At 39.3% G+C, this 144,179-nt stretch overlaps 1 long non-coding RNA gene across 1 annotated transcript; it reads left to right on the forward strand.

Annotated features, from left to right (window-relative positions):
- The first annotated feature begins 12,421 nt into the window (after positions 1-12,421).
- Positions 12,422-110,030, forward strand: LOC138988612 (uncharacterized). The gene is made up of 4 exons (XR_011464885.1): positions 12,422-12,498; positions 66,699-66,866; positions 99,389-99,466; positions 109,904-110,030. It is a non-coding gene; the product is annotated as an uncharacterized lncRNA (long non-coding RNA).
- Positions 110,031-144,179: the final 34,149 nt, after the last annotated feature.

Raw genomic sequence — 144,179 nt, forward strand, 5'->3', positions numbered from 1 at the left:
AGAATAATACAGATGTGAGAGACTGAGTAATCTGAATAAAACTTACTGTGTGTACCTGTTTTAAGAATCACCAGCTTGACATTTTCCTGTTGAAAGTATCTTGGTTCTTCTCTCCTCAGTACTATTGACATTTTCTTTTTTCTTTTTTTAAAAAAAGTTTATTTAAATCCATTTCTATTCTAATTTGGATCATATTTTTGCCTCCCTCCCCAAAGAAATTTTTTGCTCTCTATTTTGATAATAGAATATTCTAAAGCACTCTATCTGTATTCTACAACTTCATTTTAAAAGCCAAATCCTTAAAATTGGCATTAGCAAATTAACAACGACATACCATAATAGATACTTTGTTATGTTTTCTGTTGTTTAATGTAACAGTTTGGCCATTGCACAAAAGGATATGTGCCAATGATTATAATTGAAGTACCATCCTAAATCACTTTTTAAGTGGAGAAAACCTATTAAAATTAATTTATTACAAAACCCCCACTATACTCAGCAAGGCAATCTCAAGCAGAATGACACCATGATCTCCCTTGCTCAAATGTTGCTATTTACATATTTAACGTCCTGAACCATTATGGAGATTTCAAAACTGTTTAAGCATTAGCAAAAAGCAGCGTATGAACCTGATACATCTGCCTATTGCTTCTATGTATTTGACTCCTCTCTTTTGGGTGAGTGAGTGCAAGTCGCTCAGTCGTGTCTGACTCTTTGCGACCCCATGAACTATACAGTCCATGGAATTCTCCGGGCCAGTTTAACCTTGTCATTAAACTCAGAAATATTCACGTGTTCGGCGAGATTATGTTATTAAGAAACGGCAGTTTCTGGCGCCCTCTTGTGGAGAAATGCTCCTGGTGTTACTCCTATTGGCAGCTCAGTTGCAGTTCGGGGAAATCTGAAAGGATGAATCATTTTCCTGTTTATTTGTACAACATGATTTGAATTTCTGAAACAAATGTGACTCACTACTTGCTCAGCTACAAGACTGAGGAGTTAGGTAAATTTCTATGAAAGAAACATGAGACATTATAAAAAATTCTGATAAAATGTATTCCTATTAAACTTTGTTAGATGGAATCATTTGTTCTCACTTGTACTGATAATGATTAATTTGCAAAATATCATTGCCTAAATTGGCTACCAGAGAAGGCAATGGCACCCCACTCCAGTACTCTTGCCTGGCAAATTCCATGGATGGAGGAGCCTGGTGGGCTGCAGTCCATGGGGTCGTGAAGAGTCGGACACGACTGAGTGCCTTCCCTTTCACTTTTCACTTTCATGCATTGGAGAAGGAAATGGCAACCCACTCCAGTGTTCTTGCCTGGAGAATCCCAGGGATGGGGGAGCCTGGTGGGCTGCCATCTATGGGGTTGCACAGAGTCAGACACGACTGAAGCGACTTAGCAGCAGCAGCAGCAAATTGGCTACAGGGAGGCTTCCATTCAGCATTTATCTGCTCAGGTTCAGGGTCAGGACTCACCATTGTCAGAAAGTGTGTCCCTGCGGACATAACTTCACAATCCACCCCGGTGCTTCCCACAGAGGTCTCCCTTAGCCTCTTCTCCACTGACATGTTCCTTTTCTTCCTGAGGTCGGAAAAAATAATTTAGTGACCTTGAGCACACAAGTTGGAGTCTGAGTAACGGGTAAAGAGATGTGCTTGTATGCCTGATAACACAAAGCTGGGAATAAAATTAGGCTCACAACCTATAGATGATTTCTCCAATTCTATTTGTACCTGCCTCTGTGGACCCTCCAGATGTCTCCCAACGACTTATGGGTGTTCCCCTAAATTCCCAGAAGAGCTCACAGTCCGTTGTCTCGGCCACCGTGCCGCCGCCTGGTTTCCTCTCATTCCCCCAGCTGCCGAGGATCACAGGCCCTCTGGTGCTGCCTGTGGGTGTGGGTGTAGGATGCTGATGAATGTATGGTTCAGAGGATGCAGCCTCTGCCACGCCGAGGCCAGCTGGGGTCACTCAGCTGCACCCTGTGGCCGGAAACGTCCCCGGACGCTGCTGGTGCGCCGGAGCGCCAGCCCTGCCAAGGTTTCACTCCCTACCGGGATTTCTCAAATCTGTTCTGGCTTCATCTCCCATCGGGGAAAAAAGGTCTACCCTTGTTTTATCGTCTTTCAGGTCTCCCAGAGTCGCGCTGACCTCTGAGCCAGGCAGGACTCTTGCGTTCCTGTTAAAGGCTCTGCCCCTGTACCCGCTCCAGGTACCCCCTCGGAGGCAGGAGAGGCAGGACCGGGAGGAAGAGGGGACCTCACCGGGCAAGGGGGACCGCACTTGCCGGCTGTTCCCCTTCTCACTCGCTACCCAGGGTATTTTTATCAGAAGAAACGGTGAGCTTCACTTCTCTTACTTTGCCTAAAGACTCCCCCATCTCAAACAGATTCCTCCTAGTTCTGATTCCTCCGTTTGCAGAAATGCTCAGACACGTCTGAGTCTATCGCTTCCAGGGGGCTCTCTCCCTAGTCACCAGTGATGATGAGGTGATGGGGGGTGGTGGGGGTGGTGCCTGCCAGGTTAAGGCAGAAGAGATTATCTTTAGATGGCAGATTCTGGTGGAGCTCACGCTTCACAAATGTTCTAGGAGTTGTTCTTGAAGGGAGAATGAATATCATGGAATTCAGAGGAGTTTCAAAAGTTCTTGAGTATATTATGAAAGGAGAACATGAAACATGATGTTCTAGCTTTTTTCTGTTTCATAACGTACTTCCAGCTTGTAATGTGGATGCATTCATTACACAGCAAAAATAACACAGAATTATTGTAAAGTTCCTGTTTACAGATATTAAGTTTACAAGAGACTCTTTGCGACCCCATGGACTGTAGCCCGCCAGGCTCCTCTGTCTGTGGGGATTCTCCAGGCAAGAATACTGGAGTGGGTTGTCATGCCCTCCTCCAGGGGATCTTCCCAACCCAGGAATCAAACCCAGGTTTCCCGCATTGCAGGCGGATTCTTTATCGTCTTGAGCCACCAGGGAAGCCCACAGGAGACCATAGAGGCAAATGAGTCAAATAAGCCTCTGTGAGTGAGGAGGTGTTTTCTAAAGGGAGATTAGCTTGACTAACCAGAAGTCTGCATTTTTCTGTTTCTTCTGTTTTTCTAGGTAATAATATCACAGTGCTCCTAGCACTTCCTCAGCTCTGCTTCTAGCGTTTTATGGTGCAGCAACATAAACCTAGGCCTTATTGGCATTTACAGGTAGGTAGCCTGAAGACAAGACTGCTTAGTGGAGGCAGCCTGCCGAGTTTTGAATCCAGGTGCTCCACTTACCAGCGAATAACTTTGACAAGTCACACTGGCCCTCTAAACCTCAATTTCCTGATGCATGAAATGGGATAAATAATACTGACAGCACTTCCTCATAGGTTGAAAGACTTCACCAGGGTTATTAATAAAAGCTAGCATAATACAAGACATGCAGAAAAGACTTGAGAAACTCTTGTCCTTACTAAAACAGAATAATTTCTCACTAAAGTGAGTTTTTATATGCCAATTATTCCTCAATAAAGCTGTTAATAAAAGTGAGGGAAGAAAATTTCAAGTAAAAATTGTCTTACTAAAACAAAAGGCTCCGCTTGACTCCCCAGAATTCTGAGAATTTTTTTCAAAGGAAGATATGGTTCTGGGAAAGATGGACGCAAGGGCTGGGCACAGCACTTTATGGAAGAAGGAGTGTCTGGGGAAAACGTGACTCGGGGTCAAAAAGTGTCCTTTGTGATGAATTTGAATTACCACTTTATTGTATTGTATCTAGGTTAGCACAGTCCAAAGGTAGCCATTAGCTTCACGTGCTGTTGAGTGTTTGAAATGTGGCTAATTTGAATTGAGATGTGTGTTAGTGTAAAATAGTCACTAGAATTGAAGACTTAGTGGAAAAACAAATGTAGAATAATTCATTTGAAAATTTAAAGTATTGCTTGCATGTTGGAAATGATAATATTTTGGTTATTTTTAAAGGAAATATATTGGAGAAGGAAATGGCTGCTGCTGCTGCTGCTAAGTCGCTTCAGTCGTGTCTGACTCTGTGCAACCCCATAGACGGCAGCCCACCAGGCTCTCCCATCCCTGGGATTCTCCAGGCAAGAACACTGGAGTGGGTTGCCATTTCCTTCTCCAATGCATGAAAGTGAAAAGTGAAAGTGAAGTCAGTCGTGTCTGACCCTTAGTGACCCCATGGACTGCAGCCTACCAGGCTCCTCCGTCCATAGGATTTTCCAGGCAAGAGTCCTGGAGTGGGGTGCCATCGCTTTCTCCAAGGAAATGGCAACCCACTCCAATTTTCTTGCCTGGAGAATCCCATGAACAGAGGAGCCAGGCAGGCCACAGTCTATGGGGTTGTAAGAGTCGGACACGACTGAGCGACTAAGCACACACACACACACTAACTCATTTATAAAAACCCAGTTCTAGAAGTCCATTTGGAGAAGGAAATGGCAACCCACTCCAGTATTCTTGCCTGAAGAATCCTGTGGACAGAGGAGCCTGGTGGGCTGCTGTCCATAGGGTCGTAAAGAGTTGGCCAAGACTGAAGTGACTTAGCAGCAGCAAAGGAAATTTATTATGAAAATTAATTTTGACTTCTGTTTTTGAAGTTTTTTTTCTACTTGTGGCTGTTAAAATTTTTAAAATTATATTTAGATTGGATTATATTTCTATAGGACAGAGCTATTATCCAGATCCACTTATGCCTTTATTTTTTGGTGACCCACAAAAGTTATGCAGGAAGGACATAACTTCTGGGAGAAATGATACTGAGGCAGGTTACATTTTTAATTTCAAAATATTCCCATTGAATTTGTAAAGTTTATATGTATCCAATGCTCAAAAGAGTAAAGTGTGGTTCCAAATATTATGGTTTCAAATTCAGATACCATCATGATTATCTGTATGGTCTTGCACAAATGTCTGAATCTCAGCTTTTTACCTGCCCCTTGAACCATAGGAGTGATATTACCTAGGTCTAGAATCTCAGATGGAGAAGGAAATGGCAACCCACTCCAGTACTCTTGCCTGGAAAATCCCATGGATGGAGGAGCCTGGTAGGCTACAGCCCATGGGGTCGGGAGGAGTCAGACACGACTGAGAGACTTCACTTTCACGTTTCACTTTCATGCATTGGAGAAAGAAATGGCAACCCACTCCAGTATTCTTGCCTGGAGAATCCCATGGACAGAGGAGCCTGGTGGGCTGCTGGCTATGGGGCCGCACAGAGTCGGACACGACTGACACGACTTAGTGGTAGCAGAATCTCAGATGTGCAATAAATGTTTAGTTGCTCAGTCGTGTCCAACTCTTTTGTGACCTCATAGACTGTAGCCCCCCAGGCTTCTCTGTCCATGGAATTCTCCAGGCAGGGATACTGGAGTGGGTTTCCATGCTCTCCTCCAGGGTATTTTCCTGACACAGAGATCAAACACGTCTCCTGAATTTCCTGCTTTGGCAGATGAGTTCTTTATCACTGAGCCACCAGGGAAACCCATGCAAGAAATACACATTTACTTTTCCATAACTGATATTAATTCCTATTATGAATCCTCAGTCCATCTGTTGTGGAAATAGTCTTAGTCCTTTCAGGGTTCATGTTCCTCCATATACACAAAATGCTCCCCCTTCTTCTAAGTTGTAACAAAGGTAAGGGAGTAGGAACATATGATAGCTGGATTGTTCTCCTGCCTGTCTGGGGTTTAGTTATCAAGGCTGCTGTTTCCTTCTTATCCCAATTGCAGGGCCTCTTCAGGTACCCTAGTTTTCTCTTCCATGTAGACTTACTTTAGGGTTAATGGAAAGCAGTCATCCAATTACAAAAGCTACCTTCTAAGTGCATTAATGGGAATAAACAAGATGATCCTTGTGAAGTGCTTAGTACAATGCCTAGGTAAATTATGCACCTAGTAAAACAAATTACATGACCGTACCATATCATATTAAACTGCCTAGTGGATGAGAGTATGACATTTGTTGGAAAAATCTAAACAAAAAGACTTATAAATCTCTTAACAAGGATATCAGTCTATGTATCCTTTTTTTTGTGCCAGTAAAATAATGTTTTGATTATTGTAGCCTCATAGTATAGTCTGAAGTCAGGAAGCATGATTCCTCCACTTTTTTTTTTGTTCTTTCTCAAGATTGCTTTGGCTATTTGAGGTCTTTTGTGAAATTATTAACTAAGTGAATTAAGGCAGATAGAGAAAGACAAGTATCATATGATACCATTTATATGTGGAATTAAAAAATGATACAAATGAGCTAATTTACAAAATGGAAGTAGATTCATAGGCATAGAAAACAAACTTGTTGTTACCTAAGGGGAAGGAGGGTGAGGGATAAATTAGGAATTTGGGATTAACATATACACACTAGTATATATAAAATAGGTAAACATCAGGGCCTACTCTATAGCCTAGGGAACTATATTCAATACTTGTAATAAACTATAATGCAAAAGAATCTAAAAAAAGAGTATATATATATATACAGATAGATGCATATATATATGTGTATGTACTCTTATGTTGCTAAGATGCTAAGTATGACATGTCATATAATAAAATTTGTTTGGATTATTTTTCCACCCCATGAAATTCATTTTTATAATGTTAAAGATTTGGGTGATCGAGGGGGGTTACTTTGTATTTACTGTCTGTCAGCACTTGTTAAAAGTCACTTTACAAGCAGTTCTTTGAAACGTTATTTAGAGAATCAGCTATTCTGAACTATGATATGGACTCTGGATGTGTCCCACAGAGTCGGACATGACTGAAGCAACTTAGCAGCAGCAGCAGCATGAGTGAGTCTGGTTTTAAGTCTCCTTTGCCTCTCAAAGCTATCTTTTTAGATGATAATTTAACAGATAACAATTTAATTTAACAATTTATCTTTTTAGATGATAATTTGGCTCTTTGAGTCAAAAGGTAGCATAACGAATCTAATGTAGAGCTATTATCAAATCTTGTTTCAATATTCCTCCTGCATCTTTGCTAAATCTTATTTAATAACATCCAGTTGAATTATAGAATATTAGAACTGTAAGGGATGTTGGTTCACAAGGTTGCAATCTCTTTGTTTCTCTGCAGTCCTCTAAAGGATTAGAGGAAATACGATGTGAAGTACTCTAGTTATTCTAGGTGATTCCTAGGACTCTCCTAACATTATAACCTGGCCTGGATCTCAATATTCTGCTCTCTATCTACAGTCAGGCCCTCATGTCTTCTGATACCTTGTTTGTTTCACAAGCAAAACATGCTTTCTTTATCTGATCCCATTTTGTTGATTTTGATACTCAGTTTCATAGCATTTATCCTTCCACAAATTAATCGGATATGGCAAATTTATTTTTGTGTCATGAGTTTGGTGAATGTAGCAATGCTGGTTCCCACCCTCACCGTGTATTCATCCACGTGATGGTTAATTGGATGTGTCGACTTGGCTAGGTCATAGGACTCAGATGTTCCATGTTGGATCAAGCACTAGTCTAGACGTTGCTGTGAAGGTATTTTATGATAAGATCAACATCTAAATCGGTAGACTTTGGGTAAAGCAAATTGCTGTTGCTGCTGCTGCTAAGTAGATTCAGTCGTGTCCGACTCTGTGCGACCCCATAGATGGCAGCTCACCAAGCTCTGCCATCCCTGGGATTCTCCAGGCAAGAACACTGGAGTGGGTTGCCATTTCCTTCTCCAATGCATGAAAGTGAAAAGTGAAAGTGAAGTCACTCAGTCGTGTCTGACCCTTAGTGACCCCATGGACTGCAGCCTACCAGGCTCCTCCACCCATGGGATTTTCCAGGCAGGAGTACTTTTTAGTCTCCCGTAATGGGGGTCATAGTCACCTCATTGCAAATGAAGGCCTTAAGAGAAAAAGACCAGCTTCCATGAAGAAGAGGGAATTCTGCTTGTAGGCTGCCTTCAGGCTTGAGCTGAAACATCAACTCTTTCTTGGGTCTGTAGCGTGCAGACCTTGACTGGTACAAATCAAATTGTGCAGATTTCATGCTTGTCAGCTTCCATAATTATGTGATCCAATTTCTTAAATTCCCCTCTTTCTGTATATGTATGTATCTATCTGTCATCTATTTATTCTCTCTCTCTCGATCTAGATCTGTAGTTTCTCAGGAAAATCCTGACTAGTGTAATCAGTCAGTCAGGATTAATGATCTACCTCTGGCCAAAATTCATTTAAAATCCTAGAGTTAGCATTTAAAGAGAAAGTGAGAGACTAGAGTCACATTTTGTAGATGAATGAATCAGTGTTCATGAGTGAAGAGAAGAAAAATAGAAGTCCAAAAATAAGAAAATAATTTATTCAACATGAGTTTATTTTTGTCGAATCCTTCACATAGAAGGGGATTTCACAGTGCCAGAGATTAGTTATCACTGGGAGCAGATCCAGGTTTTGCTTATACAGTTTAGGGAACTGTCTTTAAGAGACTGTAAAGCTACTCCTATAAGATTAGGTATGGAAGTGAATATTTAGGTTGAGAAGAGGAATCACAATAATTACAAAAGTTTAAAAACTGAAAAATACTGCAAGCATAACAAAATTCACTTTTTATTGAAAAGTGAAAGAAAAACATGCACTTTTTATTAGAAAATATGCACTTTTTATTAGCTAACGGCCTGATATACATCATTCCCCCTCAATAGTTTTTTAGTATATGTTTTTGACTATCACTTGAGAATATATAGATAATTTAGTCTATAAATTTTAAATCAGGTTTATCCTCCACTACCAACAAACTTCCATGCCAGACACTGTAAGATATGGTCACATGGAGATGGGACCTTGACTTTTACCTCCCTGCATGATGGGGGAGCAGGCCTGGTCTTTACTGGAATGACTTTGTTGAAAGTCTTTCCTTTTCTGAGATGACTAGTAATCACTCAACTACATATCCATGAGACTGTAAGCCATATAAATATATCCTGCAAAACTCAAACTAAATATATCCCTACTTAACTTTCCTTACAGAGTCTAAAACCCTACAGTCACTCCAATACCACCCAAATTGAGGGAACATGTGATGGAAAGGAATTCAGAGAAAGAGGCAAAGGAACTTAAGATAAAATATCCTCATTCTGTGATTTTTACAAAAGCATACAATTGTTTGAACATGGTCTTGGAAAGGCCCTGGATGAATAAGAGCCCCAAAGTTTAAGCCTCTGGCTACCATAGTTACTTAAAAGTCTTTTCTTTTCCCACTTCTAATAATTTTTCAAAGAATCACTTATTAATGTAAATTTATTAATATATTTTCACGCTCCTGGGACTAATGTGTGAAATTTTCCATAATTAACTGTAAATATTTATACTGTGAGTATGGGAACTACACATGAATAAGAAATGAAATACCTTTAAATCATAAATTTGCAATGAATATTTTAGAGCAGTGTAATTGAATCTTGTTTATAATTATAGTAGATGTACAATAATAGCTGTTTTTTTTTTTTTTTCCTAATGGCCTTTTCGTTTTTATCCCCAGAAGGGCAGAAGAAGGAATAAGAAAAAAAGTAAAACAGGCCAGCTTTTATCATGGGAGGCTGATTTCAGAATCAAAATATGTAATGGAGCCATTCATAGTTAGAACTGATTTCAAAATAAAATTACCATTGGCTTTCAAATGGAAATTTCAGGGAGAAAACGTTAATAAAAATGTAATGGTTATAATGGCAACTCTAATGCCGATGATGTTATGTGTGTGTGTGGTTAGATGGATGATTAGATAATCTGTGACACTTATTTTTTGTCCATAAAGAGGTAGACTAAAATTGGTACCTGTGGAATCATAATATATTCCTATCTCCCTAGCTCATTAAAATGGCGTGGCCATTATTTCTAAATTTTCATCGTGTGATAGGGCCACGACACACAGCACAGGGAATCAGACTGATGGGAACTTTTCGTCAGTTCTAATTCTGCTTTCATTATTCACAAGACTAAAGACTCTCTATAAAATCAGTTGTTTGTCATCTTCTCATTGATTCTAAAAGAGACTTATACATAAATATGCATGGGAATCTGTGGCAAGCTGTTGCATAGGTGGCTTCTCAATACTAAAGCCTTTGTGTATCCACTCCCACAAGGGTTCTGGACTTGACCTCATAAGTGACTGTAGTCAAAGGACATTAAAAGATCAGACACACTCAAGGCTTGTTGAGGACATGCAGGTTCAAGTTGTTCTCTTAGAAAACTCCACGTTGGGACCCAGATATCACAGTGTGAGGAAGCCTAGGCTATGATGCTATAGAGAGAAGCCACACAGAATGACCTTGGAGGAGGAGACAACACTTCTTCTAGGTGGAAGAAAATCAGGGTGTCTGAGTCAAGTTTGCAGTTGAATGTCACCAAATGAGAGAACTTAGGTGACTCTACATAGACTAGAACCATCCAATCAACCCACAAAAAATGTGAAAATAGTGCATCATTGTGGTTTTAAACCAATAAGTTTAGGTTTGTAAAGCAACAATAGATAATGGGTTATAGGAAGATTTTTTATTTATTTTTATTTTTTTGACTGTGCTACCCAACTTGTGGGATTTTAGTTCAATGAGGGAGTAAACTTGGCCCCTGACAGTGAGAGCTTGGAGTCCTAACCTCTGAACCACCAGGGAATTCCCAAGAAAGATTTTTTAAAACTTCTCACCTGTATATGAGAATCTAAAAATGTTTCAAAGAAAATTATAGAGCCTTGTTAGGTTGAATGTCCATAAGTATGATGTTCAGCCCTTTACATATTCAGCATTATAATTTTAATAACAAATATTTAAAAATACTTAGATGGTAAAGAATCTGCCTGCAATGAGGGAGACCCGGGCTTGATCACTGGGTCAGGAAGATCCCCTGGAGAAGGGCATTGCTACCCACTCCAGTATTCTTGCTGGAGAATTCCATAGACAGAGGAGCCTGCCAGGCTACATGTAGTCCATGGGGTCACAAAGAGTCAGACATGACTGGGCGACTTACACTTTCACTTTTCACTTCAGTCGTTATACTAAACAATATACATTTATTAATTTTAAAATTCATTCAGCAGTCCTATGTAGTAAGCACTGTATTTGTCCCCATTTTATAGATAAGGAAGCTGAGACTTAAAGATGATAATATTTTGCCTAAAGTTACACAGCTACCATACTGTGTGTGAAAGATATACAAGAGAATTATAAAATGCCGTCTGTATCAGCAATGGAATGTGCAATCTGTGGAAAGAACTATACCCATGACATTCATATAAGAAGAGACAATATTTGAACGTATTAAAGTGTGGTGTTAGTTAAAAGATCTTAGTATTTTAATCAAATTGACACAGATTTAAATAGTGATTCTGCCACCAGCTTTGTGACCTTAAACAATTTATATTGTTTAATATAAACTCTGTGCCTGTTTCCTTTTCTATAGGATGGAGATTAAAAATGTCTGTCTTCCATGGTTGTTGAGAGTGCAACCTCGGCAGTGGAGCCAGGTTTACCTCTTCTGTTGATTGTGCTCATTTCTTTCCAAATTGTGTTCAGGGACATGGCAGCTGGTAGCTTACAATCAGCTCTGGTGGAAATTTTAGCAGTGTGAAATATTAAAACCTCATTAGCCAAAGTCTTCTAGCCTGTTGTTCTGTTGTTCAGTTGCGAAGTTGTATCCGACTCTTTGCAACCCCATGGACTACAGCACTCCAGACTTCCCTGTCCTTCACTATCTCCGAGAGTTTGCTGAAATTCATGTCCAGTGAGTTGGATGGTTGATGCCCATCCAACCCCATGGCATCCATGGTCGATGCCATGATGGTTGAGTCCACTGGATGGTTGATGCCATCCAACCATCTCATCCTCTGTTTCCCCCTTCTTCTCCTGCAAACTCTGATTTACTGACTGATGCACAGTAAGGCAGCTCACTCCGAGAAGCTCTGTCGGAGCCCACCCTGGACAAAGCGGTACAGAGGATGGTGGAAGCGCTGGGTCCTGCCAGAGGATTCTGAGGATGGCATAAGGGCAGGGGAGAGCACTTCTGGGTTGGCTGCTGTTTCTGAGGCAGGATTAAGAGGAGTGGGGATTTACTAGGGGTTACGTTTTCAATTGGGAACAACCAAAGACATCTGGGAGTGTCATTGGTGAGAAAGTAGTGATCAGTCATAGAGGAGATTGTTATGGCATTTCACAGCCACATACTCTTGGGAGAAGCAATTTGTTCCTCAACTTTGCTGACTTTATACATTTGTCTTTTCAACCTGCTTAACAGCAAGGGCTGCTTTTTGTTATTCAAGACAAGTTTATTTTTACTCTTGCTGTCTCAGAAAGTCTTTCAGAAATCAGCAAACACGACCAATCAGGGCTTTTCAGTTTTCTTGGAAACTCAGTTGTGAAACATTTACCAGCGTATCACAGCTTCTTTGTTCTCGTGTTTCTGTCCTTAGGAGAGATTCGGCTCCACTGAAAATTCAGTGAACACCGTCAAGTCCCAAATGTACAACTAATGGAAGCCCAATATCTTCCCCAGGTATTTCTTAGAATCCTAAGGGGATGCTTGTGTTTCACAAATCTAGCCTTAAGTATCTTGCTCTGGATTGTTTACTCATTTCAGGGTTTCGCTGAGAGTATGTGAAAATTCTTGTCATAACTGTCTGGCTAAAAAAATGCTTAACAAAACATTTCCTCTCAGAACATAGGAAGCGTGTCTTCCAAGGAGGGGGGGATAGGTTTTTCACTTTGGTTTATAAAAGTTTCTTAAAAATTACTAAAAAAAAATTTCAGATTTTCTAACTTTGTGTACATTGACCATGTATGTGAAAATGGGAACAATTGGGTTCTACTCGTCTGCTTTTGTCCAGAACTTCTCTAACTATATAAAGTGAATATACACTGGTATACCTAGGTGATATTTTAGGTAATTGTGATAGGGAAAATGACCATATATTTATCCATCCAGTGCCTTTGTTCAAAGATGTAGATGCAATTTTTAGACACAGTATAAACATCTACCAGAGAGCTTTTCAAGCATCATATTTCAAAAATGTGAAGTTATTCCTATTCTTTTCCTATAAAATATTATATTTTGGGAGGAATACAAGTTATCTATATAATGGATGGAAATGAAGGTAAAGAAGAACTGTGACTTAAAATGAAAGGTGCACAGACTCCTGGAGTTCAGGGAGATCTTAGAGATTATCAAACTATTTGGATTTAAGCCTGCTTGAGAATCTAAAGTCCTGGATCTTCTTCCCAGAAAAATACATATGCTCTTGTGTGTGCACACATTCATACCACCACCACCAGAATTTCAGAGTTCTTTGATCCCATCCAGACCAATAATATTTTCCAATGTAAGGGAGAAATCTGGATCTAGTCTGTCCATTTTCTTTTCTTTTCTTCAAAAAGTTACTGAGGCAAGGTGATATACTCAAGTATTAATAGGTCTAGGATTACAAGTAATAACTTTTTCCCTTAACAGTCTGCCACCCATGTCTTCCCTCAAGTCCTTTCCCCACTATCAGCATCAGAAAGTGGCTACTTTACTCAGGTTCTAAGTCTGGTGACTTAGAGATGAGTTTGGAAATGAGTGTGGCCATACAGTATGGTGGTTCAAAGAACGGACTTTGGAGTTGGCTCAGCCTAGACTCAAGGCCTGGCTTTGCTTCAGACTTTGGGTACAGTTCAAACTTCCTACGCTTGTTTCTTCATTGTAATAGGGGGGAAATAACTGAAGGCCTGTAAAGATGATATGAGGATGATATGTATGCACTACTTAGTGTCTGTGGCCTCAAAACCTGGAGAGACACACAGGCAGGCACAGAGAGCCACCGCTTACTGGAGCAGAAGCCCATGCGTAGAAACCTCCACGGGAATCAGTATGGGCTGAGAAAACCTGAACTGTAACCGACCGATTGTTGCGGGCTCCGAGCTGAGAGCTATGGCCTCCAGGGGGCACAGCCACACTTTTGTGAGATTTACCTCCAAAAGCTCTGCCAGGTTCTCACAGTGAAAATTGAAGAAAAATCCCATTTTGAGCCAGTTTGAAACACATCAGATCATTCCATTCTTCTTAACAAGGCTCGCCCTGTGACCTCAACTCTCTGATGAATCTAAGAAGAGTTGATTTTCAGTGTGTACAGCCTCATGCTTGCTGTTATGATGGCTTGATGACTTCAAGCTCCGAACATGCTGGACTGGAAGCCAGAAGCCCTACACAAATCTTTTTGTGGACATGTTTTTATTCCTCTTGGGTAAATACCTAGAATTAGAACAGCTTCCTTTTAAGTGTTCTTTTTATAATACATTCAAGTGTGGTATTGCAAGTTTTTCTTCAAATCCATCAAGTAAACGTGAATGTATATTTGAGCTATATGGTTCTTTAAAAAAACTACATTATCATAACTTAGTATTGTGTGGCGGTCAGCTTTGAGATGTGCTACTAGAAATGTAATATTGTAGAGAGAAGTTCTCACCAAAGAAACTTTGATAGTATTTATTTTTTTATGCTTTATTAAGAAGACCGTTCTGTCCTTGGTGATAGCTAGTCACTACTGAGGGTTGGGAGGTGTTTCTTTCCTACCTGCTCCTCCAGGTCTGGAGAAGGAAATGGCAACCCACTCCAGTATTCTTGTGTGGAGAATCCTGTGGACAGAGGAGCCTGGTGGGCTGCTGTCCCTAGGGTCACACAGAGTCAGCCATGACTGAAGCGACTTGGCATGCATGCATGCCTTGGAGAAGGAAATGGCAACCCACTCTAGTATTCTTGCCTGGAGAATCCCATGGACAGAGGAGCCTCGTGGACTGCCATCTATGGGGTTGCACAGAGTTGGGCATGACTGAAGCAGCTTAGCAGCAGCAGCAGCAGCAGCCTCCAGGTCTATACTTCCAAGAAGGGTGGAGGAGTCTTCGGGTCATAAGATCTGAGCATTGACTGAGGCATATAAAGGGAGTTCCTAGGAGCAGAGGTTGAACCCCATCTATCACATCAGCACTACACTGATTAATAGGTCAGGGTACCCTATCACAGGGGTGTGAGTGCAGCATCTTGCCTAACCACCACATGGGGATACTTCCAGGATCCTGGTTAAACTCTCTGGAGTACCTGAAAACTAATGGGACTTGGGGAGGCCTCAATAACCCATGATTTAGGGATAGGATTGGGGCCTGTCTTTGCATCCCAGGCTGGTGACAAAGGGGAGATATGCCTGTTACATAACTAGTAATGATAAATGAACTAAATGTAGCATATTATTTATACTAGCAGATTTAACCTTATATTAGCATTATTTAAGAACCTTATATTAGCATTATTATCTCAAGAGAAGACTCTTGAGAGTCCCTTGGACTGCAAGGAGATCCAACCAGTCCATCCTAAAGGAACTCAGTCCTGAATATTCATTGGAAGGACTGACACTGAAGCTGAAACTCTAATACTTTGGCCACATGATGTGAAGAAACAACTCATTTGAAAAGACCCTGATGCTGGGAAAGATTGAAGGAGGGAGAAGAAGGGATTGGGGTTGAAGGACAAAGGCTGAGATGGTTGGATGGCATCACCGACTCAACAGACATGAGTTTGAGTAAACTCTGGGAGTTGGGGTGCTGAGATTCATGGGGTTGCAAAGAGTCGGACACAACTGAGCAACTGAATTGAACTGTATTGGGAGTTGGTGATGGACAGGGAGGTCTGGTGTGCTGCAGTCCATGGGGGTCGCAAAGAGTTGGACGTGACTGAGCAACTGAACTGAACTGAACTAGTGTCATTCAATTTATCCTTTACTATCACTTTTACTTGTTTCTATTCTTCTATATTTATGAGAAGAAGAGGTGCAGATGGAAGAGTCTAAAGTTGAATATACATCAATGAGAATTTTTATATTTTGTAGTTTTGTTTATATAATATCTGAAATTGTAATGTAAGCAAGATAAACATAATCTGGATCATCTGGTTGAACACTTGTAACTTGGAATGGCTCCATGATTTCTGTGGAGTGTGCCCTTATGTTTATGTAACTTACATCTTACTCAGTGAAGGCCAAGTGACATTGTGATGTGGTGTATGGTTTGAATTTTCATAGTAATTTAAATTGAGAGAACTCACTGGAGAATTGAATCTTCTATGGCATAAGATAGTATCATATTAACATTGCTAAAAGTCGTACAAATATCTCTAAGTTATTTCCTTCCCAACTTGGAGAAATCTCTTAATACTAACAGTAATGTACAAAAGGCTTTTTAATTAAATGGAGTTCTTTTACTTTTTAGTGTTGAATGTTAGCATTAGGTAACTGATTCATCAAAAAACAATAGATAGTTTAAAAGCAATATATTATTAAAAATAACGGAAGAGTACAGAGGATTTTTAGGGCAGTAAAAGTAATCCGTATGATACTCAAATGATGGATGTACATCATTATGCATCTGTCTACACCCACAGAATACACAACACCAAGAGCGAAACTTATGATAAACTATGGACTTGGGGTGATTATGATGTGTCAGTGTAGATTCATCCTTGATAAAAAAAAATGTATAATACCATTCTGATGAGTAATGTTGATAATGACAGAGGCTATGTCTGTGTGGGGACAGGAGGTATGTGAGAAATCTCTGTGTCTCCTTCCTCTTTTGTTGTAAACCTGGAACTGGTCTAAAAAAAAAAAGTATTAAAAAAATTTGTGACAACATGACGATTACAACTCAAATGAGGGATTATCATTCTTAAAATAGGAAGAATCAAGTTGGATATTACTTATCTATTGCTGCAAAACAAATTACCACAAACAGCAGCTTTAAACAACTCATTAGCTCAGAGTTTCTATGGGTCAGGAGTCTGAGCACGTGTTTGTTGTGGCCCCCACTTGGCATTTCAGAAGGCTGTACAGTCAGGGCTTCTGCTTGCCTAGGTTCTCATCTTAAGGCCTGAATGGAGGAATCCACTTCCTGGCTCTCTCAGGTTGTTCATGGAGTTCATTTACTTGCGACTGTGGGAGTCACGGCAGCTGGTTTCATCAAAGTCTGCAGTAGAAACAGTCTCCAGCAGAACTCCAATATGACATCCTGTAATCGTGAGAGTGATACCCACACTACTTTTGCTATATTCTGTTTGTTTGAAGGGAGTCACGGGTCTGAGAATACTCAGGGATTGAACCTGGGTCTCCTGCATTGCAGGCAGATTTTTTTACCATCTGGGCCACCAGGGAAGCCCAGGATCCTTCCTTACCTCCTCCTAGATTCTGGTGGTTGCTGGAAATCCTTGGCATTCCTTGGCTTGTAGATGCATTACTCCATCTCTGTCTCTGTTGTCACCTGGCATTCTTCCTGTGTCTCTTTTCCTATGAGGACATTGGTCATTGGATTGAGGGGTCACTCTACTATGGTATGACCTAAATTTAGCATAAGCAATTTCAAGGGTAAGAACCTTGGTTCTAAATAAGGTCACATTCTAAAGTGCTGGGAAGGATATAAATATTGGGGACATTATCAAACTCAGACAACGCCTCTAGTTTAGTAGCAGCCTATGGTAGAGTGTTTTGAAATCCCCACCTCCTCTTTAAACTATTTTTTAAAAACATTTATCTTGGTTTATTTTTGGTCGTGCTGGGTCTTCATTGCTGTGTCTGGGTTTTCTCTAGTTGGGTGAGCGGAGGCTACTCTTCGCTGCGGTGCATGGGCTTCTTATTGAGGTGGCTTCTCTTGTTGCAGAGCACAGTCTCTAGGTGCATGGGCTTTGGTAGCTGTGGCACCCGGCCTCAGTGGTTGTGGTGCATTGGCTTACTTGCTCCACGGCATGTGGGATCTTCCCGGACCTGGAATCGAATCTGTATCCCTTGCATTGGCAGGCAGATTTCTATCCACTATACCACCAGGGAAGTTCCCCACCTCCTCTTGTTCACCACTTGTATAATCCTCTCCTCTTTGATGTGAGTTGGATCCAGTGGCTTTCTTTTAATACCTAGAATAGTCAAAAGAGATGGGATGTCACTTGGGAGTTAAGGGGCAAAATCTGTCTTTTCTGTCTTGCTTTGGTTCTACTTATGTGCTTGCTCTGATGAGGCAAGCTGTCGTGTTGTGAGCTACCCTGTGGAGGCACCTGTGGCGTAAAGAATTGAGGGTGGCATTTAGCCAACAATAAATGAGAAACTAAGGCACTTAAGCCAACAGCTGGAGAGGAATTGAATCCTGCCAATAGTCATTGAAATGAGCTGAGAAATAGTTTCATCACTAGTCAGATTTTAAGCTGACTGTGGACTTGGATGACAGCTTGACTGTAGCCTTCAGAGATGATCCTCGTGAGATCCAGAGCCAAGGATCCAGAGCAGTTGAGCTGCGCCCAGATTCCTGACCTGGAAGAGCAGTGAGATAATACTGTTGTTTACTGGCAGTAAATTTGGGGGTAATTTGTTACATTTCAGTAGACAACTAATATTTACCACTTAAGTTTTTCTTCTGTATTATTCTCAACACATATGAAACTTGAGGATAAGTTTTACATTTTCTTTTATTTATATTTTAAAAATATCAAGCGAGTATAGTTGAGTGTAGCTTGATATACCATAGAAGTAACAGTGTCATTGTAAGATTTCTATGGATGATTTAATACTGTCAGTGAAGTTCTTACCTGCTGTGAACTCTAAAGAAAATCTAGAGATTTGATCATTCAGGTTCAACTAGAGTTGATGGGATTCATTATTATATAGTCATATCAACAACATATTTATGCTACGTGTTTGTTTTTAACTGAAGCACTGGTGTTTTTGTTCTGAATATTTGAAATAAATGGAAATTTGTTTCACTTTGGCAGTTTAGATTAGTTGGATATGGTTTTATTATTTTCTTTTTAAGTTTGGGTTTATGATGAGATAATTTACCACTGTGCTGTTTCTGTTTATTCTGAAAGAACTAGAAAAGCTAATTTTTTTATCCGAGAAAAAAAATATTTCTGGCTTTAATCTAAAGACTACATAAACCAGCAGCATAAAGCTTTGAGAAAAGGAGAATTGGATATAAATGAGCTCCATTTTCATTCTTTAATTATTCCATTGATATTAATTCCTTTGAAAGCACATACAATAGTCATGAATATGGAGAAATATCAGGATGTTGAAAAAATTTTAAAGAAATTTTATTATAATTTTCCAACACTTAGGTCATTAAAACTTATTGTGTTATCAATTTTCCATTTAAGTAATAGAGCATTGATTATTTAATTTTGAAAAATTTTAAATATTTCTTTGGCCAACTAACTCAGGTTTTTATAAATAGTTTATTCTGAACAACTCTTTAAGCTTTTGTGACATTATTAGCTCAATTACCTGGTTTACTATTGAACTTGAATATATTCTGAATCTAAGAGTTGGGGTCCAAATGTAAATAGACTTAGAAGTCCTGTGCAATTGGGAGGAGAAAACTGAGAATGATTCCTTGAATTTATATAGTGGATTAAAAAAAAGCATTTTTTCCTATCTAAATTGTTTTCTGGGACAGATATTCATAAAAAACTGGTTTATTACTACAACTGACAAGTGTAGGAACTAGAACTAAACTGCTGACATTACCCAGACCTAAATTGATTATACCCATAGTGGCAGTTATCACAATTTTTTATTCTATTAGAGCTCCCAAGACCAAGAGCTCATGATCTTCAGTTTTGCACACATTCAGTTCAGTTCAGTTCAGTTCAGTTGCTCAGTCATGTCTGACTTTTTGCGACCCCATGAATTGCAGCATGCCAGGCCTCCCTGTCCATCACCAACTCCTGGAGTTCACTCAAACTCACGTCCATCGAGTCAGTGATGCTATCCAGCCATCTCATCCTCTGTCATCCCCTTCTCCTCCTGTCCCCAATCCCTCCCAGCATCAGGGTCTTTTCTAGTGAGTCAACTCTTCGCATGAGGTGGCCAAAGTACTGGAGTTTCAGCTTTAACATCATTCCTTCCAAAGAACACCCAGGGCTGATCTCCTTCAGAATGGACTGGTTGGATCTCCTTGCAATCCAAGGGACTCTCAAGAGTCTTCTCCAACACCACAGTTCAAAAGCATCAATTCTTCGGCGCTCAGCCCTCTTCACAGTCCAACTCTCACATCCATACATGACCACTGGAAAAACCATAGCCTCGACTAGATGGACCTTTGCTGGCAAAGTAATATCTCTGCTTTTCAATATGCTATCTAGGTTGGACATAACTTTCCTTCCAAGGAGTAAGTGTCTTTTAATTTCATGGCTGCAATCACCATCTGCAGTGATTTTGGAGCCCAAAAAAATAAAGTCTGACACTGTTTCCACTGTTTCCCCATCTATTTCCCGTGAAGTGGTGAGACCAGATGCCATGATCTTGTTTTCTGAATGTTGAGCCTTAAGTCAGCTTTTTTACTCTCCTCTTTCACTTTCACCAAGAGGCTTTTTAGTTCCTCTTCACTTTCTGCTATAAGGGTGGTGTCATCTGCATATCTGAGGTTATTGGTATTTCTCCTGTCAATCTTGCACCCATTACAACAAAGTAAATAAAATGTGGTTCTGTTAACATTATATCTTCTTTGAGACTGCAGATAGTGACTGGAGCCATGAAATTAAAAGATACTTGCTCCTTGGAAGAAAAGTTATGACCAGCCTAGACAGCATATTAAAAAGCAGAGATATTACTATATCAACAAAGTTCCATCTAGTCAAAGCTATGATTTTTCCAATAGTCATGTATGGATGTGAGTGTTGGACCAGAAAGATGGCTGAGCACTGAAGAATTGATGCTTTTGAACTGTGGTGTTGGAGAAGACTCTTGGGAGTCCTTTGGACTGCAAGAAGATCAAACCAGTCCATCTTAAAGGAAATCATCCCTGAATATTCCTGGATGCCAAGATCTTAGTTTCCTGAATGTTGAGTTTTAAGCCAGTTTTTTAACTCTCTTTCATGTTCATCAAGAGGCTCTTTAGTTCCTCTTCATTTTCTGCCATTAGGGTGGTGTCATCTGCATATCTGAGGTTATTGGTATTGTTCCTGGCAATCTTGATTCCAGCTTATGCTTCATCCAGCCTGGCATTTTGCATGATGTACTCTGCATATAAGTTAAATAATTAGGGTGACTATATAGTCTTGACATACTCCTTTCCCAATTTGGAACCAGTCTGCTGTTCCATGTCCAATTCTAACTATTGCTTCTTGACCTGCATACAAGTTTCTCAAGAGGCAGATGAAGTGGTCTGATATTCCCATCTCTTTAAGAATTTTCTACTGTTCTTGTGATCTATACAGTTTTAGATCTATGCTAAATTAAACTAAAACCTCAGCTCATGATCTAGTTAGACCTGAATATGTGAATTATGGAGCCGTATATTCAATAGCATGAGCCAATTGGATCCTTTAACCAAAGGTATTTCAAGCAAAGGACTGGCATGCATCGCTGTGATAGCTGACCTCCAAGCTGACCCCCAGGATCCTTACCTCCTGGAATCTATGTTCCTTTGTGGTCTTCCCCCACATAGTTCAGGGCTGATCTGTGTGACCAGTAGATTCATTGGAAATAAAAGTGTGTGCCTTCCATGCCGGGGTGATAAAAGGCACTGAAGCTTCTGCCTTGGTCTTCTGGATCTCTCCTTCTCGGGAAGCTTACTGTATGGAGTAATGGAAACTCTGTGAAGAGGCCCGTGAAGAGAACAAGGAAAGAATCCTGCTGCAGCCGGCACCAACCTGCCAGATAGGTGAGTGAGCCACCTTGGGAGCAGGGCCTGCAGTCCTGATCAACTGTCTAATGACCACAGCCCAGTCGACATCTGACCGCACTCCCAGGAGACTCCCCGATAAAGCTGCTTGGAAATTCCTAACCCATAGAAACCATGAAACATAGTGTTTCTCGCTTTAAGCCTTCAAGTGTGGGGATGATTTTGTGACAGAGCATAATTTCTTGCAACAGTTATTGATTTCTTCTCAATGTGAAGCTGCAGATATCGGACAGGAAAAGATGACCTCTGGGTGCTAGGTTACAGTGCTGCTGCTAAGTCGCTTCAGTCGTGTCCGACTCTGTGCGACCCCATAGACGGCAGCCCACCAGGCTCCCCTGTCCCTGGGATTCTCCAGGCAAGAACACTGGAGCGGGTTGCCATTTCCTTCTCCAATGCATGAAAGTGAAAAGGGAAAGTGAAGTCGCTCAGTCGTGTCCGACTCTTAGTGACCCCATGGACTGCAGCCTACCAGGCTCCTCCGTCCATGGGATTTTCTAGGCAAGAGTACTGGAGTGGGGTGCCATTGCCTTCTCTGAGGTTACAGTAGATAAGTCAAAAATATTAACAGAGTGAATTATTAAATATGTAAATGAAATCAGTTAAAAATATAGACCTAGAATTTAGCTAAGATTTCAGAATTGAATTAGCATTCTGAAGACCAGAAGAATATTTTTATTATTGTTAAAATATTTAGCCTCATGGAATAGAAGGAGATACACAGAATATGTTGAATAATGGGACATGCCTATAATGCCCACCAGAAATACTTATTCCCACTGCAATGTAATGAGAAGAAAATAAAAAATAAGGGCATTGGATCTTTGGCAAAGATAGTGTGGTGGTTAGTTTTATATGTCGACTTGGCTAGGCTATAGTATATGGTGATTCAACCAGACATAATCTAGCTGCTGCTGTTGTTCAGCTGCTAAGTAGTGTCCGACTCTTTGTGATGCCATGGACTGCAGCACACCCATCTTCCCTGACCTTCACTACCTCCCAGAGTTTGTTCAAATTCATGTCCATTGTGTCAATGATGCCTCAATTTAGTTAACATGTATTAGGGGCTTCCCAGGTGGCCCTAGTGGTAAAGAACCTGCTTGTGAATGCAGGAGACATAAGAGACACAAGTTCAGTTCCTGGGTCAGGAAGATCCCCTGGAGGAGGGCATGGCAACCCACTCCAGGATTCCTGCCTGGAGAATCCCCATGGACAGAGGAGCCTGGAGGGCTACAGTCCTTAGGGTCACAAAGAGTCGGACACAACTGAAGCGACTTAGCACACATGAGTGAAACATCTATAATCAATTGACTTTAGGCCCGATCCAATTAAAGGACATAAAAGCAAAACCTGAGGTTTTCTTAAAAAAAGAGTTATTGTTCAAGACTGTACATATCAACTTGATACTTATAGAGTATGTATCATGAACCATCCAGAGTACATATCATGAATCACGCCAGTCCTTTGCTTGAAACACCTTTGGTTTAAAGATCCAGTTGGCTTACGCTATTGAATATATTCCAGAGTATGACCCCACCCTCAAGACCCTGTACCTGGGGTCTCACACCCACAGTCTCCAGGGTGACCCCACTTCCCATACCGTGCACCTGGGGACCTACAACCACAGTCTCCAGAGTGACCTCCTCCCGACCTTGCCTAGGGTTCACATGTCCACATCTCCAGGGTGACCACCCCCAGACCCTGCACCTGGGGTCCCATGTCCACAGTCTGTGGGGTGACACCCATCCCAGACCCTGAACCTGGGCCCACATGTCCTCGAGCTCCAGGGTGAGGCCCCCTTCCTAGCCCCTGCTCCTGGGGGTCACCCCTCCACAAGCTCCAAGGTAACATTAATCCCAGACCCTGTACCTGGGGTCACATGTCCACAGTCTCTAAGATGACCCCACCTCACCAGAGCTTGTCTGAATTTCTGCTGGCCTTTGGATTTCACATTTACCAGCCCCTGTGATCACGTGAACCAATTCCTTAAGCTCTCTCTCTCCATACACACACACACACACACGTCTCTGTGGTTATTCTTCTCTGCAGGACCCTGACTTATACAGAGAGCACCGCTCAGTGAGTGCACATGTGCTCACCTTCATTTTCCCAGCCTTCCTTGGTCTGATATCGGGTGATCAGCCTGGACAGTGGGCTGTGAGCTGCAGTGATGGTGTCATATGTAATCCAAGCCACTGAGGAGCCAGGATGCATTCTTCTCCCCCATCCTCAACTGGGAGGACCTTGGAAAGTATGTGCCCACATATTAATAACATACTTAGGCCATTGAAGAAGGCAGTACAACCAGTATTGGACTACAAGATAAACAAAATTAAATATTGTGTTAAATAACTGAGATTTCAGATTTCATTTGTTATATAATCAGTGTTATATAATCAGAGTTTATCCTATCTTGAATAATACACTCTCCAAACAGGAGAAAAAGAAAAATCAGGCCATGGGCATACTAATCACAAGTCTATTGGTTATAAGTGACTGAAAATCTCTATCCAATTAAAAAAAAAGGGGGGGAATTGAATGGTTTATGTAATTGAATGGTCCAAGAGTAGGTCTTCAGAGGGGGGTGTGTGTGTGTGTTAGTCGCTCAGTTGTATCCGACTCTTTGCGACCCCATGGACTGTAGCCTACCAGGCACCTCTGTCCATGGGATTTTCCAGGCAAGAATACTGCAGTGGGTTGCCATTCCCTTCTCCAGGGAGGTCTTCAGAGACAGCCATAGCTAAATCCAAAGAATCAAAATCTGTCATCAAGATGCAGGTCTCCTTCTTAGTCTAACTGGCCATTTTACTCTTTTTTGTACCAACACAGTCCAGAGGATGATTCTGATTCACTGACAGGGTTGAGTCCCTTACTCTGAGCCATTCATTGTGAACGGGTCATGTAGTAAGCTCATTGGTCATGTTTACTCATATTCCTACTCTTTGATATGAGGTGACAGGGACAGTTAACATCAGCCCCACTTGTATCACAAAGACTGAAGACAGGGCAGAGGAGACTCGCCAAAGGAAAATTGGGCTGTTGTGATGAGAGTGGAAGGAAGGCAGGCCAAACCAACAGCATTCTACTATAGAGGAGCAGAAGTTTATATTTCTTGTTACACACATAGAGGCACAAATGTTCTCCCTGATCACGCATTTTAAAGTTGAAGTATTGTGGTGAATAAGTGGTAAGCTGCCTGTGCAACTGACAACTGGGAGAGTAGCTGTTGCAATGTGATAATTCACTTTAATCAAAGATAAAAGAGATAATCTGTCACATCATATCAAGACCATGTATATCAATAATACATCTATCAGTGTACAGAAGATGTCACATCTGACTGAAAGCAATTGAAGTGATATTACATCTCTCAAGAAATAAAAGGCAAGGGCAGCTTATTCCATATTGAAATCACACCACAGTTTTTCATTATTTAGGTAGTAATGACACATTTAATACTTGTTCAGAGAGCAATTAACATGCTGACTGTTCAGCCACATTCTAATTTATTTTATATGTGAATGAAACTAGTCAAGTAGAAAATGGTAATTCAAATGGAAGGCTCCTGTTTCTCAGTTACATTGTTTATGTGTGATAAGTTGAGAGACCACTTAAGGTAATTATTGATTTTATAGATATTTTAAAGCACACATATATGGGGGTATATGTATCCATCCATTATTGACCTAGTTTTGTGATATATATCCATAATTAATAAATGTAAGTACAACTGAATATGAGCACAATTTTAAATCTTTTTAAATGTAGAATAATTGCTAAAGATATACAAATTTTATATAAGAAATGATTCTCTCATTTAAGAAGTTCAGAGGACAGTCTGATCAGCAATTGGAATTGGGTATCATGAAGTGGAAAAAGCATTCAATCTTTCCTCCTTCCTTTTCCTTTGCTTTTTTTTCATTTTTAAGGTAGAAAAATTGAATCCAAACACAGAAAGCAATTTGGCCTTGGAGTACAGAATGAACCAGGGCAAAGGCTAATACAGTTTTGCAAGAGAAACCCCCTCTTTCAAAAACAGAAGAGAAGACTCTTGGACATCACCAGATGGTCAATACTGAATAGATTGATTATATTCTTTGCAGCCAAAGATGGAGAAGCTCTATTCAGTTAGCAAAAACAAGACCTGGAGCTGACTGTGGCTCAGATCATCAACTTCTTATTGCCAAATTCAGGCTTAAGTTGAAGAAAATAGGGAAAATGACTAGACCATTCAGGTATGACCTAAATCAAATCCCATACGATTATACAGTGGAAGTGAGAAATAGATTGAAGGGATTAGATCTGATAGACAGGGTGCCTGATGAACTATGGATGGAGGTTTGTGATATTGTACAGGAGACAGGGATCAAGGCCATCCCCAAGAAAAAGAAATGCAAAAAAGCAAAATGGCTGTCTGAAAGGGTCTTACAACTAGCTGTGAAAAGAAAAGAAGCAAAAAGCAAAGGAGAAAAGAAAAGATATACACATTTGAATGCAGAGCTCCAAAGAATAGCAAGGAGAGATAAGAAAGCCTTGCTCAGTGATCAGTGTGAAGAAACAGAGGAAAACAATAGAATGGGAAAGACTAGAGCTCTCTTCAAGAAAATTAGAGATACCAAGGGAACATTTCATGCAAAGATGGGCACCATAACGGACAGAAATGATATGGGCCTAACAGAAGTGGAAGATATTAAGAAGTGGTAAGAATACACAGAAGAACTGCACAAAAAGATCTTCATGACCCAGATGATCACGATGGTATTATCACTCACCTAGAGCCAGACATCCTGGAATGTAAAGTCAAGTGGGCCTTAAGAAGCATCACTGTGAACAAAGCTAGTGAAGGTGATGGAATTCCAGTTGGGCTATTTCAAATCGTAAAAGATGATGCTGTGAAAGTGCTGCACTCAATATGCCAGAAAATTTGGAAAACTCAGCAGTGGCCACAGGACTGGAAAAAGTCAGTTTTCATTTCAGTCCCAGAGAAAGGCAATACCAAAGAATGCTCAAACTACTGCACAATTGCACTCATCTCACACGCTAGTAAAGTAATGCTCAAAATTCTCCAAGCCAGGCTTCAACAGTGGGTGAACCGTGACCTTCCAGATGTTCAAGCTGCTTTTAAAAAAGGCAGAGGAACCAGAGATCAATTTGCCAACATCTGTTGGAATATCAAAAAAGCAAGAGAGTTCCAGAAAAAACATCTATTTCTGCTTTATTGACTATGCCAAAGCCTTTGACTGTGTGTATCACAATAAACTGTGGAAAATTCTGAAAGAGATGGAAATACCAGACCATCTGACTTGCCTCTTGAGAAATCTGTATACAGGTCAAGAAGCAACGGTTAGAACTGGACATGGAACAACAGAATGGTTCCAAATGGGGAAAAGAGTACATCAAGGCTGTATATTGTCACCCTGCTTATTTAACTTATATGCAGAGTACATCATGAGAAACTGGGCTGGATGAAGCACAAGTGGGAATCAAGATTGCAGGGAGAAATATCAATAACCTCAGATATGCAGATGACATCACCCTTAAGGCAGAAAGTGAAGAGGAACTCAAAAGCCTCTTGATGAAAGTGAAAGTGGGGAGTGAAAATGTTGGCTTAAAACTCAACATTCAGAAAACTAAGATCATGGCATCTGGTCCCATCACTTCATGGGAAATAGATGGGGAAACAGTGGAAACAGTGACAGATTTTATTTTTGGGGGGCTCCAAAATCACTGCAGATGGTGATTGCAGCCATGAAATTAAAAGACACTTACTCCTTGGAAGAAAAGCTATGAGCAACCTAGACAAGCATATTAAAAAGCAGAGACATGACTTTGCCAAGAAAATTCCACCTAGTCAAGGCTATGTTTTTTCCAGTAGTCATGTATGGATGTGAGAGTTGGACTATAAAGAAAGCTGAGCGCAGAAGAATTGATGCTTTTGAACTGTGGTGTTGGAGAAGACTCTTGAGAGTCCCTTGGACTGCAAGGAGATCCAACTAGTCCATCCTAAAGGAGATCAGTCCTAGGTGTTCATTGGAGGGACTGATGTTGAAGCTGAAACTCCAATACTTTGGCCACCTGATGTGAAGAAATGACTCATTGGAAAAAACCCTGATGCTGGGAAAGATTGAAGGCAGGAGTAGGAGGGGATGACAGAGGATGAGATTGTTGCATAGCATCACTGACTCAATGGACATGAGTTTGAGTAAACCCCGGGTGTTGGTGATGGACAGGGAGGCCTAGCGTGCTGCAGTTCATGAGGTTGCAGAGTTGAACACGACTGAGCAACTGAAGTGAACTGATAGAAAGCAAAGCGTTTCCCAGTGCTAGTGGTAAAGAGCCTGCTTGGCAATGTAGGTCACATTAGAGATGCAGGTTCTATCCCTGGGTCAGGAATATCCCCTGGAGGAGGGCATGGCAACCCACTCTAGTATTCTTACCAGGAGAATGCATGTGGACAGAGGAGTCTAATGGCTACAGTCCATAGGATTGCAAAGAGTTGAACATGACTGAAGTGCCTTAGTGCAGCACAGCACATAGCAAGGAAGAGTCTAGTAAAAGACTGAGAGAACAGTGAAATTTGGTACATGTTAGTTTCTGCCAAGTTTCAGGATTATGTTCCTGGATTTTAATGGACATGACAGAACTGGGGTTGGTGGGATCAGAGTCTCATAGAAATTTGGAAATCCACAGAAATTGGGAAAATATTGCAATATATAGCAAAATGTAGACATAGAAATATCAAAAGTTATAAGTAAAAGTTAAAAAAGTGACTCCTTTCAAATCAAACCACAAGTCAAAGCTATGAAACACTTATACTAATAGATACTTATTTTCCTCAATTTCCTTCTCCAAGAAATTTGCTTTGATGTTTTGATATGCTGTGGCAGATTCCTTCTCAAATTTTGGACTCAATCTCACTGTACCTCTATTCAAAGTATGTTGATCCAAGGACCTGTCATGTCCTGGTCACATTATAGGCATTTTTTAAAACTCAGAGTTTAAGAAACATTTCTTAAAGAAGTGAGAAGACACACGTGTGGGATCTAAAAAACAATAAAGCTTGTAGTTACAGAGAACAGTTAGGTGGTTGCCAGAGGCAGAGGGTAGAGGGTAGGTGAATTGATAAAAGTAAGTCAAAAGATACAAACTTCAAATTATAGAATTAACAAGTCATTGACATATAATGTACAACACGGCAACTATAGTTGTCAGCAGACAGTGTTGCTTATTTGAAAGTTGCTAAGAGAGTAAATCTTAAAATTTCTCAACACAGGGAAAAAGAATTCTGTAACTATGTATGGTGATAAATAACTAGAGTTATTGTGGTGATCATTTCATAGTGTATGTATCCCAAGTCGCTGTGGTCATGTCCATTTCTTTGTGACCCTATGGACGGGTAGCCTGCTGGGATCCTCTTTCTATGGGATTCTCCAGGCAAAAATACTGGAATGGGTTGCCACGGCCTCCTCCAGGGGATCTTCTGACCCAGGGATTCAAGCAGTGTCTCTTACGTCTCCTGTTTTGATTGGTTGTTTATCCCGAGCGCCACCTGGAAAGCCCCTTCATGGTGTCTGCAGATATCAAATCATTATGTTGTACACTTGAAACTAATATAATGTATGCTAGTTATATCTCAATATGTAACAAAAGTTTTTAAAAGGCAAAAAAAGGAAGGGATAAGAATCCAGATCTGCCTAATTACATCTGACCATCCCATATACAGTTTCTCAGTCTGCTGCAATGCACGCCTCAGGACGTTAATGGCTGTACCACCGTTCTCCTGATGACTCTCTAATTCTTTCCTCCCTAACACGCTTAGGGGCCCTTGGAGTGCTTTCAGCCACCTTATCTCTGGTCCCCTACTGAGTTCGAAACACTATAGTATGAATTATGCTTAATATCGAATCATCAGCTCTTCTAGTCTCACAGGAATCAGAAGACCTTGGTTAGTATTAGGCCCTCTCATACCAGTTACATGATCTTGGACAAATGGCTTAAACTATTATCGCCTCAGTTTTGCTCCTTTATCCTGCTCATGGATCTCTAAAATCTTCTCGTTCCTTCTCCCAGCTTTGCAGAAGTTTAGTGATGCCCATGAATTTGAACCTATTTTAAATTCTTATATTTTTCTGTTGGTTTATAAATCTTGTATATTATGTATGATTTTGCTCTGCAATTCTTGGGTAACAATATATAACATTTTGTCATAGCTTAAATATGAATTTGTCATAGCTTAAATTGTGAACTTTAGTCTAACTCACCTTTTTTTTTGAAGGGTGAGGGCGGTAGACCACTTGTGCAAACATGCACTCGTTTGAAAAATGGGAAAAGATTCTCATTCTTAGTCATTGTGTTGGTTGTCATTAATTTTCCTTCTATGAAGGGATGCTCTAGGAAAGCTGTGTCTCTACCATTATTCAGGCCCTGTTGCTCTTGAGGTATTCAGATGCCTTCACGTCAGTTTTCGGTACTGACTCAGGCTTAACCACAGAGACCCTCTTCTCTGTGAAGGAGAGTCTTAGGATTCTGAGTCAGGGTCCTGCAGATGTCCAAAAGGCCTCTATCCTCCCTAGTCTCTGGAACTGGGAGCAGGGGTTTGTGCATGCTCCCTGGATATGAAAGTCAGATAGTCCCCCTGTGCCTTCACTAGTCCTCCCAGAATCTATCCTTTCTTTTCCAGAATGAGCCGTTTTCAAAACCACGCCAAGCACTGTCACGATTTCCTCTCTCCACCGAGATTACCCAGCCTTAGTGAGCCAAACAAAAGCCTGGAAAGGACGTGCCTTCTTTGTGCCGGCCAACTCCTCTTTCTGCTTCTGGAACCCAAAGCTGTTAACAGTCCCTAGAAGTAAAGGAAATCAAAGTGCAATGCTTGGAGTTCCTATTTCTAAGGGTCTGGGTAACCACAATGAAATAAAAATTGTATTTCTCCTGAGAGTATTATGTAGGGGTAAGAACAGGAGAAATGATTATCTCAAAAAAGTACCCTGCAACACTTTTCTCCATGTATATTTTGAAAGGGTGTCAGTTTAGGTATCTGGAGCACGGGTGGTGAAGGCATGACTTTTGCAGCCACTACTTTCTCCCTCACCCATGGCAGACATAGCTCATGAATCATTTCTCTCTATGGTCTATGCTTGCTGGTTAATCCTCAACAAAGTGGGTGAGGCAGCCAGAATTTGAATCAGAAATTTAAATTGGAATACGCTTACCATCATCTGTTCCCTAGAGATTGTATAATGTGGAGAATTCTGAAATTTAGTGATGCCAGTGGGGTTAGGGTGGAGTGAAAAGATAAAGGGTGGGGGACAAGGAGAGAAGAGGTAGTTGATTGAAGCTGCATTTCAGAGAGGCCTTAGGGAGCATATATTCCATGTGAGCCCACCTTGAACCTAGGATTTGGTCTGCAGCCTTGGTTCTGGGCACCTTTATTTTGTGAGTTGAGGAACAACTAGGTTTTCGGAGATAGGTATAGTCTGAAGAAGCTGATTTATTAAATTTTTAAAATATGTTCTCTTATGCTACCTATATGTGTGTGTGTGTGTGTGTGTGTGTGTGTGTGTGTGCGTGTGTGTACTGGATCACAACCAGTGATTTTTAAAAATTATTATTTTATTTTATTTATTTATTTTTAGCTGCTCTGGGTTCTGATGGCTGTGCTTTCTCTAGTTGCAGTGAGCGGAGTCTTTCTCTAGTTGTGGTGTGCTGGCTTCTGCTTCTGTGGCTTCTCTTGCTGCAGAGCACGGTGTCACGTGGACTCAGTAGTTGCCGCTCCTCGGCTTAGTGGCCCTGCAGCATGTGGAATCTTCCCGGAGCAGGGATCAAACTTGTGTCACTGCACTGCAGGCTGATTCTTAACCATTCGACCACAGGGGAAGTCCTGATGTATTAATCCTAAAAAGTACTTGGTTAAAAATGAAATTTCTAGATAAGGAGTCTATAAAACACACATTTGGTCTACCTAAGTGGTCTACTTTCTTTTACCTTCAACAAAAACTTCCTACTAAACCAAATTAGTATCAGAAAGCTAATAAAGCAATTTAAAGAAAATGAACAGCTGAATGTTCATAAAGCATAATGGCTTTAGAATAAGAGAGTGTCATGGATCTGTCTGTAAAATAGGAAAGAACATGATGAACATGAAGTCATGTTGTGGATGACCTGGTATATTTAGAGTTCACTAGAGAAACAGCTTGGAGAAGGCAATGGCAACCCACTCCAGTACTTTTGCCTGGAGAATCCCATGGACAGAGAAGCCTGGTAGGCTATAGTCCATGAGGTTGCTAAGAGTCGGATATGACTGAGCGACTTCACTTTCAGTTTTCACTTTCATGCGTTGGAGAAGGAAATGGCAACCCACTCCAGTGTTCTTGCCTGGAGAATCCCAGGGATGGGGGAGCCTGGTGGGCTGCCATCTATGGGGTTGCACAGAGTCAGACACGACTGAAGCGACTTAGCAGCAGCAGCAGCAGAGAAACAGCTAAAGGCTGAAGAATTGATGCTTTTGAACTGTGGTGTTGGAGAAGACTCTGAGGGTCCCTTGGACTGCAAGGAGATCCAACCAGTTCATCCTAAAGGAAATCAGTCCTGAATATTCACTGGAAGGACTGATGCTGAAGCTGAAACTCCAATACTTTGGCCACCTGATGCAAAGAACAGACTCATTGGAAAAGAGCCTGGTGCTGGGAAAGATTGAAGGCAAGAGAAGGGGACAACAGAGAATGAGATGGTTGGATGGCATCACCGACTCAATGGACGTGAGTTTGAGTAAACTCCTGGAGGTGATGATGGACAGGGAGGCCTGACGTGCTGCAGTCCATGGGGTTGTAAAGAGTTGGACACGACTGAGTGACTGAACTGAACTGAGAGAAACAGACCAAAAGTATATAGATTTTATAAGGTAAAATGTAGTAAAATAGATTTATTGTGAGGAATTGGTTCACAAGATTATGAAAGCTGACAAGTCCCAAGATTACAGGGTGAGTCAGCAAGGAGGAGACCCATAGATCTGATGGTGGTGTTCCAATCTGAGCCTGGCAGGCTTCAGACTTAGGAAGAGCTGAGGTTTCACTTTGAGTCTGAAGCCAGAAAAAGTCAGTTCCAAGCTTGAAGGCATTCAGGCAGGAGGGATTATCTTTTTCTCGGGGAGGATCATCCTTTTTGTTATCAGGCCTTCAGTGGGTTGGATGAGACCTCCTCCTGCCCGCCTCAACCTACCCCAACACACCCATATTAGGGAGGGCTTTACTCAGGCTATTGATTTAAATGTTAACCTCATTCAAAAACACTCTCACAAAAAACACCCAGAAAAATGTTTGACTAAATATCTGGCATCCTGTGACCCAGTCAATTTGATACATAAAGTTAACCATCACACGGAACTCTTTTTTCTGAAAAGGCGGAACCAGAGACAAGAGAATTTTTACCCTTTAAGTTCAGTTTTTTTATGGCTGATTCATGTTGAGGTTTGACAGAAAACAACAAAATTCTGTAAAGCAATTATCCTTCAATTAAAAAATAAATAAATTAAAAAAATGTCATGCAGACTAAAGTTTATTTTGTATGAGTTATACTTATCTTTTTGTTTCCATGAAAGGATTTTAGTAGACTATCCAGATTCACTAGCATTACCATTACAAAATGTTATTTCAAGGTATATTTGGTTATTTCCAGATAACCAATACTCATTTAATAAAAGCATATTCTAGTTTGGAAGTTGATTTTATCTTAACTAATTTCAAGAGGGCAGCCTATTTTCAGCATAAAAACACCACTGCATTAATCACATATTTGCAACTTATTTAAAGATCTCATATATATCTAATGTTTGTTATTTAATGTGTATCAGAAATGTACATACAAGCAAACTTTATACACATTTAAATCATGCAATAAATTTAAAAGTAAAATTCTCCTGTAGAATTTTCCACGTATCTCTGTTACTCCCTTATGCCCATTTTTACTTTCCCCCATTCTGTTTGAATGGCATTTGAAAACTAACGTTAGATACATTCCTAAGATTTTTGGCTTTTTTCCTCTTTATTTTCTAATGTTAAAGACAAGCAGCTGAAAGAAAACAGAACCAAATTCGGTTGGCCCTAATACAAATTTCAACTATTTATATTCCACAGTTAGCAACCAAACTTACTTTTAAGAAAATATTGGCAATCTTAGCTACAATCTAAATTTTATCATATTAGCAAACTCTTATAAACTCTGAGATCAAAACTAATTATACAAACAAAGTAAAATCTAGTGTAGGGAGCATGTGAATTTATAATATAACAAAATCACAGGATAATCCTCATTTTTCCCCAGTTCTCTTCTGGAAAATGCATTATAAACACATTGCATTTTCCCACAGGAACCTAAAGTTGCAATTGCATTCCTGCTCAGTTAAATCACTATTAAATAAGTCATGGCTGTGACTAGCAACACATTATAAAAACAAAGACACAATGATAAACCTACAATAAATCTAATAAAATTATAAGTGTTACAGAATCAGAATCTCAATATTTTTGAGAATCTACTAAAAAAATTCCAGTCAACTTAAAATGTGGGCAAGTAATTTAAAATGTTAGAAACATATACACCTGATATGTGGTCAAAGAAAGCATGGATATGGACCATGTTGGAAGTCATTTCCTAATCTTTTTTATCAGTTCAATCTTTGGCTTGAAGAAACGAACTGGTACATAAGAAGAAATTACTTAACTCTGAGAAGTTAATTTGTCCATGATTACACAGTAAGTCAGGGCTTCCTCTGTGGCTCGGTTGGTAAAGAATTCACTTGCAGTGCAGGACACCCAGGTTCGATCCCTGGGTTGGGAAGATCCCCTGGAGAAGGGAAAGGCTACCCACTCAGTATCCTGGCCTGGAGAATTGCATGGGCTGTATAGTCCATGGGGTTGCAAAGAGTCGGACACGACTGAGCAACTTTCACATAGTAAGTCAGCATATGGGTTGGGACTAAAACCCAGTCCCTTTGAATTTAGCTGATAGTCCTTCTACGTCACAGAAAGAACACTTGGAGATATACTTTGGCCAGACTGCGAGAAGAGAGGGACAACCAGGTTGACGCAACTCTGAGGAACTCGCAACTCAAGTAACCCGCCTTTAGTGAAACCAGGCGACGCTCAAGTGTCAGGAAGGTGTCAGGCTCCGGGCTGGGCCGGGCCGCCAATCAGCGTTCGCCTGTAGGCGGCGCCGCCTAGCGGCCGGCCTGTTAAGGCTGATGGGTTCTGACCTCTCCTCTGGACTCCTCTGACACCTGGCCTTTTCAATTCGTTAATTCAAGAGGGTTCGTTTAGTAGCTGCTGGATTCAACATATGTTCAACCCGGGTCTCCTGCATTGCAGGCAGACACTTTACCCCCTGAGCCACCAGGGAAGCCCATATTCAACATACTATGGGGAATATTTGTTGCTGTTGTCCAGCTGCTCAGTTGTGGCGGACTCTTTGCGATCCCGTGGATCGCAGCAGCCAGCCTTCTCTGTCCATCACCAACTCCTGGAGCTTGCTCAAACTCATGTCCATTGAGTTTGGGGAATATAAAGACATGTTTTCTGACATACTGGAATGGAAAAACAAACCAAAAAACCAAAAATTCCATAACATCTGACATAGATAAAACAAAGATGCTAACTACAAGAGCAACAGAACAGTTTAACAATAATGTTGATTGCCTTCTTACGATTTAGCTGAGCTTTGGGGACTGTTTGGAATGAGCCAGGCGGCTTAAACACTGTACAGGGACGTTTCCCTGGTGATTTGTTTCTGATCAGTTTCCTTGTAGTGAGCAGAAATATTTAAAATTGTGCTGTTAACCTTCCTGTGTGCTCAATATTGTGTTTGTCCTTTTAAAATTTAGACATTGCAGCGTTTAAATAATTAAAGGCATCATTAAGCACTTCAGCCATGATGGGTTAAAGGGAGATGCCTTCCTACTCAATTTCTCTGTGTTCTAACTTTAGGCCTCTTCTCTACACCTACTTCAAATATGATGGACAGATTTGTAAAATCTTAACTGTAAAAATTGAAAAGAGTTTTTTGGGGATAGTTTTCTATTTTATTTTAATTGTTTTTTTTTTTTTTTAATAAAAACAGAATAAACTGGCAAATGAATAAAATGTGACCTCATTAGTAAATTATGTCACATTTGTTGGCTTAAGTCTTTCTGTTTGCTGAGCTTTTATTGAATTTTATTATAAACGTCATTTTATATTAAAGTAAATAAAGAATTAAAGGGGAAAAAAAAGGTGGACAGCTTTGAAAGGGAAAATTCTGGGAGGATTTATTGAAGGAGAGATAAGCTGCTCCCCTAAGTCATATACAAACTGTTGGGTAACACAAGACTTTCTTTAGCCTCAGGGAGGAGGGGGTCCACCTTCTTGTTTTCCTCCCCTTTCAAGCCTGGAGAAGATTTTTTAGACCACCCTTCTATGGGAAGTACAGATTAAGTGGGTCAAGGTGACGAGACATGAAGTTCAGGTGTCAATTAGGCAGATTTGAATGAGCAAAGATACCCAATGTAATAGACAAGAAAATTGTATCTGGTACTGTTTCCAAGTTAACAACTGTAATTATTCAGATTTCCCACCATATAACTCATACACACTCTATTTTTAAAAAGAGAAGTTTTTCGTTTTCTATTTTTAATAGACTTTTCTATTGTAGTACTTCTTAATTACTGAGGTACTGTCTACTCATGTGTTGATTTTAAATAAACACAGACATCTGGTAATTATCTTTTTTTTTAGATAAATGACTAATAGTTCCATTTATTCTTTTTCTGATAGTTGAGAAATATCTAGTTTCTTGATGCAAATTTTATGTTTCCAAATGAATTAACTACATGCCGTATCCTGTAACAGACATATAAAACTGAAATATCCTCATTGGATGATTTTTTGTTTTTCTCCAGTATTAATATACTTAATGATTTGAATCCTGACTCTGCAACTTGAACCTTAGGCCCATTACTTAACTTATACATGCCTCAGTTTCTTCAACTGAAAATGGGAATGAAAGTTATAACAGGTCCTCATAAATTTGTTACACGAATCAAGTAAGTTAATATTATGAAACATCTAAATGGTGCCAAACATATACTGCCATATACATGTTTCTTAAAGAAATAAAATACTTATCCCTGTTCTAAATGTATGTGCAAACACCCATCTAACCTCAGACCTCTTTTCAACTGATAGACTAATTGCCTTCTCTTTCTTATCTTCTCCCTCTACTCATATTAGGCTTTGGGAGAACAAAATAAGAAATTACCTAAAAAGATTGGCCTGTGTATGCCACTTTTCAAACCTGAAATTGAAGACTGTATAAATTAGCATACTTTTGGAAGCAAGTAACAGAAAATTTAGTTCAATCCCACTCGTTTAAATTGGCTCACAAAGTAATAGTCAAGGGCAGGATAGGTTTTGGTTAACTCAGTGGACACAGCTCAATTTACTGTGGTTTCCTTGGCTTTGTTGCTGTTAGTATGATGGGCTTTTGCTTAGGCTGACTTGCTGCAAGGTGGCAAAAATGCCTCTTGAGCCTTGAGGTTCTAGGCTCCATGTAACTAAGCATATGAAAAATTACAGGAAGTCTTTGTTGTTGCTGCAGGACTTACTGGCCCATAGTAGGTTACAAGCTAATTCCTGAACCAATTTTTGAGGCTAGGCAACTACTGTGATCTAATTGGATTAGCTGAACCAATCTCTGCCTGAGCAAGAGTGGGATTTTGTTAGAAAAGAGGAAGGAGTAATGGATACTGTGTAGACAACTACTGGTGTCTACCACACAGGTTGCGTTCCCAAAGGAGGAGATTAGAAAAGCATCAGTGCCAGTAATAGATATCTGGATGAGGAAACAGTTGTGGCTAGTGCACCTGCAAATTCCATAAAGTGATATATTAAATTGTCTACATCATTTTTAGAATTTGGTTATTTGACCAGGAATTCTCAAGACAACATAATCAGTCTTGTCTGTGGTGCTGACTCATTCAACTATAGTTTCTGGGCTTAGACTAAAAAAAAAATAATCATACCCTTAAGGTTTTTTTCCTTGGAAATAATTTTAAATATGTGTAAAATTTACAAGTACAGTGAACTTTTTTGGCATAAACTATTTGAAAGTAAGTTACTGACATGATGCCTGTTAACTCCAATACTTAATGGCTAAATGGAAAAGCAAGGACATGTTCGAACCCAAATACCAGATAATCATCAAAACCAGGAAATAACCATTGCTACATTACTTCCAGCTAGTTGCTTACCCATTCATGTCTTGGCAGTAGTCCAAGTAATATGTTTCACAGTAAAAAGATCCAGCCAAGGACCACATGTTGCATTTAGTTGTCATTTCTTTTTAATCTCCTTCAATGTTGAATCTCAATTGTCTTTGAATTTCATAACCTTTAGAGACCAGTTATTTGGTAGAATACTTCTCAATGTGGGTACATCTGATATTTCCTCATTATTTGATTTAGATTTTGTATACATGGCAGGAATATCACAGAAACCCAGGAGTAAGGATGTGTTCTTTTTATTGTATCCTATCAAGTAGTCTGTGATTTTAATTTATTCCATTATTCAGTTCATATCAGTTCAGTTGCTCAGTCATGTCCGACTCTTTGAGAACCCATGGATTGCAGCATGACAGGCTTCCCTGTCCATCACCAACTCCCAGAGTTTACTCAAACTCTTGACCATTGAGTCAGTGATGCCATCCAACCATCTCATCCTCTGTCATCCCCTTCTCCTCCTACCCTCAGTCTTTCCCAGCATCAGGGTCTTTTCCAATGAGTCAGTTCTTTGCATCAGGTGGCCGAAGTATTGGAGTTTCAGCTTCAGCATCAGTCCTCCCAAAGAACATTCAGGACTGATTTCCTTTAGGATGGACTGGTTGGATCTCCTTGCAGTCCAAGGGACCCTCAAGAGTCTTCTCCAACACCACAGTTCAAAAGCATCAATTCTTTGGCACTCAGCCTTCTTTCTGGTCCAACTCTCACATCCGTATGTGACTACTGGAAAAAAACCATAGCTTTGACTAGATGGACCTCTGTTGGCAAAGTAATGTCTCTGCTTTTTAATATGCTATCTAGGTTTGTCATAGTTTGTCTTCCAAGGAGCAAATGTCTTTTAATTTCATGGCTGCAGTCACCATCTGCAGTGATTTTGGAGCCCCTCAAGATTAAGTCTGTCACTATTTCCATTGTTTCCCCATCTATTTGCCATGAAGTGATGGGACCAGATGCCATGATCTTAGTTTTCTGAATGTTGAGTTTTAAGCCAGCTTTTTTCACTCTCCTCTTTCACTTTCATCACGACGCTCTTTAGTTCTTCTTCAGTTTCTGCCATAAGGGTGGTGTTATCTGCATAGCTGAGGTTATTGATATTTCTCCCAGCAATCTTGATTCCAGCTTGTGCTTCATCCAGCCTGGCGTTTCACATGATGTATTCTGCATACAAGTTAAATAAGCAGGGTGACAATATACAGTGTTGACGTACTCCTTTCCCGATTTGGAACCAGTCTGTTGTTCCATGTCCAGTTCTAACTGTTACTTCCTGACCTGCATACAGATTTCTCAGAAGGCAGGTCAGGTGGTCTGATACTACCATTTCTTGAAGAATTTTCCATAGTTTGTTGTGATCCACACAGTCAAAGTCTTTGGCATAGTCAGAAAAGCAGAAGTAGATGTTTTTCTGGAACTCTCTTGCTTTTCCAGTGATCCAATGGATGTTGCCAATAGATCTTTTATGAAGTTTATAGTAGTATAAAGTGCCTGGAACTAGTATGGGGGACTCTAGTAATTATCTGACGTATATCTCATTTTTCTGTTATGCAGCTCTTATACAAGTGCTGTTATTTGTATCTTGTCATTGGACAAATTGAGGCTCAAACGAACACTATTTTGGAGTAACTGTTAGACTTGGAATTTAATTCCCAGAGCGCGTACCTTCCAAAGTAGCTACAGAGATTTGTAGGAGAGGAGAAATAATACTTTAACCTTGACTAGGTAATTTTAATGTCAAATAATCTGCTCAAGTTTTAAGGCATTTGCAAAATAAGTGCTTTCTCAGATTCATTCTATTCAACTGTTAATCATTATTGGTAGTGTAGTTGATTCATCAACAATTTGAAAAAACAACAACTGGCTTATAAATATTATGCAAATCTTAAGATGCACAGTTGTTATCAGTATTTTGTTAATGGACTACTAAGATGCTGCAAAGCTTTGCTGGTGGCTCACCTGGTAAAGAATCTGCCTGCAATGCGAAAGACCTGGGTTTGATCCCTGGGTTGGGAAGCTCCCCTGGAGAAGGGAAGGACTACCCCCTTCAGCATTCTGGCCTGGAGAATTCCGTGAACTGTATAGTCCATGGGGTTGCAAAGAGTTGGACACTACTGAGCAACTTTCACTTCACTTCACTTCACTCCAGTATTTTTGCCTGGAAAATCCTATGGACAGAAGGACCCAGTGAGCTACTGTCCATGGGGTCACAAAGAGGTGGACACCACTGAGTAACTGAACATGCACAAAGACGCTGCAAGGAAAAAGTGTTATTTGAATAATTCTTTGAGTACAAGGGACAAATTACAAATATAATAGACATACAAGTATTAACATATACTTGATTCCAAGATCAAGATGATAGTTTAAAAAAACTAGCTTAGTGTGCTATGAGATTTGTATATTATTTCTAGAATTTGTCATTTTGTAGCCAAAATTTAGATGTGCATGCCTTTTAAGCCAGTCATTCTACCTGTAGAAATTTATCCTTAAAAAATAGTCAGGTAAGTATGATGTGTGGGTATATGTGAATTATTGTATTTTTAAGTAAAAACTAATTTTATAAAAACCAGAAATACCTAAATGTCCATTAGTAGAGATTAGTTAAACAAATCAGAATAAGTCTATATAATAGAATACTATACAACCACTAGTAATTAATGTAAATTTTCATTTGGTTGCACTTAAATAACTTCCCAATATATTATTAGTTGAGGAAATGCAGTCTACAAGCTGATGTGGATAGTGTTATTCCATTGTTGTAAAAAAGAATATAAATATTTTTGTATATTGTAGTTGCTCCTGAGTGATGGGACTCATATACATATTTGTGTGTGTGTACAAAGTCAAGTCAGTCATATAGGACTCTGCAACCTATGGACTATAGCCCACCAGATAACCCACTCCAGTATTCTTGCCTGGGAAATTCCATGGACAGTGGAATCTGGAGGTCTACAGTCCACAGGGTGGCAAGAGTTGGACACAACACACACAGAGATAAGTTCATTATACTATTTTCTCTTTTTTGGTGTATATTTAAGAATTTCCCTGGTGTATATAAGAATTTTGGTGTATATTTAAGGGCTTCCCTGGTGGCTCAGAGGGTAAAGCATCTGCCTGCAATGCGGGAGACCCGGGTTCGATCTCTGGGTTGGGAAGATTTCCTGGAAAAGGAAATGGCAACCCACTCCAGTATTCTTGCCTGGAGAATCCCATGGATGGAGGAGCCTAGTAGGCTACAGTCCACGGGGTCGTAAAGAGTCAGAAATGACTGAGCAACTTTACTTTCACTTTCACTTTAAGAATTTCCATTTTGAAAAAATTATGTATATAAAAAGTTGGCTTGTTCAATTTCTTTAAATGACTTTGAGTATTTTTATTACCCTTTAATGATACATGCACATGCATGGTAAATTGCTTCGATTGTGTCCAACTCTGCAACCTATGAACCATAGCTCACCAGACCCCTCTGTCCATGGGATTGTCCAGGCAAGAATACTGGAGTGGGTTGCCATGCCCTCCAGGGATCTTCCTGACCCAGGGATCAAACCACGTCTCTTATGTCTCCTGCATTGGCAGGTGGGTTGTTTACCACTAGCGCCACCTGGGAAGCCCTCATATACCTATATTTCTTTACTTGGGACTGGGCATTATGCTAGGGATACATGTGCCGTGGAGAAAAAAATGAAATTGTTGCTTCATAGAGCTTATATTCTAGATGCTAAATGAATACACATAAATAAAATGATCACATATGGAGACAAAGGGAAAATTTATATAGGCAATAGCTGTATCTCATAATTTTGATATGTTATATTTTCATTTTCATTATTTCAATAGTATTTTATTATTTCTCAGTTTTTAAAGATTTTTTTTTTAATATGGACCATTTTTAAATTGGATTTGTTACAACATTGTTTCTTTTTTTTTTGTTTTTTGGTTTCTTGGCCACTAAGTATGTAGGATCTTAGCTCCTGACCAGGGATTGAACTCGCACCCCGTGCATTGAAAAGCTAAGTCTTAACCACTGGACCACCAGGGGAGTCCCTATTACTTTTCTTTTGATGTATTCTTTGATCCATGGGTTATATGATGATGGTGATGTGCATGCTCAGTCATGTCTGACTCTTTGTGACCCCATGGGCTGTAGCCCGCCAGGCTCCTCTGTCCATGGGATTCTCCAGGCAAGAATACTGGAGAGGGTTGCCATTCCCTTCTCTAGGGGATCTTCCTGACCCAGAGGTCAAACCTGGGCCTCTGGCATTGCAGGCAGATTCTTTACTATCTGAGCCATCAGGGAAGCCCAAAATGACAAATAGTAGATGCGATTTAGTCCTATTGAGTCAGTGTACTTTTTCCTTAAAACCTTCCTTAGCACTTCTAGCCTTGTTACTAGCTTGCTTTCTCTTAAGTCATCAGCAAGTGTTTTTTCTTCTCCAGTACATTCACCCACCCACTAAAAGGCTCTATATCCCTTTAGGGGAAGGGCTGAGAAGGTCATCACAGTGTGTAAGGCACACTTCTTCCTAGGACCTTCTTCCTAGGTCTTTGGCCACCTTCTAAGTCATTGGCTTCCTATTCTGGATCTGGAAAGTAGCTCAGGTCTGGAAAATGAGCAAAGGATTGTGGCTTTTTATTAGAGCCATCACTTTCAGTGTAGAGTCCTGCTCCTCCATTCTTGCTTACCTCCCCATCCACCAGTGACAGACAGAACACAGCATGTTGGTGGGCTGACTATCAATTTTGCAGGTTGGGGCACCACTCACTCTTAACTGTCTCAATTCTCTGAAGGTCCAGCGACGTTGGTTGCCCCTCTGACCTTGCCGATCCTCATGATAATCGTAGCCTCCTGGGTTTGGCAGTTGAGCATCATAACACCTGCCTTCAATTACATCAGAAGCCCATCATCTCCCAAGAGATTAACTAGCCCAGTTATGTGAATGGCTTCCTTACCACCATACCTGGTCTGTCGAGGGAGTGCCCTTATCACCAGCACGGTCCTGATGGCCTTGGTGAGTGTACCGTGAGCCCTCCCGTGGAGTGTAGTCCTGTGCGAGTTTTTCTGGCCTCACATATTTTCCACTTCTCCCAGCCTATTTCTTTCACTGTTCTCCTTTAGGACAAGTCAGACATTTCCACTTGCTTGACAGTGGCCATTGTTTTTACCAGGCCTCTACAAGCCATACCGGCAGTGAATTGGCCATTCCCTGGAGACATTGCTAAGATGCTAAATTCTGTGTCCAAAGAAACATCCCCAAATCAATGAATTCTTTCTTGTCTGGTTTTACCTTCTCTTCTACTTGATCAAGTATTCTTAAATCAGTCTTAGGAATTTGCCCTTAGCTCCTGCTGGTAAATACTATTTCTTGCTACTCTTTAGGTATATTGTTTATTTTTGTCTTTTATTGGATCCATTATGTTTCCAGTCAAGTTCTGCTCAGCTTTAACTCTTGTGGTTCTCAGTCTGGTGGATCAAACAGAAGGTTTCTGAGGAGCAGGTAATGCTTTGTGAGGGAGGGGTCTCTACAGACTGTTGATCATTTTTGTAAATCCATAGGTTTCAAGGACAGCAGCTTCAGGGGCATCCATTCAGATGGTCCTATCTTAAGTGTCCCACATTTCCCCACCAGGAACTTGACTTTTACATAACATACCTGCTTTGGCTGAGCACTCAAACATCTCTTGGACTCTGAGACTAACAATTAGGTCTTCAGCTTATTGTTCAGTTATGTCTGCCCTTCCTCTATCTGAGAAAAGAGCCTCCTGTGGGTTATTAGAGAGGACATAGTGCTTTCCCTTTTAACCATTAACAGCTTTTTAATAGCCCTCAGTCTCTCATTATCCTTCCGTAGTGTGTCAAAAAACTTAGCAGGGATTAGGGTTGGTTTTTTAGAATGCCCATCATTGCACATAGCATAGCATTCTCCTCCTCTGGGGTATTTCCCCACATTACTATTATTGAAGTTTTAACATTTATGTTGTCACTTTGTGTACTGGGCTGTACTCCACAGGCCTGGAAGCCTTGTAACTGCCCACCTCAGGACTGAAGAAAGAGCTCAGACACAGTACAGAGACATCAGTGATTTACTAGAAATGGGATCTTGCAAGTCCAAAACAAACAGTCCTCCTGGAGACACGTCCCACCATGCATATAGCCAATGGCAGGCAGGACTTGGCATCTATCTTCATTACTTGGGGGACAAAGAGGCTACCATTTCTAGAGGGAACTGACCTCAGGTTGGCTCACCAGTTACCAGGGAAACCAGAGGCTGGGGAATGGGCAAGCATGTAGGTTGTTATTGATTAAGCCCTGTAGTTAAGTGAACTGGATAGTCATGTGAGTGAAGCAGGGATTGGTCAAGCAGGACATGTGCAGATAGCAAGAGAATAGCCACTGGAATGACCTGCCCAGACCTTGTGTCAACAACTAACTGTGACCCCCTGCTAAGCTGGACAGCATCCAATTCAACTGCCAGGTAGGAGGCAACCACCCAAATCTTGATCTTACTGTCTTTATCTAGGTTTACTATTGGTACTGCTAGGATTAGTTTGGGTTGCCAAAGAAACACATGCCATGATAGGGTTAAATGTAGAAGAAATTAGTGAATTAGGGAAATGCCTGGCCTTCAGCATGGCCTCAATACAAATGTGACAGCTTCCGTGAGAAGCCGCCAGGGCCCTCAGTGAACTAAGGAAGGTATACTCCTTGTGGTCAGAGATCTGAGAGGCATGATCTCATGGCCACCACATATGCCAAATGTTACAAGAAACTGAGTCTGGACATTTTATTTTGGAAGCTATGTAGGTGATACTGATTTAGAAACAATAGTGAATAAGGAAATGAAAAAGTTCAGGTGTAGACAAGCTCCATTTTGGATGACATCAATATTTTAGGAGTGGTAAATTAGGAGTCACGGAAAAAACGGAGTGGTCAAAAAAGTCACATTAAAACTAGAATAAAGTGGCATCTAGTTATTTCTCTACAGCTTTACAACCACAAGTCCACTTTGAATCATCATCCTCTTTCATATGAAAGATTAGCCTCCTCCATGAAAGTGAAAGTTGCTTACTCATGTCTGACTTTTGGTGACCCCATGGACTATACAGTCCATGGAATTCTCCATGTCAGAATACTGGAGTGGGTAGCCTTTCCCTTCTCCAGGGGATCTTTCCAACCCAGGGATCGAACCCAGGTCTCCCACATTGCAGGCAGATTCTTCACCAGTTGAGCCACAAGAGAAACCCAAGAATACTGGAGTAGGTAGCCTACCCCTCTCCAGCGGATCTTCCCGACCCAAGAATCAAACTGGAGTCTCCTGCATTGCAGGCAGATTCTTTACCAACTAAGCTATCAGAGAAGCCCATGTCTTCTCTGTGACCTGTCTACAAATCTATCCTGCCAATGTTTTCTCTTGAGTATAGCCAGAATGGTTAAAGAACAAATTAGATCATATCCTTCCATCATATCCTTTAGTCTTTCTTTTTAGGATAAAATCTAAAATTTTAAAAATAACCTGCATGATCATAGCTTCTATCCATAGTGCATCTTCAGCTATGCTTCCTCTCACTAACATATTCCAATCACAATGACTGCCCTTTAGTTCTTTGGATGACTTCCTTGTGCCTTAAAATCTTTACATACGTTGTTGTTTTTGTCTTGAAGGCTTTCTGTTCCTCTGTCATTCCATTCTTCCCCAACCCAAAAGCCAAAGAAGGAAAGAGTGCCAAGAAAATGGTAGCAATCAATTTTGTAAAATGCAGCTAAGATGTCCAGTAATTCATAACTGAGAAATTCCCATTTGGATTATTAATAAAAATGTCACTGGTTAAATTGGTAATAATTAAAATTGCATGGAAGGAGTAGACGGTACAGTGGCTTAGGGTGAAGTATAAAAAAAGAGGTCATAAAGTGAATTATTAGAGACTGAGAAGTCTGATGACACCACCCTTATGGCTGAAAGTGAAGAGGAACTAAAAAGCCTCTTGATGAAGGTGAAAGAGAAGAGTGAAAAAGTTGGCTTAAAGCTCAACATTCAGAAAACGAAGATCATGGCATCCAGTCCCATCACTTCATGGGAAATAGATGGGGAAACAGTGTCAGACTTTATGTTTTGGGGCTCCAAAATCAGTGCAGATGGTGACTGCAGCCATGAAATTAAAAGACGCTTACTCCTTGGAAGGAAAGTTATGACCAACCTAGATAGCATATTCAAAAACAGAGACATTACTTTGCCAACAAAGGTTTGTCTAGTCAAGGCTATGGTTTTTCTTTTCTTTTCTTTTTTTTTTTATTCTTCCAATTTTATTTTATTTTTAAACTTTACATAATTGTATTAGTTTTGCCAAATATCAAAATGAATCCGCCACAGGTATACACGTGTTCCCCATCCCGAACCCCCCTCCCTCCTCCCTCCCCACACCATCCCTCCGGGCCGTCCCAGTGCACCAGCCCCGAGCATCCAGCATCATGCATCGAACCTGGACTGGCAACTCGCTTCCCACACGATACTTTACATGTTTCACTGCCATTCTCCCGAATCTTCCCACCCTCTCCCTCCCCCACAGAGTCCATAAGACTGTTCTATACATCAGTGTCTCTTTTGCTGTCTCGTACACCGGGTTATTGTTACCATCTTTCTAAATTCCATATATGTGCGTTAGTATACTGTATTTATGTTTTTCCTTCTGGCTTACTTCACTCTGTATAATAGGCTCCAGTTTCATCCACCTCATTAGAACTGATTCAAATGTATTCTTTTTAATGGCTGAGTAATACTCCATTGTGTATATGTACCACTGCTTTCTTATCCATTCATCTGCTGATGGACATCTAGGTTGCTTCCATGTCTTGGCTATTATAAACAGTGCTGCGATGAACATTGGGGTACACGTGTCTCTTTCCCTTCTGGTTTCCTCAGTGTGTATGCCCAGCAGTGGGGTTGCTGGATCATAAGGCAGTTCTATTTCCAGTTTTTTAAGGAATCTCCACACTGTTCTCCATAGTGGCTGTGCTAGTTTGCATTCCCACCAACAGTGTAAGAGGGTTCCTTTTCTCCACACCCTCTCCAGCATTTATTATTTGTAGACTTTTGGATCGCAGCCATTCTGACTGGTGTGAAATGGTACCTCATAGTGGTTTTGATTTGCATTTCTCTGATAATGAGTGATGTTGAGCATCTTTTCATGTGTTTGTTAGCCATCTGTATGTCTTTTTTGGAGAAATGTCTATTTAGTTCTTTGGCCCATTTTTTGATTGGGTCGTTTATTTTTCTGGAGTTGAGCTGTAGGAGTTGCTTGTATATTTTTGAGACTAGTTGTTTGTCGGTTGCTTCATTTGCTATTATTTTCTCCCATTCTGAAGGCTGTCTTTTCACCTTGCTAATAGTTTCCTTTGATGTGCAGAAGCTTTTAAGGTTAATTAGGTCCCATTTGTTTATTTTTGCTTTTATTTCCAATATTCTGGGAGGTGGGTCATAGAGGATCCTGCTGTGATGTATGTCGGAGAGTGTTTTGCCTATGTTCTCCTCTAGGAGTTTTATAGTTTCTGGTCTTACGTTTAGATCTTTAATCCATTTTGAGTTTATTTTTGTGTATGGTGTTAGAAAGTGGTCCAGTTTCATTCTTTTACAAGTGGTTGACCAGATTTCCCAGCACCACTTGTTAAAGAGATTGTCTTTAATCCATTGTATATTCTTGCCTCCTTTGTCGAAGATAAGGTGTCCATATGTGCATGGATTCATCTCTGGGCTTTCTATTTTATTCCATTGATCAATATTTCTGTCTTTGTGCCAGTACCATACTGTCTTGATAACTGTGGCTTTGTAGTAGAGCCTGAAGTCAGGTAGGCTGATTCCTCCAGTTCCATTCTTCTTTCTCAAGATCGCTTTGGCTATTCGAGGTTTTTTGTATTTCCATACAAATTGTGAAATTATTTGTTCTAGCTCTGTGAAGAATACTGTTGGTAGCTTGATAGGGATTGCGTTGAATCTATAAATTGCTTTGGGTAGTATACTCATTTTCACTATATTGATTCTTCCAATCCATGAACATGGTATATTTCTCCATCTATTAGTGTCCTCTTTGATTTCTTTCACCAGTGTTTTATAGTTTTCTATATATAGGTCTTTAGTTTCTTTAGGTAGATATATTCCTAAGTATTTTATTCTTTCCGTTGCAATGGTGAATGGAATTGTTTCCTTAATTTCTCTTTCTGTTTTCTCATTATTAGTGTATAGGAATGCAAGGGATTTCTGTGTGTTGATTTTATATCCTGCAACTTTACTGTAGTCATTGATTATTTCTAGTAATTTTCTGGTGGATTCTTTAGGGTTTTCTATGTAGAGGATCATGTCATCTGCAAATAGTGAGAGTTTTACTTCTTCTTTTCCAATTTGGATTCATTTCTTTTTCTGCTCTGATTGCTGTGGCCAAAACTTCCAAAACTATGTTGAATAGTAATGGTGAAAGTGGGCACCCTTGTCTTGTTCCTGACTTTAGAGGAAATGCTTTCAATTTTTCACCATTGAGGATAATGTTTGCTGTGGGTTTGTCATATATAGCTTTTATTATGTTGAGGTATGTTCCTTCTATTCCTGCTTTCTGGAGAGTTTTTATCATAAATGGATGTTGAATTTTGTCAAAGGCTTTCTCTGCATCTATTGCGATAATCATATGGTTTTTATTTTTCAATTTGTTAATGTGGTGTATTACATTGATTGATTTGCGGATATTGAAGAATCCTTGCATCCCTGGGATAAAGCCCACTTGATCATGGTGTATGACCTTTTAATGTGTTGTTGGATTCTGATTGCTAGAATTTTGTTAAGGATTTTTGCATCTATGTTCATCAGTGATATTGGCCTGTAGTTTTTTTTTTTGTGGGATCTTTGTCAGGTTTTGGTATTAGGGTGATGGTGGCCTCATAGAATGAGTTTGAAGTTTACCTTCCTCTGCAATTTTCTGGAAGAGTTTGAGCAGGATAGGTGTTAGCTCTTCTCTAAATTTTTGGTAGAATTCAGCTGTGAAGCCGTCTGGACCGGGCTTTTGTTTGTTGGAAGATTTTTGATTACAGTTTCAATTTCCATGCTTGTGATGGGTCTGTTAAGATTTTCTATTTCTTCCTGGTCCAGTTTTGGAAAGTTGTACTTTTCTAAGAATTTGTCCATTTCTTCCACGTTGTCCATTTTATTGGCATATAATTGTTGATAGTAGTCTCTTATGATCCTTTGTATTTCTGTGTTGTCTGTTGTGATCTCTCCATTTTCGTTTCTAATTTTGTTGATTTGATTTTTCTCCTTTGTTTCTTGATGAGTCTGGCTAATGGTTTGTCAATTTTATTTATCCTTTCAAAGAACCAGCTTTTGGTTTTGTTGATTTTTGCTATGGTCTCTTTTGTTTCTTTTGCATTTATTTCTGCCCTAATTTTTAAGATTTCTTTCCTTCTACTAACCCTGGGGTTCTTCATTTCTTCCTTTTCTAGTTGCTTTAGGTGTAGAGTTAGGTTATTTATTTGACTTTTTTCTTGTTTCTTGAGGTGTGCCTGTATTGCTATGAACTTTCCCCTTAGCACTGCTTTTACCGTGTCCCACAGGTTTTGGGTTGTTGTGTTTTCATTTTCATTCGTTTCTATGCAAATTTTGATTTCTTCTGTGATTTGTTGGTTATTCAGCAGCGTGTTGTTCAGCCTCCATATGTTGGAATTTTTAATAGTTTTTCTCCTGTAATTGAGATCTAATCTTACTGCATTGTGGTCAGAAAAAATGCTTGGGATGATTTCTATTTTTTTGAATTTACCAAGGCTAGCTTTATGGCCCAGGATGTGATCTATCCTGGAGAAGGTTCCATGTGCGCTTGAGAAAAAGGTGAAATTCATTGTTTTGGGATGAAATGACCTATAGATATCAATTAGGTCTAACTGGTCTATTGTATCGTTTAAAGTTTGTGTTTCCTTGTTAATTTTCTGTTTAGTTGACCTATCCATAGGTGTAAGTGGGGTATTAAAGTCTCCCACTATTATTGTGTTATTGTTAATTTCTCCTTTCATACTTGTTAGCATTTGTCTTACGTACTGTGGTGCTCCCGTGTTGGGTGCATATATATTTATAATTGTTATATCTTCTTCTTGGATTGATCCTTTGATCATTATGTAGTGACCTTCTTTGTCTCTTTTCACAGCCTTTGTTTTAAAGTCTATTTTATCTGATATGAGTATTGGTACTCCTGCTTTCTTTTGGTCCCTATTTGCATGGAAAATCTTTTTCCAGCCCTTCACTTTCAGTCTGTATGTGTCCCCTGTTTTGAGGTGGGTCTCTTCTAGACAACATATGTAGGGGTCTTGTTTTTGTATCCATTCAGCCAGTCTTTGTCTTTTTGTTTGGGGCATTCAACCCATTTACATTTAAGGTAATTACTGATAAGTATGATCCCGTTGCCATTTACTTTATTGTTTTGGGTTCGAATTTATACACCGTTTTTGTGTTTCCTGTCTAGAGAATATCCTTTAGTATTTGTTGGAGAGCTGGTTTGGTGGTGCAGAATTCTCTCAGCTTTTGCTTGTCTGAAAAGCTTTTGATTTCTCCTTCATACTTGAATGAGATCCTTGCTGGGTACAATAATCTGGGCTGTAGGTTATTTTCTTTCATCATTTTAAGTATGTCTTGCCATTCCCTCCTGGCTTGAAGAGTTTCTATTGAAAGATCAGCTGTTATCCTTATGGGAATTCCCTTGTGTGTTATTTGTTGTTTTTCCCTTGCTGCTTTTAATATTTGTTCTTTGTGCTTGATCTTTGTTAATTTGATTAATATGTGTCTTGGGGTGTTTCGCCTTGGGTTTATCCTGTTTGGTACTCTCTGGGTTTCTTGGACTTGGGTGATTATTTCCTTCCCCATTTTAGGGAAGTTTTCCACTATTATCTCCTCAAGTATTTTCTCATGGTCTTTCTTTTTGTCTTCTTCTTCTGGAACCCCTATGATTGAATGTTGTAGCGTTTAATATTGTCCTGGAGGTCTCTGAGATTGTCCTCATTTCTTTTAATTCGTTTTTCTTTTATCCTCTCTGATTCATTTATTTCTACCATTCTATCTTCTAATTCACTAATCCTGTCTTCTGCCTCTGTTATTCTACTATTTGTTGCCTCCAGAGTGTTTTTAATTTCACTTATTGCATTATTCATTATATATTGACTCTTTTTATTTCTTCTAGGTCCTTGTTAAACCTTTCTTGCATCTTCTCAATCCTTGTCTCCAGGCTATTTATCTGTGATTCCATTTTAGTTTCAAGATTTTGGATCAATTTCACTATCATTATTCGGAATTCTTTATCAGGTAGATTCCCTATCTCTTCCTCTTTTGTTTGGTTTGGTGGGCATTTATCCTGTTCCTTTATCTGCTGAGTATTCCTCTGTCTCTTCATCTTGTTTAAATTGCTGAGTTTGGGGTGTCCTTTCTGTATTCTGGCAGTTTGTGGAGTTCTCTTTATTATGGCGTTTCCTCACTGTGTGTGGGTTTGTACAGGTGGCTTGTCAAGGTTTCCTGGTTAGGGAAGCTTGTGTCGGTGTTCTGGTGGGTGGAGCTGTATTTCTTCTCTCTGGAGTGCAATGAAATGTCCACTAATGAGTTATGAGATGTCTGTGGTTTTGGGGTGACTTTGGGCAGCCTGTATCTTGAAGCTCAGGGCTGTGTTCCTTTGTTGCTGGAGAATTTGCTTGGTATGACTTGCCCTGGAACTTATTGGCCCTTGTGTGGTGCTTGGTTTCAGTGTCGGTATGGAAGCATTTGATGAGCTCCTGTCAATGAATGTTCCTTGGAGTCAGGAGTTCCCTGGAGTCAGGGTTTGGACTTAAGTCTCCTGCTTCCGATTATCAGTCTTATTTTTACAGTAGTTTCAAAACTTCTCCTTCTATACAGCACCATTGATAAAACATCTACATTAAAGATGATAAGTTTCTCTACAGTGAGGGTCACTCAGAGAGGTTCACAGGGTTACATGGAGAAGAGATGAGGGAGGAGGGAGTTAGAGGTGACCCAAATGAGATGAGGTGAATCAATAGTGGAGAGAGTGGGCTAGCCAGTAGTCACTTCCTTATGTGCACTCCGCAACTGGACCACTCAGAGATGTTCACGGGGTTATACAGAGAAGAGAAGAAGGAGGAAGGTAACAGAGGTGGCCAGAAGGATAAAAGGGGGGAATGAAAAGGAGGGAGACAGATCCAGCCAGTAATCAGTTCCCTAAGTGTTCTCCACCATCTGGAACACACAGAAATTCACAGAGTTGGGTAGAGTAGAGAGGGGTAGGGGAGGAGACACAGGCGACCTGGTGGAGAAAAAGGAGGGTCCAAAGGGAGAGAGAGCAGTCAAGCCAGTAATCTCACTCCTAGTGAAAAATGGGTCCTGAAGATTGGGTCCTTAAAGGTACAAAATTGGTAACAAATACATAAAAGCAAAAATCAAAAATCTAGAGTAGAGTTTGGAATTTCAAAAATACGATGTTAAAGAAAAGAAGAAGGAAAAGAAAGAGAGAAAGAACGAACAAACAAAAACAAACAAGGTCGCGAAAATTATAAAGAAAGTACAGGTACAAAATTGATAACTAATACCAGAAAGCGAAAATTAAAAATCTAGAGTAGAGTTTGGAATTTCAAAAATACGATGTTAAAGAAAAGAAGAAGGAAAAGAAAGAGAGAAAAACGAACAAACAAAAACAAACAAGGTCGCGAAAATTATAAAGAAAGTACAGGTACAAAATTGATAACTAATACCAGAAAGCAAAAATTAAAAATCTAGAGTAAAGTTTGGAATTTCAAAAAATACAATGTTAAAAAAAAAAAAAAAGAAGAAGAAGAAAATAAAAAGAGAAAACAAACAAACAAATACTTAACAATGTCACAAAAATTATAAAGAAAATACAGGTACAAAATTGATATCAAATACCAAAAAGCATAAATTAAAAATCTAGAGTAAAGTTTGGAATTTCAGATATACAATGTTATATAAAAGAAGAAGAGAAAGAAACAGAGAAGAAGAAAAAAAAAAAAAAAAAAAGTCACAGAAATTATATAAAAAAAACTATAGGTACAAAATTGATAACATATACCAAAAAGCGAAAATTAAAAATCTAGAGTAGAGTTTGGAATTTCAAAAATACAATGTTAAAGAAAAGAAGAAAAAAAACAAAACAAAAAACAAACAAAAAAAAAAACAAGGTCAAAAAATTATAAAATATATATATATGAAGTTTGCTGAAGAAGAAAAAAATAGGGTCTTTTTTTTTTTTTGCAAAGTAATAGGTTATAAAAGTGAAAATTAAAGGAACAATAGAGGACTTAAAAATTTTTTTTTTTTTTTAGTTAAAAAAAAAAAAGAAAGAATGATCGTAAAAATAATAAAAATATATCTAGGACTTTTTTTTTTTTTTTTTTTGTGGGTGTTGTGGGTTCAGTTCATTTTTGGCTAGTTCCTTGGTCAGATTTATATTTCTCAAGATCTATAGGCCCCTTCCTATGTAGTCCGTAGTAACCACAGGGTTTTGATCTATTGCCTGTAGCTTCCAAGGCGTTTCCCTCTGTTATATCTTCTTCTGTTTGCTAGTCTCTTCAGTATCTGGTTTCCGCCCTGACTCAAAGGGCACGGTGGAGGACACTTTTTTTTTTTTTTTTTTTTTTTTTTTTAGGCTTACTTGTTCATTCGCGGTGTGGGGATGGAGGGAGGGATGCTGCAAACAAATAACACTGGCGTGGGCTCGCAGTGCCTCAGCCACCCTGGGTCTGCCCCCGCTCACGGCGCGTGTAGCCTCCCTGTCCACACTGCTCGGACTCTAGGTTGTTCTGCCGGGAACAATCCGAGGCTGGCCCTGGGCTGCATGCACCTCCCAGGTCCAAGCCGCTCAGGTTCAGGCACTCGGGTAGTCCTCAGAGGCGCAGACTCAGTTGGGCCTGCGTTTTGTGCTCTTCCCAGGTCCGAGCGCCAATTTGCTCTTCCCAGGCGAGCGCCAATGCTGCGACTTATCGCCTCCCCGCCACTCGGTTATCTGGATGTAAAACCGGCGCACCTTCTCAGGCAGATGTTGACCGTCCAGACCCCCAAGAAGTTTTAGTTAGCAAAGAAGCCTGCTTACAATTTTATAGATAATGTCTCTCTGGGGCTGCGATTGCCCCCTTCCGGCTCTGGCTGCCTGTCACCGGAGGGGGAAGGTCTGCAGCCGGCTATCTCTGTTCAGTCCTTTGTTCCATGCGCAGGCCTGGCGGTCTTAGGTTAGGGCTGGCTTTTCGCGTGGTAGGTATCCCACAGTCTGGTTTGCTAGCCCAAATTATTTCGCTCAGATAGCGTTCAGGGTATTCAGGCCAGATTCTTACTCTCAGCGATGCAGCCCACGCCGCGCCTCCCTGCCCAGCCCCGGTTTGCTAATGGCGGATGCAGGCGTCTGCGCTGCTTCTCTGCTGGGGGAGTTACCGTAGGGCTCGCAATCTGCGAGTTTTAAATTGTTTATTTATTTTTTCTCCCTGTTATGTTGCCCTCTGTGCTTCCAAAGCTCGGCACAGATTCGGCAGTGAGAAGGTTTCCTGATGTTTGGAAACTTCTCTTTAAGATTCCCTTCCCGGGACGGAACTCCGTCCCTCCCTCTTTTGTCTCTTTTTTTTTTGTTTGTTTTTAATATTTTTTCCTACCTACTTTCGAAGAGTTGGGTTGCTTTTCTGGGTGCCTGATGTCCTCTGCCGGCATTCAGAAGTTGTTTTGTGGAATTTACTCGACGTTTAAATGCTCTTTTGATGAATTTGTGGGGGAGAAAGTGTTCTCCCCGTCCTACTCCTCCGCCATCTTGGCTCCTGCAAGGCTATGGTTTTTCCTGTGGTCATGTATAGATGTGAGAGTTGGACTGTGAAGAAAGCTGAGTGCCGAAGAATTGATGCTTTTGAACTGTGGTGTTGGAGAAGACTCTTGAGAGTCCCTTGGACTGCAAGGAGATCCAACCCGTCCATTCTAAAGGAGATCAGTCCTGGGTGTTCTTTGGAAGGAATGATGCTAAAGCTGAAACTCCAGTACTTTGGCCACCTCATGTGAAGAGTTGACTCATTGGAAAAGACCCTGATGCTGGGAGGGATTGGGGGCAGGAGGAGAAGGGGATGGCAGAAGATGAGATGGCTGGATGGCATCACAGACTCGATGGACATGAGTTTGAGTGAACTCTGGGAATTGGTGATGGACGGGGAGTCCTGGCGTGCTGCAATTCATGAGGTCACAAAGAGTCGGACACGACTGAGCGACTGAACTGAACTGAACTGAACTGAACTTGAGAAGTCTGAATAGAGAAGGATAGAATACAGTCTAAGTAGGGGATAGGGTCAAGAAAAGTTTGGTTAATTTGTTTGAGATTTGAGAGATTTGGAATAGTCACATATATATTGGAGGAAAAAAAATCCAGGATAAAAGGAAGATTGAAGACAAATGAGAATAGAATATCGTTGATTAACTATAATTCCTGGGAAGTAGGAAGGGATAGGATCTAAAATAAAGATGTAAGAGATTTGCCTTGGAAGAAGGGCATCCACCCTCTCTGCTACCAAATTTGAAAAGAATCAACCCAGGCTTGGCTTTTTTTTCATGTCTTTTTCCCTCTGATGCAGTGGAATAAGAATCCAATTCTGACATCTATCTAAGAACAAAAGAGTTGATTTAACATACAGTTGGCATAACTTTGGGAAAATCACAACTTTCTGAGGCTGATTTTCTCATTTGTGTGATGGATATTTGCATTTTTTAGGTAATTGATTGCATTGTATTACCTTGCCAGCTCTCCTGATGAAGATCTGTTCTCAATTTTAATGAAGGAGAAATAGTTAAGAGTGAGTCATTCATAGGTCTCTAGGTCAAATAGAAAATTTATAATCTGTGTATGGTACTAAGTTTACTGAGAAGCTTCCCTGGTGGCTCAAACCATAGAGTCTGCCTGCAGTGTGGGAGACCTGGGTTTGATCCTCAGGAAAATCCCCTGGAGGAGGGCATGGCAACCCGCTCCAGTATTCTTGCCTGGAGAATCCCATGGACAGAGAAGTGTGGCAGGCTACAGTCCATGGGTTGCAAAGTTAGACACACGACTGAGCAACTAACACAAATTTTTAAAGTAGATTTTATTTTTTGGAGTAGTTTTAGGTTCACAGTAAAATTAAGGAGAAGGTACCAAGATTTCTCACATATTCCTTGCCCTGACACATGCATAGCCTTTTCCATCATCAATATTCCCCACCAGAGTGGTGCATTTGTTACAACTGATGAACCTAAATGACCATATTATTATCACCCAAAGTCCATAGCTTACAATAGAGTTCACTTTTGCTGGTTACATTCTATGGGTTTGGATAAATGTATAATGACATGTCGGAGAAGGCAATGGCACCCCACTCCAGTACTTTTGTCTGGAAAATCCCATGGATGGAGGAGCCTGGTGGGCTGCAGTCCATGGGGTCGCTAAGAGTCAGACACGACTGAGCTACTTCCCTTTCACTTTTCAGTTTCATGCATTGGAGAAGGAAATGGCACCCCACTCCAGTGTTGTTGCCTGGAGAATCCCAGGGACAGGGGAGCCTGGTGGGCTGCCGTCTATGGGGTTGCCCAGAGTCGGACACGACTGAAGCGACTTAGCAGCAGCAGCAGCAGCAGCATAATGACATGTATCCTCCACTAGAGAATCATACAGAATTTTACTGCCCAAAAAATCCTCTGTGCTTAAGTTTATACACTTTGTATACTTCTTGCTGGTACAGTTGTATCTCTCCTAGCTTCATAAAGTCTCTGTCAAATGTATTGTTCTTGATAATCTCCAAGATTTATGCTGAATATAGTTTGTTTGAATAAAGGGTTTTATTGTTTTTAAAAATTTGAAAGTCAATGCATTAATTGATATTATAATTTCTCTCTTGGCATGTACATTCTGAGTAAATGTCATACCCTAATCAGGGCCAGCTCCAACAGACAACAAACACCAAGTTTTGCAGATGGGAAGGGAAGCTCTTTTATCGACTCATCTCATTGGAATTGTCTACTCATATTTTTTCTATTTTCCATAAGTGCTTGGAATCTGAGTTCCATGCTTTTTGCACTCCCTCTAATGACAGAATTGTGCAAGTTTTGCATTTTACAACTCCGTGGAGTGGTATTTCCATCAGTTGACATGATACATGTCACTATAACCAATTTTTGGTAGATGGCATTAAAGTGTCTTGAGGGAGGAGGACATTTTTCTAATTTACTCAAAGTCATCTTTTAGATTGGCAGCCTGTTTAGTTATTGATTCATTAAGCTCAGGGGACAGACTCAAACTGATCAAATACTGAAGAGTTCTGAAATGTCAGCCAGATATTGAGAACTGTAATTGCAAGTATGTAGAAGTACTCCTCCAGTGAGTATCGCGTTGGTACCCTGCTGGGAAAGTCTATGTGGGAAAGACTTTGTGTATATAAGTTTGCATAGTGAATGTGTGTGTTGGATATTTGTTGTTTTCTTTGCCTTTTTTGTCCCCTTGGGAATGGCCTTTCCTCATCCCCTGTAGCTCAGTAGAGACCACCAGTGACAAGGTCTCTCTAGCATGGTTACATGGGTGGGCCTGGGACTTAGAGTGGAAACTTAATGTCCCATCCCCTCAGCTGTAGTGTTTGACTCAAGAGTGAGCCTAATAGCACAAGCCAGGGCAATATCGTCTCTGAGAGAAAAGAGCTTTCTTTTCCCTCTTGGGTTGTGTTGACTATGTCCCTCTGTCCTCTGCCTCAGCGAGGAGGGATGAAGTGGACAGACAGAGAAATGTGGATCTGAGAGACTGATGGGGGGGGGGGTCTAAAGCAGGGACTGCTTCACATATGGTGATGCATACGCTTCAGTGCTGCTCTCCCAATTCACCCCTCCTTCCCTTCCTCACCACGCCCACAAGTCTGTTCTCTATGTCTGCATCTCCATCGCCCCGCAGATAGGTTTGCCAGCACCATCTTTCTAGATTCCATCCATATGCGTTAATATATGATGTTTGTTCTTCTCTTTCTGACTTACTTCACTCTGTATAGTGGGCTCTAGGTTTATCCACCTCATTAGAACTGACTCAAATGCATGTAAAATAGATAGCCAGTGGGAATTTGCTGTATGATGCAGGGAGCTCAAACTTGGTGCTCTGTGACCACGTAGAGGGGTAGGATGGTGGAAGGGAAGTTCAGGAGGGAGGGGACATATGTATACCTATGCCTGATTCATGTCGATGTATGGCAGAAACAAACACAATATTGTAAGTGGTTATCTGCCAATTAAAACAAACAAACATCAAAACGAAACAGGGGCTAAGCAAGGATGAACACAAGGCAGTGTTTGAATCCCTGAATTGCCTGAGACCAGGTCCATCTGTAAGTGTTTCAGCCAAGATCCCTCTCCTACTTAAGTCTGCTTGAGTGGGTTTCTTTGACTTACGATTGAAATATGTCTGACTAATACATTTTGGTCATGTATGGATGTGAGAGTTGGATTATAAAGAAAGCTGAGCACTGAAGAATTGATGCATTTGAACTGTGGTGTTGGAGAAGACCCTTAAGAGTCCCTTGGACTGCAAGGAGATCCAACCAGTCTATCCTAAAGGAAATCAGTCCTGAATGTTCATTGGAAGGACTGATGTTGAAGCTGAAACTCCAATACTTTGGCCACCTGATGCAAAGAGCTGACTCATTTGAAAAGACCCTGATGCTGGGAAAGATTGAGGGTGGATTCATGTTGATGTATGGCAAAACCAATACAATATTGTAAAGTAATTAGCCTCCAATTAAAATAAATAAATTAATATTAAAAAAAGAAGGGGACAACAGAGGATGAGATGGCTGGATGGCATCACCGACTCAATGGATGTGAGTTTGAGTGAACTCTGGGAGTTGGTGATGGACAGGGAGGCCTGGCGTGCTGCAGGTCATGTCGCAAAGAGTCAGATACAACTGAGCGACTGAACTGAACTGAATACATTTTGGGCTCAGAACAAGAGACCTTATCTGAGGGCATTGGTCCCACTGCCCTCCTTGTACATGGCCTGCACTTGCCTGGTGATAAGACACTTGTCCTCTGTAGCAACTGGAGGTGAACTTACACATCCATCCTCCTTCATCCTCCACTTTTCAGATTCTCATAGGACACCTGCCCCTGTCAACAGGTTTTTTTTCAAATAGAGGACAGTGCAAGTTGTTAGATAATGGGTTTACTTAGTTATGATGCCTAACACTTTCAAAGACTTATGTTTTTTTCAAAGTCTCTTTGGACACATATTTCTAAAACACTCATTAATGTTCATCTGTAGATGTCATTTTTCCTTGATTTGCCTTTGTCATGGGTTATAAACCACACCATTTGCTAAGTAACAACCTATTTTTAAAAACCCCAATAATGCCAACAGTATGATGCATTATGGTTTTTACTAGTGCTAAAAAATGTCTTAGAGTTCAAAAAGTATGATACTAAATTTTATCCTTAAGTTGTTCACTCTTCAAAATTGAATTCCCAGTAGATCATTTTATTTCTCTCAGTCTTAGGAAAATTCTAACAGGGTCCTCTATGATATCACTACTTGAATTAATCCTTTCTAGAGTTGAGCTTTCTTAGTGAATTTCTTTAGTCTTTTGTAAGATAAAGTTAGGTGTCTCACAATAAAGAAGCCCGACATGTACAATGGTGCTTTTTAAGAATGGATGAACTTGAGAATAAATTTTGTCTCAGTCATGAAATACTTGGAGCCTTAGAATGGCACTAGCAGAACTGTAGAGTAATGGACTTTGGATTTGGCTGTACTGATTCAATTCGTCAGGGGCTGAAGTTCTGCTGAAGACTTTGGGCAGGCACTTGTTACCATAGCTGAACATTGCAGGGTGGTACCAAAACAGGAGAGAAGGAAGAAGAAAATTTTTATTTCTTTTTTAATCACAGTACCCCTCTACTCTATTTCCACTCTTTTCATTAAATGAGCTGATACTGCTATGATATATGTGAAAGGGTTCTCTCTAACGTTAGATACCCATTGAAGAGATATTATTCCTTACTTTGATATCATAAGCTCTTCTTTCTCCAGTAATTTTCTCTAATTATGACTCGCTGGTCTCATGTAGAGGAGAGAGTGTTAGAATCAGAGCTAGGAGGTCTAGGGTCAGTCTTGGTTTTTCTGTATTTCACACCTTCTCTCCAAACTGCAGCAATTTTTTTTTTTTTTTGGTTGTTGGTTTTGTTTCATTTATAAGTTGGGGAAGATTATGACTGCATTCCCTTCAGACAAAATGGAAAAGCATATCTACAAATGCATGACTTTAGAGAGAAAGACTTAGAACAATGGACTTCCCTTGTGACTCAGCTGGTAAAGAATCCGCCTGCAATGCGGGAGACCTGGGTTCAGTCCCTGGGTTGGGAAACTCCCCTGGAGAAGGGAAAGGCTACCCACTCCAGTATTCTGGCCTGGAGAATTCCATGGACTGTATAGTCCATGGGGTAGCAAAGAGTCAGACACGACTGAGCGACTTTCACTTTCTATCACAAATAGACTGAGAAGTGTGATTTTCATTATCAATCATAGAATGACATTCACGTAAGTAGGCATGTACTCACACACACATGCATAAATGCACATACATATGTGTACAATGTCTTTCCAACACATTTTTACCACTGCCTATTCAGAATGACCAGAGAGAGGCAACTTCAGGTTTGAAGTAACTCAAGAAGCACTATTATTAAGGCTCTTTTTCGTGTGACAGGAAACTTGATTCAACTTATTTATTTGGCTCATATAATATTGATCAATTGATATCCTAGGATGTTAATACCTGAATAAGTTGGTATTGGGGTGGATTTCTTTAATTACTAAATACCCACCAATCTGGTTTAATAAGAACCATTTAGTGTAGTTGATAAAGTGTCAGAAAACAAGACAATTTTTCATATTTGCCTCTTGCTTTCTTCATATGAAAGCCTACCTGGCCAGTTAACATTGTATAGACCCACTTTATCTTGCAATTTGTTCTGTATCCATTTTAATCAACAGAATCTTCAGTTAGCCTTTAGGAAACATGTGAGAATCAAACACGGGCACCTCCACTTTGCTTCATTCTCCTTCAAATTTTCAGCCTGTGTTTACTGATAGTGGAATACATTTGTTAATCACTGCAAATGAAACAATTATGTGTCTCAAATTTATTCTGCAACATCTTTACTCTTTTCTCTCTATGTCTTTTAACAATAGCTATTAATAAATGCAGGAGACCTGGGTTCGATCCTGGGTTGGGAGGATCCCCTGGAGAAGGAAATTCTTGCCTTGAAAATCCTGTGGAGAGAGGAGTCTAGGAGGCTACAGTCCATGGGGTTGCAAAGAGTCAGACATGACTGAGCAGCTTCATTTTCATTAATAAATTTATGATTATATTTTAATACTTAATGCCTTACATTATCTCACATGATTACTGAGAAGATGGAATTAAATATGTCCTTAGGAAGTGCTGTTGATTTATGTAATCACAGAGTATGGATTGGCAGCAAAAGTGGACAAATAGGATCAGTTCAGTTCAGTTGCTCAGTTGTGTCCAACTTTGCAACCCCATGGACTGCAGCATGCCAGGCTTCCCTGTCCATCACCAACCCCCCCAGAGCCTACTCAAACTCAAGTCCACTGAGTCAGTGATGCCATCCACCCATTTCATCCTGTCATCCCCTTCTCCTCCTGCCTTCAATCTTTCCAAGCATCAGGTCTTTTCCAATGAGTCAGTTCTTTGCATCAGGTGGCCAAAGTACTGGAGCTTCAGCTTCAGCACCAGTCCTTCCAGTGAATATTCAGGACTGGTTTCCTTTAGGATTGACTGACTTGATCTCCTTGCAGTCCAAGGGACTCTCAAGAGTCTTCTCCAACACCACAGTTCAAAAGCATCAAATCTTTGGTGCTCAGCTTTGTTTATGGTCCAACTCTCACATACAAATAGTATAATGGGTCAGAACTGAGAAGAGTGGGAGGGGCTTTATACCTGAGAACTGGGATCCAGAAAAATTGAGGTTCATAAGGAAAAGCACAGCATAAAAATGTATTGAAAAGAATGTGAATCATTAAAGATAGATAGGCTTGATTACCTGTATGATCTTGGGCAATTAACTTTTCTTGGTTTAGTCTCAACCATAAAAGGAAATCTCTATATCAGAGTGCCATCACAAAAATGCGATGAGATAATGCTGAGTAAATTTAAAGTGCTCATAACAAAGTAGGCACTCAGTAACCCCCAGTATGGTGGCCGCCTCTGCGATGTCCCTTAGGGCCCCACCTCCTAGTGTTTACAACTCTGTTCCTTTCCACACTTACCTGAGTTGGTTTGGGTGACAATGAAATACAGCAGAAGTGTCACTTCTGAGATTAGATGATACAAAGATTGCAGTTTTCATTTGAGGTTCTCTGTCTCCCTTTGTATTGCTTGATGTCGGAGAGGACATGTTCTTGCAGCCCCCGCGAGAGGGTGGGGAGGGACTGAGGCTTCTTGCCAACAGTCCTCTGATTAAGCTTGGAAGTAGCCCCAGAAACTGCTGCAGCCCCAGCAGATACTCTGACTGCAGCCTTGTGAAGGACCACAAGTCAGAATCACAGAGCTAAGCTGCTCATGAATTTCCAACCCACCCAGACAGTGAGATAACATGTACTTTCCTTTAAGCCACTAAATTTGGGTTCATTTGTTTTGCAGCAATCAATCAGTTCAGTTCAGTTCAGTTCAGTCTATCAGTCGTGTCCGACTCTTTGAGACCCTGTGGACTGCAGCACGCCAGGCCTCCCTGTCCATCACCAACTCCTGGAGCTTACTCAAACTCATGTCCATTGAGTCGTATGCCACCCAGCAATCTCATCCTCTATCATCCCCTTCTCCTCCTGCCTTCAATCTTTCCCAGCATCAGGGTCTTTCCCAATGAATCAGCTCTTCACACCAGGTGGTCAAAGTATTGGAGTTTCAGCTTTAGTATCAGTCCTTCCAAAGAATATTCAGGACTGATTTCCTTTAGGATTGACTGGTTGGATCTCCTTGCAGTCCAAGGGACCCTCAAGAGTCTTCTACAACACCATAGTTCAAAAGGTTCAATTCTTTGGCACTCAGCTTTCTTTATAGTCCAACTCTCATATCCATACATGACTCCTAGAAAAACCATAGTCTTGAATGGCAATCAGTACTCATAGCCATTATTTTGAAGATCAAGGAAGTGAGGGTTAAAATCTAAACTAAGTTGGGGCTAGTGGTCAGGGGTGAGAATTTGAAGCAGATTTAGAAGTGAGAAGGAAGTTTAAACACTGGTCTCCTAAGCCTGTTCATACTTTGTTATCTATTGGAGGCTTTTGAGCTGGCACCTCCCAACTGGTGTGTTGTGAATTGAGTACATTGAGATATTGATTTTTCTTAATACTTTGGGTGGTTTGGTGAGGTCTGGGGAGGCTGAGTTCTTGGAGCTTGTCACGTCTGGTCATGAGAAAGCTTCTTTTTTTACGACCGTGTGTCATAATATTATTTTCTAGACGTGCTGGCATGTCAAACAATTGGACAGCACTGACATTTGTAAGATTGGACATTTATAAGACTGACATATTTGTTTTGGCTACAGAGATATGAGATCAATAACTTCATATAAAACATGAATTGTGAATGTTGGACTAAGTCAGAATCAGAATCCTATGGTCCCCTAAGGTCTATAAATGAGTATTCAAAGATTCCATAAACAACACGAAATTTTATTGCACATGGGTCTGCTGCTGTGCTTTCGTGTGTGTTTATGTAGTGAATATTTTTTCAGAGAACAAGTTTTATTCCTTTTAGCAGATTTTCAAATAAGTCTATAAACCAAAAGAGATGAAGGGCCACCAGACTACATGCATAATAAGGCTCTCCCCAGCTCTTAAAATTCCAGAATTCTAGATCTAATGGGATTGGGCTGTAGAAGATAACTTTCTGATTCAAGGTCAGACAGACCAGCTATAAAATTCAAGGTGTACCCTTTGGGACCAATTTTGGGGCTTGCTGTATTTTCTCAGAGTGTAGGGTTAAGCATGTGAGCTCTGGATCTCCACTGCATGGATGTGACTTAGTGGGCTTGGTCAAGAGATGCTCGCCCTGTGCCTCCATTTCCTCAATTATACTAGCAAGTTTATCCACTGCACGGGGTTGATGTGATGACTACATGAGCTATACCATGTAGGGTGCTTAGAACTGTGCCTGCCTGGCACATTTTCGGTGCTCAATAATGTTTGTAATGGTTATCACTGTTGCTCTTGTCCTCTCGATGCAAATGTCTTCCTAGCAGTTGGAATGCTTGAAATCAGACGTGGTTTAAGTCTTCCTGCCTTCACAGCAGGACTGGGTCACTGTGGCCCAGGGCTGGGACTCTGCTGTCTCTTTCCCCTTCTATTTTTCCCCTAGAAGGTGAGAAGGCCTTGGGTAGTTATTTGTTCATTTGCTCCAGACTTGGCGAGAACAGGCAGAGGTTGCTGTTGACCTCCACCAGTCTCAGATTCTTCTTTGTAAAACCAAAGTGTTGGGCTACATGACTTTTAAGGTCTCTTTCAGTTAGAGTAATCTGTGAATTACTGATACTAGAGGGAATGCAGAGGTAAGCAGCATTAGCAGTGAAGTGGAGTGACGGATAACCAGTACAATTGCCTTTTCAAGTTTAAAAAAGTGTTCTGGACATTTAGATGAAAACTTGGCTTCCAATGCTCTCTAGGTGTATATTGAATATAAAGCAAATCTAGCTTTTGGAAAAATGAGAATTTTCTTAGTAATTATAAAAACTTTACTAGATTTCGATACAAAATTCCATGTTCTATATATCATGAGGATTACCTATCTATATCTATGCCTCCATATGCATGTATAATTATGTACAGCTCCCATGTTAAGAAAATCTGAAGCATTATTCATGAACAAATTTAATTTGCTGGAACATTAATAATATAAAAATTAATATTTTCACCTAATGGTCTTCCTTTCCATGTACTTTTTCTTCAGAAAGTAAAGCAACTACTGTGGAAATGAAAGACTCAAATTTCTGAAAATGTGGCAGAAGCGTAATTAAAGTTTTAGGAAGGCAAGCAAAGGTTTCTAAGTCCTTCCCTCTTGCATTACCGTGTTTTAAGAAAATTGTGCCACAAAACCGCCAGCAGAGGTCCTCAGTCCCACAGTTTTTCAATTCTATTGGCTCTCTCCCTGTGGCACTATAGCAAACTGATTTCAGGGACTCATTTGCTCACTATATCATAAGTACTCACAATGCAGGGCCTACAGGCTTAAGCTATTAATGGAAAAGAAGACATTTAAATAAAAATACATTTAACATGTACAACGATGTATAATATGCTGGAAAACACTGTATGGATATTGAAGAACTTAGGAGTTGAAAGTGCAAGTTACAGGTTTTTCAATTATCGTTTAGAAGTAAAGAAGGGGGAGGAGAAGACTAGACCATTATATGCAGGTCTCATTTTAATAAATCTTTTCAGCTTTATTCTTTTCTCAATTTGAACTAGCCTTATATTTCTGAGAGTAAAAGAAAACAAAAGTATTTATATATGCCCTTCCTTGGGTGAAAATTTGGAATAGTTACCCCCACCCTTTTTTTTTTTTGCTGCAGAAAAAAACAAAACAAGACAAACCTGGGTCTGTTTGGTTCAAACAGACCTTTAGCTTCAAGCTAAAGGCAGAACCATGGGACCCCCAAGTGCACTCCATGTATTTTCCCATTAAAGATGAATTTTTAAAGAAGACATAAAACAGACTTAGAAATAGCTAATAGGAGTCTATTGCCACCTGAAATATTTAAAATTGAGTTGCCAGTTGCATTATTTCTTTTCTTGTCTTTGCACTGAGCTATCACTGTAAATTCATCATCAACATAGGGTGCTCACCAGAGAGACTTGGGCATCTCTTTCGATAGCCCTTAATAGTTTCCTGGTGGTGTGCTAGGCTTACTTGACAACATGTGCAAAATATAAAAAACGGACATTTGATCAGAAAAAGAAAATCAAATTTCAAGACAGTGGCCAAGGCTCAGTCTCTTTGGCTTTCTGCTTCCTAATCTGCATAATGCCTGAAGGTGTGCTTGAGGAAGGCGTGAGTTAGGGAGGGCGGCAAACTAAACCACCCAGCACAGATGCGAATAGCTGGCAGGTTGAGTAGACACTGTCTTGTGGCCAAGAAGCAATATAATGAGATTCCACTCTTCAATTCTTCTTGAGGATGTTTGCTTATATATATATATATTTTTTTCCCCTAATATTCAGTGTTTCCTATCTTTTTTTTTTTTTAATTAATCCCTGGCTCCCTTTAGTATTAGAGAGTGTTTAGAAGTCAAACAGGAAAAAGCTAATAATGTGAAAATGGGTGATGACTTTGGACTTTCTCAAAGGCTGAATGAAGACTCTTTGCTTATTTATTTATTTTTTATTAAAAAAAAAAGGACCCAAGTATCTATGAAAACTAAACAACCTATTCAGATTTTTTTTTTTAAAGAAATTCTGCAAAAAAAGGATGGGTGGAACTTATATTCCTGGCAGTTCTGCAGCAAGTCAACATCTCTGGAGAAGGACTTGTTCATCTTACTTCTTTCAGTACCTTCTCCAGCAAGAATAGACTAACAGGGAAAGAGTAACCAAAAGAAATGTCATTGTCATTTTTAACCTGTTTGCTGAGTGTGATAGTCCATTTTCTTTCTAAAAATCAGGCTCAGGAGGAACTAAGATGGCGGAGGAGTAGGACGGGGAGAACACTTTCTCCCCAACAAATTCATCAAAAGAACATTTAAATGCCGAGTAAATTCCACAAAACAACTTCTGAATGCCGGCAGAGGACATCAGGCACCCAGAAAAGCAACCCAAGTCTTCGAAAGAAGGTAGGAAAAAATATAAAAGACAAAAAAAGAGACAAAAGAGGGAGGGACGGAGTTCCATCCTGGGAAAGGAGTCTTAAAAAGGGAGAAGTTTCCAAATACCAGGAAACTTCTCACTGTCGAATCTGTGCCAAGCCTTGGAAGCACAGAGGGCAACATAACAGGGAGGAAAAATAAATAAACAATTAAAACCCACAGATTGCGAGCCCTATGGTAACTCCGCCAGCGGAGAAGCAGTGCAGATACCTGCACACGCCACTAGCAAGTGGGGGCTGGGCAGGGAGGCCCCGCGCGGGCTGCATCGCTTAGAGCAAGGATCTGGCCTGAGTACCCTGAGCGCTATCTGAGCAAAATAATTTGGGCTAGCAAACCAGACTGTGGGATATCTACCATGTGAAAAGCCAGCCCTAACCTAAGACACTGCCAGGCCTGCGCATGGAACAAAGGACTGAACAGAGATAGCTGGCTGCAGACCATCCCCCTCTGGTGACAGGCAGCCAGAGCCGGAAGGGGGCAATCACAGCCCCAGAGAGACATTATCTATAAAACTGTAAGCAGGCTTCTTTGCTAACTAAAACTTCTTGGGGGTCTGGATGGTCAACATCTGCCTGAGAAGGTGCGCCGGTTGTACACCTAGATAACCAAGTGGCAGGGAGGCAGTAAGTCGCAGCAATTGCGCTCGCCAAATACCTCATCACCTGAGCTGCTTGGACCTGGGAAGGGCACAAAACACAGGCCCAACCAAGTCTGCGCCTCAGGACTACCCAAGTGCCTGAACCTGAGCGGCTTGGACCTGGGAGGTGCAAGCAGCCCAGGGTCGGCCACGGAGGGTTCCCGGCGGAACAACCTAGAGCCTGAGCAGTGTGGGCAGGGAGGCTACACGCACTGTGAGTGGGGGCAGACCCAGTGTGGCTGAGGCACTGCGAGCACACGCCAGTGTTATTTGTTTGCAGCATGCCTCCCTCCCTCCCCACAGCGTGACTGAACAAGTGAGCCTAAAAAAAATAAAAAAAGTGTCCTCCACCTTTCCCTTTTGTCAGGGCAGAAACTGGACACTGAAGAGACCAGCAAACAGAAGAAGCTATAACAGAGGGAACCGCCTTGGAAGCTACAGGCAATAGATTAAAACCCTGTGGTTAGTACCAACTACATAGGAAGGGGCCTATAGATCTTAAGAAATATAAGTTGGACCAAGGAACTAGCCAAAAATGAACTGAACCCACAATACTAACAACAAAACCAGAGAAAGTCCTAGATATATTTTTACTATTTTTAGGATCATTCTTTCTTTCTTTTTTTTTTTAAATTTTTTAAAAAAATTTAAGTCCTCTATTATTCCTTTAATTTTCACTTTTATAACCTATTACTTTGCAAAAAAAAAAAAAAAAAAAACCCCATTTTTTTTAAAAGCAAACTTCATGTATGTATTTTTTATAATTTTTTTTGACTTTTTTTCTTTTCTTTAACATTGTACTTTTGAAATTCCAAACTCTAGATTTTTAATTTTAGCTTTTTGGTATTTGTTATCAATTTTGTACCTATATATTTTTTTATAATTTCTGTGACTTTTTTTTTCTCTGTTTCTTTCTCTTCCTCTTTCATATAACATTGTATATCTGAAATTCCAAACTCTACTCTAGATTTTTAATTTATGCTTTTTGGTATTTGTTATCAATTTTGTACCTGTATTTTCTTTATAATTTTTGCGACTTTGTTTGTTTGTTTGTTTTTTCTCTCTTTCTTTTTCTTCTTCTTTTTTTTTAACATTGTATTTTTGAAATTCCAAACTCTACTCTCGATTTTTAACCTTTGCTTTTTGGTATTAGTTATCAATTTTGTACCTATATTTTCTTTATAATTTTCACTACCTTGTTTGTTTTTCTTTGTTTGTTTTTTTCTCTCTTTCTTTTCCTTCTTCTTTTCTTTAACATCATATTTTTGAAATTCCAAACTCTACTCTAGATTTTTAATTTTTGCTTTTATGTATTTGTTACCAATCTTGTACCTTTAAGAACCCAATCTTCAGTACCCATTTTTCACTAGGGAGCGAGATTACTGGCTTGACTGCTCTCTCTCCCTTTGGACTCTCCTTTTTCTCCACCAGGTTGCCTGTGTCTCCTCCCTAACCCCTCTGTACCCAACTCTGTGAATTTCTGTGTGTTCCAGATGGTGGAGAACACTTAGGGAACTGATTACTGGCTGGATCTGTCTCCCTCCTTTTCATTTCCCCCTTTTATCCTCCTGGCCACCTCTGTCTCCTTCCTCCTTCTTCTCTTCTCTGTATAACTCCATGAATATCTCTGAGTGGTCCAGTTGTGGAGTGCACATAAGGAAGCGATTACTGGCTAGCCCACTCTCTCCTCTATGATTCCACCTCATCTCATTCAGGTCACCTCTAACTCCCTCCTCCCTCGTCTCTTCTCCATGTAATGCTGTGAACCTCTCTGGGTGACCCTCATGGTGGAGAAACTTTTCATCTTTAATGTAGATGTTTTATCAATGGCGCTGTATAGAAGGAGAAGTTTTGAAACTACTGTAAAAATAAGACCAATAACTGGAAGCAGGAGGCTTAAGTCCAAACCCTGACTCCAGGGAACTCCTGACTCCAAGGGACATTAATTGACAGGAGCTCATCAAACGCCTCCATACCTACACTGAAACCAAGCACCACACAAAGGCCAACAAATTACAGGGCAAGACATACCAAGCAAATTCTCCAGCAACAAAGGAACACAGCCCTGAACTCCAATATACAGGCTGCCCAAAGTCACCCCCAAACCATAGACATCTCATAACTCATTACTGGACACTTCATTGCACTCCAGAGAGAGGAAATCCAGCTCCACCCACCAGAACACCGACACAAGCTTCCGTAACCAAGAAACCTTGACAAGCCACCTGTACAAACCCACACACAGTGAGGAAAAGCCACAATAAAGAGAACTCCACAAACTGCCAGAATACAGAAAGGACACCCCAAACTCAGCAATATAAACAAGATGAAGAGACAGAGGAATACCCAGCAGATAAAGGAACAGGATAAATGCCCACCAAACCAAACAAAAGAGGAAGAGATAGGGAATCTACCTGATAAAGAATTCCAAATAATGATAGTGAAATTGATCCAAAATCTTGAAACTAAAATGGAATCACAGATAAATAGCCTGGAGACAAGGATTGAGAAGATGCAAGAAAGGTTTAACAAGGACCTAGAAGAAATAAAAAAAAAGTCAATATATAATGAATAATGCAATAAATGAAATTAAAAACACTCTGGAAGCAACAAATAGTAGAATAACAGAGGCAGAAGATAGGATTAGTGAATTAGAAGATAGAATGGTAGAAATAAATGAATCAGAGAGGATAAAAGAAAAACGAATTAAAAGAAACGAGGACAATCTCAGAGACCTCCAGGACAATATTAAACGCTACAACATTGAATCATAGGGTCCCAGAAGAAGAAGACAAAAAAGAAAGACCATGAGAAAATACTTGAGGAGATAATAGTTGAAAACTTCCTAAAATGGGGAAGGAAATAATCACCCAAGTCCAAGAAACCCAGAGAATCCCAAACAGGATAAACCCCAAGGTAAACACCCCAAGACACATATTAATCAAATTAACAAAGATCAAACACAAAGAACAAATATTAAAAGCAGCAAGGGAAAAACAACAAATAACACACAAGGGAATTCCCATTAGGATAACAGTTGATCTTTCAATAGCAACTCTTCAAGCCAGGAGGGAATGGCAAGACATACTTAAAATGATGAAAGAAAATAACCTACAGCCCAGATTATTGTACCCAGCAAGGATCTCATTCAAATATGAAGGAGAAATCAAAAGCTTTTCAGACAAGCAAAAGCTGAGAGAATTCAGCACCACCAAACCAGCTCTCCAACAAATACTAAAGGATATTCTCTAGACAGGAAACACAAAAATGGTGTATAAATTCGAACCCAAAACAATAAAGTAAATGGCAACAGGATCATACTTATCAGTAATTACCTTAAACGTAAATGGGTTGAATGCCCCAACCAAAAGACAAAGACTGGCTGAATGGATACAAAAACAAGACCCCTACATATGTTGTCTAGAAGAGACCCACCTCAAAACAGGGGACACATACAGACTGAAAGTGAAGGGCTGGAAAAAGATTTTCCATGCAAATAGGGACCAAAAGAAAGCAGGAGTAACAATACTCATATCAGATAAAATAGACTTTAAAACAAAGGCTGTGAAAAGAGACAAAGATGGTCACTACATAATGGTCAAAGGCTCAATCCAAGAAGAAGATATAACAATTATAAATATATATGCACCCAACATGGGAGCACTGCAATATGAAAGACAAATGCTAACAACTATGAAAGGAGAAATTAACAATAACACAATAATAGTGGGAAACTTTAATACCCCACTCACACCTATGGATAGATCAACTAAACAGAAAATTAACAAGGAAACACAAACTTTAAATGATACAATAGACCAGTTAAACCTAATTGATATCTATAGGACATTTCACCCCCCCAAAAATGAATTTCACCTTTTTCTCAAGCGCACATGGAACCTTCTCCAGGATAGATCACATCCTGGGCCATAAATCTAGCCTTGGTAAATTCAAAAAAACAGAAATCATTCCAAGCATCTTTTCTGACCACAATGCAGTAAGATTAGATCTCAATTACAGAAGAAAAACTATTAAAAATTCCAACATATGGAGGCTGAACAACACGCTGCTGAATAACCAACAAATCACAGAAAAAATAAAAAAAGAAATCAAAATTTGCATAGAAATGAATGAAAATGAAAACACAACAACCCAAAACCTGTGGGACACTGTAAAAGCAGTGTTAAGGGGAAAGTTCATAGCCATACAGGGATACCTCAAGAAACAAGAAAAAAGTCAAATAAATAACCTAACCCTACACCTAAAGCAACTAGAAAAGGAAAAAATGAAGAAACCCAGGGTTAGTAGAAGGAAAGAAATCTTAAAAATTAGGGCAGAAATAAATGCAAAAGAAACAAAAGAGACCATAGCAAAAATCAACAAAGCCAAAAGCTGGTTCTTTGAAAGGATAAATAAAATTGACAAACCATTAGCCAGACTCATCAAGAAACAAAGGGAGAAAAATCAAATCAATAAAATTAGAAATGAAAATGGAGAGATCACAACAGACAACACAGAAATACAAAGGATCATAAAAGACTACTATCAGCAATTATATGGCAGTAAAATGGACAATGTGGAAGAAATGGACAAATTCTTAGAAAAGTACAACTTTCCAAAACTGGACCAGGAAGAAATAGAAAATCTTAACAGACCCATCACAAGCATGGAAATTGAAACTGTAATCAAAAATCTTCCAACAAGCAAAAATCTTCCAGCAAACAAAAGCCCAGGTCCAGACGGCTTCACAGCTGAATTCTACCAAAAATTTAGAGAAGAGCTAACACCTATCCTACTCAAACTCTTCCAGAAAATTGCAGAGGAAGGTAAACTTCCAAACTCATTCTATGAGGCCACCATTAACCTAATACCAAAACCTGCCAAAGATCCCACAAAAAAAGAAAACTACAGGCCAATATCACTGATGAACATAGATGCAAAAATCCTTAACAAAATTCTAGCAATCAGAATCCAACAACACATTAAAAAGATCATACACCATGACCAAGTGGGCTTTATCCCAGGGATGCAAGGATTCTTCAATATCTGCAAATCAATCAATGTAATACATCACATTAACAAATTGAAAAGTAAAAACCCTATGATTATCTCAATAGATGCAGAGAAAGCCTTTGACAAAATTCAACGTCCATTTATGATAAAAACTCTCCAGAAATCAGGAATAGAAGGAACATACCTCAACATAATAAAAGCTATATATGACAAACCCACAGCAAACATTATCCTCAATGGTGAAAAATTGAATGCATTTCCTCTAAAGTCAGGAACAAGACAAGGGTGCCCACTTTCACCATTACTATTCAACATAGTTTTGGAAGTTTTGGCCACAGCAATCAGAGCAGAAAAAGAAATAAAAGGAATCCAAATTGGAAAAGAAGAAGTAAAACTCTCACTATTTGCAGATGACATGATCCTCTACATAGAAAACCCTAAAGACTCCACCAGAAAATTACTAGAACTAATCAATGATTATAGTACAGTTGCAGGATATAAAATCAACACACAGAAATCCCTTGCATTCCTATACACTAATAATGAGAAAACAGAAAGAGAAATTAAGGAAACAATTCCATTCACCATTGCAACGGAAAGAATAAAATACTTAGGAATATATCTACCTAAAGAAACTACAGACCTATATATAGAAAACTATAAAACACTGGTGAAAGAAATCAAAGAGGACACTAATAGATGGAGAAATATACCATGTTCATGGATTGGAAGAATCAATATAGTGAAAATGAGTATACTACCCAAAGCAATTTATAGATTCAATGCAATCCCTATCAAGCTACCAACGGTATTTTTCACAGAGCTAGAACAAATAATTTCACAATTTGTATGGAAATACAAAAAACCTCGAATAGCCAAAGCGATCTTGAGAAAGAAGAATGGAACTGGAGGAATCAACCTACCTGACTTCAGGCTCTACTACAAAGCCACAGTTATCAAGACAGTATGGTACTGGCACAAAGACAGAAATATAGATCAATGGAACAAAATAGAAAGCCCAGAGATAAATCCACGCACATATGGACACCTTATCTTTGACAAAAGAGGCAAGAATATACAATGGATTAAAGACAATCTCTTTAACAAGTGGTGCTGGGAAATCTGGTCAACCACTTGTAAAAGAATGAAACTAGACCACTTTCTAACACCATACACAAAAATAAACTCAAAATGGATTAAAGATCTAAACGTAAGACCAGAAACTATAAAACTCCTAGAGGAGAACATAGGCAAAACACTCTCTGACATACATCACAGCAGGATCCTCTATGACCCACCTCCCAGAATATTGGAAATAAAAGCAAAAACAAACAAATGGGACCTAATTAAACTTAAAAGCTTCTGCACAACAAAGGAAACTATTAGCAAGGTGAAAAGGCAACCTTCAGAATGGGAGAAAATAATAGCAAATGAAGCAACTTACAAACAACTAATCTCAAAAATATACAAGCAAATCCTACAGCTCAACTCCAGAAAAATAAATGACCCAATCAAAAAATGGGCCAAAGAACTAAATAGACATTTCTCCAAAGAAGACATACAGATGGCTAACAAACACATGAAAAGATGCTCAACATCACTCATTATCAGAGAAATGCAAATCAAAACGACTATGAGGTACCATTTCACGCCAGTCAGAATGACTGCGATCCAAAAGTCTACAAGCAATAAATGCTGGAGAGGGTGTGGAGAAAAGGGAACCCTCTTACACTGTTGGTGGGAATGCAAACTAGTACAGCCACTATGGAGAACAGTGTGGAGATTCCTTAAAAAACTGGAAATAGAACTGCCTTATGATCCAGCAACCCCACTGCTGGGCATACACACTGAGGAAACCAGAAGGGAAAGAGACACGTGTACCCCAATGTTCATCGCAGCACTGTTTATAATAGCCAGGACATGGAAGCAACCTAGATGTCCATCAGCAGATGAATGGATAAGAAAGCAGTGGTACATATACACAATGGAGTATTACTCAGCCATTAAAAAGAATACATTTGAATCAGTTCTAATGAGGTGGATGAAACTGGAGCCTATTATACAGAGTGAAGTAAGCCAGAAAGAAAAACACCAATACAGTATACTAATGCATATATATGGAATTTAGAAAGATGGTAACAATAACCCTGTGTACGAGACAGCAAAAGATACCCTGATGTATAGAACAGTCTTATGGACTCTGTGGGAGAGGGAGAGGGTGGGAAGATTTGGGAGAATGGCATTGAAACATGTATACTATCATGTATGAAATGAGTCGCCAGTCCAGGTTCGATGCACGGTACTGGATGCTTGGGGCTGGTGCACTGGGACGACCCAGAGGGATGGTATAGGGAGGGAGGAGGGAGGAGGGTTCAGGATGGGAACACATGTATACCTGTGGTGGATTCATTTAGATGTTTGGCAAAACTAATACAATATTGTAAAGTTTAAAAATAACATAAAATTAAAAAAAATAAAGATCAGGCTCTCAAGTACTTGGAATGATCTAAATAACTAATATTCATGTACACAATGATTTAATAGGCATATACATGTGTGGTGGTCTTCAGGGCTGTTTATCAAATACTTTTGTTTTACATAAAGATGTCTGGAGTATATGTAGCATTTTATTAATTCAAATGTTACATGTACATAGCATCTTTCCAGTGCATTAAAAATGCTATACAGGTGTACATATTTTATTAATCTTTATCCTTTTATCTCACAAAACTCTTTATGTGCTGCTTGTTTATTTGAGGAATTCCAGTATATCCAATGGCTCCCCTGGTGGCTCAGTTGGTAAAGGATCCTCCTGCAATGCGGGAGACCTGGGTTCCATCCCTGGGAAGGTCCCCTGGAGAAGGGCATGACAATCCACTCTAGTATTCTTGCCTGGATAATCCCCGTGGACAGAGGAGCCTGGTGGGTGCACTCCATGGGGTCGCAAAGAGTCAGACATGACTGAGCAAATGTTCCTATGAACACTATTTAGACATCTGAATAAGTAAGTATCTCTAAAATATTTGTTGACCATGTGAAAATATAATGAAGTGAAATTATTGCATAGCTGGTTGCAAAGTTATACAGAAACTAATAAACATGGCTATTTTATATACAAATTAAATGTTAGAGTACATTCAACCATCTTATAGAACCATTTCATTCGATTCAGAAGCTCTTATGTATTATTTTACAAATATATTCTTATGTAGTCTTTGATTTTCTTCATATGTGAAGTGAATTTATAAATTTCATGACTCATGTGGGTTGATTATACTTCAGTTCTGTGGCTGTTAATGTAGTCTGGCTTGATATTTTTCAGTGATTTGGTAAAGTTGGGGGTGGTGGGTTTTATTGTTTCCATTTTTCTCTAAGCAACAACAAATATCTAAAAAATATGAATTAAAGCTTTATCCTGTTCTTACTGCCTAAAATAAAATAATACAAGTCAGAGTACCCATTTACAGATAAACTTTGAAACTTCCTAGATATAGGAGACATAGATATTCTTAGGGCTTCTAACCTGCTGTGGTGATTCCTACTAGAGGGAAAGGAAAGTGAGGGGAGCTGACCAGTGTCTCGAAGGAACTGGTACTGGAAATACACTGAACATTTGCAAGGGGTTGACCAGAGGTAATTATCACTCCTTCCTTACCCATATAAACATTATAGGATACATCCAGAACAGAGTATAACAAAAATTCTGAAATTCGTTTTAGGAGGTGGATTTAGAAGCTTGAAAATATAATTCATAGCACCCAGGAAGTTCAGCTGTTTGGTCTTGCATATTTCAGAGCCATTTTGCATTCACTTATTCCTGTTTAGTGCCCAGGCGATGAGTTACTCACAGTCCCTTAATCTTTCTCACCTCATTAGTTTTCAGTTTTGTTTATCATGAATATCTTCAATGATGACTGCTGCTTTTCTGTAGAGAAGCAATGATGTGCTCGAGTTAGGTTATGGAGCAGAATTGATGAGGGAAAAGAGATGAAGGAAAACCAAACAATGTCTTCCCCTAGGCAACTGAACTGGCAGAGAGATGGGTGGATTCCTGAATCCCTATGCTGGAGTAGACTTCATGGTATTCTAGAAAGCAATGGCGGTGGGCAAATGTGATCTTCTGGTTATATTAAAAGTAGAAATACATTTAAAAATGGAGTTTGAGTTTATAATTTTCATGTTAATATTTACTGATTGTTCTTACTATATTAGATGGGCAGGAAGCATTATTCTGAAATCAAAACAAAACAAAAACTACAAAAAGCTACACTTTTCTATGCGTTAACAATGTTTACAGTGAGACAGAGACAAATGTGATGGATGGTATTTAGTCCAGATGATGATGATGGTTCTGTTGATGACTTTTAATCACATTTATGTCATTCTGTCAGTAACTCAACACAGATATTTGTGTGAATAAGGAGACCAGATTGTTCTTTTGAGAAAGGGATAGTTTCCAAATCTTCTCCTGCTCTTAGAATTATTTTCTCCCATTGGGTAATCATTACTTTTATTTTTTGGAAAATAAAGTGTGAATGATAATCTCTTTCCAATGCCATGCTAACTTTGTCATAATTGAAAGAGTTAAAGAAAGGTTAAATTTAACATTTATTAAATAAGCATAAAATTAGGTTTGTGTGTTTTATAGGATGAGCTAACTGGTAGGTGTTTCTAGTACGTAACATTTGTTTTTATTCAGATTTTATTCCTAAAAAATGGCCAGTAGTAGCAGTAAGGCTGAATCTCCTTTTCAGCATTTTTTTTGTGTATGTGTGATGATGGGAGCATCTGGGAGGGGGTTGGTCCACCTCATGACCTGACTGTTTTGGGCTGTGATATAAAAGAGGTAGATAGTTACAGAAGAAACCAGAGACTGCAGAAAGAGGCCTGCTGCTGTCCAGGCACACAGTCATGTCTGACTCTTGTGATTACCCCATGGACTGCAGCATGCCAGGCTCCTCTGTCCAGGAATTTTCCAGGCAAGAATACTGGAGCGGGTTGCCATTCCCTTTGCCAGGAGGTCCTCCCAACCCAGGGACTGAAGCCAAGTCTCTTACCTCTCCTGCATTATCAGGTGTGTTCTTGATTATCTCTAGTACCACCTGAGAAGTCCCAAGGAAGCCCCTGGTGGCCTTAAAAGATAGGAAGCTCATACTTTACCAGTCCATGTGTTCACCACTCGCCGTAATTTTTCCTTTTTCCCTTTATCTAAAATATATGAGGAATTTCTTGGGTCATAATATTAATAGATCTGATTTCTAAATTGATTGTTCCACAATGCTAAGGCTTAAAAATAATTAGTGTTGATAAAGGGCTGGTGGAAAGGATATATTTGTTTATCAACTCTTTTCTTGGCTTCCCTATTTTTTCAGTTTAGAAAATATCACAATAAATATTTTCTCCCAGACCTATTTTTCTTGTTACTTAAATGTTAAATCAGTATTAATATACAAAAACATTTTATTTAGAATTTCTCTTTATTATAAATTTAAACTAATTTTAAGAGGTGCTTACCTAAATGTACTTTTATACATTTTCAATGGAAAACATGTTTGCTAAGAAAATGAATAGTAAGTGAAATTTCAATGGCATATGTATCAAATTTGATAAGCAAACTGTTTTCAGACAGCTTTGAAGAACTTTAAACATTAAATATTATATCATCGCTGCTACTGCTAAGTCACTTCAGTCGAGTCTGACTCTGTGCGACCCCATAGACGGCGGCCCACCAAGCTCCGCCATCCCTGGGATTCTCCAGGCAAGAATAGTGGAGTGGGTTGCCATTTCCTTCTCCAATGCATGGAAGTGGAAAGTGAAAGTGAAGTCGCTGAGTCGTGTCCGACTCTTAGCGACCCCATGGACTGCAGCCTACCAGGCTCCTCCATCCATGGGACTCTCCAGGCAAGAGTACTGGAGTGGGGTGCCATTGCCTTTTCTGATATCATTGCTGCTGCTGCTGCTGCTGCTAAGTCACTTGAGTCGTGTCCGACTCTGTGCGACCCCATAGAAGGCAGCCCACCAGGCTTCCCCGTCCCTGGGATTCTCCAGGAAAGAACACTGGAGTGGGTTGCCATTTCCTTCTCCAATGCATGAAAGGGAAAAGGGAAAGTGGCACGACTCTTAGCCACTCCATGGACTGCAGCCTACTAGACTCCTCTGTCCATGGGATTTTCCAGGCAAGAGTACTGGAGTGGGGTGCCAGTGCCTTCTCCAGATATCATTGCTATTATGATATAAATTAAAAAAATTTTGATTTCAGGTACTTTAATAAAAGTATTATTATCTATTCACCAAAGTTGGACTTTAATGTTGGGTAGTTCAGTTAATGCCTACAATTGGAATAATAAAGCCATACATTTAAAATAATGCTACATTTATAATAATGGATGGTTTTCACTAGATAATTTCTTTTACAAGTATTAAGAACTTGATAAAGTTTTACAGTATTAGGTTTTTAAAAGATAATAAGGAACAAGGAGGTTTTTAATAATTAAGAGATAAATTTATTCTTTCATTAAACTCCTTACAGGTAAAAAGATTACATTAGAAATTACTTCTACATGCTGAAGTATAATCTTGGGAAAGTTTTTAAAAAATCCCTAGAGATTATGATATTGGTTATGTAAACATTCTAAAGTAATTTCCAGAAGTGTGAGTACTTTATTTTTAATAGAAAATACTCTACAGTATGAAATAGTACCCACAATGCAGTAGTATAAAAGTGTATAATATTAATAGTACAAGATCATCTTAATTAATCCTGTGACATTGGTTGAGTCATTAAACATCTCTGAGCCTCAGTTTTCAAATCCTTAATATGAATAATTTGGACTAAATGATCTGTAGGGTTACTTATAATTCTAAAATATGCATAACATTACTATTTTGTAGCTTCAGAGAACATCGGTATCATGTAATTTTGAGGACTATATTTAAAACAATAAGGTTTTTGTCATATAAGTTTGTTCATGAGGTTAATATATTAGATCAACACATTTTATTTTGAGGAAACTATTGAACTTGCATGACTATTACTGTTCAAGGAAAAAGTACTTTATTCCCTAGCAGAGGAAATGATACATTATCTGGAAGTTTCATGCTGTTGTTGGCACTCACATTAATACCCAGAAAAACCAAAGTGGCTTTTTACTATTTGTTACAGTTGGTATTGATAGTACCAAGAATGTAACAGGTTTTTCACAGTAAGATATTTGATACCTTCCATTCTGCATGCAACATTTTAAAAAGCTTGCTTGGAAAAGAAGTTTATTTTTCATACAGTAGCTGGTGATCCTTTTGAAATGGAATTATGTTCTTGTTGTCATGGCAACATAGGCTTCTACACTCCTGTTTTCTGCAATGTATATTTCTCTGAGTATGGGTGTTTATAAGTGTTTTATTCACTGGAGGCAGTGTGGTTACTGGCATCAAGAAAATAGATCAGCCAGATGACATCTATGGTGCCTGTCAACTTTGAATTTCCACGATACATTAAGCTTTCCAAAGAAGGTGATTACAGTGTCTGTTTTAGGAGGGAAATGGGATGCTAACTTTTACTTTCTATATTAATCAGTTTGTTTAATATCAGTGGCTGTAACAAGCAACTCCCTTATGTCAGCGGTTTAGCAAAACAAAGGATTTTTTTTCTTGGTCATATTAGTTGTGGACAGGGTGAATCTCTACTAGAAGCTGACTTGTTTTGGTTGACCCTTAGAGGCTTCTGGGAGTCCACTGTCTCTCTTTCATCTGCCTAGCTAAAAAGAAAGAGAAAGCGTGAAGGATCATACAGGTGGTTTTACAGACAGTTTTGAAAGTGGTGCACATTAATTCTGTACACATTCCATTGTTTAGAACCCGGTCATATAGCCCTAACCAACCACAGGGAGGCAGGGTATGTACAAGGCCCAGAAAGAGAAAATGGCAACCTGCACACATTTTTGTTTTACAAATGTTTCATGTTTAATTGGAATATATTTGGAAAAATTTAGATCTCTTTAGGTAAAGAATCCACGTGCAAGGCAGGAGACACGGAATGATCCCTGGGTCAGGAAGATCCCCTGGAGAAGGAAATGGCAACCCACTCTGGTATTCTTACCTGGGTAATTCCATGGACAGAGGAACCTGGTTTCTACAGTCCATAGATCATAAGAGTTAAACAAGACTTAATGATGGAACAGCAGCAGTGGCAGTGTTTAAAATTCACTTTGAATGATGAACAGGTGGTAGCTGATATATTAATTAAAATTTATCCTTGTTGCTTTTTCATGAAAGACTTATTCACTTTTCCTTTCTTTGTAAGTTAGGGTATTCTGAATATAACTATTAAGTTCCTATTTTTATATTTATTGCTACCTTAGGATCTCACTTTAATTATCAAGCTCTTTGCTTCTGTTGAAGAGAACACCATAACTTACAAAGTAATAATCATAACAGGGTTTCTGTAATTCCTTAGAGGCCAGATGAACTTCATGTGAAGTAATTTGAAGTAAATTATTTTGTTATGAAATATCACTTTTAGTTTAATTATCTAGTAATACCAAAAATATATTCTTAATGATCTCTGGGCTCTTCTTTCCATCTGCAGTGAGTATATGGCCACATGTGACCAATTTAAGGTGTCCATAAATGGTTTGACCCTTCTCCATTGAGAAGGGGAGTCTGCGGTCCCCTCCCCTTGAATCTGGGTGAGCTATGTGACTACTTAGACAGTAGAATATGGCAGGGTGGATGCTGAGCCAGTTTTCGGGCCTACATCTTGAGAAAATAGCAGCTTCTCTTGGAATAGACACTCTTGGAGTGAAGTCACCACAGTGTAAAGCTTAAGCTACACATGCGTGTCGGGGCCTGCCAGGTGGTATAGTGGTGAAGAATCTGCCTGCTAATGCAGGAGACCTAAGAGACACGGGTGCAATCCCTCGGTGGGGAAGATCCCATGGAGTAGGAAATGGTAACCCATTTCAGTACTCTTGCCTGGAAAAATCCCATGGACAGAGGAGTCTGGCGGGCTACAGTCCATGGGGTCACAAAGAGTCGGACATGACTGAGCATCTGAGCACACACATGTACAGGTCATGGGTAGAAGCCCTGGACAGCAGCTCTATCGATGTCTCATCGTGCAGTCAGGATCAGGTGAGCCATCTAGATATCAGTCCAATAGAGTCCTTTGATAAATTAAGCCCCGGATACTTGCCAAATGCAACCAATAAGAGACTCCAAGCAAGAACTGTCTGGCTGTTCCAGCCAAGTCAAGGATGTAAGGGCTCATAATAAACTGTTGCTTTATGTGATTATAAAAACTGGAACATTGTATTTTCTTTGTCAGAATTTTACTCCCAAAGAGCTTCCAACATCATCACAGATTTTCTGTAACCTCTGGAAATGGTTGAACAGCCTGTGGATTTGAAAAAATGAGCACAAATCACATTTTTCTATCTATCTATCTGTGTATCCATCTATCTATCTATTTATCTGTCTTCTATCTGTTTATGTTAGCTGCAGTCTGGTTGCCAGCTGGGACAAGTGGGTAGATTAATATTTGAGTCTCAGTAACTTTGCCAAGGACTGGGTTCAATAAGGTACTTCTCAAGGTTGGCAACAGGCAACATTCTTACAGTTTTCTGAGTTACTGTCATAAACTAAAATTCTAGAACATCATCATTTAAGGGAACATCGAGCTGACTAGTTTGTCCCTGGTGGCTGTGTGAGAGTATACTTGGTGGAAGGCTTTGTCCTCAGGGAAAAACTGCACACTTGAAGTGGCACAGGAAGGAGACGATACAAACGTTTAGTGGTTTAATAATGTGAATGCAGGAAGGGCAGTCTGTGTGTCAGTTACAATGAACTGATTCCTTATGGTGTATGACTTGTAAAAGCCAGCAGGAAAGAATTTACCCTAAGTACTTTCCTCATATAAGAGTCTAAATCCTGAAATGTGCCCATTTCAGATTCAGTCATTTGTGTTCTTTTTTTCCCCCCTAAACCGCCATTAAAATGTTAATATTCTTTGAAGAATGTGACTTGAACAAACTTATACTCAGGTATTAAGGAGTTTCAGATATAATCTTTTCTCCTACAGGGACAAGAATTTTCAGAAGTGTTCTTGTTTAAAGAGCCTTTAAAGAGTTGCTGGTGTTTTTTAGTAGATGCTGAGTGTTGAAATAGAGAGAAAGGAGAGATGGCACAAATCGCCACCCCATGATTTTCTCCGAGCTTATGCTAGATGCAGTATGAAATAGAGAGAAAGGAGAGATGACACAAATCGCCACCCCATGATTTTCTCCGAGCTTATGCTAGATGCAGTATGAAATAGAGAGAAAGGAGAGATGACATAAATCGCCACCTCATGATTTTCTCCGAGCTTATGCTAGATGCAGTATGAAATAGAGAGAAAGGAGAGATGGCACAAATCGCCACCCCATGATTTTCTCTGAGCTTATGCTAGATGCAGTATGTACTTGCATTTCTATTTATGCCGTTTTCTGCCGATCTCCTCTGAAGTCATACGCTCTTTGAAGAAGGTTCATGTATGTACATATATTATAGTACTTTGGTAAGTCAATAGCATTTATTGCCTCCTACTGTTAACTGATAAGCATTTCTTTTATCAGCTTTATTCCAGGTCATATGTAAATGTATGGAAAATGACAATATGAATTCTGAATAGAACACGGTAGTGCTTTCTTCAACAGGTGCCTTCTTAGCATTATAATTCTATTCGTAGTTCCTTAACGTATTGTGTATGAATGGGATATAACCTAAGAGAATAGCTTCTCCTGGTAATATAGCTAAAATAATTTCACTGGCAGACTCCCCTTCCTTCCACCATTCCATTTTCTCATTCTTTAGGAGCAAATAACTATCTAGTTAGAGACTACATTTCCCCAAATTCTTTTGGTCAAGAGTGCCCATAAATCTAAGTTATCACCAGTGGATTGGGAATATAAATTGTGCAGACAACTTCAGACTCATTTGCTTAAAAAAATATATATATATATATATTCTGGATTTTCTCTCTTTTTTCCCCTTCTTGTGAGTAGGAACATAATGTGTTTGTGACCCAGCTTTACCCATGCAGATGAAAGTGATAACTTTGTTGAATGGTAGGGCAATAAAATGACAGGGACCTGTAATCCCGAAGGACCTTGAGTAGCAGAACTACCCTAGCAAACTTGAATTCTCCCCTGGGGTTGTTATATGAAAGAGAAGTAAGCCACGGCTTTTATTTCTTTGTTAAAGTACCTTGCTGCTGCTACTGCTGCTAAGTCGCTTCAGTCGTGTCCGACTCTGTGCGACCCAACGGACGGCAGCCCACCAGGCTCCCCCGTCCCTCGGATTCTCCAGGCAAGAACACTGGAGTGGGTTGCCATTTCCTTCTCCAATGCATGAAAGTGAAAAGTGAAAGTGAAGTCACTCAGTCGTATCCAACTCGTAACGACCACATGGACTGCAGCCTACCAGGCTCCTCTGTCCATGGGATTTTTCCAGGCAAGAGTACTGGAGTGGGGTGCCATTGCCTTCTCCTAAAGTACCTTAGCCTCTATTGTAACTAATATGCCTCATCTTTCATGCTTGAAATAAATATTTTCTTCTATGAAAGAGCTCAACATATAGCCTAGTATATGTGATATTTAATTGCCTCCGCAGCACAGTGATGTTTAAAAAGCTTCTGAAATGATACACTTGGTTGCATGCTTTCATAAATGTGATCACATGACAACAAGTATGTGACTCAGTGAGTGTCTAATTCAGGATGTAGACCCAGGGAGAAGACATCAAATTTTTTCCTGTCACAATATATCTTTTTTTTTTTTTTAACTTATTTCTTTAAAACAGAATTTCAAAGCTGCTTAATAAGTGTATCTTTCATTCCCTTTTTGTGTCCTTAGTTTGTCCTACGTGCAAAAGAAATCAAAGTGTTGGCTCTGATTCGAAGGAGCTCACGCTCTTGCCTGTCCTGATACACATCACTTCCCAGAACGCAGAATAGTGCCTGCCACATGGGGTACTCAGTGGATATTTGAAGACTGAATGAGTGTGGTGGTTGGTGAGAAAAGATATATAGAAAAAGGTTTAGTAATACGAAGCAGGATTGGAAGCACAAGGGGCCTGGAAATAAGAGCTGTGGAGTTTAGAAGGGTGAGAATTCAACCACAGAGCAGATGCTCTGAAGGATGTATGAGATTTATCTGGGGAGCATTTTCTGTTAGTAATTGGGGGCAGGGACAGACAGTATGCCCAAAGTTAAGGATAGTATAGATTATCTCTGTCCAGTGGAACTTTCTATGATGATGAGTGCTTTATCTTCACTGTCTGATATAGTACCAACTAGCCAAATATGGCTACTGAGTGCCTGAAATAAAGCAAGGGTGACCGAGGAACTGAAATGTTAATTTTATGTAATTTCAGTTAATTAAAATGAATATCTAAATAGCCGTACAGCTACCATATTTAGATCACAAGGATAGATAATTCAAGTACAAGGGTATATAAACAAAGATATAAGAAATCTGAACAAAGAAATAAGAATAAGCCAAGGAAATTTTGGGCTTAGTTGAGTACTTGGACTCACTAACTAAAGTGCCTGAAGTAGGAGAACAGAAGTATAAAATTCAAAATAAGGCTGCAGAAAGGTACATGTCTTCATGTCCCATCTGGAAATTGCTAAGTTGTCATTATATTTGCCATAGTATAGTACTGCTTTAGTTGCACACACACACACACACACACACACACAGTCACACACACCTATGGCCTTGGAATGAGAGCTCCTGATGGTCAAAATCTTTAAAACTAAACTCTGATTTTCTCCTTTTTAAATCCAAGTAACTAGCTTTTGAAAAGTACTTTTAAAAATTCTGGGATTGTATACATCAAGATTTAGGAGTTTTCCTAAAATCATTTGTTTCATGGAAAGCCAGAACAGGCAAACTTGCAGCATTCTTTCAATGTAAATACTTTTCAGGAAATTATATGTGAAAGATAAAATCCAAAAATATTTTCCCTAAATCTAGTATAGTTCATTTGAAGGTTGTACATTGTTTCTGTCAATTTGCCTGAAGAAATTTTTTTTTTAATCCGTAATATGTGCTGATAATAAAAGTGTAGGGGACACAGTTCTGGAATGTATTACAGCATGTTCAATCCTGTGCGTTTATGTGAGAAAAAGAGGATTGAATGAAAAGGGAAGATGGAGATGGAGAAAGGAAAGATGAAAGGACAGGACAGAAGATGTCTTTACTGACTTTCTTGATGGAATATTTACTTATATTGAGTATTTGAGTCCACTTCCTCTGTTCTCCAGATGCATACAAATGAAATGGAACAGCAGCAAGACCTCTCTGAACTGAGGAGTATTAGAACGTGATAAATCTCTCTCCCGGTTGTCGTATGTACTGGCAACAGTATAAGCAATGTGCAGTCTCTGTGATATGAGAAAATAGAATTGGATGGGAAATAAAGAGAATATTTTCTGTCCCAGATATCGAGGTCATTTTATGAGATGTAAAGACAGAAATCTTTCTGGGAGGCATTCCGCTCATTCCCAGAGAGCTTTTATCGATCTACTGTAAAAAGCCAATTTCTGCTTTCATACGTGTGGGACTCCTATTGAGGTCAAAGGTAAAGGACACACCCGGATCCCAAAGGGGTGTTTTGGCTTGAATTTTCTAAAGTAAATTTCAGCGGGAAAAAAAAGTTAATATGAAATATTAAGCTCAGAAGATACATTCCACACACAGTGACATCTTGGTAATGTCTACTTCCTCCACAGGAAACTTGGTTCTCTCTGGATTTGTTTTGAGTTGCTCTGCCCATCTATCTCACTTCCGAAGATTACCTTTATTCCCCAACCTAGCCTTTTAAGGGGAAAGAGAAAAGAAAAGACCTAACACAAAGGCTGCTGAAAACTGAAGTTTTTAATTTGCAGCTGTTTGTTCTACTATTAAGGAGTAACAGTTGAGTAGTTTGGAGCAAGCTACGTGAAACTCTTTGATATTCAGATTTAGCAGCTCTAGATTGAGCACAATGATCCCTGTCAGTTGGTGAAAGAATTCAGTAGGGCTTTTTGGGTTGCTGTTTTTTAATTAAATATAGTAGAGCAGTTGTTAGATGCTTACTGTTTTAAAGATATTCTGCAAGTCCCTTTGGGAGGAAGAGTTTTGTGGTGGAGTAAAGTCAGTTTCTTTAAGAAATTCTTTGGAAGGTTTTTGATTTATTGAGTAATTTTATTTTCAATGAAACATTTCTGAATATTGATTTTCTGCACAGAAAGGTATCTCTCATTATGCTGGCACGTTTATATTTCTTTAGACCCTGATATCAGGAAAGATTGAGGGCAGGAAGAGGGGGCAACAGAGGATGAGACGGTTGGAAGGATCACTGACTCAGTGGACATGAATTTCAGCAAACTCTGGAATATAATTAAGGACAGGAAGCCTGGCAGGCTCCAGTCCATGGAGTCACAAAGAGCTGGACATGACTTAGTGACTGAACAACAACAGAATAGAAAGAATTTAATACTGTAACTCCACAAGTCTTGATAACTGATTTCATAGCAGATGGTCCAGCCCTGACCCATGGGGCCATCTGTTCCAAAATCTGGATAAGTAGAAGGACATCCTCATGATAAGTTGACCTTATAGTAATTGAATTACTCTCTCCTGGGGGGAGTGATGACTCCTTTACTCTAAGTCTTCTGAAAAGTAAGCTGGGACCTCTATATGAAGGCTGGAAGCAAGGGTTTATCTTAGTATTTTTGATGAAGTTGGGAATTGCAGCATTATGTGCAGAATCAAGAGTTCACTCTAAAGACTGACTAGGGGTGTGTGTGTATGTGTGTGTGCTAGCCACTTGGTCGTGTCCAGCTCTTGATGACCCAATAGACTGTAGCCCACCAGGCTCTTCTGTCCATGGAATTCTTCAGGCAACAATACTGGAGTGGGTTCTCTTTCCTTCTCCACACTAGGTGTGTGACTTATTACAGTGATTCACCTTATTGTTTCCTAAGCACAACCTGGATTTAACTGGGTTTAAAGTATGGTCTCATCATAATCTTGCTCCATTAGTCACTTTTCATTAGCAAGGTGCCACTGGCAGTGGCTCTTCACAGTGTTAACTAAGGGGTCTGTTTGTCAGTGTGGGTATGTGTGTGGGTGTATATGTGAATTCACACGTTCTTTCTTAATTTTGAACCATTTGAAATAAGCCAAACCTTCCTTGCGTCCTTTCTTCTCCCCAAATTTCTTTGTTGATGTTTTATTTCCTTCCCAGGTGGCGCTAGTGGTAAAGAACCTGCCTCGCAATGCAGGAGACATAAGAGATGTGCATTCGATCCCTGGGTTGGGAAGATCCCCTGGAGGAGGGCATGGACACCCACTCTAGTTTTCTTGCCTGGAGAATCCCATGGCCAGAGGAACCTGGTGGGCTCCAGTACAAAGAGTAACCAAGGGTTGGACATGACTGTGTGTGTGTGATTTGGCACACACACACATGTTTCATTAAAGGGTAATAAAAATATTCAGTCATTTGAAGAAATGGAACAAGCTAATTTTTTGCATATATATTTGATTTTTTCAAAATGGAAATTCTTAAATATACACAAAAGAGGAGAGAATAATATACTGAACTTATGTGTGTGTGTATGTATTTAGTTGTGTCTGACTCTTTTGCAACTCTGTGGACTATAGCCCACAAGGCTCCTCTGTCCATGGAATTTCCCAGGCAAGAATACTGGACTGAGTTGCCATTTCCTTCTCCAGGGGCTCTTCCTGACCCAGGAATCAAACTCACATCTCCTGCCTTGGCAGGGGGATTCTTTACTGCTGAGCCACTAGGGAAGACCATAAAGAACTTGTTCCTAGTTTCAAAAATTGTTAACATTTGCTAAATGTTTTTTTTTTTTAATCACTTTTATTTTGCTTCTCTATTTTAAAGCAAATCTGAAACATCACATCTAAATACACTGATACACATTTCTAGTCTATAAAGAGAAATTAAAAATGTAACTATTATGCAGTAATTAATTCTAACAATGTTACCAATTGCTTTTTCATATTTTTTATGACTAGCCCTTATTTAAGTTCTTTTGATTATCTCAGTGATGCTATTTTGCTACTGGTTTATTCAAATCAGGATCAAACAAGGTCCATAGTTACATTCAGTTATTATGTCTCTGAAGTCTCTTATTCCAACTAAGTCCTCACTCATACACCACTTTTTGTTCCTCTTCATAACTGACTTGGAGAGACCAGCTCATTTGTCCAGTAGAATGTTCTGCACTGTAGATTCGGCTGATTGTATCCTTGTGGTGTTATTAAATGACTGGTCTATTCCCTGTGTTTCCTGGTCACTCTTCATTAGAGCTAGAGGCGTTATGAGACTCACACTCATATTTTGAGGGAAAGATATTTCATAGTGGCTACTGTATCCTTCATATTATATTACATCATAATTTGTATTTTCCTTTGTTGACTAACATTTGATGACATTAAGATTGATCAGTTGGTTCAGGTGGAGTCAGCCTAAACCCTCCACTATAAAGAAGAGCCTATGGAAGCTTAATCTATGAGATATCATATTATAAGATATCTTATAGCATCCATTGTTGATTGTTATCTAGGTAATCATTTAATTGTGATTACAAAATGGTAATTTTTCTTTTTCTGTTAAAAAATAAATCTTAAACCTGTAGAACAGTTGGAAGTACAGTACAGAAAATTGTTTTTTCCTATATATTTGACTTCCCTGGTGGCTCAGACGGTAACTCGTCTGCCTACAATTCAGGAGACCCAGGTTCAATCCCTGGGTCAGGAAGATCTCCTGGAAAAGGAAATGGCAACCCACTCCAGTATTCTTGCCTGGAAAACTCCATGGACGGAGGAGCCAAGTAGGCTACCGTCCATGGGGTCGCAGAGAGTCGGACACGACTGAGCGACTTCACTTCTATATATTTGAAAGTTTGTTAAGGATGTGATGCCCAGCCATCTTTTAATACTTTCATGTATTTCCTGCAACAAGGGCATTCTACATAACTACAGTTCAAACATCAAAATCAGTAAATTAATATTGACACATTGCTATCATCTAATCTTGGACCCCATTCAAGTTTTGCCAAATACCTCAGTAATATCCTTCATAAGAAAAAGATCCAGTTCAGAATCTTGCCTTGTGTTTAGCTGTCATGCTTCTTTATTTTCTTTTGAGTTGGAACAGTTTCTCAGTTCTTTCTTGACCTTTACAGCCTTGGCTTTCTTGAAGATTACAGAGCACTTACAATATGTCCTTCAATTTGTGTTTGACTGGTATTTCCTGATGATTAGAGCCAAGTTATGCAACTGCAGCAGAAACGTCACAAAAATGATACTGTGTTCTTGTTCCAAACTATCAAGTGGCTCATGATTTTGATTTGTTCCTTTGCTGATGACATTCACTTTCATCACTTGATTAAGGTAGCCTCTGCCAGGTTTCTCCACTGTGAGGTTATTCTTTATCCTTTTGTAATTACTTAATATTTTATGGAGAGGTACTTTGAAACTATTTAAATGTCCTGCTCTTCATGAAATTTTCAACTTATTTATTGTTATACCAGTGTTGTATGTTATATTCTTCTATTTTACTCAATGAGTTATAATCCATTAATATCATTTAAAATTTTGATGCTCAAATTGATTTGGCCAGTCACAGCCCCTTGAGAGCTGGCTCCTGTGTCCTTTTGACATGACTCCATTATTCTTTGAGCAGTCACCTGCTTTCTGATACAAGATGATCCAGGATATCATGACCTTTCATTGCCTAGGGTTAGTGGATGAAGAGGTAAGAGAAAGAATCAAAAAGATGATTTTCTAATTTGATTCTTCCTTCTGTATATTTTGTCTGGGATTTGTCTTTAAAGTCACACCTCATCCACTTTTTTATCCAGAATATGTGCTTAATTATTCTCATTATATGTCAGTTTTCAAAATAAGGAATTGTACCCTAGCAGTATTTGACATGATGATGAGTTTGTTTAAAAAATAAAATTATGAATGCATTAAATTTTGTTTTTATATTTGAATTTGATGTTTCAATTTATTGTTTCTGTTATTCCATTTTTTTGTTCACATTTTCCCATTTTTGGGGTATCATGGGTCCCTTTCTGTTGACTTCTGTGTCCTTTTGACACAGACCCCACTCATCTTTCATAGCTTCTTGCTTTTTTGCTGCAGCGAGATGATCCCATCTGGGGTGTAAGCTTCTGGTTCTAATTTGGAATAAATCAAGAAGCATAGTCAGAGATGATATTTGGAATCATGATCTGGGTGGTAGAGGGATTTATTGCTACTGGGTAGTCATTGCTTCTCCCCTTCATGGATGATAGCCTTGTCATGGCAAAGGGACTTGCGTTATTCAGTGAAGCTTTGAGGCATGCTCTGTAGGGCCCCCCAAGACAGATGGGTCATAGTGAAGAGTTTTGACAAAACATGATCCACTGGAGGAGAAAATGGCAATCCACTCCAGTATTCTTGCCTGGAGAGCCCCATGATCAGTATGAAAAAGGATAAGGGTATGACATCACTGGAAGACAAGCCCCTCAGGTCAGAAGGTGTCAGAGATGCTACTGGGGAAGAGCAGAGGGTAGTTGCCAATAGCTTCAGAAAGAATGAAGTGCCAGGCCAAAGCAGAAATGACTCCCAGTTGTGGATGTGTCTTGTGGTGAAAGTAAAGTCTGATGGTATAAAGAAGATGGTAATATTGCATAGGAACCTGGAATGTCAGGTAAATGAATCAAGGTAAGTTGGGCGTGGTCAAGCAGGAGATGGTAAGAGTAAACATAGACATCTTAGCAATCAGTGAACTAAAATGGACAGGAATGGGTGAATTTAATTCAGATGACCATTATATCTACTACTCTGGGCGAGGATCCCTTAGAAGAAATGGAGTAGTCATCATAGTCAACAAGAGCCTGAAATGCAGTACTTGTGTACAACCTCAACAAGGATAGAATAATCTCAGTTTGTTTCCAAGGCAAACCATTCAACATCACAGTAATCCAAATCTATGCTTCAATTATTGATGTCAAAGAAGCTAAAGTTGAAGGGTTCTATGAAATCCTACAATATCTTCTAGAACTAACACCAAAAAAGATATCCCTTTCATCATAGGGAACTGGAATGCAAAAATAAGTCAAGAGATACCTGGAGTAATGGGTGAGTTTGGCCTTGGAGTACAAAATGAAGCAAGGCAAAGGCTAATGGAGTTTTGTCAAGAGAACAAGCTGGTCTTAGCAAATACCCTCTTCTAACAATCTAAGAGATGACTCTACACATGGACTTCACCAGAAGGTCAATACCAAAATCAGATTGATTATGTTCTTTGCAACCAAAGAAGGAGAAGCTTTATACAGTCAGCAAAAACAAGACCTGGAGCTGACTGTGACTTAGATCATGAGCTCCTTATTGAAAAATTCAGGCTTAAATTGAAGAAAGTAGGGAAAATCACTAGGCCAGTCAGGTATGACCTAAATCAAATTCCTTATGATTATACAGTGGAGGTGATGAATAGATTCATGGATTAGATCTGGTAGAGAGAGGGCCTGAAGAACTATGGATGGAAGTTTGTAACATTGTACAGGAGTCAGTAACCAAAATCAGCCCAATGAAAAAGAAATGCAAGGTGGCAAAGTGGCAGTCTGAGGAGGCTTTACATATAGCTGAGAAAAGAAGGGGAGCAAAAAGCAAGGCAGAAAAGGAAAGATATACCCAGCTGAATATGGAGTCCCAGAGATAGCAAGGAGAAATAAGAAGGCCTTCTTAAATCAACAATGCAAAGAAATAGAGGAAAACAGTAGAATGAGAGATATTAGAGATCTCTTCAAGAAAATTGGAGATATCAAGGGAATTTCCTGCAAGGATGGGCATGATAAAGAACAGAAATGTTAAGGACCTAACAGAAGAAAAAGAGATTAAGAAAAGGTAGCAAGAATACACAGAAGAACTATATAAAAAAGGTCTTAATGTCCTTAATAACCATGATGTTGTGGTCACTTACCTAGAGTCAGACATCCTGGAATATGAAGTCAAGTGGGCCTTAGAAAGCATCACTACAAACAAAACTAGTGGGGGTGATGGAATCCAGCCGAGCTATTGCAAATCCTAAAAGACAATGCTATTAAAGTGCTACACTCAGTATGTCAGCAAATTTGGAAAATTCAACAATGGGCACAGGACTGGAAAAGGTCAGTTTTCATCCCAATCTCAAAGAAGGGCAATGCCAACAATGTTCAAACTACCATACATATGCACTCATTTCACATGCTAGCAAAGTTATGCTCCAAATCCTTCAAGCTAGGCTTCAGCAGTACATGAACTGAGAACTTCCAGATGCACAAGCTAGGTTTAGAAAAGGCAGAGGAACCACAGATCAAATTGCCAACATCCACTGGATCATGGAGAAAGCAAGGGAACTCCAGAAAAACATCTACTTCTGCTTCATTGACTGTGCTAAAGCCTTTGACTGTGTGGATCACAACTGTGGAAAATTCTTAAAGAGGTGGGAGTATGAGACCACCTTACCTGTTTCCTGAGAAACATGTATGTGGGTCATGAAATGACAGTTACAACTGAACTTGAAACAAGTGACTGGTTCAAAACTAGGAGTATGAGAAGGCTGTATATTGTTACCCTACTTATTTAACTTATATGCAGTGTACATCCTGCAAAATATTGGGCTGGATGAATCACAAGCTGGAATCAAGTTTTTTGGGAGAAATAACAACAATCTCTGCTATGCAGACGATACCACTCTAAAAGCAGAAATTGAAGAGAAACCAAAGAACCTCTTGATGAGGGTGAAAGAGGAGAGTGAAAAAGCGGGCTTGAAACTCACCATTAAAAAAAAACTAAGATCATGGCATCTGGTCACACCACTTCATGACATATAAAGAGGGGAAATGTGGAAGCAGTGACAGCTTTTAATTTCATGGGCTCCAAAATCATTGCAGACGGTGACTGCAGCCACAAAATTAAACGATGCTTGCTCCTTGGAAGGAAAACTATGATAGACCTAGACAACATGTTAAAAAGCAGAGACATCACTTTGCTGATGAAGGTTGATATAGTTACATACCTGGTTTTTCCAGTAGTCACGTATGAATATGAGAGTTAGATCATAAAGAAGGCTGAGAGCTAGAAATTAATACCTTTGAATTGTGGTGATGGAGAAGACTCTTGTGAGTCCCTTGGACTGCAAGGAGATTAAACCAGCAATCCTAAAGGAAGTGAAAGTGAAATGAGTCACTCAGTCATGTCTGACTCTTTGTGACCCCATGTAGCCTGCTAGGCACCTCTGTCCATGGAGTTCTCCAGGCAAGAATACTGGAGTGGGTTGCCATTCCCTTCTCCGGGGGATCTTCCTGACCCAGGGATTGAACACTGGCCTCCCACATTGCAGGCAGATTCTTTACCATCTGAACCACCAGGGAAGCCCTATCCTAAAGGAAATCAGCCCTGAATATTCATTGGAAGGACTGATGCTGAAGTTGAAGCTCCAGTATTTTGGCCACCTGATCCGAAGAGCTGATTCTTTGGAAAATACCCTGATACTGGGAAATATTGGAGGCAAAAAGAGAAGCGGGCAGTAGAGGGTAAGGTGATTAGATAGTATCACTGACTCGTTCTGTCGCTGTCATGTCTGACTCTTTGTGACACCATAGATGGCAGCATACCAGGCTCCTGTGACCTCCATTATCTCCCAGAGTTTATTCAAATTCATGTCCATTGAGTCAGTGACTGGAAAAATCATAGCTTTGACTATATTGACTTTTAAAAATATAAATTTATTTATTTTAATTGGAGACTAATTACTTTACAATATTGTATTGGTTTTGCCATACATCAACATGAATCCACCACGGGTGTACAAGGTTCCCCATCCTGAACCCCTCTCCCACCTCCCTCCCCATACTATCCCTCTGGGTCATCCCAGGGCACCAGCCCTGAGCACCCTGTCTCATGCATCAAACCTGGACTGGCTATACTGACTTTTATTGGCAGTATGATGTCTCTGCTTTTTAATATACTATCTATGTCTGTCATAGCTTTACTTCCAAAGAGAAAGCTATTAGCATAATCTATCTAGAGGAGCACCATGAATTTCCTGAGTAGCATGAACCGTTAGGTGTGGTCTGGATAACAAGGACACTCCTTATCATTTGGGAGATCCTAAGTGTTCAGAAGTTACCTCTGAGGAGTTGGGACACATCCCTCTGTAAGTAAACATTGTAGGTGTGTACTACAGCACATCGATTCTATAAGGTATATGTTATTTACTACACAACAGGCTTTTATTTAATATTTTTGCTTTATAATCATGTGTCTTTTATGCTAAAACTCCTGGTTGCAACTCAGATATTTAATTATCTCTGGTTTTTTAAATTAGAGGAGCTAAGAGACCTGCCTCTTGAGAAACCTGTATGCAGGTCAGGAAGCAACAGTTAGAACTGGACATGGAACAACAGACTGGTTCTAAATAGGAAAAGGAGTACATCAAGCCTGTATATTGTCACCCTGCTTCTTTAACTTATATGCAGAGTACATCATGAGAAACGCTGGGCTGAAGGAAGGACAAGCTGGAATCAAGATTGCCGGGAGAAATATCAATAACCTCAGATATGTAGATGATACCACCCTTATGGCAGAAAGTGAAGAAGAACTAAAGAGCCTCTTGATAAAAGTGAAAGAGGAGAGTAAAAAAAGTTGGCTTAAAGCTCAACATTCAGAAAACTAAGATCGTGGCATCCAGTTCCATCACTTCATGGCAAATAGATGGGCAAACAGTGGAAACAGTGGCTGACTTTATTTTTTGGGGCTCCAAAATCACTGCAGATGGTGATTGCAGCCATGAAATTAAAAGACGCTTACTCCTTGGAAGGAAAGTTATGACCAACCTAGACAGCATATTAAAAAGCAGAGACATTACTTTGCCAACAAAGGTCCGTCTAGTCGAGGCTATGGTTTTTCTGGTGGTCATGTATGGATGCGAGAGTTGGACTATAAAGAAAGCTGAGTGCCGAAGAATTGATACTTTTGAACTGTGGTGTTGGAGAAGACTCTTGAGAGTCCCTTGGACTACAAGGAGATCCAACCAGTCCATCCTAAAGGAGATTATTCCTGGGTGTTCATTGGAAGGACTGATGTTCAAACTCCAGTACTTTGGCCACCTGATGTGAAGAGCTGACTCATTTGAAAAGCCCCTGATGCTGGAAAAGATTGACGGCAGGAGGAGAAGGGGTAGACAGAGGATAAGATGATTGGATGGCATCACCGACTCAATGTACATGGGTTTGAGTGGACTCTGGGAGTTGGTGATGGACAGGGAGGCCTGGCATGCTGCGGTTCATAGGGTCACAAAGATTCGGACACGACTGAGCAACTGAATGAACTGAACTGAGCTGAAGAAGTGCAAGAAGGCTATTTATAATGTTAAACCAAAAAATAAGGACACAAATTAGTGCTGTAATATTTGGTATAATACACAAGTGTTCAATGGATGTGAATGAGAATGACCATAGTGGTTTAATGGAAGAGGCAGATTATGAAAACCTGAATTATAATAAACAGAGGCCCAAGTGTAATGGTTCATCATATTAGAAGCTCATTCCTTGCTCTGTACCAGTCCAGAGGCTTCTTGGTTGGCAGGAGGATTCTGGTTCAAGACAGTCATGAGAATCCAGGTTAGTGGCAGAAATTACATCTTTAACAAATAGCTTCTGAAGTTGATTTGAGTATCGCCATCTCAGTCTCCTGAAAGCATGAAGAGGTGAGTGTGCCACTTTTTATGGATTGTTTACTGGGGATCATTCAAACCACTTCCATGCCCATTTGATTGGCTAGGACTCATTCTCAGGGCCCCAGTTAGGCAGTGAAATGTGGTAAAGGTGTACTCCCAGCAGAAGGGCAGTAATTAATTTGGTGGTTAGTTCACAGTCTGTATCACAAAGCATTTGAGTTGAAACTTTGAAGAGGCATATGATTTGGAGAGGAAAAGGGAACATACCTCAGAGGAAGCTGAAGAACAGAGGGTGAGGCAGATGACAGTCATGTTATGTGGCTGTGAAAAAGTAAGTTGTTGGGAATGGCTGGAGGCATGTTTCAATAGATTGTTCCTTGAGTCACATGAATTTATAAGTGTTTATAAATTGTTTCTCCAACTACACTAACACTTCCTAGTACAGTATCTGTCACATAGCAGGTATATGATCAATGTTATAAAATCAAGATTCTAATTTAGATTACTTAGACTCTTGGTTTAAATCAGATGAATGTTCCCTTTGAGAAACTTAACCTGTTATCCGTAGGACATTTTACTTTTAAAAGAGATCTAATCAGCTAATACTCTAATACATGGGTTTTTTTTAAAAGCAGAGACTTTAAATATCAATATATCGCAGAATGATTTTACCTTAAGCTGCCAATGTCTTTTCATAGTGTTTATTTGCTCTTCTGTGTATATACATTGAATTTATGCCTTTATGAAAAGGGTCAATGTTATCTGCCAACATTACTGATACAGATTGAAATAAATTTGATTTGTTGTAAACACAGATATTATATTTATTTTATAATGAAAGAAGATATCTTTAAAATGGTTAGACTAAAAATAAAGCTGCTCAAAAGAAAAAAAAAAGGAAAAGTAGAAGATGGGAAACTGGTAAATGATTGTAGAAATATTTAAGATACAAACATCTTACTTTTTTATTCTTATCTCTATTTATCTGTGTTTAGCTAGAAGATGAAAACTTATTCTGAATAAAATATTTTGATTAATTTACTTACCACTATTTTGTGTCTGCTGATATGAATTTTGTTCATATCTGTATTCAGAGCACAAAATTTAATAATAAAGCATAGCAACACTAATAATTTGTGTTCTGAGTGACTTCTCAAGGAACTGACTTCTCAAGGAACTGCAAATGTGTAGAAGATATTTCTAGGGAGAGGAGTGACTGGGAAAATTTTTTTGTGTGTGTTGTTTGGCCTGTACATCTGGTTGAACTCATTTATGAATGAGGAATTTCAGTTACTATATAAGGTTTTGCTTTTGATCATTCAAATCCTCCAGACACTGTGCCTAGAGGGGCTAAACTGGATCAACTGCAGTTGACAGCCTTTCCTGTTCTCTGGCTTCTGTTTGGGTTGGATGGTGGAGCACTTGGAGTAGGTCAGAGGGAAGAGGAATGATTTATTCCTTTAGTCTTTACCGTGTGGCATTGCGCCACAAACTGGATGCATCCTTTGCCCAAAAGTTACAGCTCTTTTCAGGTAGCTCAATTTTTTTTTTTTTCTCTCTCTCTCTCACCCTCCTAGAAACAGTGACAGACTTTATTTTTTGGGCTCCAAAATCACTGCAGATGGTGTCTGCAGCCATGAAATTTAAAGACGTTTACTCCTTGGAAGAAAAGTTATGACCAACCTAGACAGCATATTAAAAAGCAGAGACATTACTTTACCAACAAAGGTCTGTCTGGTCAAGGCTATGGTTTTTCCAGTAGTCATGTATGCTTATGAGAGTTGGACTATAAAGAAAGCTGAGTGGTGAAGAATTGATGCTTTTGACCTGTGGTGTTGGAGAAGACTCTTGAGAGTCCCTTGGACTGCAAGGAGGTCCAACCAGTCCATCCTAAAGGAAATCAGTCCTGAATATTCATTGGAAGGACTGATGCTGAAGCTGAAACTCCAATACTTTGGCCACTTGGTGTGAAGAACTGACTCATTGAAGACCCTGATGCTGGGAAAGATTGAAGGCGGGAGGAAGGGAGGGCGGCAGAGGATGAGATGGTTGGATGGCATCACCGACTCGATGGACATGAGTTTGAGTAAACCCCGGGAGTTGGTGATGGACAGGGAGGCCTGGCATGCTGCAGTCCACAGGGTCACAAAAAGTTGGACACGACTGAGCGACTGAACTGAACTGAACTGAATTAGGAAAGTATAATCGAGGAGATGAGTGCAGCTGATACATAAATTATCCCAAGTTTGTATCTCTCTTAATTTGACGTTCAGGGATTATTTTTTTAAACAAAATTTAGATGAATTAAAACTATGGATGTGTAGATCAGTAGGTAAGAAAAAAAGTAATTTGGGACTACACTGTGCTCAGTCCCTATTTCAGAGACAGGGTTCGGCAGCCTCTCTGAGCTTAGTTATGGTATAGTGTTTTTTTTTTTTTATAAATCCTTGTTTCATTGCCTAAGCTGGAGTCATACTGGGAGGGTATTACAAAGTCCTGGATCCTGAATGGCAACCACAATGTGAGGAGTGATATAATTTTTCTCCTCTCGGTGATGGTGTTGCTGGTGTTTATGGGTGTGGGAGGGAAGTTGAGTTGTGTTGGTGATACAAGTTCATGAGGTTAAAGTACTTTGAAGGTTAATTTAAAATTAGAAAAAACTTCCTGAAGTCAGTACTGGGTCATACTTTCTAGTATAGTAATCCACACTTTTTTTTTTTTTTTCCTAGTATAGTAATCCAGACACTTTTGGTGAATTTTTTTTAATATAAATTTATTTATTTTAATTGGAGGCTAATTACTTTACAATATTGTATTGGTTTTGCCATACATCATCATGAATCTGCCACGGGTGTACACGTGCTGCCCATCCTGAAGCCCCCTCCCACCTCCCTCCCCGTACTATCCCTCTGGGTCATCCCAGTGCACCAGCCCCAAGCATCCTTGTTTTTCTACTTCCATCCCCTTTGCTAGAGTTTATAATACTTAGTGGTATTCCACAATCCTGAAACTGTAAGTTTGAAATTAGATATCACAGTTTTGGATCATCTTACAAATTTTATGCTTTTCTGACCTACAGGTACACTGAGCTGGCTCCTGAAGAGCTGCCCTTTTGTATACATAAACTTGAAACGCCTGACCCTGGAGGTATGAAAAGGTAAGTGGTACTTACAGCGTTAGACAGAGACCAACATTTTCATTGTGCGTAACAACAGAAGTTTGCAAGCTCTTAGAAACTACATATGTTCCTGATCATGTTTAACAGACCCTATTCTCCTTGCAGCTTATATTTTGTGCGTGTCTTTGACCTCTAACTTTAATGTATTCTTTTGGACTAGACTGATACCAGATAGAGTATTAAAACCAAAATCAAGTGGCTGCAACAGTGGGTGAACAATATATGTCTTAGTTCAGGGTCCTGCCACCATCCACCAGACCCCTGTGGTCCCGTGGAGTTACTGTGGTTTTGCATAGTGATGTTGGTCTCTTATCTCTCTCTCACTTTAGCCTGAAATAGCCTTTTCCTTTTCTTCCTTCATTCAGCATACATTCCCCCGTGACTCGAGTCTGTGGTAGGTGTTTATCCAATGTGCCCTCAGATTGTGTATCTACCATCTATTTTGCAGTTGACTATTTATTCCACTAAATTATGTGTTCCTTGAGGGAAGGAACTGTAATTATTTATATTTCTAGAGTCAGTGTAATGATTATGAATATGGCTTTTGCAGTCTGTGATACCTGGGTTTGAGTTCCAATTTGCCATTCATAAGGCGCATGACCCTGGATAAACTATTTATATCTTTGGAGCTATAGTTTTTTCCTTAAAAAAAAATGGAGAAAATAGTATTATATAATCCAAGTATCTTGAGGATGAAAGTGTATATACACAGAAAGTACTTAGCTTAGAAGGATATTACATACTCAATAATTATTATAGGTTATTCCCAGCAGATGTAGAATGAATCTTTCAGTTTTTTTTTAAGACTTAAAAACATATTTATTTATTTTACTTTTGCTCATGCTGGGTCTTTGTTGCTGTTAGAGGACTTTCTCTAGTTGCTGCAAGTGGGGGCTACTCTTTGCTCTGGTGCGTGGGCTTCTCACTGCAGTGATTCTTTTGTTGCAGAGATGGGCTCTAGGCGTGAGGGCTTCAGGGTTAGCAGCACACAGGCTCAGAAGCTGTGGTGTGCGGGATCTAGGCATATGGGCTCTGTAATTTCGGCGTGTGGACTCTGGTACTCTAAAACTGCTCTAGACTTGGTAGTTGTGGTGAGTGGACTTGGCTGCTCTGTGGCATGCGGAATTCTCCTGGACCGGGGATCACACCCATGTCCCCTGCATTGGCAGGCAGATTCCTGTCCACTGTACCACCAGCAGAAGTGAAGTCCCAATCTTTCAGTTCTTGTGCATGACTTCCCTGGTGGCTCAGGTGGTAAAGTGTCTGCCTACAATGTGGGAGACCTGGGTTCAATCCCTGGATCGGAAAGATCCCCTGAAGCAGGAAATGGCGCCCCACTCCAGTACTCTTGCCTGGAAAATCCCATGGACGGAGGAGCCTGGTGGGCTACAGTCCATGGGGTCACAAAGAGTCAGGCATGACTGAGCGACTTCACTTTTCGTCCAGACTTATTTGACATGGAAACCTATGAATGTAGAACTTTGTGATTGTCTTGAATCATTGACCCACAGGGAAAAGTGTTATCCATGAAGCAAATAAAAACCAAGGGCAAGATCTCACAGCTAGTTTTGGTCATGCTATTGTAAACATTACCCTCTACCCACTCATATATTATCATAATATTGGTATAAAATTGGTTTCAAATATTGCAATTGATAATTGTGGTAAGTTAGCCTGCTCTGATTAATGAGGGTATTGTTGAGAAAATAAAGTCCAAGATGATTTTTATGGCATAAAGCTGTCTTCTTCTTTAGCTCTCTTAAGAGCTCCATTCTGTATTTTTTTGCTCTCATCATATACAGTTTTATTGTAAAAACCCTCTTCTAAAAGTTTCCAGTTTTCCCAACTAACATAGCAAGCACTTAATCCTTTTCCATGATTAAGACTAAAAGTTATTTCTGCTGATAAGAATTTCTCAATAATATAATATATAATTTACCATTTTACTCTTTGGGCTCCCACCATACCATATAGATTTCATAGCATATTTCTCACTTGGATATTTTTCCCTGCTAAACTGTAAACCACACGAGGGCAGATGCTGGTATATAGCAGGTGCTTACTGTATCTAAGTGCAGGAACACATGATAAGAAATCTAGGCATATTTAAGGTATATTAGTAAGGAATGCTTACATTTCAACTCCACTTGCTTGCCATGCACATTAATAAACCACTATCTATTTCTCGTATTTTCTAGAGTTTGTAGGCTCTTAAATGTTTCTTTCGTTATACAGGTCAGTGTTCAGTTCAGTTCAGTTGCTCAATCATGTCTGACTCTTTGCGACTCCATGGACCAAAGCACGCCAGGCCTCCCAGTCCATCACCAGCTCCCAGAGTTTACCCAAACTCATGTCCATTGAGTTGGTGATGCCATCCAACCATCTCATCCTCTGTTGTCCTTTTCTCCTCCTGCCTTCAATCTTTCCCAGCATCAGGGTCTTTTCAAATGAGTCAATTCTTCGCATTAGGTGGCCAAAATATTGGAGTTTCAGCTTCAACGTCAGTCCTTCCAATGAACACCAGGTCTGATCTCCTTTAGAATGGACTGGTTGGATCTCCTTGCAGTCCAAGGGACTCTCAAGAGTCTTCTCCAACACCATAGTTCAAAAGCATCAATTCTTTGGCACTCAGCTTTCTTTGTAGTCCAACTTTATAGGTCAGTGTACTTGACTTAATGATCTGGGACGATAATCTCTATAGGCATCAAGAGGATGTATGTATAACGTTTAGGGATCTTTTATTTTTATTTATTTATTTTTTGGAGGGATCTTTTATTTTAATGTAGATCTTATTCTTTCTTAAATACAATTGATATATTGCCCATATCACTAAGGTAGGAACATATGAGAACAGTGAAAATGAAAACAGTTTCCACATGAGGAAAATTGGATGGTATCCAATTTATTTATGAAATGAACATATATGATTTGGCCAACATAACAATGAGTTAAGACTTAAGATTATGTTTCAAGTCGATTGAGACCAATAACATGAGTTTATTATTCTGAGGTCAAACTCAGATGAATACTGTCTAAGTAAGACCTGCTACAAGGCTAGAACTTATCCATTCTGCTCATAAAGAGAAGGAACCAAAGGGAAGTGTGTCTTAGCCAGTAGCTAAGTGTGGCTGCTTCCTATATCTCACCTGTGTTTGAGGTGCAGACACCTTCTCATTCTCTTGATCCGTCTTACCAGTTTTCTGTGTCCTGATTATATTCAGGAAGCAGAGTTATGGTTGCCCTCCCTAAGACGCTCATGTAATCTCTCCCTGCTCCTCCTCTGGCCAAATAATTGTTCAGATGTGAAGCTCGAGACACGAATTGAAGTCTAGCCTCTACTAATTAGGGCTTCCCTGGTGGCTCAGTAGTAAAGATTCTGCCTGCAATTAAAAGAGTTGCAGATTCAATTCCTGTGTTGGGAGGATCCTTGGAGAAGGAAATGGCAACCCACTCCAGTATTCTTGCCTGGGAAATCCCATGGACAGAGGAGGCTGGTGGGCCGCAGTCCACGGGGTCACAGAAGAGTCAAACAGGACTTAGTGACTAAACAACATCCACAACTCTACTCATCAGTAATGTGACCTTGGACAAGTTTCTTAAACTCCCTGAAGCATGGTTACTGCCATTGCAAAATGAGATTGCATATTAATATCTTCACAGGGTATTTGTGAGGACCAAGTGGGAGAATGCACATGAAAACACTAAGTGAATTGTGAAACATGAAAAAGTGAGTTTGTTACAAATCTGTGCTAGACTGTGAGCGCTGGTACGTAGGCATTATTTTCTTTGTCTCTAACTTTCCAGCACTTTTCTTTTAAGGACGGCATTGGTAGAAGGAACCTGTTCTATTACCACATGTTGAGGGACGGAATGTGAACTTGGGGACTTGGCATGTTTTAGTCCACTTACTGGACAACCTTTGGGTTAACAGTCTGTCTGTAGAGTCAAGTGTTCTGCGTGGCAATATTTCTTGATGGGGATCTTTTCCAAATAAATTTGATGAGGAAGAAACTAGTGAAGAAGAAGAGATGGATTATTTATTGTGAACAGAAGGATATAGAAAATATATTCTGGTTCTATCTTATTGCCTTGTAAAGAGCACACTCACCATAATCTCCCATTTTATTGGTAATTCAGGGACACTATTAAGAATATTAATCATCCTCTGGTATAACACTATGATGACTTCAGGGAACATGCTGTATATTAGTTTGTTTACCTTGATATCAAATAATTCCAAACTGTATATTTTGAAATGTGATATATTTTATACATTTATAATCTTTATTTCCTCCTCTGTTGTCACGTCTCTTCACTATGAGGCAACACCCATTCCAGATGTTTTCTCCCTTTTATTTCCTGCTTTCTCATAGAAGTCAAGGGAGGGCCATAGTACTCCAGAGAAGCCCACCTTCCTGTAGGGCCCCCTCTGCAGAGGTGAGGCAGGACTCCAGGTCCTGAGTACCTCCAGAGTACTCAGCCTCCCCAACCGCATCCCTTCCCTCCACGAAGCCTCTCAGGACAGTATGTTTAAGTGATCAGGACAAGACATCCCTGCTTTCCAGGTCATCACTCATTTCCTAAGCTTCAATCCTCTTTGTCCGGATATGTCTGTTGTGGCCCCATCTCTCACTGCTTCTCCCTCTTCTGAACCTCCTCCATCGTGCCTTCTGGAATTACGTTCAGTGAAGGAGTCAGTCTGTCTGGGACTGAAAGAGCAAATATCAGCTCAGACTGAAAAGAAAGGGAAAAAAAAAAATCCCTGCTGTTCGTCGGACTGGGAGGTCAGACAAAGATAAAGCCAACTGCAAAGCGAATAGGAGGGCAACCTTAAAAGGCCACAAGGCTCCCTTCTTCGAATGACTATTGCTTTCTTACCCATGACATCCTGGACCTACTTTGCTCTCCTCATGTATTACTGGGGACACCCAATCACTCAGCCACCCTCACCTCATAACATTCCCTGATCCCTAGTTAATGAGTGAAGTGAAGTGAAGTGAGAGTCGCTCAGTTGTGTCTGACTCTTTGTGACCCCGTGAACTATACAGTCCATGGGATTCTCCAGGCCAGAATACTGGTGTGAGTAGCCTTTCCCTTCTCCAGGGGATCTTCCCAACCCAGGGATCAAACCCAGGTCTCCCATGTTGCAGGCAGAGTCTTTACCCGCTGAGCCACCAGGGAAGCCCAGTTAGTGCTTGCTTCTCTGCATTCCACCTGAGAAACTGGAAGGATGTAGCACTGATCCTGGCTCCCCTCAGTCCCTCCTCCGAATCCTTCAGCCGGAACCCAGCCCTACAGAGCACGCTTTCCTCCTCCCTCTTGTTGAAAGGGGTGTTCCCGGATTCCTCTGAGTGCCTTTTTTCACTGCATCAAGTCAATAAATCTGATTTTGTCAGACTGCACTTTTGCTCCTGGTGGTCCTTGGCTGACTAGACCAGTCACTGCAAACTGCCCTTATCACTGACCTCTTTCCTGAACATGACACTGATGCCGTGTTCTACCTGGATCTGGGCACTTCTTCCCCTGCAGCCCTCCCACGCGGGAGCTGTATTTTCTTTCACGCATTTTCTACTGCTGGACCTGCAGATGGAGTCTATGTTTTCTTTGCGGATTCCAATCATCCCTGCTTCTCCTTGCAGACACTCAGCTTTAAATCATATTTCATCAGACTGCATTACTGCCCCCTACTCTTCCTGATTGCAATCATCTGTTGCCACCATCTGTTTCACCCACACCCACTACCTTTTATTCTTGGAAGATTTGAGCTTTAGGCTTACTGACACTCTTTACAATAATACTGTTGTAATTCTGGATCATTTCACTGTCTGCAGATATCTTTACATCCAAAACCCTGACCCAACAGTTCCTTGATCTACCCTTCTCTAGTGATTTTTGTCCTCAGCAATCCCTAAATTTTTCACTCCCCTCGTCATGTTTTAGGCTGTGTCAGTACACATAATTTAATATTTCCATAATCTTAATTTCAAGCACCTTTCTCCCTGAAAATCATCTCCTGTTTTTTTTTTTTTTTTTTCCCAGCTTATGTTCTGAAATTATCTCAACTCCAGTAATCTTCCAATCTGATCAGGTATGGTTCCACCAGAATTTTAGTGCCTGTAACTCACTTTGTGTCCTCATTTCCTTACTTTTTGGTCTTAAATTACACAATTTATCCTTATAATGACTTTTTACTTGACCTTTAAAAGTAAAACAACAATGTTACTTACACGCAATGCTCCCCCTGTTCTATGGTTATATAGCCGAACATGGCTAGAGAGAAATACACAACTCTGATGTCTGATTTTGCTTTATGTTTTATGAATGACGAATGACCTGTGATAAAACACGTGTAGTGTAAAACTTACCATTCTAACCATTTTGAAGTATACAATTCACTGGCATTAAGTGCATTCACATTATTTTCCAACCATCACTACCACCAATCTCCAGGACTTTTTCATTTCCCCAAACTAGTACTCTAACAATAACTTCAGACAACAGCTTTTAAATAATAACTTTTCATTTCTTGTTCCCTGAAAGCCCAGAAACCACTATTCTACCTTGTGACTGCTCTCATAGGTACTCTACTCTCTAGGTAATCTAGGTACCTAGTATAAGTAGAATCATATGGTATTTATTCTTTTGAGACCTATTTATATTAAAAAGCAGAGACATTTCTTTGCCAACAAAGATCTGTCTAGTCAAGGCTATGGTTTTTTCAATGGTCATGTATGGATGTGAGAGTTGGACTATAAAGAAAGCTGAGTGCCAAAGAATGGATACATTTGAACAGTGGTATTGGAGAAGACTCTTGAGAGTCCCTTGGACAGCAAGGAGATCCAACCAGTCAATCCTAAAGGAAATCATCCCTGAATATTCATTGGAAGGACTGATGCTGAGTTGAAACTCCAATACATTGGCTACCTGATGCAAAGATCTGACTCACTGGAAAAGACCCTGATGCTGGGAAAGATTGAAGGTGGGAGGAGAAGGGGACAACAGATGATGAGATGGTTGATGGCAGCACTGACTCAATGGACATGAGTTTGGGTAAACTCAGGGAGTTGGTGATGGACAGGGAGGCCTGGTGTGCTGCAGTCCATGGGGTTGCAAAGAGTCAGATATGCAAAGAGCAGCTGAACTGAACTGAACTATTTCAATTAGCACAATGTTTTCAAGGTTCATTTATGTTGTGCATATGTCAGAATTTCATTCCTTTTTAAGGCTGTGTGTAATATAGCATATTTTGTTTTTCTGTTCATGATTTTATTTTAAATTCGTGATCACTTGTCTCCACTGGTTCTCAACGCTGCCAGATGGTCTTACTCCATTCTGAAGTCCATTTTATTCTCTGTCTCACAGACTATTATTTCATACCTTATTTTATTTTTTCAAACCCGTTATGGTTCTGTCTCAGCTCTTAATCTTGATATCCATATTACTGAGAAATTAGAAGCAATCAGGAGAGAACTTCTTTAAGATTCCACTCCCACATATATATCTTCCAGTGAACATTCTTACCTCTTGTTATCCATCTACATCACACCAGCTCACGTCCCTTTTTCATTGTTACCCAAGGTCATTGTTTTAACACTGACCTTGTCAGTGTTGTCCTGACTTGTCCTCTCTTTCTTCTGCATATCAGATTCCCTCATCTCTTAGAATTTCTTTTTTCACCATTTCACATGCTGGAACTTCTCTTAGCTTAAAGATAACAATGACAAAACTTCCTGACTTATTTATTTTCCTACTCCCATCACTTTTCTCCTTATCTTTGTTGTAAATGTCTTTGAGAACTTTCTCTATACTTCCTGCTCAGTTTCTTTTAATGAGTTCTACCTCTGTTTCGCTTCTACAACTCCAGTGAAACATCTCTTATTAAAGTGCCAATCAATTCCAGATTTTTAAATCCAACGGGCAAATCTCAGTCCTCCTGCTATGTCACCTTCAAAAGCATTTGACACCGTTGACCCTTTCCTTCTCTTTCATGTACTGTTTCTTTGTTGGTTTCCTAGACACTGTTGCTTATTGTGTTTTTTCTATGCCACTAACCTTTACTTATTAGTCATGTTTGCTGGCTATTTTTCCCTTCTCATTCTCTGATTTCTGAATAATAGAGAGCTCAGGTCCCAGTCCTTGGTCCTTTTAGAATTTCTATATACATCCAATTCTGAATGAGTCTAAAGATCTTCACAAGTCTCATGGATTATATGTTGATAACAGTCTGATGGCTTCCAAATTCACTTCCAGGATGGGCTTTTCTCTGAATTCCAGATTTATGTATTTAATTGACAACTTGAAATTTCTACTTACATGTCTGATAGTTATTTCAAAGTTCAGTTCAGTTCAGTCACTCAGTTGCGTCTAACGCTTTGCGACCCCATGAATTGCAGTATGCCAGGCCTCCCTGTCCATCACCATCTCCTGGAGTTCACTCAAACTCATGTCCATGGAATCAGTGATGCCATCTAGCCATCTCATCCTCTGTTGTCCCGTTTTCCTCCTGCCCCCAATCCCTCCCAGCATCAGAGTCTTTTCCAATGAGTCAACTCTTCGCGTGAGGTGGCCAAAGTACTGGGGTTTCAGCTTTAGCACCATTCCCTCCAAAGAACACGCAGGGCTGATCTCCTTTAGAATGGACTGGTTGGATCTCCTTGCAGTTAGTGTGATCCAAACTGAGTTTGTTTTTCCCCAGACCTTCTGCTTTCCTAATATTTCCCATCTTGGTAAACTGCAACTGCATTCTTCTAGTTGCTGAGGCAAAAAATCTTGACGTCATCCTTGATTTTTCTCCGCTTCTTAAAACCTAGATCCAGTCTATCAAATCTTACTGGCTTTGCCTTTGCGATATAACCACAATATTACCACTTTATATAGCTTCTTCCTTCACCTCCTATATATCTTTGCACAAATGCCAGTTTATCAGTGGAAGTCCAGGTAGGTCACACGACATTGCATGCCCACTCACAGCGGCCTCTGCCCCTGTCGTATTCGGTGTTTATTCTTTAGCCTCACTGCTATTTATCGTACTGCGTATTTTTCTAGTGCACCTTTTATATTGTCCATGAGAACACAGATTTTTGTTTGCTTACTATTGTAGCCCCAATGATTAAATGTGTGCCCAACACATAGCTGGAATTTAATAAATATACATTGGATGAGTAAATTAAAAAAAATTAATACAGAGAATTAGGGAAAGTGAGATATTTAGAGCCAAGGGTACAAGAGCAAATAGACTCTTCGTTGGTATCTCCATGGTTCTATGAGAAGTAAAATTTTAGTTTTAGGAGGTGGCAGCTTAATAAAAATAGTAACAACTGAGTACTTATTATGTGCAAAAGCCATCTCACATGTTTTATTCTCTTCTGAAGTTGTATAACCATAAGAAATAGCTATCATTATCTCTGTTTTACAGATGAAGTTAAGTAACCTACTCAAATTCACCTTGCTAGTGAATGATTATGCTGGGATTCAAAATCAGTTCCATCTGACTCCACAATTCAGTTTTGTTTTCACTGTAATACATGGCTTACTTTTTGGCTTTTGGCTGGTGTTTTGGTTAATAAGGGTATTAATATAGGCAATAAACTTGGCAGAAAAACCAAATGATATGCCATTAAGCCTACTAAGGTCATCATTTTCTTTATTACATGAAGTTCAGTATTATGCAATTTTAATGTCTTCTTTATTTGTAGGGAGATCTGAATAGTTAAGATGTAGGGCAAACATTATTGGCATTTTTAATTGAAAATTAAAGGTTGCTCTGTGTCAAAATTTGCATGCAAGTAATAGTAGAAACAGGTATATTTGACCTTTTTTAGTATAATATTTGGTTGTTAAAAATGGAATTTTATTTGCTTTGACTATTTCTCTGCATTTAGGTAGCAATAAAAAAAGCCCTCCTGCAGCTAATTTAATAACAGTAAATTCTCATGGATGTAATGCAAATATCTGCTGTGAGGCAAAGTCTGCCTCCTTTATTTATTTCTGAATTCATTACATTGATTACACTGTAATGGGATTCAGGGGCTTTAAAAATGGAAGAGAAAATTGACTAGGTACATGTGAGAGAAAATTAGTGGGCCATTTGCCCTGCATTTGGAGCAGCCATTGTTTTTTTTTTTTTTTTTTTTTGAGATTAGTAACTCATTCACTTTGGGATTGTGATAAGCGATGTAGATTTCACTCAATTTTCCAAATGTAATTTGGAACAGTGTTTTTCTATTCACATATTTTTAGTTATGTGATAAGAGGTGTTGATAAAAGGATCTACTTTCACATATAAAACTTCATTTCCTAGATCAAAGAAAATGTTCATTGTAAATTACACCTTTCTGAGTCATCAAATGGTTTGAACATTAGAAGAACTGATTCCTAGCTCCAATTTTCACGTTTTCTCTTTCTCTCTGTGCCTAGATTTCTTCCTCTGGAAACTGAGCATGATCCTCATCCTGTTTATTTTATGGACATATTGAAACTTTCATCAGGTAATTTATGACAAATCAGTTTGTAAATTGGAATCTCTATGAAAAATGATAGTGATTTTATTACTGTTGTGTGGCTTAAAGGGATTACTAAATATTTTATTAAATTCATACTTTTGCCAAAAATTTATGGTTTTGGATTATAAAATTTGCCTCTTCAGAATAGTTTCTAGTTAATGCAGAATTTCTTGGAGTAAAATGTAAACCATTGATGGATTTCTACTACAGCACTGGTGAATGATCAATACCTTAACTCTTATTCAGATTTATTTTCTTTTTCATGTTCATTTCTCTTTTGTTACTAAAATAATTAATATTGACATTTACATTGTTTCTATTTTTTGTGGTTTTAAACAAGGCAATAATGCACATTTAAGTATATAGGCCCTTGCATATTTGTTTAATTTAGTCCCAGGTATTTTGGTTGACATTATATGTACTTTACAAAGGCTTTTGCCTATATCCTATTTGGATTAATATGGAAGACCCAAATTCTTTGTTATAAATCCACAGTTTTAAATCTATAAAGGGATCATCTGCATACCACATTCCACACTGTATGTATAAAGTACTGAAACATAATCAGTTTATGTGTCAAAAGAGAAAATGAAAGAATAATGACTTTTATTGATTTTTAATTTAGTTCTATCATGGTCAGAACATGATACTTTTACTTTTTTAAAAAAATTCCTTTTTTGTTTTTTAAAAATATCAAAGCATAGTTGATTGTGCTAGTTTCTGGTATGCAGTATAATGATTCATTCTTTTTGAAGATTTTGTTCCATTATAGATTGTTTCAAGATAATGAGTATAAATCCCTGTGCTATACAGTAAATTCTTGCTGTTTATCTATTTTATATATAGCAGTTTGTATCTGTTAATCAAATATCTGTAATTTCTATTTCTAAGGTCACCTTCCGAGATACTAAGGGTTAGGAATTCAACATACGAATTTTGGTGGGGACACAGTCTAATCCATAATGATATCCTAACTGATTTTCTGTCTACTTTTGTATGCATTATTGAGAGATAGGTATTGAAATCTCTGACTCTAACTACAGATTTGCCTATTTTTATATTTCCTTACAGTTCTGTCAGATTTTGCTTTACATATTTTTAAGCTCTATTGTTAGGTACAGAACTCTTAGAATTGTTATATTTTTTAATGAGTTAACTCCTTTGTCATTATGAAATAACTTTTTTTTGAATCCTTGGTAAATTCATGATACTTTTGGTCCTGAAATTTACTTTGTAAAATATTAATATAGACACTAAAGCTTTCTTTTGATTTGTGTCTATCTATATATCTATATTTATATCTTATTAGTCATCTTTGCTCTTTGTTTTCTCATTTCTCTGTTCTAATTTATGAGATATGGATTCTTGGAAATATTTTGTCACAAAGGGCCTGTAAAGATTTGGTTCAAAATATTTCATAACTTAAACACTTCTCACGATGTGAAGAGACCTACAGACCTCACTGGGAGGCTTCATCTATTAGTTTGAGCCAGAGAGAATCCATAAAGAATGTACCTCAGGAGGTACGTGAGATGTTCTGAGGTGTCTCCCTGCTTCAGTTGTGCTTCTTGATTGCATGTATTCTTGAAATTATTAACATAGTTTGAGAGTGAGGAAGATCTCTGACTGGGTGGGAATATGAGTCTTGTGACAATCAGACCCTTCGTGTTGGTGCATACAAACAGTTGCGCTAGCAGACACATACTTGCAAAAAGGACAATTTAATGTTTTCTAAACTATTTTGATTTCCAGGGCCTATTTTGCTTGGTGGTAGTTGAGGTAGAAGACTTATGGGGAGGTCAGTTCAGTTCAGTTCAGCTGCTCAGTTGTGTCTTGACTCTTTGCAGCCTCATGGAGTGCAGCATGCCAGGCTTCCCTGTCTGTTACCAGCTCCCAGTTTACTCAAACCCACGTCCATTGAGTCGGTGATGCCCTCTAACCATCTCATCCTCTGTCATCCCCTTCTCCTCCTGCCTTCAATCTTTCCCAGCATCAGGGTCTTTTCCAATGAGTCAGCTCTTCGCATCAGGTGGCCAAAGTATTGGAGTTTCAGCTTCAGCATCAGTCCTTCCAATGAAGGGGGAGGTCAGGGGAACATAAGCATGCCAACTGAAGGTTTCTTAGTCTCCTCAGGGTTAAAGCACATAAATAGTCAATTTAAAGCCGGCAATAGTCATTCCATTCACAGTTCTAATGCCACAGTTTCCCCCTTCTATATGCTAATGTGGGAGCTGAAGGTAGGAGGGAGTCTACTCGCACCCACTGAGCTGAGCGGTGCTTCCTCTGATCGCCTTCTGCCTAAATGTTCTCCACACAGTTTCTGCTTTGCTGTAGTTGTTTCATATTGTGGTACATGATTTTCTGTTAGACTCTCTAATGGTCAGTGGGACAAAGCCTGTCCAATTTCAACTTTATCCTCTCATGCTTTGATATCATTGTCTCTTGCTAATTGAGGGAGTAATAGTTGGCAAGCCATCCCCTTTTGCTCTATGTGCGGCACCTCTTACCCCTTTCAGTTTATCTCTGCCACTCTTGTTCTTGGCTCTGTTGGAGGAGAGCTTCCTAGTGATAAAACCTCTCTGAACCCACTCTCTCCTTCCTGATGCAGTTAAACTCAAGGCAAATGCCTAGTGACGAAGGAGTGTAATGGGACATGATTTACTGGGTCACGGACCATATATTGGTTTAATATTTCCACAACTATTGTCCTCTTTATGCAAACCCCAACAACAAACAAACAAAAGCAGATCAGCGAGTATTCAGGTACTAATCGTATTTCCAGGATTGTTGGAACTGGATGAAGTTGCAGGGATACGTTATTATTTGTTGCAAAAATGCCTATAGTGGTAGCCAGAGGATGGTTCAAATGATAGGGCAATTAAGTGAAACAGGTCATTTAATTCACAAGGTCTTTTGACTCCCTGTATGCCCAGGGCACTTACCATAGGTTATGGCATATATTGCTTTCATTAATTTTATGTTAGATGTTTTTAGTCCTTCTTTATATATGAAGAACCACGGAATAAAGTTACAGCTAAATGTGACAAAGACAGAATGTAAATCTCAAAGACCCATTCTGTGAATCACAAGCCTGTGTTTGTCCTATCAAATCCTTCTACTGGTTCTAGCAAAGAACCAATGTTCGTGTCGGCAGAAACGACAGGGAGTCTGTGTTCTACTCCGTCAGCAACAGTGCAAAAGAATAAATAGGGTTGTGCCCTTTGTGGTATTTTTTCCCGTTTACGTTATGCCTGCTCACACCTACTTTTCTGATTAAGATCTTATAGGTAGCACATAGGTAGAGATACTACTCAGAGTTCCACATGCCTCTAGAGGGGGAAAAAAACAGTGAGATAAAGTTTAGGATTTGTAAAAGAGGTAGCTATAAATGTACATTGGTGTTTGGGGAGAAACAAAGTAAAACCATTGTTTTCAAAGTGTATCTTGGGTACCTGAAAATACAGTGCTACAAAAAGTTAAATTGGGCTCAACAGTTCTTGAGACTTTGATCTAAATCAAAAGGTTTTGGACAGCTTATGGATTTTTTCTTTCTTCCCTGAAACTGTTGGAAGCCATAGATTTGAAAAGGAATTCACACACATGTGATTATCACAGCACCAATAAACTGTTATCTCTACAAAACAGAAGTAGGCAAGTCAGTGTTTTGTGGGACCAAGTTCCTCAGCCATGGAGATTTCAAGGACTGTTACGTGAGAGACATGCTGAAAACATGAGATATAATGCATGTTACAGGGCTCACGATGAAATCGCATCAGCAAAAATTTCACCAGGTCACTGTAATATAAATAAGATGGTTTTATTTTGAATGGCTTAGAAAAAGGAACTTTTCCTCTTTCTTTTCCAATTTTAACTTAACAAGAAAATAGCCATGCCAGCTAAAATGTTACCATCTGAAGTGTTAATAGTTGCTTCTGCATTTTCCAAATGGCACCTGTTTTCGGTAAAGTATTTTAAAGTATGCTTCTCCAAATTATGTTATGCTTATTTATTTTACAATTTCATGATGTGTTAATATACATTGTAAAAAGTACATGCAAATGGAAATTTAAAGCACAAGTAAAATGAAATAAATGATATTCAAAAATTAAAAACAAGTTTTGCTTTTACTTAAAATACTAGTAGTATTATTACTAGTAGAAATGTAATTGAGTATGTTTCATTCCTTTTGAAAAACTTGGTTTAACACTTTGTGATCCAGTTATTTGAAGGTTTATATCTAAGGTCAGTTTATTTCACAGCTTGCTTTTAAAAGGTGATAAAATACCTCAGTGACAAAGATACCTCACTAAGATAAATTGAAAAAGAAGAAAGAAATGTTATCATTGGCTGCATTAATCTATCATGGAATTCATAAAAAATCATCTACCAATTTTGCAAGTTTTAAATTAATGAAGCACAAGCTGGAATCAAGATTACTGGGAGAAATATCAATAACCTCAGATATGCAGATGATACCACCCTTACAGCAGAAAGCAAAGAGGAACTAAAGAGCCTCTTGATGAAGGTGAAAGAGGAGAGTGAAAAAGCTGGCTTAAAACTCAACATTCAAAAAACTAAGATCATGACATCTGGTCCCATCACTTCATGGCATAGATGGGGAAACAATGGAAACAGTGGCAGACTTTCTTTCCCTGGGCTCCAAAATCACTGCAGACGACTGTAGCCATGAAATTAAAAGATGCTCCTTGGAAGAAAAGCTATAGCAAACTCAGGCAGCATATTAAAAAGCAGAGAATTACTTTGCCACTAAAAGTCCATCTAGTCAAAGTTATGGTTTTTCCAGTAGTCATGTATGGATGTGAGATGTGGACTATAAAGAAGGGTGAGCGCTAACCAGTGAACCTGTTGTGGTAGAAAAGAATTTTCTAGTGACTTCTTATATTGCTATCAAGTATTACATATATGCTACTATTTAATATTTTTATTTTAGTAAATGTAACAATACAATGATATTATAAAGTAACCAGCTACAGTCTCCCACAAAGGCTGTACCTGGGAGGGAAGGATCATTAAATACTCTCTGGTATAGAATTTATTCTTTCTGCAGGTTACTTCACAGCTGTGTTGGGACCAACCCACATACAAAATATTAATATGGACAAATTTTTAGATTAAAAATGAATAATGCTGCTGCTGTTAAGTCACTTCAGTCGTGTCCAACTCTGTGTGACCCCTTAGCTGGCAGCCCACCAGGCTCCCCCATCCCTGGGATTCTCCAGGCAAGAACACTGGAGTGGGTTGCCATTTCCTTCTCCAATGCATGAAGGTGAAAAATGAAAGTGAAGTCACTCAGTCGTGTCCAACCCTCAGCGACCCCATGGACTGCAGCCTATCAGGCTCCTCCGTCCATGGGATTTTTCAGGCAGGAGTACTGGAGTGGGGTGCCATTGCCTTCTCCGAAATGAATAATGAGGAAGTTAAAATCCCAGCAGATTATTCTAAACACCTGGAGATTACCCACTACTTTGGAGAGCACTGAGCTGAAGTGGTGGTTCTCAAACTTTAGTGAGTGTAAGAATCGTCTAGAAAGAGTGTTAAAATACGAGTCTCTAGGGGCTTCCCAGAGAGATTCTGATTAGGTCTGAGTGTGACTTGGGAATTAGCAGCTGTCTCAAGCATCTTGGATATTTCAAATGTAGTTCCTTAGTAGACTATACTTTAAGAAACCCAGACTAAAGGGACTACAAATTCCCCCCTATTTTCCTCATAATATTATCTGTGGTTTAAGATTATTAGCATATCAATTTCAGTTTGAAATTTGCATACGTACCCAGGGAATGAAATGGAGTGACTGAGTAATGGCTCTTTAATATGTTTAATTAGAGAGCTTTAATGAATAGGTGGACAAGATACACCTACCTCATTTGTGCATAGCAGTTAACAAATTATAATCAGGCGCCAACCCACAGTCCCATTCTCTGACCCCATCGATAGAATTTCCTTGAGCATGTTGTCATACGTTGTAGAGATCCAATGTGGCAACTGGATTTCTGGGAATTCTTGAGTAATTTACATGTTTTAGTGGTCATTAATACTGGCGTTAAACTCTTATTCTTGTTGGGTCTCATTTCCAGTATCTGATCTGTTCACTCTTTTTTTGTGTGTGTGCTCAATTCAGCAAATCAATAATTTTTTCTTCCCCCAAGTAAACTCCATTGTACTTATACAATGCATTTGGATGTTAGACATCCTTGATCTTTAATGTTATTTGGTCATCCGCACATCAAAACTTTCTCACTGGCCACCTTTGTCCATGGTCTTGGGTCTTTTAGCAGTGAACTGTTTTCCCTCTCCCCACCAAATCCTTCTCTGATTGTTACAAGTCGTAATTTACTGCTCTATCTGATACTCAGCTTCTTCCATGTCCAACTATACTTCAGAGTGATTTCTTATCAATGTGCCAAACTGTTGTCTATATTGAAGAAGTTACAGAGACTTTAAATTCCTTTTTTCCTCTATCAGCCACCTCTATAAAAGGAAGGGAAGTGAAGGGAACGTAGTCTTAGTTTTGCACTGTGAATGATACCTTTGGTTTCAGAAAGAAATGGCTACAATCAGCGTTTTGTTTTGCCTTTAAATTGAGGTGAAATTCACATAACATAAAGGAGTCCTATTAAAGTGATGAGTCATTCGCACTTGGTACATTCATAACCTTGTGCAGCCACCGTCTCTGTCTAGTTCAAGACATTTTCATCACCCCAAGTGAATCCTCATTCCCATTAAGTAGTTATTCTTTATTTCCCCTTCCCCCCAGCTCCTGGCACCGATTTACTTTGTCTCTATGGATTAACCTATTCTGGGTATTTTATATAAATTAAATCATATAGAATATTACCTTTTGTGTCTGGTTTCTTTCACTGAGCAAAAATGTTTTCAAGATTCATCCATGTTGCAGCATGTATTGGTACTTCATTCCTTTTAATGGCTGACTAAAATTCCATTGCGTGTATATACCATCACTGACTCATCTGCTGGTGACCATTTGGGTTGTTTCTACCTTTTGGCTATTGAGAATACTGCTACCATGAACATTCATATACAAGTATTTTGTTGTATCCTGGTGGCTCAGTTGGTAAAGAGTCCATCTGTAATGCAGGAGACCCAGGTTCAATCCCTGGGTCAGAAAGATTCCCTGGAGAAGGAAATAGCAACCCACTCCTGAATTCTTTCATGGAGATTCATGGACAGAGGAGCCCATGTCAAGCTCCACTCAGACATGACTGAGCAGCTTTCACTCACTCATACAAGCATTTTGAGTACAATTTTGGTTTTAAATTTTTGTTTAATTCCCTAACATTAGTCTCCCTTTTGCACATTTAATGAATTGTTGCAGTTATCTGACATATACTGAAGTACTTGTTTATTCTGATCCTGATTTGGATTTCTCATTCAGGTTGTTGACTTCTGTTTTAGCTTCTGGTGGTATATGCCTGGGGAGGGACTGGAAATTAATTTTGGTCAATGATTGAGGTCCTGGATGAGCTTGTACCTCATTGTGTAAATGAGAGTGAATGTTAGGCCACCAGCTGAAGACGTGCAGTTCTTGAAGTCACTCTGGAAGTGGTAATTTGAGGCAAAGTGCCAAAGAGTACTGGGCTCCAAAGTTGAAGAAAAGAGGGCATTAAAGCCCTGTTCCTGAGATTCAGTGGACATGATTTAAGACAGACACATCTCTGCCTTGTTTCTAAACTCTTTTATGTATATGTCCCATCTTTTTTTGTGGTTTGCCTTATCTTTTTCATGTTAACTGTATTCATCACCTAGAGCTAAGTACTGTCTTCTTATCCCATGAATCAGAATCAAAAGATTACTGTCTTCACTTTTATTAGGGATCAGTCATATTGATAAAAAAATTATTTAAACTATGTGAATTTTAGTGTTAGGGATCTTCTGCCTTGGATACATATAAGATAAAAAGTAAAGAACTGATGGAAAGGAGAAAACATTGTTAACACTCAGTTACAATTTTGAATCAAGAGTTAACTGCTTGTCTACAAATTTGTGTGTTTTTTTTTTTCTAGCCAGTCAATTCCTTCTAAATTTTGCAGTAATCGTATAATCAATGTGGCTGCTTAAACACTTAAGGCAGATAGTCAGTAAAATTATCTGAAGAGATTTGAAATTAACTCTGTGTTACTTTTTATTGTTTGGGAAAAAGACTATGTTTATTTTACATTCGACAGGTTTTATTAGTTGATTTATTTGAGGGAGTCAAAATTTAAGCAAATAAACATTGTTAAAGGGAGAATATTGCTTATATTGAATATTAAGAATTTTAAGTAGATTCCTTTTATTGATTGTCAGTTTTTTGCCAGCTTTTCTCATGTATAATTGACATAAAATTGTATGTATGTACATGCTGATATGAAGTGCATTTACATTGTGAAATAATTATTACCACAAATAAATTAACTCATACATCCACCATTTCACAGTTCCCTTTTTTTGGTTGTTGTTGTGGTGAGACGGAGAAGGCAATGGCACCCCACTCCAGTACTCTTGCCTGGAGAATCCCAGGGATGGGGAAGCCTGGTGGGCTGCTGTCTATGGGGTCGCACAGAGTCGGACACGACTGAAGCGACTTAGCGGCAGTGGTGAAAACACTTGTCTACTCTCTTAGCAAATTTCATGTATACGTGAAATATTAAATATAGGTAACACACTGTATATTAGGTTCTTAGAATTTATTAATCTTATAATAAAAAGTTTATAGCCTTTGACCAACATATCCTTGTAACCACTACTCTATCCTTTTGTTTTGGGTTCAGCTTTTCAGATTTTACATACAGTTGAGATTCTAGAGATTTGTCTTCTTTCTCTTGCTTATTTTACTTAGTGTAATGCCCAATCCATGTTGTTGCAAATAGCAGAATTTCCTTTTTTCTTGTGGCTGAATATTATATTATGTACATTTACCATATATTCTTTACCCATTCATCTGTTAATAAACACTTGGGTTGTTTCCATGTATTGGTTATGGTAAATAATACTTCAGTGGACTGCTGCTGCTGCTGCTAAGTCACTTCAGTCGTGTCTGACTCTGTGTGACCCCATAGATGGCAGCCAACCAGGCTTCTCTGTCCCTGGGATTCTCCAGGCAAGAATACTGGAGTGGGTTGCCATTTCTTTCTCCCATGCATGAGAGAGAAAAGTGAAAGTGAAGTCACTCAGTTGTGTCCGACTCTTTGCGACCCTATGGACTGCATCCTACCATGCTCCTCCATCCATGGGACCCTCCAGGCAAGAGTACTGGAGTGGGGTGCCATTGCCTTCTCCACTTCAGTGGGCAGAGGAGTATAAATATTTTTTGAGAGAGTGATTTCATTTCCTTTGAACATATACCCACAAGTAAGATTGCTGGATCATAGGATAATTTTATTTTTTTGCAGAATCTCCATACTTTTTTTCACATGGCTGTATCAATTTATATTCTCACCAACAGTGTACAAGATTCCCTTTTCTCCATGTCTGCACCAAAATTGTTCAGTCAGTTCAGTCACATTCAGTTAGTTCAGTCGCTCAGTTATGTCCTACTCTTTGTCACCCCATGGACTACAGGATGCCCGGACTCCCTGTCCATCACCAGCTCCCAGCGTTTACTCAAACTCTTTTCCATTGAGTCGGTGATGCCATCCAACCATCTCATCGTCTGTCGCCCCCTTCTCCTCCTGCCTTCAATCTTTCCCAGCATCAGGGTCTTTTCCAATAAGTCAGTTCTTCGCATCAGGTGGCCAAAGTATTGGAGTTTCAGCTTCAGCATCAGTCCTTTCAAGGAACACCCAGGACTGATCTTCCTTAGGATGGACTAGTTGCATCTCCTTGCAGTCCAAGGGACTCTCAAGAGTCTTCTCCAACACCACAGTTCAAAAGCATCAGTTCTTCAGTGCTCAGCTTTCTTTATAGTCCAACTCTCACATCCATACATGACTACTGGAAAAACTATATCTTTGACTACATGGACCTTTGTCAGCAAAGTAATGTCTCTGCTTTTTAATATGCTATTTAGGTTGGTCATAGCTTTTCTTCCAAGGTGCAAGTGTCATAATTTCATGGCTACAGTCACCGTCTGCAGTGATTTTGGAGCCCAAGAAGATAAAGTCTGTCACTGTTCCTATTGTTTCTCCATCTATTTGCCATGAAGTAATGGGACCAGATGCCATGATCTTTGTGTTTTGAATGTTGTTTTATGCCAGCTTTTTTACCTTCCTCTTTCACATTCATCAAGAGGCCCTTCAGTTCCTCTTTGCTTTCTGCCATAAGGGTGGTGTCATCTGCATTTCTGAGGTTATTGATATTTCTCCTGGCAATCTTGATTCCAGATTGTGCTTCATCCAGTCTAGCATTTTGCATGATGTACTCTGCATATAAGTTAAATAAGCAGGGTGACAATATACAGCCTTGATGTACTCCTTTCCCAATTTGGAACCAGTCCATTGTTCCATGTCCAATTCTAACTATTGCTTCTTCACCTGCATACAGATTTTTCAGGAGGCAGGTCAGGTGGTCTGGTATTCCCATCTCTTTAAGAATTTTCCACAATTTGTTGTGATCCACACAGTCAAAGGCTTTGGTGTAATCAGTAAAGCAGAAGATGTTTTTCTGGAACTCTTTTGCTTTCTCTATGATCCAACAGATGTTGGCAATTTGATCTCTAGTTCCTCTGCCTTTTCTAAATCCAGCTTGAACACCTGGAAATTCACGGTTCACGTACTGTTGAAGCCTGGCTTGGAGAATTTTGAGCATTACCTTGCTAGTGTGTGAGATGAGTGCCATTGTGTGGTAGTTTGATGGCGTCTTTGTGAAATGGCATATCACTGTATGGCACTAGTGGTAAAGAACCTGACTGCCAATGCAGGAGACATAAGAGATGTGGGTTTGATCATGGGCTGGGAAGATTCCCCTGGAGGAGAGCATGGCAACCCATGCCAGTATTCTTGCCTGGAGAATCCCATGGACAGAGGAGCCTGATGGGTTCAGTTCATGGGGTCACAAAGAGTCAGACATGACTGAGCAATTGAGCATGGACAATGAGCACTCCACAGAAATACCAAATGGCATTTCTATGAAAATGCCATTGAAAAGTTGATAGAGTTTGTGTTTAATTGTGGGTCACTTTGGGTAGTATGAAGATTTTCTGCAGTATTAGTTTTTCCAAATAAAAAACATAGACTATCTTTCTTATTTATTATTTTAATTTATTAATAGTGCCTCATTTCCTCCCCACACCCCCCCGCCCTCAGTTCTTGTAGTTTTCAATGTACAGGTCATTCTCTTCCTTGGTTAAATTTATTCCTAAGTATTTTGTTATGATGCTATTGTAAATGTAATTGCTTTTTAAATTTCTTTTTCAGCAATTTCTTGTTAGTTTATAGAACCATAACTATTTTTGTGTGTGTTTATTTTGTGTTCTCCAATTTTACTGAATTAATTTATTGCTTCTGACACTTTCTTGGTTGAATCTTTCTGATTTTCTATAGGTTAGATCATGTCATCTACAAACACAGTCAATTTAACTTTTCCTTTTCTTTATGTCTCACGTAAGCGTTCTGGCTAGGATTTTCAGTACTATGTAGAGTGCTCATTATGCATGCTCAGTTGCTCAGTCATGTCTGACTCTTTGTGACTCCATGAACTGTAACTCACCAGGCTCCTCTGTCCATGGGATTCTCCTGGCAAGAATACTGGAGTGGGTTGCCATGCCCTCCTCCAGGGGAATCTTCCCAGCCTAGGATCAAACCCACATCTCTTATGTCTCCTGCACTGGCAGGCAGGTTCTTTACCACTAGTGCCCCATGGGAAACCCCATGTTGAGTATAAGTGGTCAATTAAGAAAAACTGCTTGATTGATGTGTAATTTACATATGAAATTCACATATTTTTAAATGTGCAGTTCAAGGAATTCTGGTCAATATACATAGTTGTGCAAATAATCACTACAGTCCAGTTTTAGATCATTCCATCATGTGCAACTGATCCCTCAAACCTGTTTGCAGTGAATCTCCACTTTTGTCATCAGTTCTAGGTAGTCCCTGATACACTTTCTGTCTACAGATTTCCTTTAATAGAAATGGCATATAAATATGATTTATATTTATGATAAAATATTTTGCATCTAGTTTTTTATACTGAGCGTAATCGTTTGAGATCATCTCAGTTTTGGCATTTGTCAGTACTTTTGTCTCTTCTTATTGTTGAATAATAATACATTGTATGAATATGTTACATTTTGTTTTTCCGCTGATGGATATTTGGAAGTTTACCACTTTTTGACTATTATGAATAATGCTTTTTTTTTTTTTTTGAGTTTTGCAAGTGTCTTTTAATTTCATGGCTGCAGGCACCATCCACAGTGATTTTGGAACCCGAGAAAAAAAAAATCTGTCACTGTTTCCATTTTTCCCCATCTATTTGCCATGAAGTGATGGATCCAGATGCCATGATTTTAGTTTTTTTTTTTTTTTCCACGTCCTAGATTTTTTATTTTATTTATTTTTATTTTTTAACTTTACAATATTGTATTGGTTTTGCCATATATCAACATGAATCCACCACAGGTATACACGTGTTCCCCATCCTGAACCCTCCTCCCTCCTCCCTCCCCATACTGTCCCTCTGGGTCATCCCAGTGCACCAACCCCAAGCATCCAGTATCGTTCATTGAACCTGGACTGGCGACTTGTTTCATATATGATATTTACATGTTTCAATGCCATTCTCCCAAATCTTCCCACCCTCTCCCTCTCCCACAGAGTCTCAGAATTTAACATTTGCAACAGAAATATGTCACCTACTATGCCCCAGCTAGTATTAGAGTCAATGTGTAATATGTTATAATGGCAAGGATAATCCAGACTTGATTTCTTGAATGGAAGTTAAAATGTTCAGTCAATCTGTAAAATATAATATAGGCTCATTCATTGTGAAATGGTCACGTTAATTCTATTTAATGATAGTGTACCGATTAAAGGATGGCACTTTTTAACAATCTAAGCAAGTTTAAGATTTACAGTCTTAAAACAGTCTAACACCTGGACCATTTCACCTCATAGTAATGGGGCTAATCTAAATAATGCTGATATGAACATTTTAATATAAGCCTTTGTGTTGATATATATTTTAATTTCTCTTGGGTAGGTTCCTAGGAGTGTAGTTGTGTGGGCCAATTTATGTTTAATATTTTAAGAAACTACTTTTGGTTTTCTATGTATGAGGAGAGTTCCAGTTTCTCTACATGCTCATGATGTTTGTTATTATCTGTCTTTCTGATATAACATTCTAGTGGATGTGATGTTATATCTCACTGTAATTTTTATTTGCATTTTTGTAAAGGCTAATTATTTTTAACATATTTTCATGTGCCTATTAACCATCTTAGATTTCCTTTGGTGTGTCTATTCAAATATTTTTAATTGAGTTTTCATTCTTGTTATTGCATTAAAAAAATCCTTTATGTATTTGGGATACAGGTCCTCTATCAGATATATAATTTGAAAAATTTCTTCCAATTTGTGACTTACCTTTTCATTTTCTTAATGATGTATTTTGAAGGGCAAAAGTTTTTTTTTAATTATTTATTTTTAATTGAAAGATAATTGCTTTACAGAATTTTGTTGTTCTCTGTCAAATACAACATGAATCAGCCATAGGTATACATATATTTTAATTTAGAAGTCTGATTTATCTGTTTTTTTTTAAATGGACTATATTTTTGTTGTATTTAAAAGATCTTTGTCTCACTCAAGATGACAAAGATTTTCTCACATGTTTTCTTCCAAAAGTTTTAGGATTTTATCTTATGTTTATATCAATGATTTATTTTCACTTATGTTTCCTATAAATTCCTATAAATTTTGATGGGATAGAAATTCTAATAGCAGTCATTCAATATCCTAGATACACTGGTTGTTTGGTTGTAAGAAAAAGTATATACTCACTTTGTCTCAAATAAAAGTAAATTTATTGAATGAATACTGGTAAATCTAACAGAAGCTAATTTTACAAAGTATAGTCAAGTCTCATAAGAAATGGAAAGTCATCAGGCATCTTCTCTTTTGTGCTCTTTTTTCTTAATTGTGCAGCTAAATTCAGTTCTAAAAGATTTGTACTTTGGCCAAAAGTTTCCTTTCCTTCGAAACCCTGGAAAGCCAGGTCTGTTAGAGGCATTTACGATGGATTACTTACGTGTTCTCCTTATCTTTGACTTTTGTCACCTTCTTGGCTTTCAGATTATTGGTCTGATGTCCATTTTCTTATGTGCCTTCGCTTTGTATATTTTCTTGATTTCCACAGATGTGAAACCTTAGGTAAAATAATTCTTCTCTTAGTGTGTTTCCATGGCTTTACATAGGCTAGATTAGCCCCATTACTATGAGGTGAAACGGTCCAAGTGTTGGACTGTTTTAAGATTGTAAATCTTAAACTTGCTTAGATTGTTAAAAAGTGCCATCCTTTAATCGGTACACTATCATTAAATAGAATTAACGTGACCATTTCACAATGAATGAGCCTATATTTTATTTTCCAGATTGACTGAACATTTTAACTTCCATTCAAGAAATCAAGTCTGGATTACCCTTGACATTATTGCATATTGACTCTAATACTAGCTGGGGCATAGTAGGTGACATATTTCTGTTGCAAATGCTAAATTCTGATGTCCAGTTCTAAGATCTTGGCTGTATTAGAAACTTTCCACAAACTTCATGAATGGGCTGGTCACCTTCTATTTATCCTTCTAGATCTATTTCCCACTTTTCCCCACTCTGCTTTGTGTCCCAGGAAGCTGAGTTATTGGACTCTATGAACAGTTCCTTGGCTCTCTGAATTTAAATTTGGTTTGCTTAATTAGAAATTATGATGAAAAATGGGTTTCTATCTTTTTTTTCACCACATAGAGAAAAAAGCCTGATGTGAGGCAACTGCTCTATTCTTGTGAAATTGCTACTGCATATGACCTGCCAAATGATTGGTCCAAAGCTGTTTCTTGTAAAGAAATGTCTTTAGGAATGCTTTTGACGTTTCCTGGCAGACTATGTTTATTTTGCTGTTGCTTCTTCTCTTTCTCTTTCTTTTTCTCCTAGCCTTTCTCCTTTTAATTTTTGAAGCTGTGCCATATAGTGTACATAGAATTATCTATTGTATTCTGTGCTTGGGCTTGCCTGGTTTTTAGTTCATCAGAGAAAGTTATGTTCATTTCTGATCATATACTGTTTCAGTTGAATGTGTGAAGATGATCTTTCCAGCCTCAAGTTTTCCTAAGTCATCAGTACAATTGATTTTCAATGCCAGAGTGAGTGTGAGTTAAATCCTCATATTCTGATGTTACAAAGAAAAGTATCTAGAAGCATACGCATGACTCTTGGATCTTTGGGCCAGTTTAAGATTGTAGAAAGATGTCAGAGAAGAGTAAGAAGGGTTTTGTGAAAACATTTCTTTGTGAAAAAAATCCCTACCTGCATCTCAGACAATAAGGGAGAAACAAGAGTTGAGGGGATTGCCTGACTCTTACCTGATAAACTAATGTCATCTATGATTGCAGGATGGAAGTCAGCTTCTACCCCAAAATTTAATATAATAAAGGAATTGGGAGTGTTTCCCATGGTGTAGGAGATCTCACAAGAGAGAGCATGCAAGAATAGATCTGTTTTTGGTCTTGCTGAAAAGAGAGTGAAGGGATTCAGATGGTGAAAGTCTGAGAGTGACAGCAAGACAAAGAGATGCAAACAAGCAAAGGAGCAGAACATGTCATCCATATTATGGAGTTTGAGGTCAGCAGGGCCCAGTAGAGGGGCCTTCAATGGGCTCAAGAAAGCATCTGCAGGTGAAGGAATCAGCTTGAAACATTCACCATGAATGTTGTGACCTAGAATGCAATGCATTTTAAAGTATTCTATATGCATATAGTCAGAGCTATGGTTTTTCTAGTAGTCAAGTATGGATGTGAGATTTGGACCATAAAGAAGGCTAAGCACTGAAGAACTGATACCTTTGAACTGTGGTGCTGGAGAAGACTCATGAGAGTCCCTTGCACTGCAAGATCAAACCAGTCAATCTGAAAGAAAATCAACCCTGAATATCCATTGAAAGGACTGATGCTGAAGTTGAACTCCAATACTTTGGCCATTTGATGTAGAGAGCTGAATCACTGGAAAAGACTCTGATGCTGGGAAAGATTAAAGGTAAAAGGAGAAGAAGGCAGCAGAGAGTGAGATGGTTATTTAACATCACTGACTAAATGGACATGAATTTGAGCAAACTCCAGGAGACAGTGAAGGACAGAGGAGACTGGTGTGCTGCTGTCCATTGGGTTGCAAAGAGTTAAAAATGACTTAGTGACTGAACAAACAAACAAATTTGCATAAAATATTCTCTGTAAATTACAGAGTTACAAATAGCATTTAATCCTTACTAATTATTATTGTTTTCCTTCATGTCACTTATTTTTATTTACTTGGATTGACTTAAGCAGTTGAATGTTGAAGACTGCCATTCAAACTGTTTTTCTTTAAAGCTACCTTTGCATCTGATGGTCTTTTGTTTTCTAACTTGATTTTATTGACTTGGTGCATGAATATTCCTAACTGCCATATCTTAATCATAAAAACTAAGATCCTGCATGCTCAGTCTCTCAGTTGTGTCCAACTTTTTGTGACCCCATAGACCGTAGCCCACCATGCTCCTCAGTGCATGGAATTTTCCAGGCAAGAATACTGGAATACTGGAGTGGGTTGCTGTTTTCTCCTCCAGGGAATCGAATCCATGCCTCCTGCATCTCCTGCATCGCAGGCAGATGCTTTACCACTAAGATCCCAGTAGGTAATTGATGAAGAATATGAAAAGTTCATTTATAAGAGGAAAAGTAAGTGCAAAAGTATACATGCAAACAGTGTTGAACCTGAATAACAACCAAAACAGCAAATTAAGATGTTCATTCAAAAATATCCATTTATAGATATTTATTGAACACCTGTTATATGCCCAACCACTGAGCCAGACACTGGAGATACATGAGTTGTATCAGATGCTGTTCTTGTTCTCATTGTGCAGGTGGACAATAACAATGGGTAATATTTTGACATATTTTTATTTTGCTTGTCAAATTAGCAAGTATTAAAAATTATGATGCATAAAGTTGATAAAGATGTATTGGACAATGTGTTCTTACACACTGGCAACCACACTTTTTAGTAGTTTGTCAACATATTAAAAAAGACATAAAATGTTCAGGTGGCACTAATGGTAAAGAATCTGCCTGCCAATGCAGGAGATACAGGAGGTGTGGGTTCAATTCCCTGGAGGAGGAAATGGCAACCCACTCCAGTATTCTTGCCTGGAAAATCCCATGGACAGAGGAGCATGGTGGGCTACAGTCCATGGGGTCACAAAGAGTCAGACCCGACTGAGCAACTAACACCAATCTCTAATTGTAATTTCTAGGGATCTTTGCTAAGAAAAGTTATAGCCCTATTTATTAAAGCAAAATTGTATAAGATTCCAATGTCCAGCTTGTAGTGGAAGGTTATGGTATGCAGTGATTTTTTACAATGCTTGTGATAAATTTCTAAGTAAAGAGTAAAGTATGAAATTGTATATATAATTTCAACTATACAGTTTATTTGTGGAAAAGATAGAAAATACACTAAAATAATAAGTTAGAAGTTGTATGACAAATTCTTTTATGGTTTGGGTGCAGTTGTTTAGACTCACCTTTGTTTACTGAATGTACCTTGTTGAGATTTCTGTTATGAGGGCTGTGATGGAGGTGTGGTGAACATTTCATTCTGATGATGGTGGGAAACATGGCAAAGAGACTGCTATGTTTCAGAGGTAGTAGAGACAGAAGCGAGTCTAGGGAAGATTCCTTTATGAGCATCAGTTATAAGCTTCATTGTCTGTGTCCGGGGACAGCAGGGATGCAGTCTGCTGAGCAGGGAGATGCAGGTACTGTTTTTTTTTTTTTTTTTAAAGTATACTCCAAGCTGGGTTCTCCAGATTACTTAGAGGTTCAATGGCCTATGTAATATCCTTTAATACACTTTATGTATTTGTTGGACTAAGTCTTCTGCTGCTCCTTACTCAGAACTCCATTTAATACAATCAGACTTAACCTATTTTACTTTAATCTATTAATTAATACATCAAATATTTCTTCAGTGCCTACCATGAGCTAATGTATGTTAGAGTCTATTTTATATTAGAAAATATGAAACAGGATATGGTATAAAGAATAATGGGGGAGAGGGAGAATTCATTTACTCAGGGTGCTTAGGGTACCCAAGAATTCATTTAGTCAGGGTACTTAGGAGTTGAGAAGGAGGTGACATTGGGCTGAAACCTAAATGATGAGGAGGATGTGCGTGGTAGTCAGGATTCTAGTGGTCAGCAAGTTTTCTGGCACCTACTCTACGTATAATTTCTTCCAGTTGTTTAAGCAATCATGAGTCTAGATACTATAAAGCAATTTTGTAGATGTAGTTAAGATCTCAAATCAGTTGATTTTAATATTCAGTGATTAATAAGGTAAATCTGACCTAAGTGCATAAGCCCTTCAAAATTGGACTTAGAGGTCATAGACAGAGGAGCTCAGAAATTTGCAAAGACAGAGACATTCTCCACGGGCCTAAATGGAGCAACCGCCATGTGTTAAAGGACCACAGGGAAGGAACAAGGGACCGCGTTTAGAAGCTGAGAATGGTTCTTGGTCAACAGTCTGCAAGAAAATAGGGGCTTTCATCCTGTAACCACAAGGAACTGAATTTGCCAACAACTTTGGAATAGCACTCTAGGACTTAGATGGAATCATAGCTTGGCCAACACTTTGAGTTTAGCTGTGTGAGAATGATTGTATTGACAAAGAGTTTTTCCACTGAGTAGAGTGAGAAATGTTTGGATTTGGGGTAGAGTTGATAGGACTTGTTGTCTAGCCATATGCTGGGTAGGACTGAAAAAAGAGTTGAAAGGGAGAAATCAAGGATGATGCCTAGGTTTTTGGCTTGTGTACATGGTGAATCATGGTGCCATGTACTGAGATGAGAAAGATGTGTAGAGAAGCCAGTCTGGGTAAAGAGACAGATACCAAGAGTTACATTTTGGTCCTATTAAATTTTAGATGTCTATCCAAATTAAGAGGGCTTCCCTGATTGCTCAGATAGTAAAGGATCTGCCTGTAATGTGGGGGGTAGGGGGGGCTGGGTTTGATCCCTGGGTCAGGAAGATCCTCTGGAGGAGGGCATGGCTACCCACTCCAGTGTTCTTGCCTAGAGAATCCTATGGACAGAGGAGCCTGGCAGGCTACAGTCCACAGGGTTGTAAAGAATTGGACATGACTGAGCAACTAAGCATATCCAAATTAAGAGGTCAAGTAGAAGTTGAATAGATAAATTTTCAGAATAAGCAAAGAAGTTAAGCCTGGAGATAAAGATTAGAGGATCACAGAAATATAGACCAAGCTTAAAAAATATGTATAGATCCAGAATATATGCAATTTTTAATGAGAAGAACAGTGTTGGAGCTGATACTATTCAACTTTGAGACTTAACTATGAAGCTACAGTAATCAAGGCAGTGTGGTATTGGTGAAAGAAGAGGCAAATAGGTCAAAGGAACAAAGGGTCCAGAAATCAACTTGCATAAATATAATCTGCTGCTGCTGCTGCTGCTAAGTTGCTTCAGTCGTGTCTGACTCTGTGCGACCCATAGATGGCAGCCCACCAGGCTCCACTGTCCCTGGGATTCTCCAGGCAAGAACACTGGAGTGGGTTGCCATTTCCTTCTCCAATGCATGAAAGTGAAAAGTGAAAGTGAAGTCACTCAGTCATGTCTGACTCTTCCTGACCCCATGGACTGCAGCCTACCAGGCTCCTCCGTCCATGGGATTCTCCAGGCAAGAGTACTGGAGTGGGGTGCCATTGCCTTCTCCTATATAATCAACTGACCTGTGATAAAGGAGCAAAGGCAATTAGATGAAGAAAAGGTAGTCTTTTCAACAAGTGATGCTGGAACAATTGGACATCCACGGCAAAAATGGGATCTAGACACAGACCTTTTACATTTCACAGAGATAATGACATGTCAATGCAGATTCATCAGTTGTTACAAAGGTACAACTCTGTGGGAAGGGGGATGTTGATAATGAGGAAGGGGTATACATGTGTGGCAATGACATAAATAGGAAATCTCTTCCTTCTGCTCAATTTTTCTGTGAACCTTACACCACTCTGAAAAATAAAATATTTTAAAATATTTATAGGCAAGAGCCTCTGAAGGAATTAGGCCTGGTTTTGTTTCTTCTTAGTTATCTGTGGAGCTGGAACCTAGTCCTAATTATCATATTTATTTAGAATGTGAGTTACCTCAAACCAATTTGTCTTCAAGTCTGGGGCCATGTCATTTATTCTTGAACAGAAGAAAATTTTACTTGAAACGTCAATACATTGGTATTGTCAGTCAGTCACTTCAGTCGCTCAGTCGTGTCCGACTCTTTGTGACCCCATGGACCACAGCATGCCAGGCCTCCCTGTCCATCACCAACTCCTGGAGTCCACCCAAACCCATGTCCATTGAGTCAGTGATGCCATCCAACCATCTCATCCTCTGTCATCCCCTTCTCCTTCCACCTTCAATCTTTCCCAGCATCAGGGTCTTTTCAAATGAGTCAGCTCTTCACATCAGGTGGCCAAAGTATTGGAGTTTCAGCTTCAACATCAGTCCTTCCAATGAAAACTCAGTCAGGACTGATCTCCTTTAGGATAGACTGGTTGGATCTCCTTGCAGTCCAAGGGACTCTCAAGAGTCTTCTCCAACACCACAGTTCAAAAGCATCAATACTTCAGCACTCAGCCTTCTTTATAGTCCAACTCTTACATCCATACAAAACTACTGGAAAAACCATAGCTTTGACTAGACGGACCTTTGTTGGCAAAATAATGTCTCTCCTTTTTAATATGCTGTCTAGGTTGGTCATAACTTTCCTTACAAGGAGCAAGTGTCTTTTAATTTCATGGCTGCAGTCACCATCTGCAGTGATTTTGGAGCCCCCCAAAATAAACTCTGTCACTGTTTCTCCATCTATTTACCATGAAGTGATGGGACTGGATGCCATGATCTTCGTTTTCTGAATGTTGAGCTTTAAGCCAAAATTTTCACTCTCTTCTTTCACTTTCCTCAAGAAGCTCTTTAATTCTTCTTCACTTTCTGCCACAAGGGTGGTGTCATCTGCATATCTGAGGTTATTGATATTTCTCCCTGCAATCTTGATCCCAGCTTGTGCTTCTTCCAGCCCAGTGTTTCTCATGATGTACTCTGCATACAAGTTAAATAAGCAGGGTGACAATATACAGCCTTGACATACTCCTTTTCCTATTTGGAACCAGTCTGTTGTTCCATGTCCAGTTCTAACTGTTACTTCCTGACCTGCATACAGATTTCTTAAGAGGCAGGTCAGGTGGTCTGGTATTCCCATCTCTTCCAGAATTTTCCATGGTTTATTGTGATCCACACAGTCAAAGACTTTGGCATAGTTAATAATTGATATTGTACGAACCAATTTTAAAACCTTTTGCTCCCCTAAATGAGTTATTTGATTTAAGGTAGATAATATATTGGCTTCCCTGGTGGCTCAGAGAGTAAAGCGTCTGCCTGCAATATGGGAGACCTGGGTTCACAGTAATCCACTAATCACACATAGATAAGCTGCAATGCATTTAGCTTATCTGTAAGTGAGATTCACTACAGTCCTTCTGAGTTGTAGAGCCCCTATCTTCCCTTCAGATATTTCAGATGCACTCTGTGACTGTGATCATATGTCTTTGGGCAACTGAGAGACACCATGCCTCATGATTTATTTAATATGAAGTGAAGTTTGTTTCTCACTTTTAAAGTAAAAATAAATCTCTGGAGTTTTGGTATTTTCTAAAACTGCATGTCTCTGGATGATCTTGCTCACCTTAAATGAGGATAAATGTGGAAAATACAGGCAGCAAGTGTGGCTGAGAGACCAAGTGAAATGAGAATGGACAATTGTTTGCAGAGTTCAGCAAGGGTAAAGGTGCAGTGACCCATGAGGCATCACTCCGTGGAGTGGAGTGGAGGAGAATGGAGGGAGTAGTGGAGAGAGGAGGGAGGAGGCAGTGAGAGAAGTATCATTTCTGAGTATCATTTGAAGGAAATTTTCTGTAAATAACTGAACCAAAAAGCTAGATTGGGTGTGAGTGTGTCAAGGATTTTATTTTTCAAACATGGGTGAGATATAGGTACTGATGTGTAGAGGTGGTCCCTGGCTTAACAAGGGTCAAGTTACAAGTGTTCAACTTTATGGTAGTGTGAAAGCAATGCACATTCAGTAGAAAGTGTACTTTGAGCTTTGAGCTTTTCTGGGCCGCGATACGTGGTGTGCACCTTTCTCCTGACGCTGCAGGGGCAGCCTCGCAATCACAAGGGTAAACGGCCAGTAAACTGACAGCAATTCTGTCCTGATGCAACTCTTCTGGTTTCACTTTCAGTACGGTAGTCTACAATCTACTTGAGACCTTTAACACTTTATTATAAAACAGGCTGTGTGTTCCATGACTTCGCCCAACTGTAGGCTAATGTAAGTATCCTGAGCACGTTTAAGGTAGGCTAGGCTCACGTATGGGGTTTGATCAGTTAGGTGTGTTAAATGTATTTTTCACTTATATTTTCAACTCACAGTGGGGTTTATTGAGATGTGTAATGCCATCATAAGTTGAGAAAGAACTGTACTAGAAAGTTGCACATAAATTACTATTTTTCTATATAGCCTTTGGGGGTGATCTGATCAATTCTCAGGGCAAAAACAACTTGGAAAACAAATATTTTCCTCCATGACCACAACATGGCTTATGTTCTGTCTCAGGAACATGATGACACTGTAGCTTAACTACCTTTAGAAATAGTAGTATGGATTGGCAAACCTCCACACTTTTGTAAAGATGTAATATACAAAATAGCAACCATCCATGGTCAGCAGGCTTGGGGACATTTGCAGCTAATGGTGGTGAAACTTACTGGAGGTGGTGCTATTCCAAAGCAGAGAAAAGTAATCTTGATATTCTTCTCTTTGGAGGGAGGTATCTGTACCTGTGGAGAAGGCAATGGCACCCCACTCCAGTACTCTTGCCTGGAAAATCCCATGGATGGAGGAGCCTGGTGGGCTGCAGTCCATGAGGTCGCTAAGAGTTGGACACGACTGAGCAACTTCACTTTGACTTTTCACTTTCATGCATTGGAGATGGAAATGGCAACCCACTCCAGTATTCTTGCCTGGAGAATCCCAGGGACGGGGGAGCCTGGTGGGCTGCTGTCTATGGGGTCACAGAGAGTCGGACACGACTGAAGCGACTTAGCAGCAGCAGCAGCAGCAGCAGCATCTGTACCTGCTGCTATTCTTTTTCTGGTTTAAAGTTATTTTTCCCCTGTTCTTGCTACAGATTTGTGTATATACTTCATTTATTCACTGCAGCATTTTGTCTGACTGCAGTTAGCCATTTTAAGTCACTGGGAATTCTCATATGCTATGCAGTTAATAGAATAGAAAATTAACAGGTTTTACAAATATGGCACTAATGCATCATGTGCTAAAATAGAAATTAAGCTTGCAATTTCAGTCATTTTGAGATCTAGAAATTACTTTCCAGATATTTCAAAAAGTTATACAGGATTGTGGAAAATAGAACAATTGCTATACTGTAGAGAAAATTATTAGATAGAAAGAAATTCACTTTTTGTTTTAAGTCAATTTCTTCCTTTAAGTTAAGCAAGAAAAACGTTCAAAAAATGAACATGATAATAAGGCTAATGTATAACCTGGGAATAAGCTATTGAAACTCAATGAATTATGGTTCGATCAACCCTTTTCTTTTTCTTTTTTGTCTATTGTCTGGACCTACTGGTGAGTGAATATCACCCCCACCAACCCCCCAGAAAAGGTAAAGAGAGGAAAAAGAAATAGAAAAGAGATTGAATAAATAGCAAATGGAAAAATATATTCCCATTTAGATATACTTTCATATAGAGAATGTACTAAACATATACCTTTATGTATTCATGTCAAAATTCTTAACATTTTCAAAATTCCAGGACCTCTCAAGAGGACTATATGATGCATATCTTAATATAATAAAATACAGAAAAGTGAATATTACATTAAAATGAACCTTGAGGTTTATTTTAATGTGATATAACCAAAAGTTAATACTATATCTCACCTCATTTGCTTGCTATTGCCTTTTCAAAACCGTTGTCTTAACAGAACATCAGACATAGCAGTGACTGAACTTGAAGTGCAAAATTTTTAGGAGTGGATGCATTGAAGAGATTAGCCAATTGAAGATGCCATTCAAGAGAGGGTTTCTGAATATGTTGCTGAGAGACTTGGTTTTACTGGGGTTCAGAATCAAGAAGCAATGAATAAGTGTGAGTGTAACTTAAGAAAACAGAAACCTAAGTCAGCTGTACTCTTCTGCAGTCAAAGGAAAATGATACTAACAGATAGGGAGATTTGCTGAGAACCTAGAAAAGAGTAGCCCAAACTTTCTGTTTCTCTCTGACCCTGGAGAGAGAATCCTTACAACCACCAGAGCATTCTGATCTTCTTGCAATCCCACCTCTCCATCAAGGATGAAGCTGTCCATCACAGCTTTGTGGCTCATCAAGCAGTGAATCTTCTTATTCTGATTTTAAAATTATCAAGGAAATGCTTATAGATTTAATTATAGAAATTTTTTTATCAGAGAGATAAATAGCAGATCCTCTGCACACCAACTGTATATCAAAAATGTTAATTAAATAATTCAACAAATATTTATGAAGCATTTATGTTATGTTTGGGTCTAGATCTATATTTAGAGGAGAAAATAGCAACACACTCCAGTATTCCAGCCTGGAAAATCCCATGGACAGAGAAGCCTGGCGGGCTACAGTCCATGGGGTTGCAAAGAGTCCGACACAACTTAGCAACTAAAACACTAGATCTGTGTTGGTCAATGAAATAAGCATAACTTCTGTGGAGCTTAGAAAATATTCTTTCTCATTGGTGGTTATTTATCATTATTAAACATTTTTGACATAACACTTTATTTGTACTCATTTAAATTATTATTTGGAGACTCATTATTTTCTTAGCACATTAGTTATCCTGACTTTGGTTACTCTATGAGCAATGTCAAAAAGTAAGCTTTTGGAGATGCAGGTGAACACAGAATTATTCTTTTTTTTTTCCCCCAACACAGGTTTCTTGACTGTAATGTCCTTGAAGTGGTTGTACAGAACATAGATATTATGTGCATGGCCAGCTTGTCACTTCAATGACATCTCTGCCTTCTTTCTTCCTGAAACAAATGATATTTTTAGGAGTCATCATGAGACAAGATTTCAAATGAAGTCTGTCAAAAAGTGAAAATGATCCTCCTGCCACTATTTCTGAGTAAAGAAGGAAAGGGAGATTTATTGATATTCATATTTCTTACACAAATTAGAGTAAATACAAATAAGCCACATTTAACGTCATCTAATTTGGCTAAAAAGATTTTTTATTTCTCCATTTATAAGTCAAAGCAAAAACGTTTTTCTAGAAGAATTCTTTAAAACAGCTTTGTTTATAATCTCAGATATTTTGTTTGAAACATTTTTTTAATTTCACTTTATTTTTATTTTTTTATTGAAGGATGATTGCTTTACAGAATTTTGTTGTTTTCTGTCAAACCTCAACATGAATCAGCCATAGGTATACATACATCCCCTCCCTTTTGAACCTCCCTCTGTTCTCTGTCCCCATCCCAGCCCTCTAGGTTGATGCATAGCCCCTGTTTGAGTTTCCTGAGTCACACAGCAAATTCCTGTTGGCTATCTATTTTACATATGGTAATGTAAGTTTCCATGTTACTCTTTCCATACATCTCACCCTCTCCTCCCCTCTCCCCATGTCCGTAAGTCTATTCTCTATGTCAGTTTCTCCATTGCTGCCCTGTAAATAAATTTCAGTAAATAATATTTTTAAACTCAGCTAAGTATTTCAAATAATTTTCATTTTTTAAGGAGGTGAAAAAAATTATTAGTGAAATATTGAAGAAAGTATATTGAACTAAACTAGAAAGATAAATAGTAATGAAAACTAAGATAAGCAAGTAAGTTAGAATATAATAGATCTTGGAACTATTTATATCAACTCAAAATATAAAAATCTATGATATTAAAATATATTTTATATACTTTTCCCCAGAACTATTTATTTTTGTGGTCTCTCAACCTTGAGAATGGCACATATATAGTAATTTAAAAATCTGATGCTTTATATATAAATGGTCATGAAAAATAAGACAAAGTGTAGATGAATTGGGAATATTTACTTTTATTACATATGTTGAATGTTAAAATTTGTTTTCATGTTTGAGTTCAAATATTTAAATTTTAAAGTTCTAATTTTATTTTGGGCTTCCCTTATAGCTCAGTTCGTAAAGAATCTGTGTGCAACGTAGGAGATCCTGGTTCCATTCCTGGGAAGATCTGTCAGAGAAACAATAGGCTACCCACTCCAGTATCTTTGGGCTTCCTTTGTGGCTCAGCTGGTAAAGAATCCACCTGCAATGCAGGACACCTGAGTTCGATCCCTGGGTTGGGAAGATCCCCTGGTGAAGGGAACGGCTACCCACTCCACTATTCTGGCCTGGAGAATTGCGTGGACTGTATAGTGAGGCTTATTTGAGGCTTCCTCTAAAAATAAGAAATCTATTTTACAAATATAAGTATGTATAAATAAATTCCGATTCCATAAGTAGTTACTTAGATATGGGTGCAAATATGAAAACTCTTTAAAAATAGTTATATACCTATAGTTCTCTGAAACTTGCACCTTCTAATCTTGAATTGCTTCTTTAGGGCCTTTGTATTTACATTTGTAGCTTTCATTTCAACATGCTCAGTTGTTTCTGACTCTTTGAGACTCCATGGACTGTATCCTGCCAGGCTCCTCTGTCTATGGGAATTTCCAGGCAAGAATTGTAGACAGGGTTGCCATTTCCTCCTCCAGGGGATCTTCCCAACTACAGGATTGAACCTGTGGCTCATGCATTGGCAGGTGGATTCTTTACCACTGAACCACCTGGGACGCTTCAATAACAAATCCCAATTCAGAGTGCCCTTGTGGCAGTCATGCCAGTGTTTTGGGTGTTTTGGTGCCAAGCACCACCGTATGCCTTCCAGGGCCTTTATCACATCATTCTTTTCTAGACTCCCCTTTCCTTTCCCCAGACTGAGATGCCTGCCTATCTTTGCATTTGTTTCAGGTCCTAAGCAGATTAAATCACATTTCTTTTTAGGAGCTTTTCTTGGTCTTGTCAACTTAAATCATTTTACTTTCTTTGATGTGTAAAATAAAACAAAATTCCTATAATATTTCTATAGAACTTTTATTATTGCTGCTGATTTAGAATTTGCTATAAGTTGTACCAATTGATTATATGGGCTTCCCTCATAGCTCAGTTGGTAAAGAATCCACCTGCAATGCAGGAGACCCTGGTTTGATTCCTAGGTCAGGAAGATCCCCTGGAGAAGGGATAGGCTATCCATTCCAGTATTCTTGGGTTTCCCTTGTGGCTCAGCTGGTAAAGAACCCGCCAGCAATGCGGGAGACCTGGGTTCGATCCCTGAGTTGGGAGGATCCCCTGGAGAAGGAAAAGGCTACCCACTCTAGTATTCTGACCTGGAGAATTCTGTGGACTGTATAGTCCATGGGGTCACAAAGAGTCGGACACGACTGAGTGACTTTCACTTTCTTTCATTGATTTATATGCCCTGTATTTTGAAATTAAATATTTACAAATAAGATTCTAATAAATTTCTCAGGGAATTGAGAGCCTGTAGTATTAGTGGCCTGAAGAATCTGGTCCTGAGGAGGGGTTAGCTGACTCAGTTTCCAGGACGTTTCTCTGCCTTCTTCAGAAATTTCTATGGTCTAGACTGAGCTGTGCTTTGCAAATTCCATTGTATCTATTGCATGGTTAGAATAGAAAAAGAATATTCTTGGTTTATATTTCTTAAGTCATCACTGGAGAAGGAAATGGCAACCCACTCCAGTTGTCTTGCCTGGGAAATCCCCTGGACAGAGGAGCCTGGTGGAATACAGTCCACGGGGTTGCAAAGAGCTGGACATGACTTAGCGACTGAGCACACACTTAAGTCATAACAGAGCGATATCATGATATAGGATTATTAATTTTATTTTACAATTTCTATGTTATTCATCCACCTGCACTTTCCCCACTGTGGGCAGCTGTATCATTAGTGAGGCAGACGAGAAGTGGGGAGATGATAAGAATGACGGAGGACTACCAGAACAGCTCCTCTTGCTACTTCTTTTCCTCACAGTCTTATTATAATGCCTCTTGGTGCTGAGTCCTATAGTGCTAAGGGTGCCCCGTAGCCTTCAGAGTCTTCTGACTCAGACTGAGTCCTCTGAGAGCACAGCTGGAGGCAAGGAATTGAGCAAGGCAGTTTGTGGGGTGATACCAGGATTTAAAAGTAAGGGAGTAGGGAGAGCAGAGAGAACAAGAGAAGTCAATGTGAAGGTGTATTACCAAGATTACTGCTTCAGTCTGCAGGGAGCTATGAGAAGTCTAATCTGGGAAACAGGAGAATGGAGATTTTGTTACTGTACGAGGGCTAAAGGTCTGGCAAGCGTAGAAACCAATATCATACCACCGGATTTTGAGGAGAGAGCTTTATTGCAAGGTCGACAGATAAGGGGAAAGGAGGCCAGGCTCTTAAATCTGTCTCCCCTGTTCAGGGTTGGGCAAAATATAAGGGGCTAGGGGAACAGTCTGCCTGCAATGTGGCAGACCTGGGTTTGATCTCTGGGTTGGGAAGATCCCCTGGAGAAGGAAATGGCAACCCACTCCAGTACTCTTGCCTGGAAAATCCCATGGTTGGAGGAGCCTGGTGGGCTACAGTCCATGGGATCACAAAGAGTCGGACACGAATGAGCAGCTTCACTGGTTCACTAGGGGAATTTCTAACTTGGAAGCTAATTGGCTAATCTTGAATTATATATGGTTGGATGGCATCACTGACTCAATGGACATGAGTTTGAGTAAACTCCAGGAGTTGGTGATGGACAGAGAGGCCTGGCGTGCTGCAGTCCATGGGGTCACAAAGAGTCAGGCATGACTGAACAACTGAACTGAACTGAACTGAATTATATATAAGCTGGCCTGCTTGCTGGAAGTGAGCTTTTCCTTACTGAAGGGCTTCTAGCTTCATAAAGGACTCCACTGGCAACATTTCTCTTCTTTAGGCTCTCTAGACTGAAGGTTCTTGGTTCTGGGATCATCCTGGAGATAGGGGGTCCTGTCTTATGCTTGTGCAATGCTGTCTCTATAAAATAACTTAAGGCTGGATTAATTAGCAACCTATTTGAGGAGGCAAAACCACTTTAAGCTGGTCAGTTTTGTGTGCTATTTCACTTTTGTCGGTCCAATCGTGTCCTTTCTGCCTGAAGCTTGCCCTGGTGCGTTAACTCTGTGAGCCTCTGGGTTTTGCTTGCAGGCAAATTGGTTGCACTTCCATGGTGGTGATGGGGAACATTTTGGGACTCAGTAGGAACCCGAAAGAGGTGTCTAATGTCTGTCTCACAGCTCTAGGTTAAAGGGAGGTATCACACTAGTCCAAGAGGTGTTTACCACATGCCCGTTGAAGAGGTAAATAGTTTCATATGGATGCCCTGAGGAGGGAACTGGCTCAATCTGGTGTATTTTGTGTGAAGGAAAGATTAGGAGTGGTGGTTTTTTAATCTGGTCTCCTAGGAGCTCCTGTTGAAAGTGTGGAACAAAGGAAGACATTTGGATCTTCAACCCCTCACCTTCACTCAACCAAGTGGGTTTGGTTCCAGTTTATCTACTGCACATATTGAGCTTCTGAACAAAGTTTTGTTCTGAAGCTGAAAAAAAAAAAAATAGAAAATCATAGAGTGGCGAGTAACAGTGTGAATTTAGGCTTCAAGCCTGGGCTCTATCACTTAGCAAGTGTCTGAATGTTGGGGAAGTTATTAAAGCCACAGTTTCCACGTGGCATGGTGTTTAATTTCCTCATAGGCTAGTTGTGAAGATGACTTGGGATAATGCTTGGAAAGGGCTTACACAGGGCCTGTCACAAGATTAATCGTGTAATAAGCTGGATAAGAAGTTTTGAGCAAGAGAGACAAATGGCCTGAGAACCAGAGCAGGAGACCATCAAAACAGGTAAAGAGAAAAGTAGAAACTTTGCTATGAGGAGTTGCAAACTTTGCCTAGGAATGACCCTACTGATGGGTGTCTAAGCATTAGAGATACTAAAGAATTTTAAGCTTGACAAAGTCAATGTCCATAATTTGTATGTAGTTTATAAGCTTTATAAAATATACAGTCTTTTAATAAAACTGTTGGATTCAATTACATTCTTCCAATACTGTATTTTAAAGATAAAATCTCTGCACAGTTCTTTGCAGAGCTATATGTTTATAGCTTGTGGAAAGAATTCCTTTTAGTATATGTTGATGGTTATACAGCTATTCTATAATATTGATTAAGTCTTTTGGGCTTTGAATATGTTTTTTAGCATAACTAACTCTCATTTTATACCAATTGTAATCCCATCTGAACCAAACTGGGAAATAACTTAATATTTTATGTATGCAAACTCATTTGAACAAAATAGCTTAAAAAGACATTATTTTTTGAATACTGAAAGCAAACCTGAATATTTAATGTTGCTTTAAAATTTTTATTCTTCTAATTTGATCTTTGAATGTTCCTTTTTTTTCAGACTTTGGGATAGTAGCCATAATTTCTATTTCCGAGCTTGTGTGTGTTAATTTTAAGTTTCTTTTATAAGGAAGTAATACACTATTAAATTTAAACAAAATTATTGTGTCTTCCTTAAATGGTGCAAAATATATAAAATGAGTTGAATTATAAAATGTGTTTTCATTAAATAGATTACTATGCATATAGTTAACCATTTATTTATATAATTAGGGATGGATTTTTAAATACTGAAGAGTTGTGTCGTTTGTTGGTATCAGAGTTCCTCACTTTTGTATATTATCACAAAATCTCACATAATATGTTTTGCTGTTACATATATGCATCTAATCTTTACACTATTTCTAATATATGTTATCTAATTACTGTAACATTCTATGCAGTTTGTATTATTTCACCCGTGTTTACAAGAGGAAATTTAAGTCACAAAATAATTAACTCAATGTGACAAAGAAAAAATTAGAACCTAAATACTTTTGACTTCTGAGCAATAACTGTGATACACATCACTAAGATAGAAGAGATTCAATTTGTAAAGAATTTCAATATTTTTGAGGTCATTTTGTTATAGTCTTTCAGCCTAAATTAATATCTTCTTATTTTATTCTTAATGGATTTATTTTTTTATGGAACAAAATCTTAGACCATTCAGTGTACCAGTTTGGGGACAAATTTTATATCAGAAGATGCTAAGCATATTCCATATTTCACTTATTAAGTGAGTATCTGTTAAGTACTTCCTGCAGCAGGACCTGTGTGATGGCTGGGAATATAAGAGATGAGACACAGGATTTTAGTCTAGCAAGGGAAATGGATAAGAAAGGATCAGACCATTGCACAGTAAGAGTTAGTTTCCTATCATAACAACTGTTATGACAGGAAAATAAAGTGTGATTGTCAGACATATACAAGGATGTGGCAGGCTAGGAAATGTTGTTTTTCAAAGGCAGCAATAGCGTAATGTGCACTGTCTGTTTGAGGGGACATAATGAATGTCCTGGGAGAGTCAGCATGGGGCAGTTCACAGGTTCAGGGAGATAATGGGACAGTAATTCATGTCATTTCTCCTGGCTGATCCAAGGGTGTTGATGGAAGGCGCTCACCAGATGGCAACTAGAACAACTAAGATGCATCTTTATCACAGGATAGGTGATGGGGAGTTTGTGGGCTTTGCTTCTGCTTGTACAATTTCCCTGGTATGAACTCTGGGTGGGGTTGATTTTCTTCTTCCCACATATGTGCTCTCCTCACCCCCACCAGATTTATTACTGACTTGTTCTAGAACTCATAGCTCAGTTCCCCATTTCCTCTTCTCCAGATGACTCTCACCTGGCCTCCTGGAGAAAGGCTTATCTGACTTTTCCTCCACTCTTCCTAGACTATTTTTTTTATGACAAAAACACACCAGTGCTGAACTTCCCTCAGTGTCTCTCATTCAGACTCAAAGAACTTTTTTTTCTGTCAATTAAAATGTTCATCTTACAAATCAAAACCTTTTTCAAGCTTCAGTTTGTGATAATGGTTTCAGAAGCCTATTTTGTGGATGTCTCTGATGGGTACTAAGAATAGAAGGAAAGAGAAACAACTATATATATATATATATTTTTTTTTTTTTTTTAATTTTAGGGAGGTGCCTCCTTTACTTTGAAGAAGGTAATGGCAACCCACTTCAGTACTCTTGCCTGGGAAATCCCATGGAGAGAGGAGCCTGGCGGGCTACAGTCCATGGGGTCACAAAGATTCAGACACGACTGAAGTGACTAACACACACTCCTTTATGTAACTTAAAATGTCAAGTTGCTTTTACAAGTCTTATGATGAAAGACAGTATTGCTTGCTCCATCCCGCACCACTCAAGTTTGTCTCTGGAGATGCAACCATTTTGAACATCTCCAGTTGTTCTTTCGGCATTTACCTCTACATTTCAAAATAACATGCTTAATTTTCGCTTTTACATATTGTGATGGAAAGAATAATGGCTTTCAAATATGTCTACACCCTAACCCCCAGAAATTGTGAGTATCTTGTTAGAAAAAAAGGGGCAGTTAAGGTGATGGATGGAGCTGCAGGTGCTAATCCTCTGGCCTTAAAGTGAGTAACCCAGTTATCCAGGTGGGTCCAATATAATCAGAGCTTCCTTTCAGGGTAGAAGGGTGAGGCAGAGTCAGTGTCTCAGTGGTGTGCGTTGTGAGATGGACTCTCTGGCCGTGACTTGCTTTGAGGCTTGGGGAAGAGGAAAGAACCAACCTCTAGAAGCTGGAAAAAGCTATAAAGCGGACTTTTCCCTCGGACCTCCAGGAATGCCTGCAGACCTGCTGCACATGTTGGTTTTTATCCCAGTGAGCTCCATTTTGGACTTCTGACCTCCAGAACTGTAAAGTGGAGTCGCTCAGTCGTGTCCGACTCTTGGCGACCCCATGGACTGTAGCCTCCCAGGCTCCTCCACTTGTGGGATTTTCCAGGCAAGAGTGGAGTGCGTTGCCATTTCCTTCTCCAGAGGATCTTCCTGACCCAGGGATCAGACCTGGGTCTCCCACACTGCAGGCAGACTCTTTACCATCTGAGCCTCCAGGGAAGCCCCAGAACTGTAAGTTACTCAATTTACATTGATTTAAGCTGCTAAATTTGCGATACTTTGTTTTACTAGTGATAGGAAATTAAAATAGGTGTTAGCAGTGAATTTTTTACTGTGAAAGAAAGGTTTAATCATTTCTCAATTTATCCGCTAGGGATATATCACAATAGTGGTTATATTTAAATTCAGTTCGTACATTTTTAGGGCCTTTTCATACTTTTCACAGGTGAACCATATAATGTGTGGGCCAAATGTTGATGTTCTCTGTAGTAATTGCCACAGTTTTATTTTAAATTGCATTTATTAGTAAACAAACATACTGTTTTTTAAATTTGGAGAATAGTTGTTTTACAGAGTTGTGTTGGGTTCTGCAGTACTACAACCTGAGTCAGCCATAAGTATACAAATGTTCCCTCCCCCTTGAACCTTCCTCCCATCCCTCTAGGTTACTTTGGTTTTGAAAAGCCCATCACTTTTGGAGAGAAGGTAAGTGGGAAAATAGTTTTTTGAGATCTGGAGTGTGTGCAGTATTTGTGTTACTCTGATATTTGACAGTTAATTGGCTGGGCATAGAAATCTATATTAGGAAAAGGGATATTTTTTCACCATAATTTTGAATGTGTCAGACCAGAGCTTGCTCTGGTCTGTTGGCATTTGTTGTCATTTAATCTTTTGCTTGTAGTCTTTAAATAATTATATAGAACCCCTATGGAATGGAATATAAAGTATTTACGTTGTTGTATAACAATTTTATGGAGAAGGCAATGGCACCCCACTCCAGTACTC

This window comes from Bos mutus, chromosome 7, assembly GCF_027580195.1.
Source record: "Bos mutus isolate GX-2022 chromosome 7, NWIPB_WYAK_1.1, whole genome shotgun sequence".
In the NCBI taxonomy this organism is placed as follows: domain Eukaryota; kingdom Metazoa; phylum Chordata; class Mammalia; order Artiodactyla; family Bovidae; genus Bos; species Bos mutus.